This window comes from Budorcas taxicolor, chromosome 8 (genome assembly GCF_023091745.1).
Source record: "Budorcas taxicolor isolate Tak-1 chromosome 8, Takin1.1, whole genome shotgun sequence".
Lineage (NCBI taxonomy): Eukaryota > Metazoa > Chordata > Mammalia > Artiodactyla > Bovidae > Budorcas > Budorcas taxicolor.
In genome coordinates, this window is record NC_068917.1 from 107,882,241 (window position 1) to 108,026,419 (window position 144,179).

Below are 144,179 nucleotides of genomic sequence, written 5' to 3' on the forward strand. Positions count from 1 at the left end.
CAATTATCTTTTATGGAAAGACTTTGGACACGCATTTTGAAGTTGCATGCCCAGAACTTTATGTGCAGAAGAATCAAGGTATCATATTATCCAATGTCCCTGGCAAGTTCCTAGGACTAAATTTCAGGCTACAAGATGTTTGTTGTTCATCTCAAAGGTCAGCTTTGACCACATTTATTAAATTACAAACTTGCTTGTCTTTTGCCATCAGAAGATGGTACAAATTAAGGGTTCCTTGCTCTGGTCACAGTGCAGATGGGAGCTGAAAAACAACTGCAGGAATTGGAGGGACCAAGAACACTGAACCAAAAAACCATAATAAACATCCCCTGTTCTTAGGGTCCTGCACACTGATACAACACAGAAATGTACCATTTGTTTAAATACAAGGTAGACTAAATATCATTCCTTTTCTTAAAATAAAAATAAATAAAGCTATCAGAAGATAAGCCCCCATTCAACCGAGCTTGCCTCCTCTAGTTTCCATGATCCTGACCTGTTCATATCACTTTCATAATCAAACAATTTCAGTGGGTTTGCATTGCCTCAGTGATAGAGTTCAAATGCCTTAGAAGATATACAAAGCCTGCTCTAGCACCATCTCCTGCTGTTTCTCAAGCTTCTATTTTACTACAAAGCAAGTGAGTTAATTTTCAGTTACATGCTGTATGTAATTAGTCACAAACCTAAGGTTTTTGCAAATACTGTTCCTTCAGCCTGAAATCTTATTAAAATTAATAAAACTTTGGGACTGTCCTGGTGATCCCGTGGCTAAGACTCAGAGCTCTCACTGCAAGGAGCCCAGGGTTCGTTCGATCCCTGGTCAGGGAGCTAAATCCCACATGTTGAAAATAAGGATTCCCATGCTGTAACCAAAGATCCCACATGCTTCAATTAAGACCCAGTGCAGTAACAAAAGAAAATTAACAAAAAATTTGAGAACACTTTTCTGATGAATTCTCTTCTCTTATCTAACTCTACTACACATGGGTATCTGCAGCCAGATATCGACACACATATGTATATGTACACTCATGCAATACCAGGTTAGATACTCATAATTTGCCCTCCCACAACACCCTATATGTCTATCTATATTTTGTATTTATGGATTTACTTGTTTATCTTCCATCTAGACTTTTTGTCTCCAGTATGGTAGCCATTAACAACATGTGAATGCTGAGCACTTGAAATGTGGTCCAATCTGAGATAGTGCTGGAAGGGTAAATATCACACACCAGAGAGTCTTGGTATAATGAATAATATAAAATATGTAATTCATAATTTTGAAATTATTGCATGTTGAAGCTAAAATACCTTCCTGTTTGGGTTAAATAAAAAATATTAGAGTTAATTTCATCTTTTTTAACCTGTTTAAATGCATGTACTTGAAAATTTAAAATGATGTTTGTGACTCTCATTATGTCATTTTGGACAGCACTGATGTAGACTGAGCTCCTTAAAGGAATGAATGGCGTTCTGTTGATTTCTGTTAGAACTGAGCCCATGGTAGGCACTCAGGAATACATCTCTGCATAAAGTTAGTGAATGAATGTAATTAAGTCCCATACTGAGAGCAATGGGACCACAGGGGAGAAGATATGCCAAAGCTGACAAAGTCTGTGCAAGGGAGCTAAGACTTGAGCCTTGAAGCTGGGAGGAATTTGGGTAATAGAGAATAGACTGTTGGGTGACTTTCCCAAGTCACTTCCTTCTACCTGAACTTAGGTTTCCCATTTAAGTGTAAAAAGACAGGGCAAAGATACATGCATCCCAATATTCATAGCAGCACAATTGCCAAGATATGGAAGCAATCTAAGTGTTCCTCAACAGATGAGTGGATAAAGAAGATGTAGTATACACACACACAAACACACCTACACTCTCACACACACATACACATGCACACACAGGAATATAACTGAGCCATAAAAAATAATTGCACTTTTGCCAGCGACACTAATGCAGCAACCTGGATGGACTTGGAGGGCATGATGTTGGATGAAGCAAGTCAGACAGAGAAGACGTGTATGATGCCCCATGCGGACTCTGGGGAACAGCGAAAACTGGTGAATATAGCAAAAGGGACGTGGACTCACAGATACAGAGAACAAAGTAGTGATTACCAGTGGAGGGAGGTGAACAAGGCAATGGCACCCACTCCAGTACTCTTGCCTGGAGAATCCCATGGACGGAGGAGCCTGGTAGGTTACAGTCCATGAGGTCGCTAAGAGTCGGACAAGACTGAACAACTTCACTTTCACTTTTCACTTTCATGCATTGGAGAAGGAAATGGTGACCCCACTCCAGTGTTCTTGCCTGGAGAATCCCAGGGACAGAGGAGCCTGGTGGACTGCCGTCTATGGGGTCACACAGAGTCGGACACAACTGAAGCGACTTAGCAGCAGCAGCAGCAGTAGAGGGAGGAAGGGCAATATAAGGGTAGAAGATTAAGAGGTTCAAACCATTGAATTTAATATAGGTTAAAGGATGAATCGTATAACATGGGAAATATTTTCTAATAACTTCAAAAGAAATGTAACCTTTAAAAATGTAAAATCACTAAATTGTATACTTGTAACTTATGTAATATTTTATAGTAACTGTGCTTCAAAAACAAACAAACAAACAAACCAACCCATCACATCCCAGTAAATAAATAAAAGGGCAGGGCAAAATGGGCTTTGATGTAATTCCATTAAGATTCTGTGATAAAGATGACATCATACAACAGTTAATGGTGATCACTCCAGTTGGAATATTTATTTTACTCTTGATTCCACATTGTCAATTACTTCCCAATATGTGTAGAGGGTCCAGGCATGCCTGGGGTTTCTCTTAAGAATTTTTATAGACATGTGTTTTTAATGCTTATCTCAACTTATCGATAACTAATGTTGAGCTTGGACCAGTCTTTTTGGTTCTTAAAATGACTCCAAGATGCCCTTCAGCAATAACCATCAGGAAACTTTGAAAAAAGAAACAGAGGTTCCTTACTTATAAGGTTGAGTATGGAGAGGATTCAGTGGGGGCTTGAGGGAGAGACAAAGAGAGAGAAAAGGCCTGGGTTCTGTTTTTACTGGTGTCAAGGCTAGGGGCTTAGGGTTTCCAGGGTTCACTCTTTACTGGTGAATCTAAAACATAAAAGTAGAAATTTAAACCATGACAAAACAAACAAACGAAAGAAACAAAGAAAAAACAACAAGTAGCCCAAATGATCAGTTATTGAAATCAAACAAGAACTCATATAACAGAGCCTCAGGCGGGAGAGGTGAGCTGACTGTCTAGTCTTGTGGCTGGCAATGGTTTATTTGAGATACTCTGCAGTGGATGCCTCTTTGAAATGGATACCTCAGCAATCAAAACGTAAGTCAGGTATGTACACTCCAAAAACAGAGAAAACCAAACTGTTTACACTATAGAGTGGTTGGTTCAGCTGATGGACTGGACAATCAATCTAAGGTCTCCTCTACATGAACCGCAATGTCCATGGTCTTGATTCATGGAAGACTCTGTAGGCTGTTCTTTGTGCCTCTGGTTAGGCTTTCAGTGGATATCTAACCGAAGCCAGCCACTGACTGGTGACCAAAGGTGCTGTATTCTAAATAATCCATTCAGGGAGACTGCCTCTAGCATTCAGATCTGAAAGTACAACAGAAAATAGGATAGCTATTCGCAAAAGAAAACTTGCCCAACCATAAATATAAATAATTTATATAACATGTATTGTGGAGCTGATGATAATACTTAACAGCATTGACTGAAAGTTTATACTGTGTAGATTTTGCATGCTATTTATTTACTTTTAATTTCGTTTTAATATATTTTTCATTGGATAATTTCTTTACAGAGTTTTGTTGTTTTCTGTCAAACTTCAGCATGAATCAGCCATAGGTATACATATATCCCCTCCCTTTTGAAATTCCCTCCCATCTCCCTCCCCATCCCATCCCTATAGATTGATACAGAACCCCTGTTTGAGTTTCCTGAGCCATACAGCAAATTCCTGTTGGCTATCTATTTTACATATGGTAATGCAAGTTTCCATGTTACTCTTTCCATATATCTCATCCTCTCCTCCCCTCTCCCCATGTCCATAAGTCTATTCTCTATGCCTGTTTCTCCGTTGTTGTTCTGTAAATAAATTATTCAGTACCACTTTTCTAGATTCCATATATATGCATTAGAATATGATATTTATCTTTCTCTTTCTGACTTACTTCACTCTGTATAATATGTCCTAGGTTCATCCACCTCTTTAGAACTGATTTAAATGAATTCCTTTTTTATTGCTGAGTAATATTCCATTGTGTATATGTATCACAACTTCTTTATCCATTCATCTGTTAATGGACATTTATGGTTGCTTCCATGTTCTAGCTACTGTAAATAGTGCTGCAATGAACATTGGGATACATGTGTATTTTTCAATTTGGTTTCCTCAGGGTATATGCCTAGGAGTGGGATTACTGGGTCATATGGTGGTTTTATTCCTAGTTTTTAAAGGACTCTTCATACCATCTTCCATAGTGGCTGTATCAATTTACATTCCCACTAACAGTGCAAGAGTGTTCCCTTTTATCCACTTCCTTTCCAGCATTTATTGTTTGTAGACTTTTTGATACTGGCCACTCTGACTGGTGTGAGGTGATATCTCATTGTAGTTTTGATTTGCATTTCTCTAATAATCAGCAATGTTGAACATCTTTTCACATATTTGTTAGCCATCTGTTTGTCTTCTTTGGAGAAATTTCTGTTTAGGTCTTTTCCCCACTTTTTCATTGGGTTGTTTGTTTTTCTGGTATTGAGTTGTTTGAGATGCTTATATATTTTGGAAATTAATCCTTTGTCAGTTGTTTCATTTGCCATTATTTTCTCCCATTCTGAGGGTTGTCTTCTCACTTTTCTTAGAGTTTCCTTTGCTGTGCAAAAGTCTTTAAGTTTAATCAGGTCCCACTTGTTTACTTTTGTTTTTATTTTCATAACTCTAGGAGGTGGGTCATAGAGGATCTTGCTTTGATTTATGTCATTGAGCATTCTGTCTATATTTTCCTCTAAGGGTTTTATAGTTTCTGGTCTTACATTTAGGTCTTTAATCCATTTTGAGTTTATCTTTGTGTATAGCATTAGGAAGTGTTCTAATTTCATTCTTTCACATATAGCTGTCCAGTTTTCCCAGCACCATTTATTGAAGAGGCTGTCTTTGGCCCATTGTATATTTTTGCCTCCTTTGTCAAAAATAAGGTACCCATAGGTGCATGGGTTTATCTATCTTTATCTGTCTGTCTTCTGGGCATTCTATCTTGTTCCGTTGGTCTATATTTCTGTTTCTGTGCCAGTACCATACTGTCTTGATGACTGTAAGTTTGTGGTATAATCTGGAGTCAGGAAGGTTGATTCCTCCAGCTCCCTTCTTCTTTCTCAAGACTGCTTTGACTATTTGGGGTCTTTTGTGTTTCCACATGAATTGTAAAATTTTTTGTTCTAGTTCTGTGAAAAATACCATTGGTAATTTGATAGGGATCACATCGAATATGTAGATTGCATTTGGTAGTATAGTCATTTTTACAATATTGATTCTTCCTACCCAGGAACATGGGATATCTTTCCATCTGTTTATGTCATCTTTGATTTCTTTCATTAGTGTCTTATAATTTTCTGTGTGCAGTTCTTTTGTCTCCTTAGGTAGGTTTATTCCTAGATATTTAATTATTTTTATTGCAATAGTGAATGGGATTGGTTCCTTAATTTCTCTTTTGATTTTTCATTGTTAGTATATAGAAATGCAAATGATTTCTCTGTATTGGTTTTGTATCCTGAAACTTTGCTAAATTCACTGGTTAGCTCTAGTAATTTTCTGATAATATCTTTAGGGTTTTCTATGTACAGTATCATGTCATCTGCAAACAGTGAGAGCTTTACTTCTTCTTTTATGATCTGGATTCCTTTTATTTCTGTTTCTTCTCTGATTGCTGTAGCTGGGACATTCAGAACTATGTTAAAATAATATGGGCAAAAGTGGACACTCTTGTCTTGTTCCTGATCTTAGGGGGAATGTTTTCAGTTTTTCATCATTGAGAAGAGTGTTTGCTGTAGGCTTATCATATATGGCCCTCACTATGTTGAGGTAGGTTCCTTCTATGTCCATTTTTTGAACAGTTTTAATCATAAATGGGTGCTGAATTTACTCAAAGTCTTTTTCTGCAATTATTGAGATTATTATATGATTTTTATCTTCAATTTGTTAATATGGTATATCACATTGATTGATTTGCATATATTGAAGAATCCTTGCATCCCAGGAATAAACTCAACTTGATCATGGTGTATGAGCTTTTTGATGTGTTGCTAAGTTCTATTTGCTAAAATTTTGTTGAGGATTTTTGCATCTGTGTTCATCAGTGATATTGGCCTGTAGTTTTTTTTTGTGTGTGTGTGTTGTCTTTGTCTGGTTTTGGTAGCAGGGTGATGGTGGCCTTGTAGAATGAGTTTGGAAGTGTTCCTTCCTCTGGAATTTTTTGAAAGAGTTTTAGAAGGATAGGCATTAGCTCATCTCTAAATGTTTGATAGAATTCTTCTGTGAAGCCATCTGGTCCTGGGCTTTTGTTTTTTTTTTTTTGCGAGATTTTTGATCACAGCTTCAATTTCAGTGCTTGTAATTGGGTTGTTCATAATTTCTATTTCTTCCTGGTTCAATCTGGGAAGACTGAACTTTTCTAAGAATCTGTCTGTTTCTTCCAGGTTATCTATTTTATTGCCACATATTTGTGCACAATAGTCTCTTATAATTCTTTGTATTTCTGCACTGTCTGCTGTAACCTCCCCTTTTACATTCCTAATCTGTTGATTTGATTCTTCCCCCTTTTTTCCTTGATGAGTCTGGCTAAAGTTTTGTCAATTTTGTTTATCTTCTCAAAAAGCCAGCTTTTAGTTTTATTAATCTTTACTATTTTTTCTTTCATTTCTTTTTCATTTATTTCTGCTTGGATCTTTATGATTTCCTTCCTTCTACTAATTTTTTTTTTTTTTTTGCTTGTTCGTTTTTCAGTTGTTTCAGGTGTAAAGTTAGGTTGTCTATTTGATGTTTTTCTTTTTCCTTGAGGCAGGATTGCATAGCTATACATTTCCCTCTTAGAACTGCCTTTGCTGCATCCCATAGGTTTTGAGTTGTCATGTTTTCACTGCCATTTGTTTCTAGAAATTTTTTTATTTCCCTTTTGATTTCTTCAGTAATCTGTTGGTTATTTAGAAACGTGTTGCTTAATCTCCATGTGTTTGTGTTTCTTTTTTTTTCATATTTTAAAATTAATTTATTTAATTAGAGGCTAATTACTTTACAATATTGTGGTGGTTTTGGCCATACATTGACATGAATCAGTCATGGGTGTACATGTATTCCCCATCCTGAACCCCCCTCCCACCTCCCTTCCCATCCCATCCCATCTCTCTGGGTTGTTCCAGTGCTTTGAGTGCCCTGTTTCATGCACTGAACTTGGACTGGTCATCTCTTTCACATATGGTAATATATATGTTTCAATGCTATTCTCTCAAATCATCCCACCCTCACCTTCTCCACTGAGTCCAAAAATTTATTCTTTATATTTGTGTCTCTTTTGCTGTCTCATATACATCGTTCCCATCTTTTTAAATTCCATATATGTGCATTAATATATTGTATTGGTGTTTTTCTTTCTGACTTACTTCACTCTATATAATTGGCTCCAGTTTTATCCACTTCATTAGAACAGATTCAAATGCATTCTTTTTAAAGCTGAATAATATTCCATCATGTATATGTACCACAACTTTCTTATCCATTCATCGGCCTATGGACATCTAGGTTGCTTCCATGTCCTGGCTATTGTGAACAGTGCTGGGATGAACATTGGGGTACATTGTTCTCTTTCAGTTCTGGTTTCCTAAGTGTGTATGCCCAGCAGTGGGATATCTGGGTCATATGGCAGTTCTGTTTCCAGGTTTTTAAGGAATCTCCACACTGTTCTCCATAGTGGCTGTACTAGTTTGCATTCCCACCAACAGTGTAAGAGGGTTCCCTTTTTTCCACAGCCTCTCCAGCATTTATTGCTTGTAGACTTTTGGATCGCAGCCATTCTGACTGGTGTGAAATGGTACCTCATTGTGGTTTTGATTTGCATTTCTCTGATAATGAGTGAAGTTGAGCATCTTTTCATGTGTTTGTTAGCCATCTGTATGTCTTCTTTGGAGAAATGTCTGTTTAGTTCTTTGGCCTGTTTTTTTTTTTTTAATTTTTATTTTTACTTTATTTTACTTTACAACACTGTATTGGTTTTGCGATACATTGGCATGAATCCGCCATGGGTGTACATGAGTTCCCAAACATGAACCTCCCTCGCACCTCCCACCCTATATCATCTCTCTGGATCATCCCCGTGCACCAGCCCCAAGCATCCTGTATCCTGCATCAAACATAGACTGGCGATTCGTTTCTTACATGATAGTATACATGTTTCAATGCCATTCTCCCAAATTATCCCACCCTCTCCCTCTCCCTCAGAGTCCAAAAGTCTGCTCTACACATCTGTGTCTCTTTTGCTGTCTTGCATACAAATTACTGCAGATGGTGACTGCAGCCATGAAATTAAAAGATGCTTACTCCTTGGAAGAAAAGTTATGACCAACCTAGATAGCATATTCAAAAGCAGAGACATTACTTTGCCGACTAAGGTCCATCTAGGCAAGGCTATGGTTTTTCCTGTGGTCATGTATGGATGTGAAGAGTTGACTCATTGGAAAAGACTCTGATGCTGGGAGGGATTGGGGGCAGGAGGAGAAGGGGACAACAGAGGATGAGATGGCTGGATGGCATCATGGACTCGATGGACGTAAGTCTGAGTGAAATCCTGGAGATGGTGATGGACAGGGAGGCCTGGCGTGCTGCAATTCATGGGGTCACAAAGAGTCGGACATGACTGAGCGACTGAACTGAACTGAACTGATACAGGGTCATCATTACCATCTTTCTAAATTCCATATATATGTGTTAGTATACTGTATTGGTGTTTTTCTTTATGGCTTACTTCGCTCTGTATAATAGGCTCCAGTCTCATCCATCTCATTAGAACTGATTCAAATGTATTCTTTTTAATGGCTGAGTAATACTCCATTGTGTATATGTTTGTGTTTCTTACAGTTTTTTTTTTTTTCTTGTAATTGATATCTAGTCTCATAGCATTGTGGTTGGAAAAGATGCTTGATATGATTTCAATTTTTTAAAATTTACTGAGGTTTGATTTGTGACCCAAGATGTGATCGATCCTGGAGAATGTTTCATGTGTACTCAAGAAGAGGGTGTATTCTTGTGCATTTGGATGGAATGTCCTGAAGATATCAATGAGATCCATCTCATCTAATGGATCATTTAAGACTTGTGTTTCCTTATTAATTTTTTGTTTTGATGATCTTTCCATTGGTGTGAGTGGGGTGTTAAAGTCTCCTACTGTTATTGTGTTGCTGTCAATCTCTCCTTTTATGTCTCTTAGTGTTTGTCTTATGTATTGAGGTGCTCCTATGTTGCATGCATAGATATTTACACCTGTTATGTCTTCCTCTTGGATTGATCCCTTGATCATTATGTAGTGTCCTTCCTTATCTCTTGTAATCTTCTTTATATTAAAGTCTATTTTTTCTGATATGAGGATTGCTACTCCAGCTTTCTGTCGCTTCCCATTTGCATGGAATATATTTTTCCATCCTCTCACTTTCAGTCTATATGTGTCTTGAGGTCTGAAGTAGGTTGTTGCGTTTGGTATTATCCCAGATATCTCTGAGACTATCCACAGTTCTTTTCATTCTTTTTGCTTTATTCTGCTCTTCAGAAGGTATTTCCACCATTTTATCTTCCAGTTCACTGATTCATTCTTCTGCTTCAGATATTCTGCTATTGATTCCTTCTAGAGTATTTTTAATTTCAGTAATTGTGTTGTTTGTCTCCGTATGTTTATTTTTTAATTCTTCTAGGTCTTTGTTCATTGATTCTTGCATTTTCTCCATTTTGTTTTCAAGGTTTCTGATCATCTTTACTATCACTATTCTGAATTCTTTTTCAAGTAGTTTGCCTATTTCCACTTATTTTATTTGGAATTCTGTGTTTCTAGCTTGTTCCTTCATTTGTGCAGTATTTCTCTGCCTTTTCATTATTTTTTAACTTATTGTGTTTGAGGTCTCCTTTCCCCAGGCTGCAAGAAAAGTTGAATTTGTTTCTTGAAGAAGGTTGAATTATTTCTTCCTTTTGGTTTCTGCCTTCCTAAGGTTTGTCCAGTGGTTTGTGTAAACTTTGTATAGGGTTCTATTTGTGCTGAGTTTTTGTTTGTTCGTTTTTCCTCTGTTGGGCAAGGCTGAGTGAGGTGGTAATACTGTCTGCTGATGATTGGGTTTGCATTTTTGGCTTGTTTGTTGTTTAGATGTGGTGTCCTGCACAGGGTGTTACCGGTGGTTGTGTTATTCTGGGTCTTGTATTCAGGTGGTTTTGTTCGTGTGAGTTCTCACCATCTGATCCTCCCCAGGGTTAGTTCTCTGGGGGTCTAGGGTCTTGGAGTCAGTGCTCCCACTCCAAAGGCTCAGGGCTTGATCTCTGGTCAGGAATAAGAGATTCCACAAGTGGTTTGTTATGGCATTAAGAGAGATTAAACCAAATATCCAAAAATGAGAAACCAAAGATGAATCCCAGACAAATGGCAGTTACAAAATCAAGGAAATAATAATTAAAATAATGGAATATACACATATACACATATACCCATGAGCAAAGTGAAAACAGTCCAACAAAAAGAAAGTACAGTAGATTGACCTGGTGAACAAAGGAAATTCACAAACTTGAAAACAAAACTAAAGCAAGGTGCCAAGTGGGGAATAAAGCAATGAAAACAAAACTAACAATATGTTAAGAGGAAAAGAATGAAAAAAAAAAAAACAAGACAAAAAGAATAGATATGCAAAGTTAAACAGAGGTAGATGAAGATTTGTATTCATTACAGATTAACTGCAAGGGGAAGAGAACAGTAGGAAAAGCAAACAAAGGAATAAATGTATAAAAAATATAATAGGTTTAAAAAAATTAAAAATTAAACTTAAAAAAAGAGAAAAGAAAAAAAATGGAAGAAGAAAGAAAAAAGGGGAGAAAAAAAGGAAAACTCCACAGAACTGCCAAAGCCCAACATAGAGACAGAGGTTTATTACAACAATAAAAAGTATGACTGAATATACACATATACATATACACCCATGAGAAAAGTCAAAACAGTCCAACAAAAATAAAGCACAGTAGATTGACCCAGCAGACAAAGGAAACCAAAAATTATATCTACCAGAACAAAACTAACTAAAGCACAAACTGGAAAACAGAACTAAAGCAAGGTGCCGAGGGGAATAAAGCGATGAAAATAAGACTAGCAAACATGTTGAGAGGAAAGGAGAGAAAGAAAAGAAAGAAAGAAAAACATATAAAGTCAAATAGAGGTAGATAACGAAGATTTATATACATTAAAGATTAACTGCAAGGGGAAAAGAACAGTAGGAAAAGAAAACAGAGGAATAAATGTAGAAAAAATAATAATAGGTTTAAAAAATTAAAATTAAAAAAAGAGAGAGAGAAAAAAAAAGGAAACTCCACAGAACTGCAAAAATGTGACTGAGGGGAATAAAAGCTCAAAAGCTTAGATTTCATAGTGCCAATAAAATCAACAACTACAACAGAGGGGGTAAAAAAAAAAGGAAAAAAATTCAAAAGTATCTACAGAGCAAGTCAAAACATAAGAATAATAAATGCTTTTCTTGAGTCACTTCTGTAAGAGTCCCTTCCCTTGCAGGGAGCCACAGTCCACCTCACCTCCTTAGAGTGCCTTCTGACACTGTGCTGATCTCTGGACCTGCTGTGGGGGCAGCTCAGATTCTAATCTGGTCATACTCCTGTGTGTTCTTGCCTCCAATGTCCACAGCTGTCAGAACTAGCGCGTTGTCTTCTGTGGGAGCTCTCAATGGCCTCTCATATATTCCACAGACACAGAGTCTGGGCAGTACGTCATGTGGATTTAGTCTGCAGCTTGTACAGCTGGTGGGGAGGGTTTGGGTCTTCGTCCTCAGCCACACTGCCCCTGGGTTTCAATTGTGGTTTTATTTCCACCTCTGCATGTGGGTCATCCACTGGGGTTTGCTCCTGAGGCTGCTTTGCCAGACTAGGGTTTGCCCCTGTGAGGGCCAGGCGTGGAGGTGGCGCAGCTGCTTGGGTCACAGGGGTTCTGGCAGCACCAGATATTCAGGGGAGTTGGCAGCTAGGGCAGCAGGAAATAGAGTGCTCTAGAAGGGTATGGCAACCAGTATTGGCCAATATGCTCCAGCATTCTTGCCTTGAGAGCTCCCTCCCTGACAGAGAAGCCTGACAGGTGGCAGTTTACAGGGTCACAAAGAGTCGGACACGACGGAAGTGACCCTGATAAATGAACGCAAGACTTTTTTTCCTCTGTGGCAGCTCTGCCCCAGTGAGAGCTGAGCATGAAGGTGGCATAGTTGCTTGGCTTGCGGGGACCCTGGCGGCTCCAAGTGTGCAGGGACACCCTCCACCACAGGAGTTATGGCCCTATCAGAGTCTTTTTTCGAGCCTCTCATAGCTGGCTAACAGAAGGCCTGTTTGGCCCCTCTTTCTCCAAAGCTCTGCCCGTCAGGCACTTAGAGGGCTCCCTTGCCTGGGGTCCTTCTCTGTTGTTACCAGCATCAGGCACATAGAGGGGCCCCCCTGGGTAGGGTCCCACTCTAGATTGGTGCATCAGTCACTTAAAGGGGCACCTGGGTGGGGTCCCCTGTAGTTCAGTTTTGCAGGCATTTAATGGGCCAGCCTCTCTCCCATGCAGCTGCTGATGCTGGCGTGCGGTGAGAGAGAGGCCACGGTGATCGCTCTACCTGCTACGCGTGACTCAGCAGTGTCACTTGCTTCCATGGCTGCCTGGCTTTCCTCCACAGGCATTTCCCACCACAATCTCCTCCCGCACATCCCCTTGATCCATCTCTCAGCAGTCAACAGCAGCCCTCGCCCTGGGATTGCTCCACAGTCCCTAAACTCCAGCTCCCAGCCACTGCGCCTTCCAGGGGACCAGCATTCCTGTCTGGAATATGTATGGCTGTGACAAGGACTGTCTGATTCTCATTCCACTCAGGCTGCCATAGATAGCTCTTTCACTCTCAGCCTTAAATGTTCTTCTCTATCTCAGACAATTGCCCTGATGTGGCGATTGGACCCCTGCTTCAGTTTCCTCACCCACTGAGGGTAAGTCCAGTCCTACTCACATTCCTGATTTACCCCCTAGTTCCTTCTTCCTACTGAGTTTTACGTGGGTCTATATATTCTTTTCCACTGGTCAGGTACTCCTGTCCGCTCTCAGCTGGTGTCCTGCATGCACTTCTGTGTTTGAAAGTGTATTCCTGATGTATCCGTGGAGAGAGATGTACTCCACATCCACCTACTCCTCCGCCATCTTGTTCTCTTTAAATTTATTTATTTTTAATGGGAGCATAATTGCTTTACAATATTATGTTTGTGTCTGCCATACATCAACATAAATCAACCATAGATATACACATATCCCCTCTCTTTTGAACCTCCCTCCTGCCTCCCACGTCATCCCACCTCTCTAGGTTGTCACAGAGCCCCTGGTTTGAGCTCCCTGCATCAATATTATCTCATTCAAACTCCATAAAAATTGAATTTGAACTGCTACTTTACACTCATAGATGATGTGAATGGCTCAGAAAGTAAGCAACTTGGTCAAGTAGTAGAAGAGGAATTGCAATGCACATCTCTTTTGCTTATCTTGGTCACAATGTGGTGCTCTCTTTAGCATCCCCAAGTGTACATCTGGTCTATGCCCATACTGCTGCTGACTTGATAAACTGATCCTTCAGGTGGAAATGACCTACAAACAAAACCTACAACTCCCAGCTTGACACTCTTAGTTTCCATTGAGTACCATCCTCAGCGAAGAATTGGAACTTTTACTGAGGTTCTTGCTTTTTGCTCAGCCCTTTAGATTGGCTGAAACAGCCCCTTCTCACTAAGCTCTGGTTAATTTATTTCAACCTTTATTTTTCATTGTAATAACCTCATACAGACTGACACTAGTGAATTGACACAGATAAAAGAAATGTATTTTTTTTAAATCTGGTCCTGTACCACATGTCTGAATCTAAACCCAGACCCTTTCCTGAATATGTGGAAAAACTGCTGGCTTTTTCCTCCCTTTTAGACTCTGATACAAGGTCCTTCTTTTAGAATGGGCAGGAATGTCTATAAGGAGAGATCTTTTTCTCCCCTGACTTCACTTTTTTTCCAGATTGTAATTTATATCTGAAAACATTTCCTATAGTTTAGAGATATTTTTAGAAGTAGGAGGATGGTCTCAGGCAAAGCATGAAAGAGTCTGAATTTTTGTAACTTCCAGCTTCTCAGTTTCTGTCCTTAGATTCCAGTCTGGTTTTTCACTCCCTCCTGCCCATTTCACTGTCCCAGAAACTCTTCCTTGCTCCCTTTAAATTATGTCAGAAAAGCATAGAGTAGGAGCCAGCAGCTCTGATATTTGTCATGGATAAGTCATCTCCTTCCAGAGATCACAGTTTCATTCTTACTAATGCCCTTTTGGGCCTCGAATGAAAGAAACAGTAATTTTCAGGTATCAGAGAGGGAGAAATTCATCCATGACCTTTTAGGTTCTTCTGGCTGGCCTAAGAATTCAATTGCCTTGAGACAAGATTAACAACAGAAAACCACACAGAAGTTTAATCCCATGTATATGCAGCAGAGATCCAGAAGAACTGAGTGAACTCACCTAATGTCTGAAGCCCTCACCTTAAATACCGTCTTCATCTTTGGCTAAAAATAAAAGAGGATGTTGGGAATAGTGGTTTGGGTCTTCAAAAGGAAGGAAGGCAATTCACATGGAGATGAAAAAGCAAAAGTTTGGCAAACAAATGTTAGCTGGGTTCCTGCAGGGACCAGGGGACTTAGAGAGGAATTTTAACAAATGGACTTTGTTGAACTTCTTCGGGTCTCCATACCTAGTTCACACTGCAATAATCCAGGGAGGTAGCTCCCTTCTTGGGACAGGTCCTGTATCTACATTCTTTTGGCAGTGAAGGGGAGGTAAAAAGGATGAATGACTTTTGTTTCTTAAAAATAATGAGCCTGAATTAACTCTCGTAGACTTAAAAATATATATATGCACAACCTAAAAGTTGAGAGTTATGTTTTATTTGGTGGGAATTTTTAGTACTTCAAGCCCAGGAGACAGTATCCTAAGTAACCCTGAAAGAAATGCTCCAAGGAGGAAAGGGGGATCTAGGTCATACAGAAGTTTTGCTGCAAAACTATGTAGTCTGAACATAAACAAAAATATATTGTTAATTAGATAAAATGAGATATCTCAAGTTGAGGAATTTAGCACTTTTCTATATAAGGGAAAATGCAAGGGACTGGGCTCACTGAAATTATTCCTATGATAATGAGAGAGTCAATTTCTTGGCAGGTTATTAGGAAGTCCAAGGAGCCCGAAGAGGAGAGAGGGGTTTGGGGGGCCCTCAAAGATGAGATGGGGTCTGGAGTTCTCGAGGAGGAGAAAAGGACAAACTTTTCTTTCTACATGCCTAGTCTTAGTCACATGAAACTTTTTTTTTTTTTCTTTAAGCCTGGAGCCGATGATTACACAACAAAACAATTCCGCTTAAACTCTGTGGTAAGGATTATATAACAACAATGTATCCTGCTTGAGGACAATTTCTCCTTCTTGAGAACCTTCTGTCAGTTCAGTCTCTCAGTCATGGCTGACTCTGCGATGCTATGAACTGCAGCATGACAGGCTTCCTTGTCCATCATCAACTCCCAAAGCTTGCTCAAACTCCTGTACATTGAGTTGGTGATGCCATCCAACCATTTCATCCTCTGTGGCCCCTTTCTCCTCTTGCCTTCAATCTTCCCCAGCATCAGGGGCTTTCCAATGAGTCCGTTCTTTGCATCAGGTGGCCAAAGGATCGGAGCTTCAGCTTCAGCATCAGTCCTTCTAATGAATATTCAGGACTGATTTCCTTTAGGATTGACTGGTTTAACCTCCTTGTAGTCCAAGGGACTCTCAAGAATTTTATCCAACTCCGCAGTTCAAAAGCATTGATTCTTTGGCACTGGGCTTTCTTTATAGTCCAACTTTCACATCCATACATGACCACTGGAAAAACCATATCTTTGACTAGATGGATGTTTGTTGGCAAACTGATGTCTCTGCGTTTTAATATGCTGTCTAGGTTGGTCATAACTTTTCTTCCAAGGAGCAAGCATCTTTTAATTTCATGTCTTCAGTCACCATCTGCAGTGATTTGGGAGCCCCCCAAAATAAAGTCTATCACTATTTCCATTGTTTCCCCATCTATTTTCCATGAAGTGATAGGACCAGATGCCATGATCTTCTTTTTCTGAATGTTGAGTTTTAAGCCAACTTTTCACTCTTCTCTTTCACCTTCATCAAGAGGCTCTGTGGCTCAGACGGTAAAGTGTCTGCCTGTAATGTGGGAGACCCGGGTTCGATCTTGTGTCAGGAAGATCCCCTGGAGAAAGAAATGGTAACCCACTCCAGTACTCTTGCCTGGAAAATTCCATGGATGGAGAAGCCTGATGGGCTACAGTCCATGGGGTGGCAAAGAGTCATGACTGAGTGAATTCACTTCACTTTCTGCCATAAAGGTGGTGTCATCTGCATATCTGAGGTTATTGGTATCTCCTGGCAATCTTGATTCCAGCTTGTGCTTCACCCAGCCTGGCATTTCACGTGATACATTCTGCATATAAGTTAAATAAGCAGGGTGACAATACATCTTTTCATACTCCTTTCCCTGTTTGGAACCAGTCTGTTTTTCCCCGTCCAGTTCTGACTGTTGCTTATCGACCTGCATATAGAAACTTCTGACTAATCCTGTTATCTTAAAATGTGTATTATAGATCTCTCTATTGTTCATTCTAATCCTGTCATCTTAAAATGTAAATTGTGGGGATTGGTTTTTACAAACATTGAGACATTCTTTTGATTTATTGTAATAACCAGTTAAAAAGTATATAGCTCCCTTGCCAAGACTAGTGAGGGAGGCTCTCCATCCCCCTTCTGATGTCTATGTCAGAACCTTTTTCTGTCCCTTTTCATACCGAAATAAAACTCTGTTATACAAAAGTTTTTGGCTGATTAGGCCTGGTCCCTGGTCCTGAAGCTGAATCTTCTTCGGAGATCACGAATCCAACACTGTTCACCATAAGCTATCAATATGCGCCTTACCTATCTGGCTGACGCCAGGATCCTGCGTTTTCACATCTTGGGTTTCCTCGGGGATCACACTGGAAAGTGGTTGCAGTCTAGGGCAGGTATTCTTTTCTTTCCCAAGTGTCCTCAGGGCTCACTGGCTCATGTTGGCAGGCTGGGATTACTGATGACTGAGACATCCTTGTTTACTGATAGGGCAGGAAATATTTCATTTCTCACTCTCATGCCATTGTTACTCAGTAGTTAAGTCATGTCTGACTCTTCATGAGCCCAGAAACTGCAGCACGCCAGGCTTCCCTGTCCTTCAGCCTCTCCCGGAGTTTGCCCAAACTCATGTCCATTGAGCAGGTGATGCCATCCAAACATCTCATCCTCTGTTGACCTCTTTTCCTCCTGTCCCCTTCCCCAGCATGAGTCTTTTCCAATGAGATGGCTCTTCACATCAGGTGGCCAAAGTATTGGAGCTTCAGCTTCAACATCAGTCCTTCCAATGAATATTCAGAGTTGATTTTCTTTAGGATTGACTGGTTTAATCTCCTTGCTGTCCAAGGGACTCTCAAAAGTCTTCTCCAGCACCACAATTCCAATGCATCAGTTCTTCAGTGTTCAGCCTTCTTTATGGTCCAATGCTCACATCTGTACAGGACTACTAGAAAAAAGGCTTGTTCCCCTACAAGAGTAACAGACATATGGATTGTACACTGGGAAGTGAGGGGGGCGGTGTCACTGAAGGCAGCTTCCCACCTCTCTATAAGCTCAGAAAGGCAGAGGAGACTCTGATTGTATATCTCTTTCAGACGGTTGGATTTTAATGCCGAGGTGATCTTAGACCAATGCCCTAGGTGATGCGTAATGTTCATTATACAATACCCTGACCAAGGACGATTCAGCCTCTATTTGCATACCTCTGGTGCTAGGCAGCTCACTGCTTTAGGAAGCTTGCTGTCACTATCTTGTGCATCATGAAGCACATTCTTGGAGTCCATTGAGTGGGAGGAGGATCTCAGGTCCTTTGGAGAAATCCAGTGCTGTGTACTTGCCCCTCAGTCAGATCACCCTCCAGGCTGAGGTCATCATGTCCGTGAAAAACTGAAGAGTGCAAAAGCAATGTGAGATCCAAGAGAATCTTTACGCTTGCTTGGGCGGAGGAGAGGGCATTTTGGAGATCTGGTTTCTGTAACCTAATACAGAGCTTATTTGCCTGTGGCACAGAAAGGCCAATTCTGACAGCAGGAGTTTGAAGGAAAACAAGGATTTATTGCAGGGCACCCAGCGAGGGAGTATGAGACAAGCCTCAGATGCACTTCAACCTGTCTAAGAGTTGAGGTGTTTTTTTTCTGTTTTTTTTTTTAAAGGGGAAAATCAAAGAAGTGGGACTTAATTATCATCTCATGACTTTTTTTTTCTCTTGCTATTTCTTCATCGTAGTTTTGGGAGTCAGGGTGTCTCTGGTACAGGATTCTCTGGCCAAGTGTTCCATAGCTCGGGGGTCTGTGAGCACATCTTGCCCTGGAGAAACAACCTGAGTTTGAACATTAATGATGATGTCAACAACCACGGTCTAGTCATCTGACTGTGGTTGATAAGTGTTCAGTTAGCACAAGATTGAGGTCTGAAGGGACAAGAAAGGGAATAAAGTTTTGGGTGGAGAGATTTAATTATAAACATTGTAAGGGAACTCAGTTTCAAAGGGACTTAGTTTCACTTCAAAGACAATTCAAAAAAAAATCACTGCAATTTGTATCAAAGAGTGTCCTGCCTTTATTATTTTTGCAGATTTTTATGATTTCAGCTCTTGCATTTAGACATTTAATATATTTAGAGTTTTTTAAATATGTGGTATGAAGAAATGTCTTATTTTCTCACATCTTCAGAGACAGAAGCTTCAAACCGCTCACAATACAGCAGGCACACACTCTGTCTTTATATTCATCCTAAGCGTGTGTGTGTGCTCAGGTGCTAGTCATGGCCAGCTCTGTGACCGCATGAACTGTAACCACAGCCTCCTCTGTCAGTGGGATTTCCCAGGCAAGAATACTGGAGTGAGTTACGATTTCCTTCTCCAGGGGATCTTTCTAACCCAGGGCTCAAACTCACATCTCTTATGTCTCCAGCATTGGCAGACAGATTCTTTACCAACTGTGCCACCTGGGAAGCCACTGTCTATATGTTATTTACTATTATATGCTTTTTTCATATATTTCTATTTATGATCTTGTTTATGTTCTGACTTCTCCTAGCTAGAATACAAGTTCTCTAAGAACAGAAGCCCTTTCAGTCTGACCACAGAATCAACCCCTAAAACCTGTTTCGTTGCAGTCCTTTGGTAAGTATTTGTGAAAGGAATACATGAAGGATATCAGGAGGTATAACAAAACAGAAGACTTATTCTGTGAGAGCACTTGAAGGAGCTGGCTTTGCATTCTGGAGCTGTCCCTGATTCCATGACCTTGGGCAACTGACTTCCTGTCTTGAATTAGTGAAATGAGAGCAATTCTCTCTATCTCCTCTTTGCGGTGGTGAGGAAAAATGAAATATAGTTTACAGATCACTTAGCACAGTGCTGCAAACCATGAGGGCTCAGTAACTTTGCCTCATACTCATCTGAGGGGTTTGGTTTAGAATCCTTCCTGACATGGACTTTGCATTCAGAGCCAATTATGAATAATAACTGATGGGCTCAGGAAAGGTCAATAAACCAAAATCCAGCATTTTCTGGGTCCATGTGCCTATTTCACCTTTGATGGTTATCTTTTTCTTCTTTGTGCCCTCTCCATAAGGTATGCAGGATCTTAATTCCCTGACCTGGCATTGAACCAGTGTTCCCTGCATTGTGAGCAACCACTGAACTATCAGGGAAGTCCAACAGTCATCTTTTAATTGGAGAACTGAACATTCTTATAATTTTTCTTGCAGGCTAAATGCCCCTTTAAAAACTAAGCCTCTCAATTCTGCCTCACCCACAAGCCCAGAGAATCATGAAAAGAAATCCTGAGACATTAAACTTAGTGGAATGCAGTGAGGGCTTCAGGGTTGCCCAATGTGGCCCCTTTCTATGTTGGGGAAACTGAAGCTCAGATAGGAAAGAGATCAACTTCAGGATGACACAGTGGACAGGCCAGGACTTGAGTCCCGAGTACACTGTATGCCATATTTCACTGACATTTCTAGAGAGGAAAAAAAAAAAACCAAAAAACACCAACACATAAAAACAGATCCCAAACTGTTGTGTCTTCACCTCATCAACCTTGCATTCTTTGTAACCATTCCCAAAGGAAGAACAATGAGGATGATAGGTATACAGTGTTACTTCCCTATTTTAAATTTCCACCCAGGGATTCCCGTTTCTAACATGTTTATGTAAAAGATTAGCTCCTCTTTGCTCTAATTGCTCATTTTTCCACTGAGAAAGAGAGTTGCATCAGGGTTGTATTAGCTCAACCTGAAGCAAGGGTGTACACTGATAGATGTATGTTTAAATCTGTCAGAACCAATGAAGATAGAAAACTGTCGCTTTTTGTTCCGACCTCACCAATAACCCACAGACTTTTGAGAGAGGACCTCATTTTCTAAACAAACTGCTCAGTAGCATGAAAACTCATTTCAAATTCCTTTTAAGAGGACTTCATATGACACTCAATCCTTGATTCCCCCTATAAAACAACACAGCTGTTCCCTTGCAGTGTGTCTCTCAGCAGGAGCTGCAAAATCATATTTAATCAACTCTGTTTTAAAAGCCATCTAATTGCCTCTAGGGCTCTGGCTTTCTTCCCCAAGCCAGGATGGTGCCTGCTGACATGTCAGTGGCAACAGCCCAGGCGGAGCGAGCTGCCCACATGCCCTCATGTGCTGGGCCCTCCATCGTGTCCTTTATATTCGAGGTTTCTTTTAATTTACCTTGCAGTCCCATGAAATTGATGATTGCCAGATGTAGAAACAAAGAAACTGAGGTTTAGAATATAGTCATTGGTCTAAATTCAGAAAAACAAGTGAGAGAATTGGGATTCAGACAAGTCCTCTCTACCTCCAAAATCTGAGTATTTTCAAGTCTTCTGTCTGGCTTTCTACGTGAACAAGTACCAAAGACTTATGTAGGGATGAGGATGAGTCAATTTGACCAGCATAAGCAAAGCTGGCAATAGAAAGTCCCTGCCAAATACTTTAGGTCTTAAATTCCCTTAAAGCTCACTGCTTTGTCTCCCCATGATGATACTTCCTGTTAGAATGTGAATGGTTTTCATGTGATCTTTTATCCAACAATCCTTGATGACTACCATATAAGATTCACTCTCCAAAGTGAAGTGGAGGGATACAGAAATGAAATGGATATGGATCCTGCCCTCAAGAATCCCAAAGTCTAGAAATAGAAGCATAATAACGACATAAATCATTCTATTGAGAGGTAGACTATGATGTCTATCACCAGTGGGCCAAAGTATTGACATTATGTTGGTCTGAGAAAGAAAAAGTCTATTGCAGCCAGGGAATTAGATTAGGCTTTATCTAAGAGTACAAGAGTACGGATAATTAACACTAACTTTTGTGACATAAAACCCCCAGATATCAGTTGCTCAACATAATAAGAATACCTTCCTCATTTTCTGTTGAGGTTCAGCCTGATTCTCCTAGTCTAAGGATACAGGTACCTTGCATCATGTGGCTCTATCCTTTGACAGCCCTATGTTTCTGCCCATGTGATCAAGGAAGTGAGAAAGAGAGAGTGGAATGGCAATGAAAGGTTGAGCAAGAAGACACAGCTAGATGTGGCTTTATCTGTTTCACTCAAATCCCAGGGAACAAACCTAGTAGCATGGCCCTAGCTCTAACCATAAGTGTAATTGCAAAGGTGCTTAGGAGATATGTTTTTTCTGTGTGCCCTGGACAGAAGTTCCATTGAACACATAGCATTATTTTTTTCTACAAAGGATGTTGACACATGTATTGTAGAATAGTTTTAATTGAACAAATTGAGACAAGCAGGATGTTAGTGCAGGGAATTTTAGAGGAACACAAATTCAAAAGATTTTGGTTTGGGAAGATATCAAATATGGAAGGGCCTTGAGTGACAAGCATTTCCCAAAATGTGTTTTCCTCCTTGTTAATAACGATCATGTAAAGACTGATTTGTGTGGTCAGACAGATTTTGGAAAACTGAATTAGTAAAATTGTAATTGGTTTGGTTCCTGCAGGAGTTCTCTAGATTTTTGGAAAAAGACATAATATGTCAGTTATAATAAACCTTTTGATCACAAAATCTATTTTTTTTCACAGAATATGTTGTCAGATTAATATTTTGTGAAACATGCTTTGCATAAGCAGTCTTAGGCAATGGAGAGCCATGAAGTAGCAGAGAAAAATGATTAGAATGCTTTTTAAAGTATAAGATGGAAGGGGAAGGATAGGGGTGGCGATAGTGAGTTTGAGACGGATGTGTACACATTGCTATATTTAAAATGGATAACCAACAAGGTCCTACTATGTAGCACATGGAACTGTGCTCAGTGCTTTGTGGCAGCTTGGATGGGTGGGGAGTTTGGGGGAAAATGGACATACATGGCTGAGTCCCTTCACCATTCATCTGAAACTATCACAACATTGTTATTCTGCTCCACCCCAAGACAGAATAAAACATTTTATTTTAAGTACAAGTTAGAGATGCCTTTCAACTCACTTTCCAGAGTTGATCAATTGGTACTAGCTGGCAACAGTGCTGAGATGGTGAAAGAGATCACAAAACCTTGTCTGAATTTATCTAGGAGAGTGTAGTGGTGGATAAATGATTTCTTCTATGGATTAAAGGATGCTAGAGGTGTGATGGTTAATTTTATGTGTCAACTTTTAGCCAGGCTATGGTGACCAGTTGCTTGCTCAAACAATAGTTTAGATGTTGGTTGAAGGTATTATTTAGATGTGGTGAACATTTACAATCAGGGATTTTAAATAATGGAGATTACCCTTGATGAACTATCACATTCAGTTGAAGACCATAAGAGCAAAACTAAGGTTTGCTTGAGAAAAAAGAATTCTGCCTGAAGACTAACATATAAATCCAGCCTCAGTTTCCAGCATGCTAGCCTCTCCATAGATTTTGGACTTAAGACTGCAGTGTCTTACCTGAATTTCCATACTGCTATTCTGCCCTACAAATTGTAGATTCACTAGCACCCATGATCATGTGAGCCAACTTCATTTATCTGTCTATCTATTATCTATCTGTCTTTCCTACTGGTTCTCTTTTTCTGGGGTAATAACAGCATGATGTCCTCTGACTTCTTGTGTTAAGTAAAAGTGTCACATAGGGTAAAAAAGAGAGTTTGGGTATCTGGAAATCAACTCCAAAATAGTGAGGGAATTCAAGAAGAGAAAGAGATGAGTTTTGATTTTGATTTGTAATTTGGATGTCAGAAGAGCAATGAATGGACATCCATTAGAAGCGCATTCATACAGGGATAAAGAAAAGCCAGCATTATTTCCAACGTGTGAAATATTTTGGTGAGAAGGGCGTATCTCCTTTAGTATCTTTTGAGAGATATACCTGTCTATCTATAACGTTTCCTGAGGTTGAAGTCTGGGAGAAATGCCTTCAGTGACTTGGGAATGAAAGAGCTGCTTTGTCCTAAATGAAGGCAGGAGTCTTTTGGGGCTAAATGTCCAAGTAAAGTAAAGTAAAAGTAGGGCTTTCCTGGTGGCACAGAGGTTAAAGCGTCTGCCTGCAATGCAGGAGACCTGTGTTCGATCCCTGGGTCAGGAAGATCCCCTGGAGAAGGAAATGGCAACCCACTCTAGTATTCTTGCCTGGAGAATCGCATGGATGGACCTGAATGTGTGCATGGGGGGAGAAAGGAGAAGAATGAACACAGAGAAAGGTGCAGAGGAATGCCATTAGTGAAAGCTGAGTAGTGCTGAGTCACTGGGCATGACTAAAACATGGCTGGGAACTCCAGGGTGATGGATGAAGTTCTCATCACTAGGAGATGGAATGATTATTAATGCATGTATGTGTGATGAGCCAGTTGCTTATGAAAAACCACAGTGGAATCTCTTTATTGTAACAGCTCAATAGTCATGATTTCCACAGTGCTTGGCAAGTGCCCACCAGTCATTGAAGTCAGATGGGGAGGACATAAATCCAGCCTCCTTTAGGATCAGTCTCCTCTGTGTTTTAATAGCACCCTGGGCTTAGCTCTACCCCACTACTCACAGGTGTCATGAGATACCTTTGTTCCTACAGTCATTCGACAAAGATCTATTGAGTTCCTACAACGAGTCATGCACTCGTCTTGGCATGGGAAATACATTAGGGAACAAAAATGGTAACACTCCTTGCCCTCACAGAGCTAGCATTTTAGTGTGGATGATGGAAAATAGCTTGAAAAATATTTCAACTATATGATGAATCATGGCATGTTAAGCAAAAATAAGATGAGGCACATGTATCTATCAGGGGAGGCTAGATTACAATGGAGTCATCAAGTCTTGGGTCTCAAAGGCTTCTTCTACAAGCTCCATGACCATCATTGGCCAAGAGAGTTCTCTGCTCCCACATCCTCACTGTCTTATTCACTCTAGAAGCCAGACTGATGAAAACAGCTAATGTCTATAGTATTGCTGGCAACCTTGGCATAGGGAAAAAGGCGATCCCCCCAACCCCGATGTCACCTTCATAATGGAATAATACAGCCTGGAAGTGGCACACATAACTAGCATGTTATTTCTGCATATAACTCATTGGACTGAACTGATTACTCGCACTGACCCAAAATATGGTATCAGGAAGTACAGTCCAAACGTGTCCAGATTGAGGGGAAGCCTATAAATTTGGCAAATGACAATAGGACTGTTTAGATCACAGTAAGACACTCGGCTTCTCCTATGAGGAAAATGAGAAGTCATTGGAAGGTACGAATGGAAGAGTGAATATAGAGGGAAATAGATGTTCATTGAGATCTTGGCTCTGTTACTTGCAATCGATGTGTTGGGGTGCTGGGAACTAGGGTAATAAAACCTAGCTTATTGGGTTAGTATGAAGATTAAATGACCCAGACATATAATATTGGGTATGGAAACTTTTCCGTAAACAGATAATAATATACTGAAGCAAAAGCCAAATATTCACCACTGAATTCCCAAGGCCTCATAAAGTTTGGCCCACTTTGTTCTCTTAAAATGTGTGCTTAATTCTCCAAAGGCTTCCTGGGAGTAAGAGCAAGATGCAGAGGGCACCTTCATATGTGTCTTTCTCCTAAGAATTCACATTTTGTCCAAAAAAAGGGGAGAGCTGTCACCTTGAATATGAAAGGTCAGGGTAGTAACTCATAAGCCACAGTTAATGATCAAACTCCTGGCATCGCAGCTGCACAGTCTGGTAGAGGCATGTTGCCTGTGGTCTCATGGTTTGGGGGACTTTGGGGAAGCAGGATTAGCTGTCACCTTCTGTTTCTGAGAAAAGATATGACCTATCCTTGGCTGACACATCTGTCAGCCCCTCAAAGTCTTTGTTCAAAAAGAAAGGTAGCCAAGCAGCAGTTGCAATGCATAGAGATACAATTACAAGAATCCTGCACAGTCTTGTTCTGAGTGTGTGTCATTATTATGAATAGAGGCGCCACGGTCCAGGGTCAACTTTAACACACAATGGAGGAGTTGGAATGTTTTTATACTCCTCTGCTTGTGTCTCCTCTCACTACAAAGTCTCTTTTCCACACCCCTCTCCTCTCGGTCTTGTGGTAATGCTAACTGGCCCATCCCAGTTGGCTCTTTTCCCTACCCCCATGCTTGTCTTTTCTCTAGAAGCATTAATCTTTCAGATTATGGAGGACTTTCAGCTAGTAGCTGTGAATTTAGAGAGATCAGCACATCACAGCTGTGATGATCACACTTTTCGGTTTGCTGAGAACCATCATGTTGTTGCCGTTCAGCCTCTTAGTCATATCTGACTCTTTGCAACCCCATGGGCTTCAGCCTACCAGGCTTCTCTGTCCTTCACCATCTCCCAGAGCTTGCTCAAATTCATGTCCATTGAGTCAACCATCTCAATTGCCAACCATCTCATTGCCTGTTGTCCCCTTCTCCTCCTGCCTTCAATCTTCCCCAGCACCAGGGTCTTTTCCAATGAGTTGGCCCTTCACATCAGGTGGTCAAAGTATTGGAGCTTTAGCTTCACGATCAGTCCTTCCAATGAATATTCAGGGTTGATTTTCTTTAGAATTGACTTGTTTGATCTCCTTGTTGTTCAAGGAACTCTCAAGAGTCTTTTCTAACACCACAGTTCAAAAGCATCAATTCTTTGGCCCTCAGCTTTCTTTATAGTCCAGCTCTCACATCCATACATGACCACTAGAAAAACCATAACTTTGATTATAGAGACCTTTGTTAGAAAAGTAAAGTCTCAGCTTTTTAATACACTGTCTAGGTTGGTCATAGCTTTTCTTCCAAGGAGCAAATGTCTTTTAATTTCATGGCTGTAGTCACCACCTGAATTGATTTTGTAGCCCAGGAAAATAAAATCTGTCACTGTTTCCATTGTTTCTCCATCTACTTACCATGAAGCAATTGGATTGGATGCTGTGGTCTTCATTTTTTGAATGTTGAGTTTTAGCCAGCTTTTTCACTTTCCTCTTTCACCTTGATCAAGAGGCTATTTGGTTTCTCTTCACTTTCTACCATAAGAGTGGTGTCATCTGCATATCTGAGGTTACTGATATTTCTCCCAGGAATCCAGCATGAGCTTCATCCAGCCCACATTTTGCACAATGTACTCTGCATATAAGTTAAATAAGCAGGATGACAATATACAGCCTTGATATGCTCTTTTCCCAATTTGGAACCAGTCTGTTGTTCCACATCCAGTTCTAACTGTTGCTTCTTGAACCGCATATGGGTTTTACAGGATGCATGTAAGGTGTTCTGGTATTCCCATTTCTTTAAGAATTTTCCACAGTATGTTGTGATCCACACAGTCAAAGGCTTTAGTGTAGTCAATGAAGCAGAACTAGATGTTTTTCTGGAATTCTTTTTGTTTTCTCTATGATGTTGGCAACTTGATCTCTGGTTCCTCTACCTTTTCTAAATTCACCTTGAAAAAAAAAATTCACCTTGAACATCTAGAAGTTCTCAGTTCACATACTGTTGAAGCTTAACTTGGAGAATTTTGAACACTACTTTGCTAGCATGTGAAATGGGTGCAATTGTGCAGTAGTTTGAACATTCTTTGGGACTGGAATGAAAACTGACTTTTTCCAGCCTTGTGGCCACTGCTGTGTTTTCCAAATTAGCTCTCATATTGAGTGCAACACTTTAATAGCATCATCTTTTAGGTTTGAAACAGCTCAGCTGGAATTCCATCATGTCCACTAGCTTTGTTTATAGTGATGCTTCCTAAGGCCCACTATGACTTCACAGTCCAAGATGTCTGTCTCTAGGTGAGTGATCACACCATCGTGGTTAGCTGGGTCCTTAAGATCTTTTTTGTATAGTTCTTCTGTATATTCTTGCTACCTCTTCTTAATATCTTTTGCTTCTGTTAAGTCCATATCATTTCTGTCCTTTACTGTGACCATTTTTGCATGAAATGTTCACTGGCTAGCTCCAATTTTCTTGAAGAGATCGCTAGCCTTTCCCTTCCTATTGTTTTCCTCCATTTCTTTGCATTCTTGACTAAGGAGGACTTTCTTATCTCTCTTTGCTGCTCTTTGGAACTCTGCATTCAGATGAATATATTCTTCCTTTCCTCCTTTGCCTTTCATATCGCTTCTCTTTTCTCAGTTATTAGTAAGGCCTCCTCAGACTACCACCATGGCTTTTGCCTAACGCCAGAGTGTATTTATTAATACAGTACTCTTTTGTTTTCAATGTTTTCTCAGTTTGAAAAATAGATGGGCTCGTTAACCATATGGAGAAAGCAATGGCACCTTGCTCCAGTACTCTTGCCTGGAAAATCCCATGGATGGAAGGATTGCTGGTGGGCTGCAGTCCATGGGGTTGCTAAGAGTTGGACACAACTGAACGACTTCACTTTCACTTTTTACTTTCATGCATTGGAGGAGAAAATGGCAACCCACTCCAGTGTTCTTGCCTGGAGAATCCCAGGGACGGGGGAGCCTGGTAGGCTGCCATCTATAGGGTCGCACAGAGTCGGACATGACTGGAGTGACTTAGCAGCAGCAGCAGCATTAACCATAACATAACTTCATCCTTTCTAAAGGGTCACAGGAAGACTGCGGACTATTAAGTCCCTCCAACAGGGTGATCCTAGAGGTAAAGATTTATATAATATTAGAGTTGGGGGCAGGGTGGGTAGGTTGGTGGCTACAAACTAGAATAAACTTCTGAGGTTCAGATTGGGCAGTGGGTTGTCACAGCACATCCTGGGGGTTAGCAGTCCCGTCTGCTGCCAGTTTCACCTGGAGCTTGACTTCCTCATCAACTTCTGATGTCACACTCTTCCACTCTGAGAGAGGTACAATGGTGGTGATGAAACACCCAGCCTCTGGTCTGTGTTGATCCTAGGTTCAAATTTTGACTTTTAATGTATGATGGTTGTTTCTTTTCTTAAAAAAAAAAAAAAAAAAAAAAGGACAAAAAAACAACTTATTTATTTAAGTATTTGAGGCTGTTCTGGGTCTTCATTGCTGTGAGAGTTTTTTTCAAGTTGCAGTGAGCAGGGGCTACTTTCTAAGCTGCAGTGTGCAGGCTTCTCATCACGGTGGATTCTCTCAATGTGAAGCACAGACTCTAGGCACGAGGGCTTCAGTAGCTGTGGCCCCAGGACTCTAGAAAACAGACTCAGTAGATGTGGCTTCCAGGCTGTACAATGCAGGCTCAGCATCCACGGTGCACCAGCTTAGCTGCTCCATTGCATGTAATATCTTCCAGGACCGGGGATGAAACCTGTGTCTACTGCACTGGCAGGCAGATTCTTTACCACTAACCGGTCCTCTCAGAAAAGCTCAGACAGTTGCTTCTTAATTTCAAATTCTTAATAAGAATAATGATATATGACTTAGCCAGGTTGACTTAGCCACATGTAATCACATAGTATGTGAACTGTTTAACATAGTCAATTGATAATAAATTAGAGTATCTATTAATGTTATTAAAATAAAAGTTTATTTTCCATATCACTTCAAACATCCACATCTGAAACCTAGTAGATCGTATGCACTGGTAGCTTCAAGCTATTGAAATAACCGTAAACCCACTCTCCATCTTGGACCTTGAGATATATAGAGATAGAGATATTCAGCATAAATTGGTCTTCCAAATATTTTATTTTTATTAAGATAGGAGAAATCTTGGTTGTGGGGAAACAAAAAGAAACATGAACACAGTCCAAGTAATAGAACACATGGTAAAATGTTCGCCTGGCTTGAGTTCTGCCTTTACTTGGTATATAACTGACCCTGCTTCTGTCACATTATAGAACAAAGATGATACAAGAATGATGCCAGCAGTCTTAGAGAAGTTAGCACCATTTTGTCAGTGCCATAAGAATTTATTGTACATAGAAGATCAGGTTGCTGGGAGCCTGAGTGTTAACAGGAGTAAAGCTGCTACCTCAGCAAATGAAAAGGAATCCAACCAAGTCCAGTTGTTTATAATAGCGATTGCGTAGAACCTGTGGAGTATGATCACAGTCCTGTACACTGAGCATCAGCCCTCGCAGAGGTGTGGTGGGGTGCGCTCTGGGGTGTTCCACACAGTGTGGTAGCAAGGGAATGGCCCTATCATCTCACCTGAGAGCCGGTTAAGATTTGAGATGCGAATGGATGCACTTAACTCACAACCATTCTGGCTAAAGCAAAGCTCTTTGATCCCTGGCCCTGTCTCTTTGTCGTTTTCCCTCTTTTGAGTATATCCTTGAGTTTCAGCCCAGCTTGATATCCCAGGGGCAAGGGCACACATAGGATTCGGGCTTAACCTGTTTGGGGGCCCCCAAATCACCTGCTGCTGCTGCTATTAAGTCGCTCCAGTTGTGTCCGACTCTGTGAGACCCCATAGATGGCAGCCCACCAGGCTCCACCGTCCCGGGGATTCTCCAGGCAAGAACACTGGACTGGGTTGCCATTTCCTTTTCCAATGCATGAAAGTAAAAAGTGAAAGTGAAGTTGTTCAGTCATGTCTGACTCTTTGCAACCCCATGGACTGCAGCCTACCAGGCTCCTCCATCCGTGGGATTTTCCACCAAGAGTACTGGAGTGGGTTGCCATTGCCTTCTCCCAAAATCACCTAGAGTTTTGAAATTTGTGTTGAAGAAATGCAAAGAACCATTGGAGAGAGACATCCAATTATGGTCTTTAGACCAGTGGGTTTAAAAGTACCTTGAAAACTGTCTTGAAAATGCTGATTTCTTGGTCTTATCTTTGAGCTATCTAATGGAACTGTTTGGAGACAGGATCTGAAGGCATATAAGCTCACAGGGTATTTCATCCTCATGAATGTTTAGAACCAACTAGGTTAGTGGCTCTGCGAGCAGTTCAATGTAATGAAGGAAAATTGCCTTTATTAAGATCCGTCAATGGTAGCCACCACTATTTTCTTCTGACAATTGAGAAAACAAAGGATCAGAGAAATTGCAATTAGCAGAAGACCCCAAAAATTTGGTCACAAAGAGTTCTTTGCCACCTTACAGGGAAGTGGCAGTATGGTGCTTGCCCAGATTCACATCCTCCTGAAGCAGTAGGGGCATTTCCATGGCCTGGGGAAGATAACATTCAATCTTATTTGGATCATTTGGTGAGTACTTTTATTAAAAGTCTGAAGAAACGACAATTCAGCATAAAATAATCCTACCACCTTGAATGAATCCTTCTAGACCCTGCCACTTCTGAATACATCTGGAAAGTCAGAGGCATTTTGCATGGGCAAAAATGACTGTGCCTTAAGTTTGTATTTTCATTCATGTTAAAGGAATTGGAAAAAGCTTAGATTTTTCGGGAAATAGTAACTCACAGATTACTGAGCAGATGGCAATTTCCTCTCTGCCTCTTGCCTAAAAACACATGTTGAGTGTGTCAAAAGCAAAGCCCAGCCTGGTCACAGCTCTGTTACTCAAGCCTAAACCATTTGCTTCCGTGTTTATTACACAGCCAACATTATCAGTACAGAACTTTGACATTTGTATTCATAGTAAGGTGGTTTTAAGAGCCTGCAAATGCAGCAATATCAGTACAGAATCTGGAGAGAGGACATTTGTTTTGAAACAGGTTTGATTTCTAGAACAAGCACTCTGATCCCTTCCCTCAGACTACAATGTTCGTCTGACCAGTTTGCTTCTTGCTATTACAGGGAAGGCCGACAGAGGATGAGATGGTTAGGTAGCCTCACCTACTCAATGGACATGAATCTGAGGAAACTCTGTGAGATAGTGAAGGACAGGGAAGCCTGGTGTGCTATAGTCCATGGGGTCATGAAGAGTCGGACATGACTGAGTGACTGAACAACAATGCTAGGGTTCTAGAGAAAGAAATAGAAGATGTGGTTCTTAACTTCACAGATCTGATAGCCTGGTAGGTGTGACAGATTGATAGCACATAGGTACATACATCTCCTGTAAGTTAGAGACTGATAGGCCAGGTTAGCAGATGCCGTGATGGTAGGAACACTGGTCACGGAGTAGGGAGGCCTGGGTCCCATTTTCCTTTGTCATAAAGGATTTTGTGCAAGCCCCTTTCCTTCTCCAGATTGCCATCTCCATCCATTATAAAAAATTATCCCAGGCCATACAGTCCGAAAGTCATGATATGCTAACTATGATTGTGGGCAAGTTTCTTCTACTCCTAGGCCTTATTTTCCTTACTTATAAAGTTGAGGTTATAAAATGACAGTTGCAAGGCCTAAATATATTAGTATACGTATTTATTTTTATTTTTAAATGAACTTATTTATTTTAATTGGAGGCTAATTACTTTACAATATTGCGGTGTTTGCCATATATTGACATGAATCAGCCACAGCCGTATACAGTATTTAGATAATTATCTTGCTTCCTTGAACAGTGAGTGAGTGCCATCATCATCATCATCATTTACCTGATCTTTTTTCTTACTCTTTCAGCTCTGTGACCTTAGCCAACTCATACTAACCATTTGATTTCTGAAACTGCTCAACTATATTCTGTACTTACTTAAAATTTTTACTTGGCATAGTTCATAAAGCCAGTCATTCTTTAAACTAAAGGTCAGCAAATTTTTTTTTTTTTTTTTTCTGTAAAGGGCCAGACAGTAAATAAGCTTGCTGCTGTTACTGCTAAGTCACTTCAGTCATGCCCGACTCTGTGCGACCCCATAGACGGCAGCCCACCAGGCATCCCCCATCCCTGGGATTCTCCAGGCAAGAACACTGGAGTGGGTTGCCATTTCCATCTCCAATGCATGAAAGCGAAAAGTGAAAGTAAAGTCGTTCAGTCGTGTCTGACTCTTCACGATCCCAAGCCTACCAGGCTCCTCCATCCATGGGATTTTCCAGGCAAGAGTACTGGAGTGGGTTGTCATTGCCTTCTCCGTAATAGGCTTAGCCATAGGCAATATGTAAACCAAAGAGAGTGGCTGTGTTCCAAGAAAACATTATTTACTGAAAAAGGAAGTGGGCTGGATCTGGCCTATGCATAGGTGATAGATTACTTGCCCTGCTTTAAACAGAAGGAACTATGCATGTGTTTTGATTTATGAGGAGCACACACAATACAAAGCTTTGATCTGTGAAATGCATGATACTGTAGCACAGTTTAAGGCTTCGTGCGCTTCTCCACCTGTCATCAGCTGTGCTTTCACCTTGGAAACAGAGACTTACCTTAGAGAAGGGCTTCGAGGTCAAACCATGGCAGGCAAAAACCAGCTCTGATTCCATTTTGAAACTGTTTCTTCGACTTGCTTTTCATTGCTTTTGTTATTATAATCATACATAATGGCCTGCTTCAGAAACTCCTTCCCCTCTGCCTGACTGTTAAATTAAAATGCCTTTATTCAAAACCCTGTCCACCTGTAGATGGCAAGAAGGAAGAAATGATTACATCCCCTGCCTGACACTTGCCTTGCTAGGAGATATTTGCATATTTGTAAGACTAATGGCCTTCTTATTTCCTTACCTCCCCCTGATCTCTGATCTATAAAAGCACTTGGCATCCAGATCCCAATAAGATGGCTATTTTGAGACATTAGTCTGCCATCCTCTTGAACAGCTGGCTTGTCATGTGGTGAGCAAAGCAAGCTTGGACTCAGTAACAAATTCTCCCTTTTTTTATAGCTAAGGTAAACCGAGGCCCAGAGATGAGAGCTGTTTATGCAGTCAGGTCCTCTAGGGAAACAGCCAGTCCCAGAATCTTAGTCACTTGACTCCAGATCAGAAACTTTGTGTATTTTTTCTTTAGCTTGAAAGGAGGAAGAAATCATTTCCTTCAAAAAAAGAAAAAAAAAAAGCCTTTATTTTTACTAGAGTTCTAACACAGAAGTGGATTTTTTTCAATCTTCAAGTTAATGGATATGCCATAGTCAGACAAGAAAACACTACTATGACTGCTTAATCGAAATACCAGTCCCCTGTCCTTGTCACTTGGATCTCATATTAAAGGTCTCCTTTCATTTCTAGTGAAACAGAAAAACACTCTCTCCCTCTACTCACATCTACTTGAGTTCCAGAATCACTTTTTTTTGGCAGTAGATCAGCAGTGAATGAGATGGCCTCTCACAGCCATCCACATCCTATCCCCAAAGAAGAAATGAAACAGAAAGCCCTGGAATAGAAACAGGCTTCCTTCTGCTCAAATCTGAATGGAAGCAATTCCTCTCCCTTTAATGCGCTGTTTTTATGTTTTTGTTCTGGTCTTAATGAACTGTGCTGGGGTGAAAATTGCAATCATAACAGCAGCAACAACAATAGCTATGATTTATTAAGCAAGTATCATTTACCATGAGCCAACTCACTGGAAAAGACCCTGATGCTGGGAAAGATTGAGGGCAAAGGAGGAAGGGGGCAGCAGAGGATGAGACGGTTAGATAGCATCACCAACTCAATGGACGTGAAACTGAGCACATTCTGGGAAATAGTGGAGGACAGAGGAGCCTAGAGTGCTATGGTCCATGGGGTTGCAAAGAGTCAGACACTACTTAGTAATTTAACAACAGCAACACCATTTACTAGACTTTGGACTAAATGCCCTAATCATGAATAGGAGCATTATGCATCCTGTATTATAGACGAAGAAACGGAAGCACAAAAAGCATAAGTCAACCATTCAAAGAAAAGGGGGTCATATGCTCATATTCTTCCTCCAAATAACAAATAGGTATATAATTTTGACATAAAAATTAATTTTGTGGACTTGTATGATTCCCTTTATATGACATGTCCAGAGAAGGTAAATCTATAGAGATAGAATGCAGATTAGTGGTTGTCTGAGGCTGGGAGTGGGATGGGGACTGATTGCAGTGACCCCAAGGGAGGGTCATGGTTATGCTCTAACATTGTATCATGGGACAGTTGTAATCTACTACAAACCATTGATCATTTCATACTGGAAATTCATGAATTTTATGGCATGTAAATTAAAACTCAGTAAAGCTGCTAAAAACTGATCATGTAGACAGAAGTTTTAAAGGCTTTTCTTCATCTTCATAGTTACTCCCCCCATGTGGGTCTCTTCATTTCTGTCACAGACAGATCTGAGCATGGAAAGGTCTCTGCTTATCCAGGATTTTAGCTCCATTTCTTCTTTAAGGATAGGACACAGAAGTACGGGTGCTGCTTTTCCTTCAATGCTAATTTCTTGCCAAAAAAATAATTCTGGAATTTGTGTGGGTGCACACAGAGGAAGAGGGTGCTTCCTTGTTTTAATAAAAATGAAAGGAGACCATGATTATAAATGAAATAAGACAAGAACAGGAGACTGATTTTTCCATCAAGGAGACACACGCATATTTTAATGTATTTTAGAAATGGTTATTGCAATAGCTCATTTATATATTTGTTTATTCTCTTAATATATATTCATCAAGTCCCTGTTATGTGCACCTTTCTTGACTCTGGAGATAGGACAAAGAATACCATAGTCACAGCTCACAGATCAACAGGCAAACTACCCTCCTCTTTCTATCTTTACCTACTCTCCTAGGCTCTATTTGGAGTTAACTTCTCCCATACAATCTCCCATATCATTTAAAAAATTAATTTATTTTAATTGGAGGCTAATTACTTTACAATATTGTAGTGGTTTTGCCATACTTTGACACGAATCAGCCATGGGTGTACGTCTGTCCTCCATCCTGAACCCCCTCATCCCACCTCCCTCCCCATCCCTTCCAGGCATTGAACCTGGACTGGCAATCTGTTTCACATAAGGCAGTATGCATGTTTCAATGCTATTCTCTCAAATTATCCCACCCTCACCTTCTCCCACAGAGTCCAAAAGCCTGTTCTTTATCTTTGTGTTTCTTTTGTTGTCTTGCATATAGAGTCATTGTTACCATCTTTCTAAATTCCATATATATATGTGTTAATAGACTGTATTGGTGTCTTTCTTTCTGACTTACTTCACCCTGTGTAATAGGCTCCAGTTTCATACCAGATCGTTTTACCGATTTCTTTTCTATGAGTCTTTGCTGTGCACTGTGCTCAGTTATGTACAACTCTGTGAAACCCCATGGAGTGTAGCCACCAGGCTCCTCTGTCCCTGAAAATTTCCAGGTAAGAATACTGAAGTGGGTTGCCAGTTCCTTCTTCAGGGGGTTCTCCTGACCCAAGAATCGAACCTGCGTCTTCCACTGCAGGCAGATTCTTTATCACTGAGCCATCTTGGAAATGAACTCCACTGTATGCTCATTCCTTTTAACATTGTGCATTTCATAATCTCTGTCTTCATTTGGAAAGGAGAAATGATAAAGAGCATTTCTCACATATGGGGACTTAATCTGAGTTTTTAATGACATGTAGAGCAAAATACTTTTCCAGTAGTCCTATATGGATGTGAGAGTGGGACCATAAAGAATGCTAAGTGTCAAAGAAATGATGCTTTTGAATTGGGGTGTTGAAGAAGACTCTTAAGAGTACCTTGGATGGCAAGGAGATCAAATTGGTCAATCCTAAAGAAAATCAAGCCTGTATATATATTGGAAGGACTGATGCTGAAGCTCCAATACTTTGGCCACCTGATGCAAAGAGCTGACTCATTGGAAAAGACCCTGATGCTGGGAAAGATTAAAGGCAAAAGGACAAGTGGGTGGCAGAAGATGAGATGGTTTGATAGCATCACTGACTCAAAGGACAAGAATTTGAGCAAACTTCAGGAGATAGTGGAAGACAGAGGAGCCTGATGTGCTGCAGTGCATGTGTTGCAAAGAGTCAGACACAACTTAGCGACTGAACTACAACAACTCACTTTACAATGCTGTGTTAGTTTCTGCTGTATGACAGTGTGAATGAGCTATATGTATACATATACCCCCTCCCTCATGAACCTCCTTTCCCCCTCCCAACCCACCTCTCTAGGTCATCACAGGGCACTGAGCTGTGCTATACAGAACCTGTATTATACAGCATTTTCCCACTAGCTATCTATTTTACACATGATAGTGTATATACGTCAATGAGACTCTCTTGAGAAAGGCATCCCATTTTCCCCTTCAAAAGGGATCAGTCTTAGGAATAGTTAGAAGGATATTCTACACTGAGATAACAGTAAATTTTTAAAAAATGCAAGAAAGAATTTGAAGTGCTGGGGAAGAAAAAATTAGTAGCTGGAGCCTAGTGAGGAAGGAAGAAAGTAGAGGACTGGTGAGGTGGTCAGGGCATCAGGTCAGGCCATCATGGCCATGATAAGGTATTCCAGTTTCATACTAAGTACAACGGATGAAGGATCTCAAAAAGCCAAGTGACATAGATTTGATTTACACTTTAATGAAATTATGTTGAATTCTTTGTGAAGAACGCACAGAGGAAGAAAGCCGAAAGTAGTGAAATTGTGAACACTGTGAATAAATATGTGCAGTGTAAGATTCCCTGGGTAGTAGTGTGGAGACCTGTGTCTAGATTACAGAGTGAACTCAGCACTATCAGGTATGCACCTCAGAGTTTACTGTTTTCAAACCCAACCCATTGAATTTGCTGGCATTAAATCTTCCTATTGATTTCACGCCTCTCTCTCTACACATCTGAAATTATATACAGTATGTGTATTATGATCAAGAATCTTCAGGGAGGTCACCCAGAGTTCTGGGCATCTCTTGATGGTGCATCATCTCTTTGGGGAGTTTCTGCATCGCACTCCTTCTCCAGGGAATCTGATGTACTTCCTGTCACCCCAGTGTAATTCTCACTGCAGCTCTCATAACTGCCTTTTATTGGCCAAACTCTGCTGCTTTGGCACTCCACATACTTCCCCTCATTAAGAGAAATCTACTTCAATCCCAGGCTCCTCGTAATAATAAATATTTTATGTGTTCAAATATCCCATTCCATACATCCCTGGAAGAGGAAAATACAGAGAACATTGGGTTGGGAGTCAAGAGAAGTGGTTCTATTCTCCACTCGACTATAACTTATTATAACCATTTCTCTTCTCTGTGCCCCAGATTCCCTATTTGCAAAATAAGAGCATTGAACTTAATAAGCTGTGGGTAGTAAGTGTTTCTTTACTGACTCTCTAGAATGCGCTTCTTTTACTCTCTAGCTGACCTTGCTCACTATTGTGTTGCCTTCGCTGTTGTCCTCAGGAATTTCAGGGGCTGTGGCTTAATATGTTGCCTAAGCTTCAGCAAGTGCAACAAACCATTGCAAGAATTCTCAGATTTTATTTTCATATTTACTTTGCATTTGTGATATGGCTGTTGGAAGGAGTCAATGAAATTACATATGTGGAGTTTCTAGTGCCATTCACTAACTAGTGCAGCTCAATATGTGTTAACCACGATTACAAATAATTTTGTATTTGTTAACCACTAATACAAGTAGTGGATGGCATCACCGACTCAATGGACATGGGTTTGGGTGGACTCCAGCAGTTGGTGATGGACAGGGAGGCCAGGTGTGTTGTGGTTCATGAGGTCACAAAGAGTAGAACACGACTGAGCGACTGAACTGAACTGAACTGAACTGAATACAAGTGGTGGATGGCATCAGTGACTCAATGGACATGAGTCTGAGCAAACTCTAGGAGATAGTGAAGGACAGGGAAGCCTGGTGTGCTGCAGCCCACGCAGTTGCAAAGAGTCAGACACAACTGAGTGCCTGAACAACAATTACGAATAAATGCTACTCATCCCTTCTTCACTCTCTTCCTTTCTTCCTCTTTTTTCTTTTCCTTCCTTTAATTTCTAGGTAAACAGAAAAGGATGAGATTGAAAAAATCATGCATCCCAAGCCCTTCCATTTCCCAAATATGTATAATAATGTCCCATCATTTATTTGGTTTAGATGAGGCCTAGACGTTGATTCATTTAGAGAGGACTGTTCACAACTGGGTGATTTGGGTGTGCGTTGGTGAGACTGGAGGGTAAATAGTCAAACCCAGTAGAAATGGAACCTGTAGGTTCAATTCAAATCTTCCCTTAAGGTGATTCTTCCATGAGAACAGAGTCGTGGAAGTCGGTGATAGAGGGTCAAAGCCCTCTCTGTTCTAACGGACGGTCTACCTGACAGCAGGGATGAGAAGAGGAGCAGAGTGCTTAAAGCATGGGCTTCCCAGACAACTTTGGGCATTCTTCCAAGCCCTGGCCCTTATTAATTATATGATACAGGCAAGTTACTTAACCTTGGGGACATTAGCTTGTTTCTCTTTTTTTTTCTTAATATGTAAAATGAAGATTATATGGTCCACTCACGGCTACCCAGAGGTAGAGCAAGAGAAATTGGCAGCACAGTTTGACACAACGTGAGTTTTCCACATATGGCGTACGGTTTCTTTTTGTTTTCGTGAAGTATAATTGGTTTACAATGTTGTGTTAGTCTCAGATGTACAGCCAGGGGATTCTTTTCAGAATCTTTTCCTTTATAGGTTATTACAAAACACAGTGCACAGTTCTCTGTGCTTTACAGTAGGCCCTTCTTGATTATGTATTTTATATATAGTAGTGTGTATATGTTAATCCCAAACTCCTAATTTATCCCTCACCCTTCCCTCTTTCTCCATTGATAACCATAAGTCTGCTTCCTCTTTCTGTGGGTCTAGTTCTCTTTCATATTCTTATTAACTTTACTAATGTTGAAATATTTTTACCAGTGTGTATATCAGAGCTATTACTAGTAGAGACATGGATTTATTATTAGTGTTATCTAACAATACTTGGTAATAATTAACTTTTTGTGTTCTTATTATTTGTATTCCTATTATGAAGTGATAAAGAAGATTAAAAAGACTCCTGGTTAAAGTCTATACCATTGTTCCCATGGTGAAGGCCAACAGTTGGGCAAGGTGAGATCATCTCATCTTTTGAAAAGATGGACAGGATGAAGTTTATCCACAAGTTCTATGCTCACAAAACTGAACTTGAGTTTGTTGTTGTATCAGAAGTCATCTGAGATGGTCTTGTTGGGGGCTGGGTAACTTCACATGGGCGGTGCCCAACCTGGTCAGCTCAGGTTCGCAGCACCTGCTCAAATGAGAAAGCATAGTTCTTTCCAAAGAACCTCACAGCAACATTTTCCTGTGAGGAAAGTGTGAGTAGACTCACAGAGGAGGAATGAAGGGCAGGGCTTAGCTATCTGGGTCAGGAAGAATTTGTAGGGAAATAAACATGGTAACTTGTGAGACATCAGAGGCAATTATCTTTAAGAAAAAGATGGGCTTGGCTTAATTCATTTTTCCATGTGGTTACATTTTATTGGTGCTAGCTGGGTGACAAATCACCCATTTTTAGCTTTTATTTAGCTTCAGTTTTGATCTTATGAGTTGAGAATGACTAATGCCCCAAAGAGTATGACCCTGGAGCAAAGCATGCTGGGAAAGCACATTTCTGGGTGCATTTTCCCTCTGTGCCTGGAGACATGGATTCAAGTAAAAGTCAAGACTACTACCCCACCAGGGGCCATTGCTTTGGAAAATAAAACAGGGTTTTTGAATACGTCTTTGTTTGCCATTCTTATTCAAGGTTATCCAAAGAGGAATCTGAGAAGAGAGTAGTAAATTTAACTGGAACTTTTAAATAATGTTCAGTCCAAAGCTAAGAAGCTTAAGATCAAATAAGAATTTGAAACTTCTGGCCAAGAACCAAAATGAGTGTCTTCAATAGGCGTTATTTCCTGGGTCTTTCTGGCTCAGAAGAGCAAGTGCAGGGGATAAAATTCGGTTCTTGCTTAATTCCGTTAATGGTCAGACTGTAGAGGGAGAGAGCTAATCACCTCACTTCCTTTTCTGACTGTTTTTGTTTTTTAGAGTTACTCCCCTAAGAGTTCAACCCTCTATGGCTGAAAGGATTGGAGGAGATTGGATATCCATTTGTGGACATTTGCAAGCACTGGCTGTGATGTGCTAGTCAAAGGTTAATCTTGTCTATGGGGCTAGTTTGTTCCTCTCCACAATCCTAGGAGGGAAGCATGGTTATTGGGACCTCTGCTTTTACAGATGGGGAAATAGATTCTCAAAGAGTTTGGTGACTTGCCCAAGATCACATGATAAGCTAGTAGCAGAACCAGAATGTGAACTAAAAATCTCTCAAATTCTACTCTATATCATAACGGAACTGCCACTGATCTTTTTAAATTTTTCAAAAAAATAGGAAAATGATTAATGGCCTGATTTCTCTTGACTGCTGGGTTGAGATGTCTCCTGTTTCTAAGCCACATAGAATTGCCAGGTGGTACCTTCTCAGGTAACTGGTCTCAGCTCAGGGCCTGGCCTGCAGTAGGAACTCAGTACATAAAAGTTGTAATAAATGTGTATGAGATAAAAGGGCTTGCTGCCATCATTTGCATCTTTAGGGTCCAAGGATGTTGGAGCATGAACAAAGCTTACTCTATCATATTATTTTACAGAAAGGGAAACTGGGATTTGGAGAGGAAGAAGGGATTGCTCAAGGTCACACAGCTGTTGTGACAAATGGCAGACCCCTCAGTGTCCTCCAGGAACTGATGAAGTAGCTGATAAAGGAAGTTCATGAAGAAGAGATGAGAAAAAAGAAACATGCTTTATCACAAGGCAACCTCAGCATCCTTCTAGCTGTAGAGCTTCAGATGAGTCAGCTCTTTGACCCTGAGCTTGCTCATGTGGAAGAAGAACAGAACCTACTCCACAGGATATACCTTCAAGTTCCTCAGTGCAGGGCCTGGCCTGCAGTAGGAACTCAGTACATAAAAGTTGTAATAAATGTGTATGAGATCAGAAGCACAGAGAGAGAGAGACAGAGAGTCTGTGAGGTAGGGGCAGTGCAAGAGGGAGTGGAGGGAGTGATTTCTGTCGTCTGTTCCCACACTCGGTTCTATTTGGGAAAACAGAGGGGTGAAGATAACAGGAAAAGGGGGCATGTCCTTAAGTCCATCATCTATTGCTGCCCAGATGATATTCTGGTAACAAGGAAACCCCCTGAATTGGTTTGTTCGTGGCTCCCCATATGACCCTCCAGGGCTTTCAGGGGCAAGTGCAGGAATTCCAAGAAGGATCCAGGAATGAGGCGGTCACAGATGGGAACATTTATTTCTTTGGGAGTCTTCCTTTTTGGATGTTCTCAGAGCTTTGGATGGACTAGAAGGGATCTTCAGGCTAGAACCTGATGGAGGTGGGGCATGTTTCCCTTCTACCTTGCCTGTGTTTATCTGACTCTCATGGTGGGGCCAGATGCCAACTTTCCTATCCAGTCAACAGATGAGACTCTGGGACGTTTATAAATAGCTTCTAGAAATACTTTCTGAAACTTCCCTGAGGACTTCTAAACACTCCTTAATAGGGACAGATTGCAAGAGAAAAAAAAAAAACAAAACAATTTTCCAAAGACAAATTGGTAGGGTTGAAAAGAACATTAAATAGAAATCATAGTAAAAGTGGGAAGTTGAGGGTGGCAATCTGCTTAGGAAAATTTCTAATTTCAAGTTTATAAATAAAAAAATATAGATGAATACTGGGACAGGATGTGGTTTAGATCAGCTCCTTCATGATAATAATGTTTCCACATCAAACAACAATTCATGTTAATACAACCATATTGGGAAATTAACCTTGTTTGATACAATACATTTTTCAAATCTTTAAGTCTTTTCAGACACTCATTCAATTTTAAGCTGTTATGAAAAATCATTAGCTCTTCAGTTACAACCAGTCCTTATCTGCTCATGCATGAAGCCATACACTCCTCACCATGACCCTGGTGTCCTCCAAGGAAAGCTTGGCATTCAAGTTTCAGGGCAGAGTTGAATCAGATGTGTTTTCCTCTGGGCAAGCAGATTTTACATGAGGACATAGATTCACAGAGGATGGATGAACCCCAGGAAGGTTTCAACCTCCTAGGACTCACTTGAACCAGAACATGAAGACAAGGGAAGAGTTCTTAGCCAAAACGGAGCCTTAAGGATTACTGTTTGTTATTTTTCATCTGTCCAGACAAGATTCAGCCTACCAGTTCCAGCTGACTGCATTGGGAAAAATACAGAGGAGATGCCAGACAAGCTATGAATTCTTTGTTCTCTTATCAGATAGGAGACAGCTTTTCTAACAGAAGGTCCCAGTGGGATCAAGGACAGTAGCTCTGATCTGGGATGTCTCACATTGCCTTGGCTGTATCAGAGAGAGCCCTCAGTCCTGCTCCATAGGGTCTCTTATGGGACCAACGAGGGGCAGCCTGGATCTTATCAGGGGTATCCAGGCAAGCAATGGACAGACAGCAGGCCCTTGGGTGATTGCCCCAGGGATCCCAAACAGTCTTTGATCAGAACAACACATAATTTCTGTGCAAGAAGCAGAGTAGTCAAACAATAGATCTCGATAAATAATGTGAATGAGTGTTGCTGTTGCTACAATTATTCCCTTTCATATACAATATTCTTCCATTTTATAGTGACCTAAAGAGGTGGAGGTAATAGATATGGTGAAAATTCTCATTTTGCAATGGAGAAAATGAAACACTGTCAAGGGAAAAAGGAAAATCTACTGAGGTCTAGAACTCATAGCACAAAGTCTGGGGCTTGAAACTGTTCTGAACGTAGACCAAGTCTCAGGGCCTTTTCCCTGGGTCCATTGATTCCATTCTGTCACATAATTCTCTATCTCATTCATTCATTCCTTCAACAAATGAACTGAGTGCCTGCCACCTTGCCAACACTATTCTAGATGTTGGAGTAATGTCAGAGGTCATGACTGTCAGAAATATCTGCAAGATTCAGAATAAAACGTGTCTTCTGTATCACCACTCATCATCGTATACAGCATGGCTCCCAGCTCAGGGTGCTTGTTGTCTAGGACACAGCCAATAATCAAAACACTAGTTTCAACATTACAGAAAAAGTGTGAGTGATCTGGAAGAAAGACAGCAGAGGAGCAGAGGCATCGGGTAGAGAGACCAGTAACATTTTATATAGGATGGTCATGGTAGACTTCACTGAAAAGGTGAATTTGAACTTGACAGAGGTCAGAGATAGTCATCTGGCTGAGATGACTATCTGCTTTTCAGGCAGAGTTACATAGCCAAGGAAGAGCCTCTAAGGAGCCTGGAATGGCTAGAGCAAGGGAGTGAGCAGTCAGAGTTGAAGTTAGCAAGACAAGGGGCTGATCACGTTCAGTTCAGTTCAGTTCAGTCGCTCAGTCGTGTCCGACTCTTTGCGACCCCATGAATCGCAGCACGCCAGGCCTCCCTGTCCATCACCAACTCCCAGAGTGCACTCAGACTCACGTCCATCGAGTCTGTGATGCCATCCAGCCACCTCATCGTCGGTCATCCCCTTCTCCTCCTGCCCCCAATCCCTCCCAGCATCAGAGTCTTTTCCAATGAGTCAACTCTTCGCATGAGGTGGCCAAAGTACTGGAGTTTCAGCTTCAGCATCATTTCCTCCAAAGAAATCCCAGGGCTGATCTCCTTCAGAATGGACTGGTTGGATCTCCTTGCAGTCCAAGGGACTCTCAAGAGTCTTCTCCAACACCACAGTTCAAAAGCATTAATTCTTCGGCGCTCAGCTTTCTTCACAGTCCAGCTCTCACATCCATACATGACTGGAAAAACCATAGCCTTGACTAGATGGACCTTAGTTGGCAAAGTAATGTCTCTGCTTTTGAATATGCTATCTAGGTTGGTCACAACTTTTCTTCCAAGGAGCAAGCGTCTTTTAATTTCATGGCTGCAATCACCAATTTCATGCTGAATCACGTAGGACCATGCAAATCATTGTGATGACTTAAGCTTTTACTCTGCAACAATCACAGAGCCTCTGTGGAGTTTTTAGCACAGAGGTGGCATAATCTTATTATATTGTTAAAACATTGTATTGACTGCTGTGTTGAAATTAGGTTGAAGAGGACAGGGTAGAAGATGAAAGGAATCCAAACAATGTGTGTGGCAGAGACAATGAAATATATTCATGGAACCTTCCAAGTGTGTCCTAGGCACACAGGAAATCATTTCCCGTTCTCTTTCTGCAGTGAGGTTAGCATGACATGACCAAGTTATGTCCCAAAGTGATGATATTACTTCCAGGCATGACTCTAAAACCTGATGTGTGACCCTCAAAACTCTAGCCTCACTGCAGCACCCCTGGACCTCAACACTTGTTGAGGTTAGAAGCATTGTAAGAGGCAAGAAGCCTGGGTTCTCAGTGACCGTGTGGAGCAGGGTCACTTCCCCCCACACCAGCCACATTGTGCTGTGGCCTGAGTATGTTTGGAAACCATGAGAAAGGTTAAAGAAGAACATTAAAAGAAAAAAATCCCAATGCTCTCTATTTCTTTCAGCTTTGTTACTAGTGACTGTTGAGATTCACTTCCTGTTTTGATTTTCCAAAGTGAGGAAAGCAGTGTAGAGATGGGTCATGCCTCTTCTCCCCGTCTCACTAACAGCTGCTCAAAATCATATCTACGTGCTGTCACACTTTTTAGCATCACAGCGTGCATCAGAACCCCGGATGTGGAGGGTGGAGAATCTCTAAGTCCCTGCAGCGTTGGATGTGGAAATTAAGACAACAGTACAGAAGCGACAGCAAAATAATTACAAGTCAGATGCACTTCTTTTTTCTTTCTTCTTAAAAAGATGTTAAATTTGTAGCAAACTTTCCTTGAGCTTTTCAGCATTTTCACTCTTTTTTAAAATAGAACATCATTCACTACACCAATCACTGAAAAAATATTTAAACTCCTCACCACTATGTTATATATCTACCATCTATCTATCTAAACATCTGTTCATTTATCCATCTACCCATTCATCACATCTATCTGTCCATTCATCCATTCATTTATCCATCCATCTATTCACTTATCTCTCCATTCATTATATCTATCTATTTTCTTTTATCCATGAATTTTGTGAGGTTTTACCAGTATCATTTATTAGAAAACTTCCAAACTCAGAAACCTAACTGGCATAATGATAGGCAGACAATGAATTTTTCTCCAAGAAACTAGCATGATTCTCCCCTTGGATATAGAAAAGGGGAAAAGGGGATTAACACGGTCGTGTTCACATGGACCACCACATGCCAGGCTTTCTGCAGTGAGGACATTATTTAGAAGATCTCATCGGTGGCTTCAGGATGGCTCTCAGCAGATTGCGGGTCAGGGTGGAGGGAGGCAGAACCAGCATCATCGCCCTCTGACGAACAGGTGAATTGACATGGAGAGCTGATGTCACTGTCACCATACCACACAGCCAGGAACAGCCTTTGGATGCCAGGGATGTAGGATATCACCGAGAACCTCTATGTCATCGTGGATGCTCCTACTTTGTTAAGCTGGAGAGGCCGGAGGCTGAGCAACACTGCAGAACCAGCCCAGATCTGTGGTTTAGAAAACCGACTTTGGAATTGGCCAGAATTGAGTGTGGATCCTGATTCTGCCACTTTCTGGATGTAATCCTTACAAATGCTGCGTAATCTCTCTTACTCTTTGTTTCCTTAAGCATCAGGAATGGCTATAAAACATTTAGCACAATGACCCGGCTCACAGTGAGTGCTCAGATTGTAACCACTGTGGTTATTCTAATGGTACTAAAAGGTCTCCTGACTCAGAAAGGAGAGTCCCCAGGGCACTGTTAGGTCCCATCTCAGGTCTATAAAACAGCACACTTAGTTAAGCCTGAGCAGCTGCAAAATGCCCTCAACAGGTGGCAGCTATGAGTCCTGCTTCCTGAAGGCCAGAACTGAGCTGAGCAAGGTTTTCTTAGGGGTTCCCATGAGAAGGGCGGTTTCCTAGGGGCGAAGAGGGAGCCACCCCAGCCATCTCTTCTCTCTGTTCTCATCTCCAGTCATATGTGTGGGTGCTGTGTGGATGGGCTGGGGAGAAGCAGCTTTGACCAGCTCCACAGGTCTCCTCCCACCTCCACCAAGGGCAGGGAAGGGCAGATGCAGGACAGGCACCTGAGAACCAGGGAGCAAGGACAGAAGTTTAGAGGGCAGGAGGAAATATGATGAATATGTCAGTTATGTATTCTAGGCCATCTAATGTGTTTGCTACTGAAGCAATGCCCCCAAATCCAAGAAAACAAAATATGACTGTTTTTCATCTTCCTCTCTAGAAACCCGGTATGGTGAGGTTGTCAGAAAGAACTTGCCCTGAAGAGCTCACTGATCATCACCTCTTATAGGAATAGAGAGATTTCCACTGGATGTGCTAGGTAGGTTGGGGAAAGAAGGCGAAGTAGTAAATTATAAGCATATGCTTGGTGCTGCACACTGATGTGTATCATGCTAGCTGCTTACATCTTTCCAAAAGGTGGCTACCCTCTTTGTAGAGATAAGGGAGGTGCATTTTAAGAAAAATCGCATAGGGAGAAAATGCCAGAGCTAAAGACTCAGTTTGTCTTTTCCAGTCCTTTAGCTGCCCTCTGATCTCTGTTACATCTCCAGATTTAAAACAAAGGCGATGGCATGTGGTCCTACCTTACCAAGGCACTGCTGGGGGCTTGCTAGAAGATCTCCTGAGAAAGTCCCCACATCTGGAGAGATGGTGACTGGCCTCAGCCTGCGCAGGAAGAGAAGGTACCCATCTGGTAGTCTTAAGGATGTGCCGCTGAAATTCTTGCAAGGACTCTGGTGGAGCTGGTGCTCTTCCCTGTGTGTGACCTCAGCCCAGCCAGCGGCCCCACTGAGACAGACACACCAAGGTTCCCAGGGAGGCTTCTGCTGAATGTCTCTAGTCTTTCCTGGAATTTCTCCTCCTGCTTAGCCATGTATGAGGAATGAGGAGCATGGTGGAGCCAGAGAGACAGTCCATACAGAGAGCTGCTCTGTGCCTCTATTATCTGCTGCTTTCACTAATGCAGAAGCCTCTCACCTGCAAGAAAAGGCGGTCTGTGAACTGGCAGGCAGGACCCTGCGACCACGGAGGACAGGATTTTGCTCCATCTTCGGTTAGGTCCAAGCCTTCCGAGGGGCTTGGTAACATACTTGGATTGATAATAGCGTCTAAAAATATGTCATCACTTCATTGTATGAGGCAGATATGATTAACCTCACTTTACAGAGGAAAAGAGAAACACCTGGGACCCAGAGATGCTTGCTTAAAGATTCTTGGTGGATTTTAGGCCACCAAGCCTGAAATCTGCTGGCCCATCTCTTGGGACAGTGCTCTTTCCAATATAAGATCTTAAGCATGGCAATAAGAGATCTGAAACTCTTCTTCTAGGCTTGGATAAAGACTTGGGGCATGAGCTTTCACCTAAGTGGAGAGTCAATTCTAGTTTGGTATTTTAAAGGCTTTGGAATGATTCATAGTTTATTGAGTCTCCTTTCCTCGTGTTCTAAGAAGCAGATAAATGTTTTGACCTTGCTTACCTCAAATGGGGGATCAAAACAAAGGATTATGTGTGCTGATGCTTTGGAAAATGTAGAAATCCATGTGTATATAGGCAGAGAGGGTCAGTAATTAATCAAATCTTCTGCAGTCACAAGTTCAAAGTATTGACCATACACAGTTAGCCATAAACTCAGACATTTGAAAAGGCTCCTGAAAACGGTAATATGCTCTTTCAAAAAGTTATAGCCCCCAAACAATGAGTTTTACTGCCTGGAACAAGTAACAGCCTGTGGATTATCACAAGGAAGCCCAGCAAATATTTGTAGATGGAATTTAATGAATGAAGGCACAAACCCTCTGGTTCTCCTGCTGAGGCTCATGAAATCTTATTAAACATCCCTTTTTTAGCAAGTTTGGTTATTTGCTTTTTTTTTGTTTTTTATCCCCCAGCAGATTAAATACAAGCGACTTGGAAAAGAAAGAGGAGCTGTTGAAAACAGTGCAAATGTCAATAGAAGACTTGACAGCTTGAGAATAGAAGAGGAAAAAACAAAAGCAAAGCAGACAAAGAAACTTAACCCCCCCGCAATACAGCACTGGGTTGTTGAATCAACAAAAAGTTAAATAAGTTTAAGATCATCGGAGATGTGCACAGACTATTTTGAAGTGACTTTCACCTACAATAACTTGCTTTAAAATGTTTTGACAGTTTGAAGAGGGGGTTGAGCCTCAGTTATCACTTACTAGAAAGGCCTCCTTCTATGAGAAGGTACAGATGAGTCTCCTCTGAGCATTTAACTGGGCTTTCCTGAAGGGTATGCATACAGCTTGGAGTTACAAATGATCATAACTTAGAAAATCTGTGTATATAATCTCTCTGGCATACTTTACTTATCGTTCTTTTGAATTCTAGTCTGGAGAATTTGGAGTCAGAGGTAAGGCAAAAAAAAGAAAAAAAGCCCAAAACAAAAGCCATCCTTTGCATCTCATCTCTGTAAGTTGATTATGGTGCAGCTGTCAGAAAAAAGCTCACCCCAAAGATCTCCTTTATCACCAGCTCTTACAGTGAACACAATGGGTCTGCCACTATTGATTCTGGCTTCAAGATCTGGTCTTACATCCTTTTCCCCTTTTGTGACAAAATACAAAAAGAAACCCGGACTTCCCTGTGGTCCAGTGGTTAAGAATCAGCCTGTGATGCAAGGGACACGGCTTCAAACCCTTGTCCAGGAAGATTTCACATGCCATGGGGCAACTAAGCCCGTGTACCACAATTACTGATGCCCACAGGCCTAGACCCCATGCTGTGCAGTAAGAGAAGTCAAACATTAAGAAGCCTGTGCACTGCAACAGAGAGCCAGCACCGGAGACCCAGTGCAGCCATAAATAAACAAATGAAATTACATTTTTTAAAAAAAGCAAAAACAAGCAAACAACGAGAACAGCAATATAATGGAACATAGATGAATACACACACACACACACACACACACACGCGTGCGCGCAAAGATATTGTGAGCAAGAAATAATGAGCAGATTGTCTGCAGAAAGCAAAAGATAGAAAAGGCGATGTTTCCATGCTGAGTTTTCCTGACTCCTAAGTCCACAACATATATTCATTCTTCAATCTCTGTCCACCTGGGATCAACGGAGATGTAAATTCAGTGTGTGGCTCTAACCTTTCCCATGAGTGAATGGATAAATGACGCTCAAGCGGCTCATTAGAGGCCATAATAGATTTGCAGTGCGAAGCCACAAGTGTTTCCTGGAGAGCTAAGAATGAGAAGCAATGTTTAATACTGTCAACAACGGACATAATGATGGAACAGCAACGTCAGCAGAGGGAATGATGGTGGCAACAACAGACAAGAGTTGCCTTTTTGTTGGACATCTGGTGTTTGTCTGCAGTACCCTGAACACTCACACTCTCGCAATTAATCCTCCCAAGACATAGCAAGGAAGTTGTTAGCTGCATATTAGGAAACTGAGGTTCAGGAAGTTAACTCAAAACTGGAACTCACACAGCTAGTGACAGGGCTGGACTTCAACCTCCTTGTCTTCAGAATTCAGCCTTCCATCCTTCCCTTCTCCTTGCCCTCCCCTCTTCCTCCTCTGCCTTCTTCATCTTGTTCTTCTACTCTAACGCCCTAGATAACTAACTTCATGAACATCTTCTTTGATCCGTAACTTCCTAATACCTTTTCAGGAGTAAAAGGATCCAAATAGCAACAAAACTTCATGAGCATCTACATTTTACAAAGCATCATGGCATAAAAACTCAGTTACCAAAAAGAATGGAGGAGAAGAGCACATCTTTACTAAGATTAGGGCTTCCCAGGTGGTGGTAGTGATAAAGAATCTGCCTGCCAATGCCAGAGGTGTAAGAGAAGCAGGTTTGATCCCTGGGTCAAGAAGATCCCCTGGAAAAGGGAATAGCAACCCAGTCCAGTATTCCTGCCTGGAAAATTCCATGGGCAGAGGAGCCTGGTGGGCTACAATCCATGGGACCACAAAGAGTCAGACACGATTAAGTGACTAAGTACACATGTGTATTAAGTGCCTAAGATGAATCAAGCCTTATATATTTTATCATTTCAATTTTCTCAATCATAAGGTCTATATTATCCCCATTTTATAAGCAACAGGACTGAGGCAAGATATTTTAAGAAAGAAGTTTATCTAGAATCATACAAACAGGGGAAACTCCAACTTGGCCAAGTATTCACCGATCCAGGCAAGGTGTCTAACTGATACACCAGTTCTCTGATCCTTCAGATCATCAAAGCTTGGAAAGTCCCTCTTAGCACATGACCAGACTTAAATGAAATGCTTCCCAGACATTCTCATACAGCATGTGGAGGGCACTTTGATGATAGCTATCAAATATGCAAAGGAGTGCATCTGTTGACAAAATAGCTATATTTCTAAGCGATAGGATAGATGCTAAAAATACTCTGTATAAGTGATCTTATTGTATGTGCTTATATAAATTATAATGGAGAAGTAGTGGATAATAAAAATGAAAATATAAATACTATCTTTAGTTAAACATTGTCATTATCATATAATGGTATAAAATGAAGCTGTTAAAATGATAAATTACAATGACATTTGCTGACATATAAGGATGTTTCTAAAATATAGTCCAGTTAAAAAAAGCATTTAAAAAACTATGTATTAGAATGAATAAATTCATGACTCTGAAAGAGACCCCTCCCACCAACATACACACATCCTGGAACAAATGTACATAAACTTTACAATTTTAGCCATGGTCACTTTAGACAATGGAATAAAGGATAATCTTTATTTACTTCAAATTTTCTGAATTTTATTTTACAACAATAACTTGCATTTATTGACTGTTCTAACTTAACTACACTTCTTTCATTAAATATGACAATGACTCCTCTGTCCGTGGAATTCTCCAGCAAAGGATACTGGAGTAGGTAGCCATTTCCTTCTCCAGGGAATATCCCTGACCCAGGGGTCAAAAACCCAGGTCTCCGCATTGCAAGGAGATTCTTTGCCATCTGAGCCACCATGGAAGCCCAATTTTATTTACTTCTTTGAGTTTTCTGAATTTTATTTTGAAATAATAACTTGAATTTATTGAGTGTTCTAACTTAACTACAATTATTTCATTATCACCATAACCCTACTTTACAGATCTGCTATTTGAAGTTTAGAGAGACTCAAAATTTGCCTAGGGTACACAAATTATGAGCCGAGATTTAAGTAGATTTTCTTCTTTTACAAGCCTATATTCTTCAGTATTATTTTACACTACAATAAATGTGTAATAATTTTGATATAAAATGCAATTTAATTATAACAATAAAAATAATTAAGATTTTTTTGCTTCTCAGAAAATATACAATGATTCCTGCTTTCTGTACAACATATTAAAAATTGTGTTTCAATTATTTCATCATCTTGGGCTCAGCCATTCTTTAGTTTAGTACCTCCCTTTCTTAATTTCTAATGGACATTTAAAATAAATATTGTCCAATGTTTCCTTAACTCCTGAGGCAAATTGTTTCATAAGAACTTTTTCATTTCCAAGGTGCCATAGGATTTAAGAAGTAAAATATGAGGTTTTCTGGTGGTGTGGTTGTTTTTTGTTTGTTTTTTGGTAAAGAAATTCCTAGGTTGCCAAGTGTCAAAATGCAAGAGGTTTATTTGGATTTCCACAGGTTTCAAGGGCATCTGATGCTTTATAATGTATAGTGTCACTCCTCTGAGAACCCACAGCCCCGTGGGATGCCCTGTCCATGGTATTCATGGCTGCTCATGCCACTTGTCTTCTTGTCTAAAGGTCTCCTTAGACTGAAGTCTGGGTCTGACTTATTCAGCTTCAGCATCCTCAGAACCTGAACATGCGCCTTCATAAGTCTGCTTGTCCCTAGGGCTAAAATGCCCTCAAAACTACCCCTAAGCCGTCTTAAGGTTAGTTCCAAAATGTTGGGTGTGGTTTCTGCATTCTGTAAAGAAAGATTAAATCTATATTTTGGTGAAGGTTCTTGGGTCAGCCTCTGTTGCTTTAGAGAGGTCAGTTCTCACTTGTGCTAAGGAAAGTTCAAAACCAAAGTGGTGGTATGAAAGGTCTGTGCTTGGCCTAGACTGTAACTTTCTCAAACAAATGTCAGCAGGGTACAGCTCTTGGGGATTATGATGTTAATTTTAATTTTTTCCCTCTTTTGGAGGAGACAGCATTCTGAGGTCATAGATCCATAGAGAGGAATCTGGGGCAAAGGACTGTTTTTCATGACTTCTCAAAAGAGGGATTAAATCTTCTGCTAGGGAGAAAGATGTCCACAGAGTGAGCACTCGAGGTGAGAAAGGTTTGGTATTCAGCTCTGGGTTTCCTTTTTCTGCATTTCCATTCCCTTTATCCATGTTCAAACTTCAGTAAAGCTTGATAAAGTTGAGTGCGTCTCAGTTGTGCTTGAAGAAATAGAGTGAGATGGCTCTTTCCGTACATTGGTGAAAACAGAGAACAGTTGAGAGAAGATGGCAAAATGGAGAAGGAGCTGAAGGGATTGGCCTGAAGTCAGAGACATGGCCCAACTAAGATAAATTTGTAGAACATGTAACCATTTGCTAGGAATTCTCAGAAACGCTTGGGAAATAGACAAGTCTCCCCATGTACACTATTTGGGCTTGGATTATGTCATTTGGATACAAAAGTAAAAGTTGCCCTAAGAATCGAGAGCTTCAGGTTGCTTGGTTTATTCTTCATTTAGGAAATTTAAGCTTCCTGTAAGATGAAGAGAACGGGGAAGATATTTGTGAATTATCTAGAAACCACCAGTAACTGAAACGGTCAATATCCCCAAACCACTGTAGCTTTACCACAGTGATTTGACTTTTTATTACCAACTATACAATATACAATCGCTGGGTCAGGAAGATCCCTTGGAGAAGGAAATGGCAACACACTTCAGTATTCTTGCCTGGGAAATCCTATGGACAGAGGGGCTTCGTGGGCTACAGTCCATGGGGTCACAAGAGTCGGACATGACTCAATGACTAAACCACCACCAGATACAATACAGGGTAAATGCTTCACATACATAAACTGTCTTTGAGAAAGTGTAGGATTTTTTTTTTTTTTTTTCTCCTGAATCCTGATCTCCTGACAGTTTCATCAAAGCACACTGGAGTTCCAGCTTGGAAAAATCAAAATCATGGTCAGAGAAAGGTCCTTGCTGGCCAGGCCTGGTTCTTGCTTTGGTTATAAAAATGACTAAACGATTTTTATGCATTTCTAAGAACAGATTGCAGACATTCCAAGGAGACATTTCAACACATCACCAGCTTGGACACAAAGACTGAAAAGGTCAACTGGGAAAGAGTTTGGAGACAGCTGATGGGCCAGCCATAGGCACAGCTCAAGTCTTGTAGATGGATTTGGGTAAATCTGAGGCCTGGAGAGGCAGGGGCAGATGATCAAGCCCACTCAGAATCTTCTTCTCCCTGAACATGAGTCGTTAGCACTATGCAACTCCCCTCCCGACCCCCTGCTGTCCTGTAAAAAATTCTTCTGTGACAAAGGCAAGGATCTGAATGGGAGAAAGGAGGTAATTGATGGTCCATCTGATAGGATTTCCAGAGCAGAAGCTGAGGCCTCTGAATACAGACTCTGTTTCCTTGACATCCTCTACCATTACCCCCACCCTTTTGATTGATGCAACGTCTACCAGGGAAAGCCATTTCCTCCCCAGCATCCGGCAGAACGTCATCATCTCTGGGTGCCCGGCTCTCAAGTACACTGCCTTGTGAGTATGTGATCTGAACTGGTGCCCCCAGTGTCCTAAACAACTAAGGGAGGATGCAGATCAAAGGCTTTGAGAGAACAGAGCAGACCAGGGCTGAGGGGAATCTTTTCCATGAGGAAAAGTTAATCACTTCTCAAGACTTGCCCTGATTGAGCCAGTTAATGTCATCTGCATCTTGCATGACTTCTGTTGGTGGGGCTAAGCCAACTTGATATTTTGTTATGTTTTAGTTCTTCTAAATAAAACCATGACTATTCTACTCATATGACATTATGTGCAAACTAAATAGAAGTGACGTTTAATGTGTGTAATGACTAATCTCAGTTTTTAAGTAAAACACATGGGAAGACACATATTAAAACTGAAATTTTACATTATACTTATTCAAGGTTTTGAAGTTTTGCTTTGCTTTAGAAGGATAGAAGTGTTCTTTTTTAAAAAGTACTTTCTTGAAGTATTGCTGATTTACTTTCTGACTGTGAAGACAGAAAGAGTTACTGTGTTGTGTTAATTAAAATTTATTATGTTGTGTTCATTTCTGATGTATGGCACAGTGATTCAGTTATACATATACACCCATTCATTCTTCTTCATATTCATTTCCATTATGGTTTATTACAGGGTATTGACTATAGTTCCCTGTACTATACAGTAGGACCTTGTTTATCCATCTGATATATAAAAGTTTGAATTTGCTAATCCCAAATTCTCAGTCTATCCCTTCCTCACCCTTTTCTTCCCCTTGTCAACCGCAGGTCTGATCTCCATGTTCGTGAGTCTGAGAAATGTTCCTTTTTTTTTGTTAGCACTTTCATTTGGCACATGAACAAATGAGGATTATATGAGCCAAGGGCTTGAAATGGGCCAAACGTGGGGCTTTACAGGTTACCCAAGATAGAGGCGATGTTTTGCAGTGAAAAAATAAGTATTGGTAGGAAGGAATCGGACAGATTTGGCCAGTGTGCTGGACTTGGCGACACGATGGCCAGAAGCATATGTAGTTTGGCCTGAGGGTTGTCAGTCTCATTGTGGAGACTTCTTAGAAGTAGAAATTTATAGTAAAGTAATACAAGCTGCTAGATATTGAAAGTGGAAAAGGAGGAGGCATTGGAACAGCCTTACGAAAACCACCCTTTCCATCCACCGGCAATATACTAAGCCAAGGAAGACTTGAAAATAACTGTGAAGACAGAAAGAGTTTCATATGCACTTTAAATAGGTATTTAAGTGTGGCTGGGACACAGGGTATGTGAGTGTGGACGAGCTGTGATGTGCTTGCTGTTGAAAGGTAAAACTCAAGAGAGAGTCAAGAGATTCTGGAAGGTCCCATTCTCTAATGGATTTACAGTTTATTCTAGGGCAATGGAGAACCATCAGTGACGTGGTGAGATTTATTTACTTGTGCATCCATTCATTAAATATTCACCATCAGTGTTTTTTTATTTAACAAACGTTTGCTGAGCACTGATAGGCACTGGAGATAAAGCACAGACAAACACACACAAAAATAAAGAACAAAACCAAAAAACGAGATAAAACATCCTGCCTGGAAAAAATAGGTGGCAATTTTAGATTTAGGGGACAGGGGGAGTGGCACCCGGAAGGTGGCATTTGGGCAAAGAGATGAAGAAGGTGAGGGGGTAAGCCATGAGGATATCAGGAGAAATACATTCCAGATGAAAGGAGATGCCAAGGCAAAGGTCTGGAGGTAAGAGCATGCCTGATGTATTTGAGGAACACCAAGCCAGCCCACTGGGGCTGGAGTGGACAAGTAGAGATGATGGACTTTCACTTTCGATCCTGAGTCAGGACAGAAGCTGCCCAGTTGCTCTGAGCAGAGGCAGGAAGGGCATGGGCTTCTGGTTTTAATGGATTCTTGGGAACTGGGATGAGTCAAGGGAAGAAACGGGGAAACCAGAGAGGAGGCTAGCATAGGAACCCAGGAAGGAAAAATGGTGGTGGTCTGGATTACAGTATAGTAGGGGGTATGGTCAGAAATCCAACAGCATCTGCTGACCACCAGAAGGGGTATTCAAGGACAGGTGGGGAGGCCAGAGAATGACCACACCTCTGCCCATACACACAATCCCTCTTTTTGGGCTCTTTCCACAGTTACCTCTCAAAACCATTGTGCAGTGAGAAAGAAGACATTCATTTCATTTCCACCCAGGCTTTTAATAATCAAAGAGAAAACTACTGTACTTAACTACAGGATAAATAAAGGGCTTCCTGAGGCCATGTGCAGAATGACAATTAGCAGGAACATGGCCCTGGGAAAGGAGGTAGCTTCCCACCCAGGCTGAATCACCAGCTCACTGTTGGAAACAATTTATTTGATGCAAATAAAAACCAAACATTTATAAATCAGCTAAATAAGAAGTGTAGGGGGAGAGCTTCTGGGATTTGAACAACAAAAAATTATTCTCTATGGGGGTTGGAGGATTGGAAATCTATCAGGACTTGGGGCATGCACACATATGTTGCTGGGGCCCTTGGTCACTTTGCAAAGCCTTGATCAGTTTAAGGCTTTTGTTTATGGGTCTTGCACTCCTATGGTTGGAAAGCCTTTGCTTAATGTCAGAAGGGCATTCTGAAGAAGTCAATTCTATTTCAAAAAGCAAAGCCCTAATTTGCCTCTCTCAGACTATCTTAATGCCCTCCCTATAGACCATTCTATTGCCTAGACAACTGTGCATAAGTCATTTAACAAGTCCTGCTTCTATCTTTTCAATAAATGTTTTTACTTCAGAATAATGGTAAATTTATGAAATAGCTGCAAAACTAATACAAAGAGTTTCTATAGAACCCTTACCCAGTTTACTGTAATGTTGGCACCTTACATTAATGACATATTTGTCAAAACTAAGAAATTTTCCATAGGAGCTGACTCCCCAGTCACATTTAATAACTAATAATAGTGACTCTCATTGGTAAAGCATGTGACCTGCTCATGACTCAACTTCACAGGCACTGGGGAATGGCATTCTTCCCATTCTACCATAGTGAGACAGATTCAGAAAGAAAGAAACTCCTGAAAACATAATATGGAAACTCAAAAGGCGCTGGGTGGCAAGAAAATATAAAAAGTGTCCCATTAACTAGTGTGTGATTGATTCTCAATAAGTATCTACCAAAGGAAAGAAGAACTGGAGGATTTCCAGGTTCAGAAAAAAAAAAAATCAATTCAGTGTGAACTTTAGATAAAAAATGAATGATTTTTAAAAATCAGTTTGTCTCATGCATTATTTGGGACACGGTTATACTAGAAATTTATTTGTTCAAGAAGATGTGATACATATATATGGTGGTGGTGGTGGTTTAGTTGCTAATTCATGTCCGACTCTTGCGGCCCCACGCTCTGTAGCCTCGCCAGTTGTCTCTGTCCACGGGTTTTCCAGGCACGAATACTAGAGCGGGTTGCCATTTCCTTCTCCAGGGGATCTTCCCAACCCAGGGATCGAACTCTCATCCTCTGTATTGTAGACGAATTCTTTACTGCTGAGGCACCAGGGAAGCCCCTGTATATATATATATATATATATATATATATATATATATATATATATATATATATATACACACACACACATATATATAGCAACATTATTAAGCCATAAGAAAGAAAAATAATGCCATTTTCAGCAACATGGATGGATCTAGAGATTGTCATACTGAGTGAAATAAGTCAGATGAAGAAGGATAAATATGATATCTTTTACATGTGGAATATTTTTTTAAAAATGGTACAAATGAGCTTATTTTCAAAACAGAAATAGAGTTGCAGATGTAGAAAACAAACTTATGGCTGCCCAGAAAGAAGGGGTGGATGGAGAGAGACGCTGGGAGATTGGGCTTGAGATGTACACATAACTAACTAATAAGGGCTTCCTGTGCAGCACAGGGGACTGTGCTCAGTATTCCCTTCTGGGAGTATTACACTGATCGCTCACATGCAGACTCTAAAATACAGTGCAAATCAGCATATCCATGAAACAAGAACAGACTCCCAGACACAGAGAACAGACTTGTGGTTGCCAAGGGGGAGGGGGAAGGAAGAGGCAAGAAACTGGAGTGTAGGATTAGCAGAGGCAAACTAGTCTATATAGAATGGATAAACAACAAGGTCCTACTGTATATCACAGCACTGCAATTCCACTATTCTTGCATAAAATGAAAAAGAAAATTGCTGTTTACCTGAACTTCACATTTAACTGGGTGTTCTGTATTTTATCTTGCAAATCTGAGGAGGAAGGGAGGAAAGAAGGAAGGGAGGAAGAGGAAGGCTGGGAGGGAACCTGATATGAATCAGGCTAACTCAGGATTCTGCCATTAGAGCTTTGGCTCATCTGACCTCAGATTTACTAAGAAAACATCTGTCTATAATTTGACATTTCATGAGGAACTAGCCACTGGGAAAGAATAAATTGGTCAGGCTGTCTGGAATTTCTCACTGCTAACTGACAACTTGACTTTTGACTAAGATGTGGTGTACCCTGTAGCTTGGTACAAGGAAGGAATGTACTAACTTCAGAGACAGTCGTAGTCCAGTCCATGTGACAGATTTTGCAATAGAAATTAATAAATTAAAATTCCAACTTTATGTCCCAGTCCTCAGAGTTCTGTTACTGTGATGCCAACTTTGAGAGATACATCTGCTCCCTTAAGCATGCTCATGGTGGGGACTGCAAGGTTCTATGGTGATGTTTCCATGTTTTATTTCTTTAACTGAATGGTAAGTATATGGTGTTCTTTTATTCTTTGTAATGTTTCATGCATCAGAATATTTTATAAAGTATTTTCAAACAAAGTGAAATAAGAAGCCAAGTGATTTAATGGAAGAAGGATGGACTTGCTTTGAGAAAATATTTGCTTGAGCCCAGATTAGCCACTGTTTCACTTCTTCCTATTTTACATTCCAACAACATAGCGTTAATCAGAGGGTTTCTAGTGAGATCTTATGCTGAGCTCTTTCTTTTACATTTCCATGCCTTATGCTTTGCCTTCTGTCTTGGAAAGCCTTCTTTATCCTTTTTTTCCATCCGCTTTTAAAGACAACTCATAATTATCACACAGGACAATTCAGGATTTTTTTTCCTCACTGGCAAGTCTCTCCCCCAGTCTCCTCTCCCACCACTCAGGGCAAGAGGCTCTATTTCTACCCCAGCTTATTTCTTTGTCCCCAATCAGTTGTGTTACATTCTCTGATGCTCCCACCACATTGCGCTATGATTAGCTTTTTACAGGTCTGTCTTGCTACCAAGTCCTTCATGGAAGGACTGTTGCTGAAGCTGAAGCTTCAATACTTTGGCCACCTGATGTGAAGAGCCGACTCATTGGAAAAGACCCTGATGCTGGGGAAGATTGAAGGCAGGAGGAGAAGGGGACTGAAGAGGGTGAGGGTTGGATGGCATCACCGACTCAATGGACATGAGTTTGAGCAAGCTCCAGGAGATGGTGAAGGACAGGGAAGCCTGGCGTGCTGCAGTCCCAGGGGTCACAAGGAGTTGGACATGACTTAGTGACTAAACAACAACAACTTTCACCAACTGGAGTCTCTTGAAGAGAAGAACTGAGCCTTAATCATGCTCCTACTCCCTGAACCTAGCAACATGACTAACCCACATTTTGTTGTTTAGTTGCTAAGTCAAATCTGACTCTTTGTGACCCCATGGACTGCAGCACGCCAGGCTTGCCTGTCCTTCACCATCTCCTGGAGCTTACTCAAACTCATGTCTATTGAGTCGGTGATGCCAGCCAACCATCTCATCCTCTGCTGTCCCCTTCTCCTTCTGCCTTCAATCTTTCCCAGCATCAGGGTCTTTTCCAATGAGTCGGGTCTTTGTATTAGGTGGCCAGAGTATCAGAGCTTCCGCTTCAGAATCAGTCCCTCCAATGAATAAACCCCTGTTTATCCATCTGAATTGAGTCTAGGAAATGACTGTCCCTAAGCCTTAGTTTCCACCGTTATAAAGTTGCTGCACACAGGCGCACACATATCAGCAGGTAAATTTTCAGCCACATATTGCCTGCTTAAAGAAAAACTCACTTCTGTATATTCCCCAGAACTTTAGGGCTAATCCAACTTCCATCTTTAATAATGAGAAAATTAAGGCCCAGAGAGGGACAGTAACCCACACAAGGTCACGCAGGAGTGGAGTGGCTCATTCAGAGGAAGAACCCAGGTATCTTTCAGCAATGCCTATTGCTCAGGGATGATAAGCAGATTGTCTAACTTCCCAGCTTCCCTAACTCTTTAGAGAAGTTGGGTGTTGGTGGCTCTCCCCAGCACAGCCTCAGAGCTGATCCAGACCTCAAAAGGGCAGCCTTTAGGAGTGTCCATAATCTCATGGCCGTTAACGCAGCATGTTCACACTTCCTGCTGCCTGGCCCAACCCAGCGCCCCCACTTTGTTTTGGTCAAAAGTCTCACTGGCAGACATGGTAAGTAATATCAGTGGACTCTTTGAAGGCCTTTCCCCTAGAGCCTCGTTAGCCTTGGCTATTGGCGGCATTGGCTGAGGCCGTCCTTTCCATATTCTGCTGACCTGAGGTCATGTGGTGTGAATGGAAACAGAGGAGCTGGTGCCCTAGAATTGCTTGCAAAACAAATTGCTCTTTTTTCAAGCTGCGGATTCCATTAAGTAACTGGAATGGCCTTTACGTATCTGGCATAAGATGTAGGCTCGCCCTCCCTTTGCCCCTTCAACCTTTTGGAGGTAGGAATGCTCTACCATCAGGGATTTCCAGGGCCAACCTGGAAGGGATATTCCAGCATGGATTTCCCAGATGGGTTGCCCTGTCTTTTGGAAAGTGTCATCTTGTTTATCGCCAGTCTCCATTGCTGTGCTGGCTTAAGCATGCCTGTTAATCACTCCTTCTTTTCTCCTCTCTCTTGGTTCTAGAGGTCAATCCCAGAAAAGGTCCGATTTGGTTCTGGGCGGACTAGAATATGAACATTCTCAAAGCTGCAAGGGACTTTTGAGTTCACCTGGAAGAATCCTTCATCTTTGCAAATGGAGAAACAAGATGAAAGAGGAATAGCTTTGACTAAGTGCCCATAATATTAGGACTGGGACTCATTCCAGTTTCCCTGTCTTCCTTCTCCAGGACTCAGAACTTCAAGGAATTCTCCAACAACAGACAACAAAGCACCTCAAACCATGATAGTATTTATCTGAAATTTCCTACCAGTTTGTTCTTTCAGATGTCCTCTCACACGCTCTCTCTTGCTTTCTTTGCTTATCCATTTATTTATTTGTAATTTTTCATCTTTGTTTCCTTTCCTAATATTTTTTTCCTAGTCCCTTCAATATGTCCTTCAAAACTCAGCTCAGGTAAGTTCCATGAAGTAAGTGGAAGGGCTGGAGTTGGACTTATTAGTCTTGATTCTTCAATTCCCTATAATGGTATTAACCACCCACATCCTTGCTATGGCCTCAGCATAGCCGGAGTGTGCACTTCACTCTGTGACTTTGGGCCTTGGTTTGTCATCAACACGACAGGACATCTAATGCTCTGTCATCACCATAAGCACAAAGCCCTGGTGTGTACTCTCCCTGTAGCCTGGGCTCCATAATGAGATAGAAAGTATAGACCTGACTCAGACCTTCAGCTGGAAGCCACACCCGGCAGAGCCCAACAAAACCCAACCAACCTCACAAGGTGTGACGACTCGAAACCTCTGGAAAGAGCCTCTACCTCAGAAGGGACAGTGGTACCCAACTATATGTATGAAATAGCCTTGCCCCAAGGTAAAATAAAATAGGTTTCAACACATTCATTCATTAAGCCATTCAACAAATAATCACTGAGCACAAACTATGATCCCATTAACTCTCTGAAACTATACATCATTAAAACTATTTGTCCATTTTTAATGCATTTTTTCTGAGGAAAGGGTTTGCGATTTTCCTGAACTGGGTCCTTATTGTTGTTATTCAGTTGCTAAGTCATGTCTGGCTCTGCAACCCAATAGACTATAGCACACCAGGCTCCTCTGCCCTCCACTGTCTTATAGAGTTTGCTCAAATTCATGTTCACTGAGCTGGTAATTCTATTTAACCATTTCGTCCTCTGTTGCCCCTTTCTCCTTTTGCCTTTAACCTTTTCCAGCATCAAGGTCTTTTCCAGTGAGTTGGCTTTTTCCATCAGGTGGCCAAAGTATTGGAGTTTCAGCTTCAGCAACAGTCCTTCCAATGAATATTCAAGGTGGATTTCCTTTAGGATTGCCTCAACCAAATGACTGAAAGGCCTCTTGGGTTCACCTGGGGTCTTGTTTCATTTGCCACAAAAGGTCAATATTGAATTGTAGTATTGTATGGCTGCTCACCTGTGAGTGCACACGAAAGAAAAAAAAATTGCTTAAATAATTTGAGTTTTATTAGAAGGGTTGACCAGAAAGATTGAATTTGTAATTTGCTAATTACTAAATGGGTGCTTTAGTCATTAGCCATAATCATTTATGCTATTGGAATGGACACTCTCACAAAATAACTTTCACCCTAAAATTGTAATAAAAATACTGAATGTTTTGTAAATACCATGGTAAATTTTAACTATTACCTTGATAATTTTGTAGGTTGGGCTCCTGTATCTGTGTTTTAGCATCTTAACATTTGTAACTATTTTCTCCTGTTATGGGCTTCCCTTGTGGCTCAGCTGGTAAAGAATCCACCTGCAATGTGGGAGACCTGGGTTCAATCCCTGGGTTGGGAAGATACCCTGGAGAAGGGGAAGAATACTCCAGTATTCTGGCCTGGAGAATTCCATGGGCTCGTAAAGAGTTGGACATGACTGAGCAACTTTCACTTTCTCCTGTTACACTAGTATAGGCCCCCAGGGGTTCCTTTATGGTTGACTATTTTTTCTTATATAACATGATTTTAAGATCCTTTACTTCTGCTTTCTCTTCTCTGCATTTTCTAGTTTGTCACTGTTTCCCTTAAATGCATCACTGAAAACTGAGCAGAATCCAAATGTAACCAAACGCTTAGGTCCCGCTATGGACTGAACTACGTCCTCACTCTCACCAGACTTTCAATGTTGAAGCCCAAACATCTAATGTAATGGTATTTGGAGATGCGAACTTTGGAGGTGATTAGATTTAGAGGTCATTAAGGTGGGACCTGATGATGGGCTTTGTGCCCTTATAAGAAAAGACACTGGAGAGGCTTATTACTCTCTCTCTCCACTGTGTGGTAACACAGCAAGAAGGCAGCCATCTGCAAGCCAGAAAGAGCTCTTACCAAAAACCAACCATGCAGACACCCTGATCGCAGACTTCCAGCCTCCAGAATTCTAGAAAATAAATGTCTGTTGCCTAAGCCACACAATATTTTGTCATGGCAGCCTGAGCAAGCCTGCTGTCCACACCGTGTCTAGCACAGTGCTTGGCTTCCCTGGTGTGACTGATGGGCTGGGCCTGAGGATGCCAGCCTTAGGGGACCTTTCTTGGTTTGCCCAAGATCAACACATGCTGATGAGACCAGCAGGCCCCCAAGTTTGTGCCAGGCTTTTATACTGCTGGTCTGGATTTCTGGGCTCCTGATGTTGGCCTCTCCATGCCAGGCTCTGGGGAGCCAGTACCTCTTGGGAAAGATACCACATGCATGAATAATATGACAAGCGTCTGAGTTGGCAGCGAGGGGTGACAGAACTTTTCTAGGGATGAGGCCAAGTCTGGCAGGTTTCCCATGTCTATTCAGCACCTGGAAGCCCAGCAAATTCACGTGGACCTATCTGGTGCTTAGGTCTCACTGGTGGGAAGATTCAGAGACGGCTGGGATGGTATGCTTTTCTGCAGCCTCTGGGCAACCTGCACAGTCCAGTCATCCTTAGGTCACCTTCAGGGAGCACTGGTGAATACTAGCTCTTAGCACTCTTGCCCTGTAGGTGCCTCATGCTGCCCATAAGAACAGGTGAGACACATGAGTGAGTCAGTTTGATTTCCTTACCTTTAAAATGGTCATTGCTCCATGGTATTAAAATATTGCTCCAGATGACTGTGACAATCAAATGAGGTGAAGAGGTCATACATAGATGCCAAGTAGTTAGAGCTGCCCTCACAGGGCGCTGTTCTCAGAAGCATCAGTATACTCTTTCCTATAAAGGTGCCAACACCTTGAGGTGGACTGTGTTATGCCCATTTTACTGATGAGGAAACTGAAGCTTGGGAGATTTACTGACCTGCTTGGGTTTACAAAGCTAGTGAGGGTGAAGTTTCTTTCCCAGTGTTTGGTGTATACAGAGCACTTAATCTGTACTAATTAAACAGAGAGAAATAACTGAATTTTGTTTTTCTCCATCCAGGCTGACATCAAAGTCCTTGCCACCAACCATTGTTCTGTACTACTTGACTCTAAACTGCAGAGTGCTGTTCTCCTGGGAGAAACTGTTTCCATGTGGTCATGAGTTCTGATCCACAAACTGATTGCCCTGTGAGTGGGGTCCCAGCAGACCTCCTGGGCCTTACATTCTGTCCATTACATCTTTCGTGTGCTGTGGATCTAATACAGGTTTCTATGTAGGCCAAAAAATGGAACGTTAGCACAGACACTATTCTTGAGGATGCTATGCTCCCAGGAAGGGAGGGGAATAAGGAAAATGGCAATCAAAGATAATATGTAGTAAGTGTTGGAGAAGACTCTTGAGAGTCCCTTGGACTGCAAGGAGATCCATCCAGTCCATTCTGAAGGAGATCAGCCCTGGGATTTCTTTGGAAGGAATGATGCTAAAGCTGAAGCTCCAGTACTTTGGCCACCTCATGCAAAGAGCTGACTCATTGGAAAAGACTCTGATGCTGGGAGGGATTGGGGGCAGGAGGAGAAGGGGGCGACCGAGGATGAGATGGCTGGATGGCATCACGGACTCGAAGGACGTGAGTCTGAGTGAACTCCAGGAGATGGTGATGGACAGGGAGGCCTGGCGTGCTGCGATTCATGGGGTTGCAAAGAGTCAGACACGACTGAGTGACTGAATTGAACTGAACTGAACTGAACTGAATAGCCACTCACTTACTGAATTTTGACATGTGACAGATGCTTTGCTAAGCATTTTACATATCTGTCATACAACCTCATACAACCTCATGAGCTAGGGACTCTTTCTAGCTAGCTCTCTGTTGCAGAAGAGGAGTCTGGGAAGATTCACTTAATTATTCTGTGCAGGTCTCTGATTCCTTGGAGAAAACAATCATGGTTAATCCACATTCTCTCACTTGAAGGTCAAAATTTAGCAAAGTCACTAGCATGATATAGAAGCTGTGTCGGGGCTCCAGTTGGCTGAGTTCAGTTCCTCTCTCTATCAAGGAGTGCAGATGAAACAGACACAGGGTTGCTGTCTAATTCTGTCTGTGTGTTTGCATGTTACTTTAATTCAACCATGTCTGACTTTTTGAGACCCCATGGACTGTATCTGTCTATGGCATTCTCCAGGCAAGAATACTGGAGTGTGCAGCGATTCCTTTCTCCAGGGGATCTTCCCGACCTAGGGATTGAACACTCATCTCCTGAGTTGGCAAGTGGATCCTTGATCACTGAGCAACCAGAGAAGCCCCGCAGTGTGATTTGCCTGGCACTTAATAAACTTTTGCTGTTAACATTATTATGCACATGTGATAGAAAACAAATCAAAACCCAACTAAGCCAGCAGATTCAAAGCACAGAAGAGGATTTCAGACACTTTCACAGTTTCCAGGGTTCCCTCACATGCAGGATTTCACCCATGCGGCTCCCCACCTAACACTGTGAGAGCCCCCGCTCCCCCATGTGAGATGCGGTTGTTTAATGGTCGTTCAGCTCTCTTGCGTGTTAAATGGCAGGGTCATGACTCTAACGCTGGTCAGCTCAACCCTAGTTCCAGGGCTTTGTCAGCTCCCAGAAAGTGTCAGCGTATGAACTGCTTAGCTGGAATGGAAGGGTTATTCAGGGAATGTTCCTTAGAAGATTCAAACTCTCATACAATTGCACTCATTTAATATGCTAGAATGATTATGCTTAAAATCCTTCAAGCTAGGCGCCAACAGTATGTGAACTGAGAACTTCCAGATGTACAAGCAGGGTTTTGAAGAGGCAGAGAAACTAGAGATCAAATTGCTGACATTTGTTGGATCATGGAGAAAGCAAGGGAGTTCCAGAAAAACATTTATTTCTGCTTCATTGATTACACTAAAGCCTTTGACTGTGTGGATCACAACAAACTATGGAAAATTCTTAGAGATGGGAACATCAGACCACCTTACCTGTCTCCTGAGAAACCTGTATGCAGGTCAAGAAACAAGTTAGAATCAGACATGGAACATCTAACTGATTTAAAATTGAGAAATCAGTGCATCGGGATTTTATGTTGTCACCCACTTATTTAACTTCTATGCAGAGTACATTATGCAAAATGCCAAGCTGGGTGAATCACAAGCTGGAATCAAGGGAGAAATATTAACAACCTCAAATGTGCAGATGATACCCCTCTAATGGCAGAAAGTGAAGAGGAACTAAAGAGCTTCTTGATGAGGGTGAAAGAGGAGAGTGAAAAAGCTGGCTTGAAACTCAACATTAAAAAACTAAGATCATGGCATTGGGTCCCATCACTTCATGGCAAATAAAATGAGAAAAAGTGGAGGCAGTGACGGATTTTATTTTCTTAGGCTCTGAAATCATTGCGGATGGTGACTGTGACCATGAAATTAAAAGACACTTGCTCCTCGGAAGGAAAGCAATGACAAATCCAGACAATGTGCTGAAAAGCAGAGATATCACTTCGTCGACAAAAGTCCGTACAGTCAAACCAATGTTTTTTTCCAGTAGTCATGTATGGATGTGAGTGTTGGATCCCAAAGAAGACTGAGGGCTGAAGAATTGATGCTTTTGAATTTTGGTGCTGGAGAATACTCTTGATAGTCCCTTGGACTAAAAGGAAATCAACCCTGAATATTCATTGGAAGGTCTGATGCTAAAGCTGAAGCACCACTGCTTTGACCACCTGATGCAAAGAGCTGATCCATTGGAAAAGACCCTGATGCTGGGAAAGATTGAAAGCAAAAGGAGAAGGGGACAGCAGAGGATGAAATCATTAGATAGCATCACTGACTCGATGGACGAGTTTCAGCAAACTCCAGGAGATAGTGGAGGACAGAGAAGCCTGGTGTACTACAGTCCATGGGGTTGCAAAGAGTCAGACACAATTTAGCAACTGAAAAACAACAACATCCTTAGAAGAGAGGGCAGTGAGTCCCAGCGATCCCACCTGCCGCAGATGTAGTTTTCTTGGTAGGATGGCTAGGCTGTTGGTGCCAGTGAGAAAGGCTCTTCCAGAAGGAGAGTCTTTTTTACTTCATTTCACTGCAGATGAAAAACAAGTGTTTTCAAGTAACTCATTTTCTTAAGTGACTCTTCAAGTACTGCATATCCCACTCTGAAACATTGAGAATCATCTCCATGGAATAAAAGGAACACAGGCTTTGGAATCAGAAGGATATGTTCTTTTTATCAACATCAACTCTGACACTTACAGCTGCATAACTTTGGACGAGCCATTAAGCTCTGAGACTTTGTCTCTTCATCTGTGAAATGGAGACAGTAATATCTACTTCCAGGATGGTTGGAGAGGGTTAATTTATGTAATATATTCAAGGTGTCTAGATCACAGTGGACTCAGAAAATGTCACAATTTTTCATCACTACCTTTTTATTAGTAAACTAATAAATTGTAGTTACAAAAGACTTGCTTGCTAGATCTTACGACCCTCACATATGGTGCTTTATGATTCTAGTGACTGCCAGAGAGTTAGCTTGATTTGCATGTTCAAAAGGAAAGCCGAGTTCAGTGGTGGGATGAGAGAGAAACTCACTCTCCAGGTAGATAAATGGTCAGTTGACATATGTGTCTGAGGGAAGCTAGAACAGTAAAGAGAAGTTTTCAGATCTCTAAACTTGGAAAGAATACTCTGGAGTGTAAGCCACTCCATGGGCAACTGGGGATGCTTTCTGAAGCATGACATCTGTTACAGCTGTTTGGGTTTTGTCCATACAGTTCTCTGCTGAAGGTTTGTTTTGCTGTCACGTTGGAGAGGTGGGATTTAAAAGGTCATGTCACCCACAAGGATTCAAACAGGTTGGATCCTTCATCTTCTCATATCTATGCTCTGGACAGTAGAAGTCAGATCCAGCCACACTGCCAAGCAGACCTCTGGAGTTTTATAAGACCTTTATATTATCTGAAATCATCTAGTTGAAAAGCCATCTGAAATTGCCTAGCTGGAAAGGACTGGCATTTAGCAAGGGATGCACTAGGAAGAAGGCAATCAGAATAGACTGCTGCCATTGGCAAAGGAGGGGAAGTTTGAGATGCCGCAGGAGCTGACAGGAGGGGCACCTAGCGCAAGACCAGTGATCAAGGCATTACTGAGTCACCCAGAGGAAGTGACCTTGTTGAAACAACAGCTAAATGGAGGTACTTAAGGGGGAAGATGGGGATACAGACAACTTCCTTGGATAAAGAAACAGCATGTTCAGAGCATAGCGGCGGAAGAGAGCATAGCACATTCAAAGAGTTGAAGAGGAACATTCTTGGCTGGAATGGAATGATTGGTGGAAAAATGGTAAGAGATGAGAATGAAAAGGGAAAAACCATGCAAGGAGACTGGACTTCACCCTGAGGTGATGGGAAGCATCTGAAGCGTTAGGCAGGGGCATGCCAGGACCACATCTTACAGGAAGTAATATAGAAGGTGAATTGGAGGTGAGATGTGAAGGTGATGATGATGGCAGTGATGAAAAAAAAGAGGGGAACAATCACCACCCGCAACACCATCTCCACCAAAGTGGAAAATGTGGTCAAGATTACAAGACACTAAGCCCCTCTTCCACTTTGTGACCTCATATGAAAGTGAAAGTGAAAGTCACTCAGTTGTGTCCAGTTCTTTGTGACCCTATGGCCCACACAGTCCATGGAATTCTCCAGGCCAGGATACCGGAGTGGGTAGCCTTTCCCTTCTCCAGGGGATTTTTCACAACTCACAGATCGAACCTAGGTCTCCCACATTGCAGGTGGATTCTTTACCAGCTGAGCCACAAGGGAAGCCCAAGAATACTGGAATGGGTAGCCTATACTTTCTCCAGCAGATCTTTCTGACCCAGGAATCAATGAGGGATCTCCTGAATTGCAGGTGGATTCTTTACCAACTGAGCTATCAGGGAAGCCCAACCTCATATGGCTCTACTCAATGCAAAGAATAGGATCAGCATTCTTTTATGAAAAGAAGTTGATAAACACTGAATGGTACATTTGAATTTATAGCTGTCTCTGATGGCTAGCATAGGGCTCTCAGAATGTGGTATTAGATGAGCATGTGATCTCAAAGAAAACATTAGCTAACAAAATTATGCATTATTCATGAAAACCACAGAATAAGCTGTGGCTTTATGCTTTGCAAAAAGATTTACAGAAATATGTTTAACCAATGAGATTGTATTCTGTCCTCGTGTAATGGACCTTATTGCAGGCATCAAAGGGTAGGGCTGGAGAAGGAAATGGCAACCCACTCCAGTACTCTTGCCTGGAAAATTCCATGGATGGAGGAGGCTGGTAGACTACAGTCCATGGGCTTGCAAAGAGTCGGACACGACTGAGTGACTTCACTTTCTTTCTTTCTATAGTTTCTTTTGGAGAAGGAAGTGGCAACCCACTCCAGCGTTCTTGCCTGGAGAATCCCATGGATGGAGGGGCCTAGTGGGCTGCGGTCTACAGGGTTGCAAAGAGTCGGACACGACTAAGCAACTAACACACACACACACAAGGGTAGGGCAGTAAAGGGAATTGTGGATTATTTTATACAGCTGATGTATATTTATTGAAGAGATGGCAAAATCAATGTAGAGAAAGAGGAGAATCCTGCTCATGACCATAAAGCAGATTAATGAAAAAAAAAAAAGATAGCAGTAGGGTCTCCTGAATTACAACCTTTTATTCTTTTGATTGTATCTGTGACTATCATTTACAAAAATGAAAATCAGGTAAATAAACATAATAACCTTTCCAGAGGGTAATATGCCTTAAGGTATGTTGCCAGGATGCAGCGCTGGTAAACAGTAGTAGCTGGTGTGTGTGTGGGCGGGGGGAGGGGGTGTGGGTGAGGAGAGTTCTAGTTTCACATATGTTTAGAGGAGATGGTAAAAACAAAGGTGAGTATATTTCTTTATTATAGGATACTAAAGAGATTTTAATAAGCAAATACACCTTTAGAAATTCAAAAAGAAAGATTTTCATCAGTCTACAGCTTTTTTACTTTCACATTTTCAATGTGAAAATCAACATCAGATTGACATGCTGTTTTACATAAATTATACTCATCATATTGATTTCTTTAACATCTTCAGGATTGACATTATAATTCTATGTTAAATGGAAGGCCCTTAGGGATTTATATGCTTTTCCTATTACTTAATTTAAGTATGTATCTCTAGAAGTTGATCAGCTTCTCTTAAAATTCAGGTGGAAGACTTTGACAGATAAAACAGTTTGATGACTAAATAAATCGCATCAACTTCTCCCAGCTTTCAACATTTTATCTTCTATATTAGGAGTTTGGCAATGTCTACCACCTTAAATTGGATGACTTGTTATTTGACTGTCAATCTTCTGGCTTCATAAAAATGTTCATCTCAATGCAACATTAAAGTGCAACCTTTTATAAGCAACAATTGAGAGCTCAAGTTAAATTTAGCCATACAAGTTACAAAAGGCTTCTCAGGTGGTGCAGCGGTAAATAATCCATCTGGCAATGTGTAGGAGACACAGGTTCAATTCCTGGGTCAGGAAGATCCCCTGGAAAAAGAAATCCACTCTAGTAATCTTGCCTGGAAAATTCCATGGACAGAGGAGCCTGTCAGGCTACAGTCCATGGGTTCACAAAAGAGTCAGACACAACTTTATCAACTGAGCATGCACCCATGCATGATGTACAAAAAAAAAAAAAATGTATTAACCTGATTGAAGTGATCATCAGATGAAAGGCATCATCAATGCACAGCTAAGGCAGCCCAAGCAAGACCTGTGAAAATGAAAGATTCCCTTCTCCAGGGGATCTTCCCAGCCCAGGGATTGAATCTATGTCTCCTATATTGCAGTTGGATTCTTTACCATCTGAGCTGCCAGGGAAGCCTATAGCTGCTGACAGATATTCTTTGACATTGTGTACCGGGTAGCCTAATTTCAGAGACATTGAAATGGAGGGTGGGTATGTGTGAGATCACCAAGGACCAGCCTAGAAGACAATTTTTCCACAGACAGTGGTGGTAGGGGGAGGGTTTCAGGATGAAACAAGTGCATTACATTTATCGTACACTTTATTTCTATTAATATTATTACACCAGCTCCACATTAGATCATCAGGCATTAGATCCCAGAGGCTGGAAACCCCCGTGTTAGAATTAAGAGATTTAATATTATGCAGTTATGTTATAGGCTACTCTTCGGGAAATTCAGTTTCCCAAGGACAAGGAACAAAATGCCCTAGAATCTTGCCAAAGGCTTACAACCCTGTAACCATTCCAACTTGAGATTCACAGATGTCTTCATCCATTAAAACTATATAACAAATTAACATGGACCAGGTGGCTTATTAACAACAGAAATGTATTTCTCACATTTTTGGAGCCTAGGAAGTCCAAGATCAAGATGCTGACAGATTCCAAATATTGTGGAGGTCCACTTCCTGATTCATAGAGAGCCACCTTCCTCCTGGGTCCTCATACGGTAGAAGAGGGGAGCAATCTTTCTGGAGTCTCTTTTACAAGGTCATTAATTCCATTAATGAGAGCTGACCATCTTGATCTAATCAACTCCTGAAGACCCCACTTCCTAACACCGTCATAATGGGGGTTAGGATTTCAAAATACGAATTTAGGGGGAACACAAACATTTAGTCAACAGAAGCAGATATTCAGATAAATCCTCAGGACATTTCTCAAAGGCATTATTATATCTCCACAACCAGAATCTCATTTTTTCTCTAAGGACGCAAACTCTCTCCAGTTTTGCATGGATGAAAATTTCTTGAGGTTGTAAAATTTCTGATACTCGTAAACGTATGAACTGAAAATGTTAGATGTTAAGTGAGAACATATTCCAGTAGTAAAAGTAATATACAAATCTATCTTTAGCCTTAAAACTTCTTTTGCTTTTTCTTTTTTAAAATCTTTTCGTGCATTTTCTCCACGATTTTATTCTTTTTTGCCAAGTTCACACATCTGAATGACATTTTAAACCCTGTCAAAGACGGAAAACTAAAACATATGATCTTAATTATGTTTGAATGAGTGTTTTGCTAATTCAAAGTTGTAGTTAAGAAGGTTAGCATTTTGCTTTAGAGAAAGTGGAAGTTTACAAGTCTATTCAATTTTTGCCCTATTAAATCAAAATAAGCCTCTCCCTTTCTAAAAATCTTTTCTCTTTCTAGGTGAGGATCCTTTATTTGACAATGAGCCAGGGCACTCAGTTTGAAGTGCCGGAAAACTACCTCTATTATAAGTTAACAATTTAGAACTTTGTACTGAACACCACCAAGTTTTGAGAAAACCCTGAAAGAACTCCCCTAATTATTTATAGTGGGTTGCTTGGTGCCTCTCACTCCAAAATTTGTCCCTGTCCTATCCCCAAAGCCTGTAAACGTGACCTTATTTGGGAAAAGAGCTTTGCATACCTAATTAAATTAAAGATTGATAGATGCAAGCACCCTAAATTACCCTAGTGCTACTGCTAAGCCACTTCAGTTGTGTCTGACTCCGTGCGACCCCATAGACGGCAGCCCACCAGGCTCCCCCGTCCCTGGGATTCTCCAGGCAAGAACACTGGAGTGGGTTGCCATTTCCCTCTCCAATGCATGAAAGTGAAAAGTGAAAGTGAAGTCACTCAGTCGTGCCCGATTCTCAGCGACCCCATGGACTGCAGCCTACCAGGCTCCTCTGTCCATGGGATTCTCCAGGCAAGAGGACTGGAGTGGGGTGCCATAGTGAGGGCTATCTCCAAGGATAGTGGGGAAAATATAAGCAGCACAAGCCAAGAATTGCATGGAGCCACTAGAAACTGGAAGAACCAATTCTCCCATGGAGCCTTCAGAGGGGATATCATCCTACTGATGCACTGATTTCAGGTGTCTGGGCTCCATAACTGTGCAGGAATAAATTTCATTGCTTCAAGCTACCAAATTTGTGGCAGCTTGTTATGGCAGCACTGGAGAACTCATCACAACAAACTGTGGGAAACTCTTAAAGAGAGGGAAATACCAGACCACCTGACCTGCCTCCTGAGAAACCTGTATGCAGATCAAGAAGCAGCAGTTAGAACCAGACATGGAACACTAGACTGGTTCAAAATTGGGAAAGGGGTATGTCAAGGCTGTATATTGTCACCCTGCTTATATAACTTGTATGCAGAGTTGTCATGGGGAATGCTGGGCTGGAAGAAGCACAAGCTGGAATCAAGATTGCCAGGAGAAATATCAATAACCTCAGATATGCAGATGACACCACCATTATGGCAGATAGCAAAGAAAAACTAAAGAGCCTCTTGATGAAAGTGAAAGAGGAGAGTGAAAAAGTTGGCTTAAAATGCAACATTCAGAAATCTAAGATCATGGCATCTGGTCCCATCACTTCATGGCAAATAGATGGGGAAACAGTGGAAACAGTGTCAGACTTTATTTTGGGGGGCTCCAAAATCACTGCAGATGGTGATTGCAGCCATGAAATTAAAAGACGCTTACTCCTTGGAAGGAAAGTTATGACCAACCTAGATAGCATATTGAAAAGCAGAGACATTACTTTGCCAACAAAGGTCCATCTAGTCAAGGCTATGGTTTTTCCTGTGGTTATGTATGGATGTGAGAGTTGGACTGTGAAGAAAGCTGAGCACCGAAGAATTGATGCTTTTGACGTGTGGTGTTGGAGAAGACTCTTGAGAGTCCCTTGGACTGCAAGGAGATCCACCCGGTCCATTCTAAAGGAGCTCAGTCCCAAATATTCATTGGAAGGACTGATGTTGATCCTGAAACTGCAATCCTTTGGCCACCTGATGCGAAGAACTGACTTATTTGAAAAGAGCCTGATGTTTGGAATGATTGAAGGCAGAAGGAGAAGGGGATGACAGAGGATGAGATGATTGGATGGCATCACTGACTCAATGGACATGAGTTTGGGTAAACTCTGGGAGTTGGTGATTGACAGGCATGCTGCAGTCCATGGAGTCACAAAGAGTTGGAAATGACTGAGTGACTGAACTGAATTGAGAGTATGTCATGTGAAATTCCAAGCTGGATGAATCACAAGCTTAAATCAAAATTGCCACGAGAAATATCAATGACTGCAGATATGCAGATGATACTACATTAGTGACAGAAAGCAAAGAGGAACTAAAGAACCTCTTGATAAGGGTGAAAGAAGAGAGTGAAAAAGCTGGCTTAAAAGTTATCAGTCAAAAAATTCTGATCACAGCATCTAGTTCCATCACTTCCTGGCAAATAGATGGGAAAAAAATGGAAACCGTGGCAGATTTTATGTTCTTGGTCTCCAAAATCACTATGGATGGTAACTGCAACCACAAAATTAAAAGACACTTGTTCCTTGGAAGAAAAGCTATAACAAATCTAGACAGTGTATTAAAAAGCAGAGACATCACTTTGGTGACAAACGTCTGTATATTCAAAGTTATATTTTTCCAGAAGCTATGAATGGATGTGAGAATTGTATCATAAAGAAGGCTGAGTGCCGAAGAATTGAATTGTGCTGGAGAAGACTCTTGAGAGTCCCTTGGACTGCAAGGAAATCATACCAGTCAATCCTAAAGGAAATCAGCCCTGAATATTCATCAGAAGGATTACTGTTGAAGCTGAAGATCCAATACTTTGGCCACCTGATGCAAAGAGTTGATTCACTGGAAAAGACCCTGACACTGGGAAAGACTGAAGGCGAGAGGAGAAGGGGTGACAGAGGATGGGATGGTTGGATGGCATCACTGACTCAATGGGCATGAGTTTGACCAAACTCCAGGAGATGGTGAAGAACAGAGAAGTCTGGCATGCTGCAGTCCATGGGGTTGCCAAGAGTCAGACATGTCTTACTAAAGAAAAAAAAAAAAAAAAAACAAACCAGGAAGCTCATATAATATTCAAATGCTCCAGGTCGTCCCTCTTCTGAAATCATCAGAGACCAATATCACTGACTTGAGACCTGGTTCCACAATGTGGGGTCAGTGACTTCAGTTTTTAGCAATTTTTATCAAAGAAAGGGGATTTGATACTCTTTTGTTCTTTTTGCAATTGTTTAGATGACTTAAAAAAAAAAAGCACATAGTAAACTGCAAACATTCTATCTGAGTTTGTTGTTAAAATCTTCTGTGCCATTAAAATTTGACACATTCTATTTTACACTTTCTTGTTTACAATGACTTTATCAAGTATTCTTCAACAATTTTCTGATAAAATATTGAGTGAAATAAAAATGCCTGGCAGCTTCCACTCCCCTCACAATGTTTTAGTTTTCTTATCCGTAAAAGGGCGAGTGTCGGGTCACACTGATCTTATAAAGTGGTTGTGAGGGTTTATCCAGTTTACACATGTAGAGAGTTTAGGACAATGTCTGGCACATCGTGGAAGTTCTATAGATGTAGATTGTTGTTCCCACCACCATCATCATTGTCATTTTTATCTTTATCAGCATGGTAATCAGGAAATGGGAGCCGAACACATGTGACCTGAGTATGTATGAATCCTATCTAAGATTAATTTAGCTTAAGGCTCCCTAAATTAAAAGTTAGATGCCCAAGACATGTGGAAAGTTTGTTATGGTCTGTCTGATGGCATGTCTGATGGCATGCTTCATTGCATGGTAAAAGCACGTTGAACTTCAGATGACAGACCCCAACCCTTGTTCAACAGTGAATTGGCTCTGTACCCAGAGACAAATCACTTATAATAGATGCATCTTAGGCAGTCTTCTCAAGCCTGCTCTATTCTCCAATCACCTGTCAAAAAAGTACCAGTGGCTGTGAACTAGTCAGAGTCTGCTGCTGATTGAATCAAAGATGAGGCTGTCACGGGAGCTGAGGCATCAGAGTACCTTTGTCGGGACTGACAAAGTGACCAAAGAGTAAAAGAGATGAATTCTTTTCCAGGAAATGAAAACCCAAAAGTTAGTCTGGAGAAGAAGTGGGTGAGATGAGAATAAGACAAGCCATGCTAAGTGGAGCAGAAAGGGGAAAAGAGGGAGCTCCTTTCTTTTTGCTTCTTCTTTATTATCTTTATTATTATTATATCATGGTAACATTTCTCTCATATAAAGAAAAAGCAGAATCACAAGATTGAGTTTGTATTTGAATCATGAAGGGACATCAGAACTCTTAAATAAATATGTAGGGACAATTTTATCTACTTTCCAAGGCTTAACAAAGCCCATTGTATTTCATTATATTGTTTTTGCCTGCCTAAAAGTTTCAACTAGGATTAAAAGATATCAAAGCTTTTGGTCAATCATACTTTGTATACATTAGTCCAAATGAGCAGATGTTCCTACGTCCTTTTCTGACATAGTTTTGATATGTACACATACCCTTGGCTACTAGATGGATGATTCTGATTAGTCTGGTCAACTAAATCAAACAGTAATTCAGTCAAGCAATCAACTGGCCTCTTTCTACCCTTGTCTCCTTACCAAATTGGCTTACTTGATTGCATTGTTGATCAGCTTTAAATTCAATCTTCTTGTATTTCCCCTTAAATGGGAAACTTAGGCATTACACAGTGTAACATATTTTCCTGATAAAAATTAGGGATATAGCCAGAGATAGATTTGAGATTTTCTAATTTTCAGAGCAGCTGCTTTTCTACAAAGTGCACTGTATACATGTGTACATGCGCACACACACACAAACACATACACAATCAAGTTATCTTCGGTAGAGAAACTGAAGTTCAGAGAGGTATAGTGAGTCCTCTGACATCACAGAGCATTAAGACACAGGGTATTCCAAGGGACCAAACCATAATCCATATAATCTAGATCAGTTGTCTTCTTGATCCAGGGAAGATCCCCTGGAGGAGGGCATGGCAACTCCATCCAGCATTCTTGCCTGGAAAATCCCATGGACAGAGGGGCCTGCTGGGCTACAGTCCACGGGGTCATAAGAGTTGGACACGACTGAAGTGACTTCACACAACAACAACCCAAACAGTACATAAGCAGCAGGAGCCTGGTCTGGGGCTTCCAGAAACATAGTTTTTCCAACAGGACTAATCCATCAAAACTTATGGTAAAAAATAACATTTATTCTAGAGATAGATGATCACCTCTGTGCCCTGAGCATAAGAAACAAGGAGTATAGGGAGGGACAACAGGTCTGAATAAGAAAGGCTATGCTTTCCTTTACCACTATTGAAAAAGCAAAAATATAATCCAAGAAACACCATCAGTAGATAGTAAACTGGATGGACTATTTGCTTGAGAAAAACAAGCTAACCCAAGGACACATTCACTTCCTGCTACCTCATATTAAATTAATGTTTTCTCCAAAGGTTTACATGATGCAGAAAGCTTCTAGGGTCAAGGTTTATGTGTTTTTTTGCTGTAGGCTTGAGGCTCAGTAAAGAACACAAGAAATATTTTTAAGATGCTGAAGGACATTTTCATACTGTTCATGGAGTTCTCAAGGCAAAAATACTGAAGTGGTTTGCCATTCCCTTCTCCAGTGGACCACATTTTGTCAGAACTCTCCACCATAACCGTCCATCTTGGGTGGCCTTAAACTGCATGGTTCATAGTTTCATTGAGTTAGACAAGGCCGTGGTACATGTGATTAGATTGGTTCAGTTCAGTTCAGTCGCTCAGTCATGTCCGACTCTTTGCAACCCCATGAATTGCAGCACACCAGGCCTCCCTGTCCATCACCAACTCCTGGAGTTCACTCAAACTCACGTTCATCGAGTCGGTGATGCCACCCAGCCATCTCATCCTCTGTCGGCCCCTTCTCCTGCCTCCAATCCCTCTCAGCATTAAAGTCTTTTCCAATGAGTCAACTCTTCACGTGAGGTGGCCAAGGTACTTGAGTTTCAGCTTTAGCATCATTCCTTCCAAAGAACATCCAGGACTGATCTCCTTCAGAATGGCCTGGGTGGATCTCCTTGCAGTCCAAGGGACTCTCAAGAGTCTTCTCCAACACCACAGTTCAAAAGCATCAATTCTTCAGCGCTCAGCTTTCTTCACAGTCCAACTCTCACATCCATACATAACCACAGGAAAAACCATAGCCTTGACTAGATGGACCTTAGTCGGCAAAGTAATGTCTCTGCTTTTGAATATGCTATCTAGGTTGGCCATAACTTTCCTTCCAAAGAGTAACCGTCTTTTAATTTCATGGCTGCTGTCAGCATCTGCAGTGATTTTGGAGCCCCCCAAAATAAAGTCTGACACTGTTTCCACTGTTTCCCCATCTATTTCCCATGAAGTGATGGGACCAGATGCCATGATCTTCGTTTTCTGAATGCTGAGCTTTAAGCCAACTTTTTCAGTCTCCTCTTTCACTTTCATCAAGAGGCTTTTTAGTTCCTCTTCACTTTCTGCTGTAAGGGTGGTGTCATCTGCATATCTGAGGTTATTGATATTTCTCCTGGCAATCTTGATGCCAGCTTGTGCTTCTTCCAGCCCAGCGTTTCTCATGATGTACTCTGCATGTAAGTTAAATAAGCAGGGTGACAATATACAGCCTTGATGTACTCCTTTTCCTATTTGGAACCAGTCTGTTGTTCCATGTCCAGTTCTAACTGTTGCTTCCTGACTTGCATATAGGTTTCTCAAGAGGCAGGTCAGGTCGTCTGGTATTCCCATCTCTTTCAGAATTTTCCACAGTTTATTGTGATCCACACAGTCAAAGGCTTTGGCATAGTCAATAAAGCAGAAATAGATGTTTTTCTGGAACTCTCTTGCTTTTTTGATGATCCAGCAGATGTTGGCAATTTGATTTCTGGTTCCTCTGCCTTTTCTAAAACCAGTTTGAAAATCTGGAAGTTGATGGTTCACGTATTACTGAAGCCTGGCTTGGAAAATTTTAAGCATTACTTTACTAGTGTGTGAGATGAGTGCAAGTGTGCAGTAGTTTGAGCATATTTTGGCATTGTCTTTCTTTGGGATTGGAATGAAATCTGACCTTTTCCAGTCCTGTGGCCACTGCTGAGTTTTCCAAATTTGCTGGCATATTGAGTGCAGCACTTTCACAGCATCATTTGAAATAGCTCAACTGGAATTCCATCACCTCCACTAGCTTTGTTCATAGTGATGCTTTCTAGGGCCCACTTGACTTCACATTCCAGGATGTCTGGCTCTATGTGAGTGCACACACCATCGTGATTATCTTGGTTGTGAAGATCTTTTTTGTTTACCTGGGGCCAAACAGAGGTTAAGGTGTCTGCCTACAATGCAGGAGACCTAGGTTCGATCATGGGTAGGGAAGATCCCCTGGAGAAGGAAACGGCAACCCACTCTAGCATTCTTGCCTGGAGAATCCCATGGATGGAGGAGCCTGATGGGCTGCAGTCCACGGGGTTGCAAAGAGTCAGACACAACTGAGAGACTTCACTTCCGCTTTCTTTCACTTTCAAACTATGGTGAAGGTAATGAAGATAATGGTGACCTCCTTCAAAACATCCCATGCACGTACTGCTATACTCAGTGCCCCCAACCCTGCAGCAGGCCACCACCGACCCACGCCTCCACTGGAGACTCTTGGACACTCAAAGGCAAGCCTGGGTCAGTCTCTTGTGGGGTCACTGCTCCTTTCTCCTGGGTCCTGGTGCACAAGGTTCTGTTTGTGCTGTCCAAGAGGGCACTATTTGCCAGTCCTGTAAGTTCTGGCAGCTCTATGCTGGGGCGGGGGGCGGGGGGGGGGGGGGAGGGGGGGCGGGGTTAAAGGTGATCTGCTCCAAGAGGGCTTATGCCATACCCAAGTCTGCTGTACCCAGAGCCCCTGTCTCTGTGGCAGGCCACTGCTGACCTCCACAGGAGATGCTCAGACACAGTTCTGTCTCAGTCTCTGTGGGGTCCCTGGGTCCTGGTGCACACAAGGTTTGTGTGAGCCCTCTTAGCATCTCTGGCAGGAATGGGGTTTGATTCTGAATGCAAATTCTCCCCTCATACCTTCTTACTGGGGCTTCTCCTTTGCCCTTGGATGTGGGGTATCTCCTCACAGCTGCTCCAGCACCTACTGTCTTACCGGGGTTTCTCTGACCTTGGACCTGGGGTATCTCCTCATGGCCAGTCCAACAAAGCACAGCCGCCACTTCTGACCTTGGACATAGGGTATCTCTTCATGGCTGCTCCAGCGAAGCGCAGGCATAGCTCCTGACCTTGGACGTGGGGTATATCCTCTCAGCTGCTCACCGCTCCAGCGCTGCTGCTCATTGCTGCCAGGCCAGTAGGTGCCCAATATGCTACTGGAGATCAGTGGAGAAATAACTCCAGAAAGAATGTAGAGATGGAGCCAAAGCAAAAACAACACCCATTTGTGGATGTGACTGGTGGTGGAAGCAAGGTCCAAAGCTGTAAAGAGCAATATTGCATAGGAACCTGCAATGTTAGGTCCATGAACCAAGGCAAATTGGAAGTGGTCAAACAGGAGATGGCAAGAGTAAACGCTGACATTTTAGGAATCAGTTTAGGAAACTAAAATGGACTGGAATGCATGAATTTAACTCAGATGACCATTATATCTTCTACTGTGGGCAGGAATCCCTTAGAAGAAATGGAGTAGCCATCATGGTCAACAAAAGAGCCCGAAATGCAGTACTTGGATGCAATCTCAAAAATGACAGAATGATCTCTGTTCGTTTCCAAGGCAAACCATTCAGTATCACAGTTATCCAAGTCTATGCCCCAACCAGTAACACTGAAGAAGCTGAAATTGAACAGTTCTATGAAGACCTACAAAACCTTTTAGAACTAAACCCCCCAAAAGATGTCCTTTTCATTATGTGTGTGTGAAGTCACTCAGTCATGTCTGACTCTTTGCAACCCTGTGAACTCTAGCCTGCCAGGCTCCTCTGTCCATGGGATTCTCCAGGCAAGAATACTGGAATAGGTTGCCATTTCCTTCTCCAGGGGATCTTCCCAACCCAGGGATCGAACCCGGGTCTCCTGCTTTGCAGGCAGACGCTTTATCCTCTGAGCCACCAGGGAAGCCTTTTCATTATAGGGGACTGGAATGCAAAAGTAGGAAGTCAAGAAACACCTGGACTAACAGGCAAATCTGGCCTTGGAGTAAAGGCTAATAGAGTCCTGCCAAAAGAACACACTGGTCATAGCAAACACCCTCTTCCAACAACACAAGAGAAGACTCTACACATGGACACCACCAGATGGTGGACACCAAAATCAGACGGATTATATTCTTTGCAGCCAAAAATGGAGAAACTCTATACAGTCAGCAAAACAAGACTGGGAGCTGACTGTGGCTTAGATCATGAACTCCTTATTGCCAAGTTCAGACTTAAATTGAAGAAAGTAGGGAAAACCACTAGACCATCCAGGTATGACCTAGACCAAATACCTTACAAATATACAGTGAAAGTGAGAAATAGATTTAAGGGACTAGAGTTGATAGACAGAGTGCCTGATTAAAGTTTTGTGACATTGTACAGGAGACAGGGAGCAAGACCATCCCCAAGAAAAAGAAATGCAAAAAGGCAAAATAGCTGTCTGAACAGGCCTTACAAATAGCTGTGAAAAGAAGAGAAGTGAAAAGCAAAGGAGAAAATGAAAGATATACCCATTTGAATGCAGAGTTCCTAAGAATGCAAGGAGAAATAAGAAAGACTTCCCCAGTGATCAGTGCAAAGAAATAGAGGAAAATAATAGAATGGGAAAGACTAGAGATCTCTTCAAGAAAATTAGAGATACCAAGGGAATATTTCATGCAAAGATGAGCTCGATAAAGGACAGAAATGGTATGGACCAAACAGAAGTAGAAGATATTAAGAAGAGGTGGCAAGAATACACGGAAGAACTGTACGAAAAACAACTTCACGACCCAGATAATCATGATGGTGTGATCACTCACCTAGAGCCAGACATCCTGGAATGTGAAGTCAAGTGGGCCTTAGAAAGCATCACTACAAACAAAGCTAGTGGAGGTGATGGAATTCCAGTTGAGTTATTTCAGATCCTGAAAGATGATGCTGTGAAAGTGCTGTACTCAATATGCCAGCAAATTTGGAAAACTCAGCAGTGGCCACAGGACTGGAAAAGGTCAGTTTTCATTCCAATCCCTAACAAAGGCAATGCCAAAGAATGCTCAAACTGCACACTTGCACTCATCTCACACACTAGTAAAGAAATGCTCGAAATTCTCCAAGCCAGTCTTCAACAATACATGAACCGTGAACTTCCAGATGTTCAAGTTGATTTTAGAAAAGGCAGAGGAACCAGAGATCAAATTGCCAACATCTGCTGAATCATCAAAAAATCCAGAGAATTCCAGAAAAACATCTATTTCTGCTTTATTGACTATGCCAAAGCCTTTGACTGTGTGGATCACAATAAACTGTGGAAAATTCTGAAAGAGATGGGAATACCAGACGACCTGACCTGCCTCTTGAGAAACCTATATGCAAGTCAGGAAGCAACAGTTAGAACTGGACATGGAACAACAGACTGGTTCCAAATAGGAAAAGGAGTACATCAAGGCTATATATTGTCAGCCTGATTATTAAACTTACATGCAGAGTACATCATGAGAAACACTGGGCTGGAAGAAGCACAAAGTGGAATCAAGATTGCTGGGCGAAATATCAATAACCTCAGATATGCAGATGACACCACCCTTATGGCAGAAAGTGAAGAAGAATTAAGGAGCTTCTTGATGAAAGTAAAATAGGAGAGTAAAAAAGTTGGCTTAAGCTCAACATTCAGAAAACTAAGATCATGGCATCTGGTCCCATCACTTCATGGCAAATAGATGTGGAAACAGTGGAAATAGTGGCAGACTTTATTTTTGGGGGGCTCCAAAATCACTGTGGATGGTGACTACAGACATGAAATTAAAAGATGCTTACTCCTTGGAAGGAAAGTTGTGATGAAGCTAGATAGGATATTAAAAAGCAGAGATATTACTTTGCCAACAAAGTTTAGTCAAGGCTAAGGTTTTTCTAGTTGTCATGTATGGATGTGAGAGTTGGACTATAAAGAAAGCTGAGTGCATAAGAATTGATGCTTTTGAACTGTGGTGTTGGAGGAGACACTTGAGAGTCTCTTGGACTGCAAGTAGGTCCAATCAGTCTATCCTAAAAGAGATCAGTCCTGAGTGTTCATTGGAAGGTCTGATGTTGAATCTGAAATTCCAATACTTTGGCCACATGATGGGAAGATCTGACTCATTTGAAAAGACCCTGATGCTGGGAAAAATTGAAGGTGGGAGGAGAAGTGATGAGATGAGGAGACAGAGGATGAGATGGCTGAATGGCATCACCGACTCAATAGACATGAGTTTGAGTAAACCCCAGGAGTTGGTGATGGACAGGGAGGCCTAGCGTGGTGTAGTCCATGGGGTCAGAAACTGCTGGACACGATTGAGTGACTGAACTGAACTGAACTGCTAGGATATTTAGGTATGGCATTCTTTTATCTTCAGAATTCCTTTTCCCTGGTGTTGACTCTAAAAGGTCCCATTTAAAGGTCACATCCTCAAGGAAATTCTTTCCCATTTTCACCATTTCCCTATTAAAATCAATGTCTCTACTCCTTAAAAGTGTTGAGTGTTTGTCTTCTGTTATAAACCTATTTTTCAGGTTTATCACTGTGTTACCTAAATGACATGAGATAGGCTGTCTACTTAGTTATAAGGTCCCAGAAACTTCTTACCAGTCTCTACTAAAAAAAAGTGTGATAAATCAAGTGTATTGAATACAAATATGGTTGTTAAATGTCAAGATGGCCCTAGGAAAATGCTGACAAAGAAGTTTACTCTTGGTATTTCTTCTCAAAGAGTTGGTATTTGTCACTTTCTTTTCTTTCCTTGATTAGTGTGCTTCAGCTCTTTTCTCATCCAGCATTATCCTCATGAGATAATCACAAATTAAATCCTGCTAAAGTGAAAGTGAAAGTCACTCAGTCTTGTCCAACTCTTTGTGACCCCATGGACTATGTACAGTTCATGGAATTCTCCAGGCCAGAATACTGGAGTGAGTAGCTGTTCCCTTCTCCAGAGGATCTTTCCAACCCAGGGATCAAACCCACGTCTCCCACATTGCAGGTGGATTCTTTACCAGCTGAGCTACGTGTGAAGCCCAAGAATACTGGAGTGGGTAGCCTAGCCCTTCTCCAGCAGATCTTCCTAATCCAGGAATCAAAACAGGGTCTTCTGCATTGCAGGCAGATTCTTTACCAACTGAGCTATCAGCGAAGCCAAAGCTCAAAACTAAAACACTAAGATCTTGGCATCTTGTTCCATCACTTCACAGCATATGTGCATGTTCAATCACTCAATGGTGTCTGACTCTGTGACCCCATGGACTGTAGCCTGCCAGGCTCCTCTGTCCTTGGGATTTTTCAGGGAAGATGAATGGAGTGAGTTGCCATTTCCTTTTCCAGGGGATCTTCCCGACCCACAGATCGAAACCCTTTCTGATGCATCTCCTGCATTGGCAAGCTGATTTTTCACAACTGTGCCACCTGGGAAGCTTTCATGGCATACAGAAGGGGGGAAAGTGGAAGCAGTGACAGATTTTATTTTCTTGAGCTCCAAAATTACTATGGACAGTGATTGCAGCTATGAAATAAAGACACTTGCTCCTCGGAAGGAAAGTTATGACAAAGCTAGACAGAGTATTAGAAAACAGCAGACATCACTTTGCTGACAAACATCTGTATAGTCAAAACTATGGTTTTTCTAGTAGTCATGTATGGATGTGAGAGTTGGACCATAAAGAAGTCTAGGCACCCAAGAACTGATGCTTTTGAACCTTGGTGCGAGAGAAGACTCTTGGGAGTCCTTTGGATTGCAAGGAGGTCAAACCAGTCAATCCTAAAGAAACCAGTCCTTCATTGGAAGGACTGTTGGTGGAGCTAAAGTGCAATACTTTGGCCACTGATGCGAAGAGTTGACTCATTGGAAAAGACCCTGATGCTGGGAAAGATTGAAGGCAAAAAGAGAAAGGGGCAGCATCACCTTAGATTAGATAGCATCACCAACCCAATGGATATGAATATAAGCAAACTCCAGGACATAGTGGAGGACAGAGGAGCCTGGTGTGCTATAGTCCATGAGGCTGCAAAGAGTTGGACATAGTCTGAACAACTAAAGAAATGATATAAAAACCTAAAGACTCCCAAGGAATTTCACGTTAACCTAGAAAAGGTATTATTATGGAGAATTATGGAAAATTCTGCTGTCGCTGAGCTATCAAGACGACTTTATTTGGAGAAATAGACCAAGAAAGCAATATTTCTTATATAGCTCTCTGCCTGTGCATTTTAAAACATGTGCTACCCTGTGGGAGATGTAGGCATGGCTAGTTATGATTAGAACTGGGCTCACCGGAATCCTGGGATTTGGACAAGTCTTAGTTCTGTCAATCCAGTAGCTCTGGATCACATAAAATGAGTCTCAGACTCCTCACCTATAAAAAGAACTCTGAAGTACTTCCAAAGCTTTTTATCCACTATTTCTTGGATATCAGTTGAAGATAAATTTTAGAACTTACTTTGGAATGTAGGGCTAGAGTTGAATACCAATTGGGGATAATACCATCAAACAGCTAAGTAGGAACTAAGTAGGGCATGTTAAAGATCATTCTGACACTTTGTAAAGTTTATTTTCTTTTTTTTTTTTTTTACATTAATGCAAAGCCAGGATTCAGGGTAAGAAGGGAATCTAAAAATATTAGCCATTTGTGTATCAGAAATGGGATAAGTAGGCAAAATATATGGGAATAGGACATTATAAGGAAGGGAGAGAGAAGAGAAAGAAAAGAAAAAAAAAGAGAGAGAAAATAGTTAAAAGCTAACCTGAGCACATTAAACACCACATCATTAACTGCTGGAAAAACAGACATATCGCACAAAACCCAAGTGCATAGTAACCGACATAAATATTTTCTGCAAAGATCCACTCCATCCTGGGTTTATGTCTGATTGATGACAGCTACATCTTGGCCCCAGGGGACAACCTTTATTCACATCATTCAGTTGGGTTAGTTTTAAATGTCTAAATATAAGCCAATCTTTAAAGTCCATCCTCTTAGCTAGGTAATGTCAACATTGAACTAGGCCAATACGGCGTCAATGGAAAGACACCTATCTTCTTCTCAAACTTTCAATCAGAACCTTCTACTGACTTGGTTTCTCACTGTTTCTCTCCTCTTTGTATTCCACAAGATAAGATTATACAAAGACCAGATATATTTGTCAGCTATTTATCATTCACTCTAATTTGCAGTAATCAAACATATTTAATGTTAGTTGGATATTTCCCACTGTTGGTACTTTGAACTTATGTACAGAGCACTGGAATTTCTTGGGCACATACACTTTAATTTTCATTCTCACAGTGATCAAATCAAAACATGTTTCTCTCTCCCACCCCATACCTCCTGCCACCACATCACACAGAAGAAAAAATATGAATCTTAGGAAATTTGACTAGTTTACCCAAAATCTAAAGCCAGTAAATGACAGAGGTAAATACTGACACATGTAACTCTTAGAGTCAAAAAACACGTCTCATTGCTATTATGCCATCGGAGATGTTTTCAGACTAAATGGGATACAATTACTTGATGAAAAACTACAGCAAGTATTTTCTGGAAAATTCTTTGTCACATATTTTCAGGATCTCTTTGTCAGAGATCCTGATAGCTCAACTGGTAAGGAATCCACCTGCAATGCAGGAGACACTGCTCAATTCCTGGTTCGGGAAGGTCCCCTGGAGAAGGGACAGGCTACCTGCTCCAGTATTCTTGGGCTTCCCTTGTGGCTCAGCTGGTAAAGAATCCGCCTGCAGTGTGGAAGACCTGGGTTTAATCCCAGGGTCGGGAAGATCCCCTGGAGAAGAGAAAGGCTACCCACTCCAGTCTTCTGACCTGGAGAATTTCATGGACTATATATAGTACATGGGGTCACAAAAGTCGAACATGAGTGACTTTTACTTTCAAATAGAGATATTTGGTAATAAAAACTTGCCGCAAGAGAGCCTTTCATCAAAATTATTAACTATTCATATTTAAAATACTTTACTGTTTTCAGAACACTTAAAAATACTTTCTCATTTTATTCTTGTGACAATTATTTAAGCAATCCAGTTAGGATAAGCTAGGCTGTAATGCAGTGACAAATATACCCCTAACTCTAAATGGCTTTACACAACAAAAGTTTGTCTTTTATTCATGCCAACTTTGATGGCAAACAGGCAGCTATTCTAGACAGCTTTTTATGTGGCAATGCAAGGAGCCAGGGTCCTTCCACTCTGTGATTCTGGCATCAACATGTTTTACTGATCACTGCATCTGGAGAAGAGAAAGTATGGAGATCTCATCCTTCCTTCTCTAAAAGGCTCCCACTGAAAGTCATGCTTGTCACGGTCCATTGGCCAAGACTGGTCATATGACCTCAGCCTAACTGTAAGGGACTCTGGGAAGTCTTCCCATACTGCCCAGAGAAGAAGAAAACCAGATATAGTAAGGGTTGTTAATTTCTACTTTAGTGATCTTATATTCTTTTCTTTACTTTGCATAATTCTGCACTTACACTTGAAAAGTCTGGATTGCTCAGTATCATAAAGATTCCAGTGTTATTTATGACCATTCATGAGCAAATGTAGGCATCATAGTTATTTACTGTTTTCCATAGATCGTTTGAGTTAGACATTCATAAATCTCACTTTCTTTGTCCTCTCTTTTTTCCCCTTCCTTCTTTTTCCCTCTCAGCAACCCCAAACATCTTAACACCACCATCTGCTTTCAAGCTCCTAGTCATGTTTAGCCTGGATCCTCACTTCTTTAGATTAGTTCACCAGAAGTATAAATGAAACTTTCTATTCTATATTAATAACGTTTGATAGCATGACACTGCTGTGTCATTACCTTTAAAAAAATCTCATGGTTGTAGAGACAATGAGGAGAAATAAATAACATGAACAGAGAAAGAGTATTTTCTTCCCACATACAAAAAGAGAACAAAGATTCAGGGATTTTAAGGAATCTAAGGCCACTGAACTGTTCAGTGGTACTGGTGTGGGGATGGTGTGTTTTTGAGCAGGAAGGTTGGTCAAGAGAGCAATGACGTTTTGATTAAGTCTTCTTCAGAAATTCTATGGTTGTTTCATATTATAAAAATAAGTAACATAGTTCATCTTTGTACTACTCAAAAGCATTTTTTGGTGAAAAAATAAAAAGGACAGCTTTGGAGAAGGAAATGGCAACCCACTCCAGTACTCTCCTAAAAATCCCTTGGACAGAGGAGCGTGGTAGGCTACAGTCCCTGGGATCGCAAAGAGTCAGACATGACTGAGAGACTTCATTTCACTTCACTTCCATCATTGTGCAAAAATTTCCTTTCCTTGAAGTTCCTGACATTCACATATACTAAATCTCTCCCTGTGAAGCAGTATCACTGATGTACCTTTTTTTTAAACAAATATTTTTGGACAATTACCATATGCAGTATTTTCGGTGTTAAGAAAACAGTGCCCACTAAAATGGCTATTCTTGCATTTTCTCATCCAAATGCTGTCTATAACCTCTCCAATTCAGCTCTTCCTACCCTTCTGCATGTTAATTCGCTTATGAAGAAGCACTGCTGATGGCTGACATGTATCATTCTGTGATTTTCTCCCTTATCATCCACAGTTAGGACACTGTTATTTTCCCTTCTCTGCAAAGGAATCTAGGAATTCCCCGAATTAATACAAGAGTAAGCACAATTAGACTTATTTAAACACAATTTAGACTTAGGAGAGACATGTTTTTCTCATGAGATAGTGGAAAACTTGACATCATATTTAAACTTAAGCCAACTGCAGACAGATTTCCAAAGTTGAGAACTGAAATGTCAAAGACAGGAAAAAAAGTGTTATCCTCATAGCTACTGTGCTTGGGGCTGAAGATGACTCATGAAAGATTGAGTGTGTGTGTGCATTACCCTCAGATCACTGACAAATTACTAAAACTAGAAACTTGGAAATTTCAGAATGCTTGAACAACCAGAAAACGAGGGCTAATTGAAGATTTGAGTTCTCTTGGGTGACTTTGAAGTATTCTTGAAATGTGTACAAAATTAAAAGTAAACTATGGCACAGGAAGCTCAGCTTTATGCTCTGTGATGGCTAGAGGGGTAGGATGGGGGAGTGGGAGAGAGCTCAAGAGGGAGGGCATATAAGTATACATTTTAATAATAATGTATACATTTAAAATTATGCTCCAATTTTAAAAACAAAGAAAAATGAAAACTACAAACATAAGGATTCTTTTTTATTTCAATCTGATGAACACTTACATAGCATTTTTTTAAGTTCTCTGGTTTCTACTTTGCCATCATTAAAATAATCACTAGCAGGCTAGAATACTTTCTGGAAAATGAGTTTTAGGTTTCAAAATATGAAATTTGCTAGTAAGTAAAGTTCACACTTTTTCCTTGATTCACTAGATCTAGAAGTTTATCTATTGGTAAATAGTACACACATATCTGTCAGGGCCCAGCGTGAGGAACTCCGCCCATGGCAAAGGTCATGAGGAAGGAGGCTTGGCATAAGCAAAGGTGTGATCAAGCCTCAGGAGACCCCCTGTTCCTGAGCATCTACCCCAAAACCAGAGTCTGTTTTATGCTCTCACCTACACCTCTGACTTTACAGGGGGCTCTCCCCCATAACCGTTTCTCTCGGAGAAGGAGTAAACGTGCAGCTCCAAGGCAATGAAAATTTCTGGGCGTGACAAGAGTGTTTCAGCTTACAGACTCCTCTGAAGGTTATCTAGCCCGCCTGTATAGGTTCATCCGGCCACATGTGATTGTTTACAGCCTCCCAATCTGAGAGGCACGAGATGTTTTAGACTTACTAAAGGCAAATTCTTTAGGGGAGTTGGAAATTATTAGTATAGTGGGTTGGTTAGGAATTATATTGGTGAAGGGTTTTTCATTTGTTGTGTCAATAATTGCTGCTAATTCCCTCCCCTGGGTGGGACAAGGATGTCTCAGGTCAAACCTCTCTACTGACAGACTAGCTTGTGTGACAGGATTATCCATACTCCTGCCACTATGCACATGATTGTTTACTACCTCTTAACCATAAACAGCATAGAGAGTTTTGGAGTATTTTGAGAGTCTTAATTAGCATAGGGCTTTTTCTTCTTGTTGAGTCAATGATTGCAGCCAGGCCTCCATATGCTTAGGCACCTGGGAATATATTAATCAATGTATTTGGAATATAGAAAAGGAAATATAGTAGTTTTTGATGTTAGCAATACTAGACTTTTTGAGTTAATGGATTTTCTTTTTTGTAATAGATCACTGTACTTTGTTATAAATCACTGTGTCCTTGCTATGTAAAAATGTAACTTTATCACTATCTTAAGACTAAATAGATCTTAAGGGGAACATTGGTGAAAGGATTTTCATTTGTTGGGCTGATGTTTGCTGCTAAATCTCCATATTCCCTGCCCTTATAATGAATACAACTAGCATATAGGAGAAATAAGCATTAACCTTTAAGTATATAGGAGAAATAAGTATTAACCTTTAAGATTAATCATGTTAACCTTGGGTTAAATAAATTCCTTTCTTGATTGTAACTCACTACACCCTCACCCTATAGGAATGTAACTTTATTTGGAGGGTGGTGCCTGGTTTAAGAAAAAACACCCTTGGAAAAAATAAGTTTTCGGTTATCAGAAAGAAAGGATCATAAAATCACTAAGACCTTTTTATGTGAAGCACCTGATTTTGATAAAGGTCAGGACTGCTGACCCCTGCGTGACTTTGTATTCATCCCTATATGTAACGAAAAGTATATAAGCTAACCCAAAAACAAAGAAATCGGATCAGTTTCCGGAAAGACTGATTCCCCCATGTCGTTTCTTTCTTGCTCCCTGTTTTTCTGGCTGAATTCCCATCTGGAGCATGGATGCTATTCCACGTAGACCAAGCTATTCAGCCTCTTTTTCTCCACTAATCTTCCTACTACACTATCCGTTTCTAATCTCTCTATATATCTGTAATTAAATATTCATTTTTCCAAGGATGCCGACGCCGTCCCCACCTTCGAATTCCCTGGATCCACGGGGGCTGGACCCCGGCACATATCATTTTTAAATCAGTAAAGAAATAGCTATTGAATTAAGGCATTAGAGAAATTTGTTATAAGATACATTCACTGTTAAACATCTTTTTCTTGTTGAGCTAATTTCTCTTTCCTCCTTTTCCTGGCTACTCACTTTTGCCTTCTCTGTGAATTTGGAAAATTCTTCCTAACATCTTCTATGAGAGTCCTTTGGACTGCAAGGAAATCCAACCAGTCCATCCTAAAGGAAATCAGTCCTGAATAGTCATTGGAAGGACTGATGCTGAAGCTGAAACTCCAATACTTTGGCCACTTGATGCGAAGAACTGACCCATCTGAAAAGACCTTGATGCTGGGAAAGATTGAAGGCAGGAGGAAAAAGGGACGACAGAGTATGAGATGGCTGGATGGCATCACCAACTTAATGGATCTGAGTTTGAGTGAACTCCGGGAGTTGGTGGTGGACAGGGAGGCCTGGCATGCTGTGGTTCACAGAGTCGCAAAGAGTCGGACACGACTGAATGACTGAACTGAACTGAGCTGAATGTGCCAGGCATTGAAAGAGATGGTCGATCAGTCATGCCTGACTCTTTGTGACCCATGGACTATAGCCTGCTAGGTTCCTCTGTCCATGGAATTCTCCAGGCAAGAATACTGGAGTGGGCAGCCATTTCCTTCTCCAGGGATCTTCGTGACTCAGAGATGGAAACCGGGTCTCTTGCACTCTTCACAGACTCTTTATCATCTGAGCCACCTGGGATTGCTGTGCCCTAAAATTAAATTTTTCAAGTAGCTCATGATTTTCCTAGAGAACAGGGCATGAAGCTATAGGACCAGTGCTGTGAAGTGTAATGTGAGGGTCATGCTGAGTGGAGAGAGGACAGCTTGTGTAACTCTGCTTAGGAACCTGGGGACTCTTGCACAGGAGCTGTGCAGCTCACGCCACGTTTTGCAGGAGGCTATCTAGAGCATGGAGGCACGGCAGTCACCTGAAATTGCTTATACAAGCCTATAGATGCAGGGGGGAATGTTATGGCCGAAATGCAGGGGCGATCAAGTGAGTTGGGGGTGGGAGATGAGGCCGTAGGGAGAAGAGTCATGAAGAGCATGGCAGGCTGTATAAAGATGACATTACTTGTGACTCTGTGTATTTTTGCTTCTCTGTCTTCCAACCTATGCAACTGAAGCAATACAAATTGGATATGTTCCCAGATCGACAAGATTAATGTGGTGTGTCTACCTAACTCACAACTACTTGGGTGATGAGATTTGTGGCTTCCCCAGGGAGTGTCCATGAGTTCATTAAGTAAAATGATGTACTGAGCTCTATTGAGAACTTCCTATATACTCAGCCCAGAATCAGAGGTGGTGGAAGAGAATTAAGAAATATCAAGTATGGTTTATTCAAAGCAACACATGTATTGATCACCAAGAATATGCAAACTGGTGTGCTAGGAACGTAGGGTACAAAGATAAGTAAGACATTATCGCTACCTTCAGGACTCTCAGAACCCAAGGCACAAATTAGAGGGGATGGAATATCTCCAATTACTTCAATTACTTACTCCCTTTGTTGTATGAATTTCTATTGTGTGATACTCAGTGCGTTTAAAGCGCAAACAACACAGCTTTACACCTGCACCATTTACCAAAAACACACCTCTCTTCAAGCAGCTCATGGCGTGCAGCCTAAATAGTGTACATAAATGATAATAATACAAGGAGAACTATAGACAAAGGGTTTTTTCAGGGTTATTTGGATGGAGGGAAGGCATCCTCTATAAAGCCAGACATTTTACAAGCACAGCCCCATAATCATCACAAAAATTCTGAAGTAGACATCCTTAGCTCTATTTTATGACCAAGGAAATCACTCTTGAAAGTTAAAGTAACCTGCCTAAAGATAACCATTGCTGCAGGTAAGGGCTTGAACTTAAATATTTCTAATTACATAGTCATATTTTCTCCACTCGTTCTGGGCTATGTGGAATTAACAAGAGTTTAAAAGAGAAATGGTATTCAAGAAAAACCTGATTCAGACATTCTCATAAAGATGCGCTGGAAGAGCCATGTCTCTTCTAGTGGAAGCTGATCTCTGTCGTATTGTACAAATAGGTCAAATTTGAATGAAAAACAGAGCAGGGGAAACTTTCAGACTTACTATGTTCAGATGGTTTTGTGTGCAGACATGGCATATAATGCGTGTGTATCCTTTCAGGCTTATTTGAAATCAAGAAGGCAATGGCACCCCACTCCAGTACTCTTGCCTGGAAAATCCCATGGATGGAGCCTGGTAGGCTGCAGTCCATGAGGTCGCTAAGAGTCGGACACGACTGAGCGAATTCACTTTCACTTTTCACTTTCATGCATTGGAGAAGGAAATGGCAACCCACTCCAGTGTTCTTGCCTGGAGAATCCCAGGGACGGCAGAGCCTGGTGGGCTGTCGTCTATGGGGTCACACAGAGTTGGACACGCCTGAAACGACTTAGCAGCAGCAGTAGCTGCTGCTGCTATTCCTAAGGCACGAACCAGTTTGCAATCACTCCTATTTGTTTTTTGAACTTTAATAATGACATTGAATAAATTAATATTAGCCCATGCTCATTGTTCCTTGCCAGGGACTAGGGTAACAGAAGTCTTTGGTGTTGTATTAATAAGTACAGTTTTTGTTGAGAAGACTTATCCTAGTCTCTGGAATTAAAGATGTTACAATCTGGGAATTTCCTGGTGGTCTAGTGGTTTGGACTCTGCCCTTTCACTGCTGGGGCCTGGGTTCTACCCCTTGTTTGGGGCCATTAGATCCCACAAGCTACAAAGTGGCCACACAAAAAATATGAAAGCTTAGGATGTGACAGGACAGAGTGTAAATGACTTTAGTTTGAAGGCCTGTCATCTGGAATGTGGACAGAGCCACGAGAGGCCTTAGCAAAAAAATGTACTTGGGATTGTAAATTATGTCTGAGCTGACATTTCCCTCTTGGGAACTCCTGTAATGGGGCCCAGGTGCCCAACGCGATGCACCATTAAGTTGTAAAAGAAAACAACATTTTTTCAAACTGATATTGTGAGTTAAGATTCACGGCTGAATGCCATTTGTTTTTGTACTTTCAAACAATTCAAACCAGATTATTTTATACCAAAGCCACGGAAAAACAATTCCCACTGCCAACCCCCATCTTTCCTTCCTACTGACAGATCTGCTAATTTGTTCTCAAAATACAGGTTGGAAATGGGAACTGTTGACCAAATTTTTCTAACTGAGGTTCCATGATGAAAAGCTTTCATAAAGGAGGCTGCAGTGATAAGAATGCTTTTAATCAGTGTGTAGGATTCTAATGTAGCCCAGGGTTGCCTCCTCTGGAAGAAACTCAGGTGCAAGACAATATTCCTCTAAGGGTTATGTCTGAGTACAGGCTAAAGGTCCCTCAAAAGAAAAAAAAAAAAAAATGGAGAATACAAAAGAGATTTTGTCTGGAAGACAGAAGACTGGGTTTTGCCTTGTTTCTATTATTCTGGAGTTATCGTCCCTTCTACAAAATTAAGGATATTTGAGGAAGAATTCCTGCAAAGCTACTGTCTATGGAGGAAACTGAGAGTATACACAGGCATATTTTGAATTTAAGTGCTATTTTATAGATGCCCCGTAATTACTGATGTCAAAGGCTAAAGCAAGCTCTACTCACATCTTTAGAATTCATAAAGTCAGATCTACACAGATACATATAAATGGATCAAACTTATTCCGTCTCAGTGTCCTCACTGTAGAATAAACGGAGAGACCTAGAGGCTTAAGTAGGGACTCTATGGCTTCCAGGACAAAGTCTAAACTCCCTGGCTTGGCAGTTAAGTTCCTTCATGATCTGGCCACTTGACATCCCTCCTGATTGTCTTCTTTGAGCCCTCTGCATACTCCTGTGCCCTCAGAAATAGATACTATTATATATTTTGTGTCTTCTGATAAGTTACTGTCTCTGCCTAATATTTCCTTACTCCCATTATAAAGCTGGAGTACCAAATAGAATATTCCATGTCTGTGTGCGTGTTTGGTCATGTCAGACTTCTTGTGATCCCACGGATTGCAGCCTGCCAGACTTCTGTCCATGGGATTTTCCAGGCAAGAATACTGGGGTGGGTTGCCATTTCCTCTTCCAAGGGATCTTCCTGACCCAGGGAGTGAACCTGTGTTTTTTGAGTCTCTTGCATTGGCAGGAGGATTACTGTTGAGCCACCTGGGAAGCCCTTTGACACTGGCATTTTCTTGAGTGGATTCCATGGGATACTGCTCCCAAAAAGTTTCTCTGATGTGTTGAGCATGTGTTTTAGGAAGAAGGGGAGGGGATAAGTCTCAATGATTAAGACATTAGGAAAAATGCTGTTTATTTTACTAATCACTTGAAAAACCACAAGAAGCATAATCAAGATTCTGAGAATTCTTGAAAAAGAGAAATGAATTTAAGCCGGCATTTTCCAAACACACATAATGACAAATATCTTTCTGTATAAGAGTTACGAATATCCTTCTGTTCACAGTGAGAAAGAAGTTAAACCACAACATATATCACAACTTATAGATTTTCAAGGAATTATGATACATGCTATTCTTATCAATAAATTTTAATTATTTTTAACAATTCAGGGTAATTGTAGTTGTAACATAAAATGGCAGGAAATAAGGGACATCACAAACCTTTTACATAGTTTCACCCAATTATAATATCTTGCAAAACTACTGGACAATATTACAACCAAGAAATTGACATGGGTATAGTAAAGAGACAAATCCACCGCTCTCTCTTTCACCTTTGGTAACAACTAGTCTGTTTTTTATTTCTAAAATTTTGTCATTTCAAAAAGTTATATAAATGGACTAACATATTATATAGCCCTTTGAGATTGACTTTTGTCATCTGGGTCACTTGGCATAATTTAACTGTATTTAGATTGTCAAATGCATCAATAATTTGTTCCTTTTTATTTCTGAGTAGTATCCCATGATACAAATATATCATATTTTGTTTAACCATTCACCTATTGAAGGGCATCTGGGTTGTTTCCTGTTTTAGACAATTATCAGTCAGTTCAGTGCAGTCGCTCAGTTGTGTCTGACTCTTTGCGACCTCATGGACTGCAGCATGCCAGGCTTCCCTGTCCATCGCCTACTCCGGGAGTTTAAAACTTCTGTCCATTGAGCTGGTGATGCCATCCAACCATCTCATCCTCTGTCGTCCCCTTCTTCTCCTGCCTTCAATCGTTCCCAGCATCAGGGCCTTTTCAAATGAGTCAGCTTTTCGCATCAGGTGGCCAAAGTATTGGAGTTTCAGCTTCAACATCAGTCCTTCCAATGAATATTCAGGACTGATTTCCTCTAGGATGGACTGGTTGGATCTCCTTGCAGTCCAAGGGACTCTCAAGAGTCTTCTCCAACACCACAGTTCAAAAGCATCAATTCTTCAGGGCTCAGCTTTCTTTTTAGTCCAACTCTCACATCCATACATGACCACTGGAAAAACCATAGCCTTGACTAGATGGACCTTTGTTGGCAAAGTAATGTCTCTGCTTTTTAATATGCTGTCTAGGTTGGTCATAACTTTTCTTCCAAGGAGCAAGTGTCTTTTAATTCCACAGCTGCAGTCACCATCTGCAGTGATTTTGGAGCAGAAAAAAATAAAGTCTGTTATTGTTTCCACTGTTGCCCATCTATTTGCATGAAGTGATGGGACCAGATGCCATGATCTTAGTTTTCTGAATGTTGAGTTTTAAGCCAACTTTTTTACTCTCCTCTTTCACTTTCATCAAGAGGCTCTTTAGTTCTTCCCTTTCTGCCATAAGGGTGGTGTCATCTGCATATCTGAGGTTATTGACATTTCTCCCAGCAATCTTGATTCCATTTTCTGCTTCATCCAGACCAGCATTTCTCATGATGTACTCTGCATATAAGTTAAATAAGCAGAGTGACAAAGTAATATAAACATTAGTATACAGATTTTTGTGTGAATATACATTTTCATGTTTCTGGGTTAAATGCCCAATAGTGCAAAGGCTGGGTCATACGGTAGCTGAATGACTAATTTTTAAGGAAACTGCCCAACTGTTTTCCAGAGTTGGTCACAGGCTTTTCTCTGCCTGGCATTCCTGTAGTGATAAGACTTATTTCATTTCTGATATTGGTATTCTAATTGGCATCAACACTCTTTTCTCCTTTGTCAGCTTCACTAGAAATTTGTCAGTAATATTGATCTTTTCAAAACACCATCTTTCTGTTTACTTGTTTTCTGTGCTATTTTTCTCTTTTTTCCTCTTTCTATTTTTTCATTGGTTTCTGCTCTCATCTTATTTTCTTCCTTGCTTTAGATTTGACTCTTCATTTCTTATAGTGTATGAATTTAATGCTAGACATTTCCTCCTTTAGCTGTATCCCACAAATTATTTTATGCTGTATTTTTTTCATTAAGTCAATTTTTAAAAAAAATATCCTTGAACTTCCATTTGAACCCTGGACTCTTTAGATGTGCATTGTTGCTCACTTTTCAGGTACTTTTCTGTCTTTGATTTCTAGTTTGATTACTTTGTGGTCAGAGAATACTGGGTGATTTCAAGTATTTAAAATTTGTTGGGGTTTGTTTTTTGCCCCAAGGAAGTACTTATCTCGATATATGGTCCATGGGCACCATGTGTATTCTGTTGTTGTTGGTTGGGGTAATCTTCAAAATGCTCATGTTATTGTTTGATGATGCTGTAGATTCTTCTAAACGCTCTCTGATTTTCCGTCTAGTCGTTCTATCGCGTAATGAGAAAGAAAGGAACGTTGAAGTCCTCAGACATACTTGTAGACTTGCCTCTTTGTCCTTTTAGTGCCGTCACTTTCTGCTCCCCATATTTTGCAGCTCTGTTGTTAGGTACATGCACATTTTGGATTTCTACCTCTTCTTCTTGGATTGACCCCTTTTTAACCATATAAGATCTCTATCTCTGATAGTTCTCTTCACCCTGAAGTCTGCTTTATTTAACATTAACACAGTCAACTCCTGTTCGGGAGGACGGCATGGCAACCCACTCCAGTATTCTTGCCTGGATAATCCTATGGACAGAGAAGCCTGCCAGGCTACAGTCCAAAGGGTTGCCAAGAGTCGGACATGACTGAAAAAACTTAGCACGTATGTACAGTCACTCCTGTATTCCTTTGATTAATATTTGCATAGTATATGTTTTTTATCCTTTTACTTTCAAATGGTATATATCACACTTAGGTAAGTTTCTTATAGACGAAATTAACTGGGTAATATTTTTAAAGAGTCTCTGCTGATCTCTGTTTTTTAATTGGTGTACTTAGATAATTTACATTTATTATAATTTTTTGATATTTCAGGGTTTAACTAGGCTACTTTATTTTTGTTTTCTGTTTTAACTCTGTTTTTCTTGCCTTCTGGTAACACCTCGATCTTGGGTATTGGAGTGTTTTGTTTCAGCATTGTGAGGATAGAAATCTGGGCCTCTCCTTGGTTTACATTTGCTGGTGTGGATATGGGCGGACCACTGTTTTTCTATGGTATTTAACTTTAGTACACTGCTTATTGCTTAACATCTTTGTACCCTGCTAGTCTGTTCCTTTTCTAGTCCTCTGATTAGGAGAACATGCTTTGTTGGTGTTTTCTTTGTTGGTGTTTCCAAGTCGCTGGCTTATTTATCTCCCAGTTTTGGATATATGAGGCAAAAAGAAAACTCAGGGAGTGCCTTATCCTATTGTTCCTGAGTCTTCAACTTCCGGCTTGTCTGCCTTCCTTTATTCAACTTTCAAAATCTTCTTATGTGTGTCTAACTTTTAATGTCTAGATTTTTTAGTTGTATGTACTTGGAAAAAATTAGGTCCACTCCATTTTCCTGGAGATGGAAGTCCATTCTCAATAATTTAAAAGCATAATGTTTACTTTTATTACCTCCAAACACAGTATGATATACTATTTTTAGACTTTACTTTTAGAGCTGTTATCAGGCAGTGTGATATTCTTTGTATATTATTTTGTTCCTAATAAACAATGGGCAAGATATCATTATCTCAATTTATTAACAACAGGTGAGGATTGAGGTTCAGAGAATCTAAGCAAAATGCAAAGTCAGGATTTAAACATGATCCCCTGCACAAATTCTTCCTACTTTGATTCAGTTTTAAAGTTTTGTTGTTAATTCTGTTGTCTAAAGGACTGTTGGTCTACTTTTGGAAAATTTTGGAATTCTTGATGGTTGCAAGAGAAATTCTAAGTGGATAATAAAAATGGTAAGAGATTCAAGAGTCAGACATACGAAAGGTAACTGAAGGAAAAAAAAAATGATACTGGAGAGAGAAGACTGTGTCTTTGCATATTTGAAAGCTCTCTGATGGATGACACACTTAAAGCATTGTGAGGGTCTCAAGGGGACGTGACCAAGACTAATGATTAAATGTTACAAAGATACAGAGTTCAACTTCTTTATAGGGAAGAGCAGTTACAGATGTCTGAAATGAAGACAAATTGTCCCTGGGGGTAATGAAGCCCCATCCCTGAGTGCTTTCAAGCAGGACCTAGATTAATGTCCTGTTGCTGAGAAGTATGCAGAGTTTTGGCAGATATGACCTCAAAGCCCTCTCTGAATCCCATGGTCTTTAATTCAGGCTCTGCCATGGAAGAGCTATAGGATTATTGGACATATTACTTCTTTATCAGCTTAATTTTTCTCTTCTATGGGATAATAATAATACCAGCCTAAATCGCAAGATGATTTTGAGGAACAGATAAGATGATGTGTGTAAAATGTTTAGTGCTATGTTCGCCATGTATGGAGAAGGAAATGGCAACCCACTCCAGTGTTCCTGCCTGGAGAATCCCAGGGACGGCGGAGCCTGGTGGGCTGCCGCCACGTATAAAGCACTGAATGAATAAACATCAGCAATGATAATGATGATGATGATAATAATGTAGTTTCTGATGTACTGCAGGATATCTGAGGATTTATGTTATTGTTGCAGAGAATATAGACTTAGGAACTGATTAACAGAATTTTAAATCATAAAATAGATTTAAGTAATGAAAAATTTACTCTACCCAACCTGTCCAGGAATATTTTATTATTCAAGAACTGACCTGAACTTATCATTGATACTTAAAATATCTTGAACTTGGGATACATCCATGCAAAGAGCAAATATACACTGAATGTTACTCACTTATAAGCATAAAGCTATGTGCTAATTCTAATCTTTCAAACTTTGTCCATCCTATGAGTCAACAGGTCTCTACTTTCAAACTTCTGTTTAATTTTTGACAACTCTCTTAATATCGCCTAGATTCCAACTTTCTTTTTTATAAAATGAGATTTATTGAAGCCCATCTCTATTCTATGACCTGGCTCTGGGATTTGGTTATTTTCCATTTCAAAATGAGCTCATATATCTTAAAAAGGTCAGACAAATTGTTTATATCACTCAGTTGGCCACTTTTTTCTTCCCAATGTCTCTCCCAGAGTCACCAATCAAAGATTTCATATTATCTGGTCAGTGAAAGACTGCACTCTTGACAGATTCCATTTCAATTTTGTTTCAGCTTTAGAAGCAGTGATTCCATAGACCATGGCCATTCCAGCTGGGCTTCACTTTCATAGATGAATTAGCTATTCCCAGCATTTCTTCTTGCAAAATTCCTGTGGGGAAGGAGTTAGTCTTGCTTATTTCACTTCTCCTCTTGAGAGGAAAAGGCCTTAAGGAGTTTGGGAATTGTGGCTGGTTCCAACAGACACTTTCACAGTTAGATCACTTCTAATGGTGAAATATTTTCCAGACAAGCTGTCTTAGCATTTCCATCTATTTAAGCACTGTAGGCATCAAGAAGGTGACCGCTTCCTACAAAGCAGTTCTATAAGCAGTCACAGCCTTTCAATGGCTTTGGGGTCTGCCCAGTCATAGGAACTATTTCCAAACATTTCTGTAACTTAGTGGCGGAAACATCTTTGGAGAAACCTTTATGTATCTCGCCTCTCATCCAGTTGATGGTACCAATGCATCCCAGTAACTCACACCAAAAATCTCCACACTCTTTCATTCCCCAATCAATTGCTGTCTATGTCCAGTCCATTCTACTGTAAGTTTTTTTTTTTCTTATATTTTGCACCTCTTTACTATGAACATTTCTGTTAGACTGGACTATTTCTGGGACTACTGTAAGTGCTTGAAATTCAGTCTCTTTGCTTCACTATTGTCTCACTATGCTCCTCCACATTCTTTATGCTATTTGACCAAGCCATCACTTTTAGTTATAAAACTGGGCACAGTCATTCGTGTGCCAAGTGTTTTCAGTCACTTTCCATCACCTAGAGGACAAAATTTAAATCTTATATGCAGCATGCAGGGTGTCTTATGATCCATCCTGTCCTCTGTTACCATTTTGTTTTCTTAAGAACCTTTTCTCACCCAAAATCTAAACCATTGAATGACAGGCATTTTATAAATATGCCATACTCTTTTATTCTTTTGTAATTTTATTCCCTTTACATAAATGACCTTCCCCTTAAAATCCTATACGTAGCAAGATTATACTATTTCACCATAAAGCATCACTTTAACTATAAGCTCTTTTGAATACCTTCCCTCGTTACCTAGGCAATGTTTTTTCTATGTGCTTATTGTGGCTTTATGAAAGTATGTTATTTATTTTTATCATTTTTCTTTTGTGGACTAGACACTACAGATACTAGAGGGGAATAATCTCTTTTCCTCTTTTTATGCAGATCTGGTTCTTTATGACTGTTTTAAGAAGCTTGATAAATATGTATCTTTTTGTGGAAAACTAGCGTTTATTATTCAGATGTAAGAGCATTTGAGGGAAGTTAAGCTTTGGCCCATTAAGAAGGCAACAGCCCATGACTGGAGTCTTTGTTGGTGGCCAGGCTGTAAAACAGCAAGTGGTTATGAAGGATTCAGCTGAAGGTTGATTCCAAGATACCTGGGGGCTAGGGCTGTTAGTAAATCTTGCTCCAGTGAAAGTCTTGATTGGAGATTAGTCATCAGGGAAGGAAGTCATGCCTGTATTTCTAACATTTATCATTCTACTCTGTTTCTGGACATGGAAGGCATGTTTTTGCAAGAATAAATATGCAGAGTAAAAGAGATCAAGAGCCAGCCGTGCCTTCTGTTCTTGGACTCTCAGGTGTAACAAATGCTAACTGTTGAAACAAAGCTGCACTGTGTGTGTATGCTTAGTCACTCAGTCCCGTCCGATTCTCTGTGGCCCCGGGAACTGTAGCCCACCAGGCCCCTCTGGCCATGGGATTTCCCAGGCAAGAATACTGGAGTGAGTTGCCATTTCCTCCTCTAGGGGATCTTCCCCACCAGGGATCTAGCCCATGTCACTTGCATCTCCTGCATTGGCAGGTGAGTTCTTTACCACTAGCTCCACCTGGAAAGTCTGGAGAAGGCAATGGCACCCCACTCCAGTACTCTTGCCTGGAAAATCCCATGGGTGGAGGAGCCTGGTAGGCTGCAGTTCATGGAGTCGCTAAGAGTCGGACACGACTGAGCGACTTCACTTTCTCTGTTCACCTTCTTGCATTGGAGAAGGACATGGCAACCCACTCCAGTGTTCTTGCCTGGAGAATCCCAGGAATGGGGGAGCCTGGTGGGCTGCCGTCTATGGGGTCGCACAGAGTCAGACACAACTGAAGCAACTTAGCAGCAGTAGCAGCAGCCACCTGAAAAGTCTAGTTCTTAATTCTGCTATTGGGAGTAGAGAGTAGAGGGTCTTTGATGACTCACGCTGTGTGGAGGAAAGCACAGGTAACTAGAACCCAAGCAGCACTCTGTCTCTCCATCTGCTATTTCTCCATCTAGCACTGCTAGACAATTGAGCTTGGTGGAGAGTATAAGCAACTCTGCTTGTTGTAGCCATATAAAGATTGTAAGGGGAGAATGAGCAACAGAAAATGGAAGAGAAGCAGGGGTGGATCTAAAAGTAACTGATCAGCCGAGGAAATAGCACTTGGAAAAAAAAAAAAAAAAAGTGGAAATTCCCTGGCACTCCAGCAGTTAGAGCTTGGCCCTCTCACTGCCGGGGTCCTAGGTTCAGTCTCCAGTCGGGGAACTAATATCCTGCAAGCTGTATGGTGTGGCCAAAAACAAACAAACAAGAACAAAAAAGAGAATGTGGGGGGGAAAATAAGGACTTTCCTAGACATCCTCAAAGAGCAGGTTTATTATGTGTGCCTTGGTTCTCTTCAGTTTCAATACCTGGGCAGAATCAGTTCCACTTGTCAGACCTCTCCTGTCTTCTGTCCTTTCTTTGTGCTCATCCCTCCACCAGAAGATTTTTCAAGTCTTAACTCAAACCCCATCTCTTCCCGGAAGTGTCTCTGATAATCTACCAGCCCTAATTCATGCAGTTACCTTGCCTGGAGCAGAGGCCAAGGGTCCTGTGTTTAGGAGCATCTCCCTACATGTAAATTTGCTTGATCTCTCGGTATCTTACAAACTCTGATCCCTATTTCTATGAGAAAACACGGAGAGATAAAACTGCAAAAGGCTGATATCAGATTCTCTTTTGTTGTTTGCTGTGATAGAGGTGCCAGTAAAACAGAGCTCCGGACACTTGGTAAAGGTGGAGAAACAGGTTTCTATAAGAGAGAACAGATAGGGAACCAAAAGGGCCTACGGAAGAGTGAGAAGAGGAGAACAAAAGAGGACCAGAGGAATATATAAAAGTGGAAGAATTAGAAGGGAGCAAGCAGAGTAGTACCGAAAATGCAAATTTACATGTAGGGAGATGCTCCTAAACACAGAATCCTTGGCCTCTGCTCCAGGCAAGGTAACTGCATGAATTAGGGCTGGTACACTATCAGGTGGGTTGGGGCAACATACCTTTTGAGTTTGGTGAAAGTGAAAATCGCTCAGTCGTGTCCGACTCTTTGCGACTCTATGGACTGTAGCCTGCCAGGTTCCTCTGTCCATGGAATTCTCCAGGCCAGAATACTGGAGTGGGTAGCTAGTCCCTTCTCCAAGGGAATCTTCCCAACCCAGGAATTGAACCCAGGTCTCCAGCATCGCAGGCAGATTCTTTACCCTCTGAGTCACCAGGGAAGCCCAAGAAATAAAAAAGTGAAGTGAGTTTGGTAGCCTTGCATTTTCTTGAGCAAAGGACTCAGCATCTTTAGGGACACAGTCCTGTGTAGGTAGAAGCCACGTTAAAGTTTAGTTAAATATTTTAGCACAGTGTTTGGGCAACACCTTTGTGCTACAGGGGAGTTCACAGCTCACATAAGAAAGAGCAAGAAATACAGAAGAAATAGGGAGGTGCTACTACAGGGTGTGTGGTAGACAGAATAGCCTCTCCAGAAACATCCACATCCTAATCCTGGAACCTGAGACTATGTTGCCTTCCCGGGCAAGAGGGACTTTGCAGGTGTGGTTAAATTAAGGACTCTGGGATGAGTGGATGAGGCTAGATTATCTGGTTGGGTCTTATAAGAGGAAGTGTCAGGGTTGGAGAAGGAAATGTGACGACAGAAGCGGAGGTCCCAGAGAGAAAGTGACCAGAAGATGCTGTGAGCTCTGAAAATGTCCAAGGGACCTCATCAAGGAAGGAAATGGACTTTAGAAGCTGGACTGGGTAAGGAAATAAATTCTCCCCTGGCATCTCAGAGGGAACACAGCCCTGTGGACACCTAGATTTTAGCCCCGTAAGACCCAACACAGACTTCTGCTATCCAGAATATTAAGGTAATTAATTTGTGTTATTTTAAGCCACTAAAGCTTGTTGCTGTTTGTGGTTGTTCATTACAACAGTGTGTAGGACATCACAGGACAAGAAGCATGAGCCCCAAGCTGCCCAGTTCACCCTTGCCCCGGGCCCTCCCCAGCATCCCACCCAAGGGCTGAAGCACCCAGGGAACGAAGGAAATGCATGTGCTCTCTGATTTGGTACTATGAGCACAATTTCTGGTTGGGCAGGCACATGGTGGGTGTTCATTTTCCCAGGAATGCCGTGGCATTTGCTATGTTGCTTGCGGTTTTGATATTAATAATAAGAATCTTAATGCAATCATTATTTTGTCATTTGATTACATTTCCTTGGTGAATCAAATGACTCCCAAGCTAATTGACATTTAAGGACAGAGTGCATGCTCACTACACTGGTTTACTTAAACAGGAAAAGGTTGGGGTGATTAGCACAAGAGAGAACTCATTTCTAAGCTATTTCAGTCGTCTTTTCACATCTGCCAATAATCTCTATTCCAAAAGCAATATTGGCTGGGACACTGGAAGAATGTACTAGTATTTTCAGACAGGCTGCAAACTACCAACCAAGTTTACTGAATAGTCTTGTTACTAAAGCCACAGAGATGATAATTCTTTTCCTCTGGGAAAATCATATGTTCCCCTTGCTTATTACTTCTTGCTTCTACTGTGCAGGTTACAGTGGTCAATGCTTCGCACATAACATTCTGGAAACGTGGCTCTGCACATTTTATCAGTTTCCTCTTCTGAGAACCAGTTCTGTTCCCCATCAGACCTCATTCCTTCACATTGATGTCACTGAGTTTCAGACTCAGATTTTAAGTACGATGTCAGGGTGTAAATAATTGCCACAATAATTATAGCTACTGGGAATAAAGGGCATCTTGTATTCCAGGAACTGTGCTAGGCATTTTGTGTTTATTTCATTTACTCAACCTGAATTTGTGTGTGTTCAGTTTGACATTGGTTAATGATGTTTGCATTGTTGGTTGAAGTCTAAGCTGGGCTGAAAAGTGAGAGCCTAGGATTTCTAATAGCTGGTAGGGTTTCAGGGGTAATGTATGCTTCAGCTCCCCTTGCCCCAAGAGATAGATCTTATTCCCTTATTACAGAGCAGGGGTTGGGGGGTATGCCACATGCGGCATACAGAATCAGTGATGCCAAACATTTATGGGAGAACATATGGGCCCAGACTTTGGAGAAGAAAATGGCAACCCATTCCAGTATTCTTGCCTGGAAATCCCCATGGACTGAGAAGCCTGGTGGGCTACAGTCCATGGGATCACAAAGAGTTGGACACAACTTAGTGACTAAACAACAACACATATGCGCACAGAGACAATTTCAAACACTCTTTGCAGATTAAACTTTTTAAACATACACAGTATGAATGCTGGAATTACATTGTCTAGTTTGGGCCTGTCTCCATCAGTTCATTCATTCCAGCCTTTACTCACTTATTTATTAATTCAACAACATTCAAATCACAGTATCTGTGAGCACACCTTTGAGTACTGGGGATACCATTTGAATAAAACAAAACTGTTTCTTTCATGAAGTTGTATTCCAGTGAGGGAAAAAATATATGCACAACTATAAAATCAACAGTAAAACCCACTTATATATGTCCCATGGTGATGAATATTATGTGGAAAAATAAAGCAGGAAAGGAGAAACAAAGAAATAGAAGTTTTCTCTGGAAGTAGTGATGTTTGGCAAGAGTCCTGCATGAAGGGAGAGTAGCCGGCTATGTTTCTCTCTGGGAGGAGAGAGTTCTAGACTTAGGGATAGCGCGTACAAAGACAGCCCTGATGAGAGAGTGTGTCCAAGGCCAATGGCTTAGGATGGGCTGCCCAGATTCCCTTATTAGTGATTCATTAAGGAAGTGCACTCAGAAGGAAGCTATAATGGGAGTGTGGGGGGTGGGAGAAGGAAATGGTAAGAATTCAGGCAAAGTCTTGGCCTCAGCTTGATCTTTCCTGAAGATTCTAATATACACCAAGGAGTCTGGAGAAAATAAACTTCCCAGGACTCTGTCAGGACAGGCCAAAGGGTTAAGTCCTAGGCACACAAAAGTCTTTTAAAGAAGGTCTCATGGGTCAGCTGTTAGAGAGTACGGCTCCCAGAGGCTGGAGGATGAACACAGACAACCAACAGGGGGATGCAAGACGCTGTGTTGGGGTGTCCACTGTGCCTGCTAGAGCCAGTTCACCGGAGACCGTGAAGAGAGCAGAGCGGCTGAAAACTGCATCAAGGAGGCGTCCCGGGACCAGGTCCTGGAAGAACTCTGGAGTTTACCTTATTGTTAATGGGACATTTTGGAGATATTGTGAGCGATATAGTGGCACACTCATCTGATTTACATTTTTAAAGCTATTGTGTGAATCACAGACTCAGGCGAATGAGAACAGAAGCAAGGAGACTTGTGAAAAGGCTGGTGTAGAATTCCAGGGGGATTATGATCTTGGGTCTGCACCATCCAGCACAGAAGCCACTGGCCAAATATGGTCACTGAGCCCTTGGAATGTGACTCATTCAAACTGAGATGGGCTGTAAGTGTAAAGTAAGCATCAGGCTTTACAGGCTTAGTAGGAAATAAAGATTGTAAAATAGCTCACTAATATTTATTTTGTATTAATCACATCCTGAAATGATAATATCAATATTTTGCTCAAATAATTACATAAAATGTTATTAAGTATGTTAATAAAATATGTTATTCAACTGTGCTTTTTTAATCTTTATTTTGAAATTTTATTATTTACTTTCGGTTGCGCCGGGTCTTCATTGCTTTGTGAGGTCTTTCTCTAGTCGGGGTGAGTGTGCGCCCCTCTTCACTGTGGTGTGTGGGCTTCTCGTTGACTCCACTGGGCTTCTTTTTTGCGGAGCACAGGCTACAGGTGTGTGAGTCCAGTGGATGTAGCAGAAGGCTCACTAGTTGTGGCTAGTGGGGTGCTCAGTTGCTCTGGGATATGGGGAATTTTTCCAGACCAGGGATCAAAACCCATGTCCCCTGCATTGGCAAGTGAATTCTTATCCATTGCACCACCAGGGAAGTCCTTAACTCTTTCTTTTTACTTTTATCAATTTAAAATCACATATATGGTTCACATTATATTTCTATTGGACATCCTAGTTTAGATTCAGATGGTGAAGTCTGCTTAAATTCTGGATCATTTATGAAAGTAGAGAGACCAGGATTTGCTGAAGGATAATACGCAAGGGTATAAAAGGTAACCACCAAAGGATGGTGACATTTTCTAAGATGGAAATCACTGGAGGTGTTGGGAGGATATTGGGATAATGGGAAATGGGATTTGGTTCTAGACACGAGTTGGAGATGTCTAATGGATCTTGAAGTTGAAGTGATAAATGAGTGGATGTATATGAGTCTGGAGTTCCTTGGAGAGATCTGGGTTGGAGATTTAAGTTTAAGGATGTGTGTGTTTAGTCCCTTAGTCGTGTTTGTTGACTCTTGTAACACTTCGGACTCTCCCACAGAATTTCTCAGGCAAGAATACTGGAATTGATTGCCATTTCCTTCCCAAAAGGTTAAGGAAACTTGGTATATAAATCATTTTTAAAGCTATTGTACTCAGTGTCGTTGCTGTAGGAGTGCACATTAAGAGGTATATCAACCAAACTTTGAAGAAGACAATCATTTGGGAGATTAGGAAATAGTGAGGAATCTTAGAAATGATTCTCACTAGTTGCCTGAACTTGGTCAACACCTTTGTTTAAACCCTTGTTTCATAATATATAAAAAGGGATTAATAAAGTACAAACATCATATAGGTGCAGATGAGAAGTAAATAGGAAAATACATATCCACACTTCACACAGTGTCTGGCCAAAAGTAAGAACCCTAAAAATACCACTTGTTACACTATTCTCTCCTTCAGAAGGGTCTTATTGGATCAGTCAATATGAGCAAGGAAGCCTCCAATTCTGAAGCTTTTGTCTAGCTTTTCTATGGAAAAAATATTCATATTTTTGTCTGCTCACTGTGGGCCAGGCAAGAGTTAGGTGCTATATTTGCCCCACTGCTTTTGTTGCCATTTGTAACTTTTCTGGATGTGATACCACTTTTCTAGATGTGATACCATGAGCTTGGAATGAATCCCAATGGGGAAATCTACTTGTTTGTTTTTTAATTTTTTATTTTGTACTGCACTATAGCTGATTAACAATGTTGTGATAGTTTCAGGTGAACATCGAAGGGACTCAGCCAGACATGTATTTATATCCATTCTCTCGCAAACCCCCTTCCATCCAGCGGCCACCTAACCCTGAGCAGGGTGTCATGTCCTATGTAGCAGGTCCTTGCTGGCTATCCATTCTGAATATAAAACCTGCTTGGTTTTTAACAACTATACAGAGACGATTCAATTTGGGATCTTGAGTCTAAGATATTCAGGTCTCCATAATATTATAGCTGGAGAAGCAGCAGAAGTGTCTTCTTGACTGGCCCAGTATGAATGCTAGTTTAGTTTGGTAACTATCCCAAAGGCCAGTCTCCAGCCTGCCACGTTGGTTGAGTGAGCAAGAGGGAGCATAGTGGAATGGGGTGGCTTAGGGCAATCCTATATTGGTAGCTATGGTAGAGGGCATAAGACCTCCTCCATAAAGATGTCCATGTCCTAACCCTTAAAATGTGTGAGTGTGCTATCTTACATAGCGAATGGGACTCTGAAGATGTAATACAGTATTAAAATGGGAAGGTTATCCTGGATTATCCTGGTTGGCCCGATATAATCACAAGGGTCGTTCTAAGAGGGAAGAAGGGGTTTTAGAGTCACAGCATAAGGTGTGAAGATGGAAACTGTGTGAAAGAGAGCGAGAGACCAGGGTTCAGATGCGCATGCTGCTGGTGGTTTGGCGCACAGAGGAAAGTGAAAAGTGAGAGTGAAGTCTCTCAGTCCTGTCCGACTCTTTGCGACCCTGTGGACTGACTGTAGCTTACCAGGCTCCTTGGTCCATGGAATTTTCCAGGCAAGAATACTGGAGTGGGGTGCCATTTCCTTCTCCAAGGGATCTTCCCAACCCAGGGATCAAACCCGGGTCTCCCACATTGCCGGCAGATGCTTTACCGTCCAAGCCACCAGGGAAGTAGAGGAAGAGGTCATAAAGCCAGGGAATGCAGGCAACCTCTAGAATCTAGAAAAAGAGAGGAAACAGATTCTCCCCTAGAGCCTGCTCAAGGAACTCAGTCCTGCTGACATCTTGGTTTCAGCCCAGTGCAACCCATTTTAAACTGAGCTCTGCAGTTATGAGATAACTCACTTGCATTGTTTTAAGCTACTTAGGGCTTCCTTGGTGGGAAATCTGCCTGCAATGCAGGAGACCCAGGTTTTATCCCTGGGTCAGGAAGATCCCCTGGAGAGGGGAATGGCTACCCACTCCAGTATTCTTCCCTGGAGAACTTCATGGACAGAGGAGGCTGGTGGGCTACAGTCCATGGGGTCACAGAGTCGGACATGACTGAGCAGCTAACACTTTCACTTACTACTTTCAAGCTATTTAATTTGTGCTTATCTGTTAAAGAAGCCTTATGAAACTAACTCAGGGACCCTAAAAAGCCAGGGACATAGAGTCATAACTACGGTGGAAATGTACCTACCCAGACTTTGTCTTCTAAAAATTTCGCAAATAGAGAACACAGCCAAGGAGAAAAGAAACAAAAGGTTTCAGAGTCATTCAAACAGATGGTATTTATAAACTAAACAAAAGGCCCCAAACTTTCATGGTGCCGGAGACTATGCAAAGCTATTTTAACAAAACTTCCACGAACTTGGCGTGTCACAAATGAGAAGCAGCAAATAGAAAGAGGGGGAAGAGTTGTTGGGGGGCAGGAATTTGACAGTAGTGGAAGGCAGAACAGTTCTGAGCCTCACAGCCGGGCAAGATGCGAGGACTGCGGAGAGCTCACTGGTGTAGGAACAAACATGGGCCCTGCCCTGACAGGAGCATCAGTATGCTACATATCTTTAAAAATCACATAGAGTAGCCCTGACATATACCCGCTACCATGTTTAAATAGCTAGCTGGTGGGAAGACGCCGTAGGGCACAGTGAGCTCAGCCCAGTGCTCTGTGATGACCCAGAGGGATTGCGGGTGGAGGGTGCGAGGGAGGCTCAAGAAGGAGGGGATAAATGTATACATATAGCTGATTCATGCTGGTGTACAGCAGAGCTAACACAGCCCTGTAAAGCAGCTCTGCTCCAATTTTAAAAGAATTTAAATGAGAAAACAATGATGATGAAAAATAACATATATGTTGTCTTTGAAAATCCAAGGGGAAAAAATAGGTTTAGAATGCTCAGGTACTCAAGAAAAAAACTGAGTATACTCTATAAACACCTTACCCTTCCCCCCGCAAAAAAGGGCTAAATTACATTTTTAAAAAATTCTTGAAAGTTTTCATTCTAATTAAGCAAAAATTCATGCTCAGGGTCTAGTTTGGATGACTTTTCAGTTGTACACAGACATGTAAGCATATGTATACAGATATTCATTAAGGACTTTAAATGTCTGTTTATGCTGGGGTTTGGGAAAACTTGAGAGAAGAAAGTTGATTGACTGCAAAAAAAGAGAGGGATGGGGATTTACAGACACGTTGCTTTGGTTCATACACTGTAGTTTACCCTTTGTATTTGTTAACTTCGTCTACTTTTCATGAATTATCTATAAAGCTGCTGCCACTTTCCTAGGGGCCTTACATAAATTGCCCCAGCCCACGTTCCCTAAGAGTGGCTCACTAGCACTTAAACTTAGGTTTTGACTTTAAGATGTAAATGAATCTTCCACTCCATTGTAGAGCTAAAAATATTTCTCTTTAACAATATCCTAGAAGTAGTCCAATGTGTAAAATGGTAAATTTCTGCCTGGGGTTAGCAGGTGTGTGGAAGCCTCTCTCCTGGCTAATTTTTATGCACAGAATTACCTGAGACTTGAAAGAAGCTACGGGCATCCAACCAGCTTATTTTGCATATGAGAGAACTGAAGCCAGATATGACTCTGACACCTAGGGTCGCGTGGTTAATTCGAACAGGGAGTGAAACCCAGGATTTCTGTCTTCCAGTACTAACCAGGGTTATCTCCCATCACTCCTCAGAATGGGGCATGTATAAGGGGCAGAGTTTTGAGGACTCACGTGGGCTTGCATGGAAAGGTAAGAGACACCCCCCTTCATGGAAGTGAACTTCAAGGGGCTTCAAACCTCAGTCTTTTGGATTGACCCCTCTCCTTCTCAGACTCAGGCTGGAGAGGAGGAGGATGGAATTAGGGTCCAAGCATTTGTGGCCTTGCCATGTGCTTTCATTCAATGGGGGACAGGAATCCACAGACAGCCTGCCCTTATGGGAAGCACTTGTTTGCCTAGAGGGGTCTTTTCCCTTTGAACTTCTCTGGGGATTCCACATGTCAGAGAGAACTGATCAAAATAGTAAACGGGGACCCCAACAAGGATTTCCAAAATTGCACACAGATGTTTCTGTTTTGGAGAATTGGAAACACACATCTTTCTTGGATTGCTATAGCAACAAGGGACAGACAAAACAATGCTTTGCAGGAAACCATCCCGTGGGGACTGATAACAATTTGAGGGAGCGAAGCTGGGGGGCTGGAGAGTCTGGGCCAACATGTACAGAGGCTGGGAATCCCATTGCCATGGAACGTGGAGCTCATGTTCTAATGGAAACCACCAGTCTCTAGGGTGCGCTCCCCTCAGTCTGAGCCTCGAAGTGCGAATGTGAAAATGGGAAAGGCAGGGGGCCAGAAGGAAGGCCTGGGCTGAAAACGCTGCCTTTTTGGCTCAGCCTCCACTTGCCCAAACCAGTCCTCCAGATCCAGACCAGTGGAGTACAACAATTGACATGTTCACAGCACTTCACCATTTGCAAAATGTTTTTTCGATTTTATCATCAGAGTTGCTCATTTTGCCATTTCCATTCAGTGAATGGATAACTAGGGCTCAGAGACAGATCTAGAGTTGGGATTTTAATTTGAACCCTTCTGGCTCAAAAACGCTTGACACAGACCAAGCCCCATAAATCAGAGAGCCCCTCAGCCATTCTCTTGTTCTTGTGAAGTTTTAACTTTCTTCCTACTTTGCCTGTTAGACTTCAACCTTCCTTTGAGCAGCAAACTGAAGCAAGTGAAAGAGACTCTGACATTTATTTCTGAGCTGTCAAGTGGGAAAACGAGAGACTGCGAAGTCTAGGGCCATGCAGTTAGCCAGAATTTGGAAGCAATTGATAAAATCTAATTTATTTCAATAGCTAAAGAATCTTTACAGATCTTCTTCTCATACTCAATGACAAATGATGTTTAAGCCACATCTCCAAACAAAAGGTTGCTCAGTGACAGTTGGAACCCTGGTTGATTTTTTAAATTAATTTTTTTATTTTCATTGGAGGCTAATTACTTTACAATATTGTAGTGGTTTTTGCCATACATTGACATGAATCATCCATGGGTATACATCCCCGGTTGATTTTGAATAAATTGTTTAAACTGATCACTTGATAAAAGCTAGTTGTACCATTGTGACTGTGTTTTTGACATCATGGCATTAACCAGTGTGTTTTTCTCCATATGGTTTTACATCAAGGGCCTTCCTAGTGACTCAAACATTAAAAAAATCTGCCTGCAATGCAGGAGACCCAAGTTCAATCCCTGGGTTGGGAGGATCCCTTGGAGAAGGGAATGGCTACCCACTCTAGTATTCTTGCCTGGGAAATCCCAAGGACAGAGGAGCTTAGCAGGTTACAGTCCATGGGGTCACAAAGAGTTGGACACAACCAACACTCTCATTTTCACTTTCATGGTACCCTGAGTTAATAACTATCATATTTATACAAAACAAGGGGTTAACTGAAAAAGCTGCTTTGAGGACTGAAGTGACCAGTCCAAGGGTTCTGGCCATCCCAAGAACTGAGGAATAAAGTGTCCCTGCATGCCTTGCCTCTACCACCTCCTAAATGCCCCTAAGGAGCAATGACACTTAGGATAACTTTTAGGGGAGGCAGAAGATTATCAAAGCTTAGACTGCACCTCATGACTTAAAATAGCACCGCCTTGTTGCATTTATATGGTATGATGCTTCAAAGGCATTTTAGTTTTTCTATTCCTCTTGCAAACCCTGTTGTCAACAGAGCAATAGCAATACTATAGATAATGCTTCCCATAGATTTATAATGAGGATCTGTTTTGTGCCTCATAAATACATTTTCTTCAGTCTTGCAGCAATCCCAAGAGCTGAATGCTTTCTTCTTCATTTAATAGAAAGTAAGCTGAAGCCATGAGAAGAAGTAAGAAGGTTTGTCCTAGTTCACAGGCGGTGAGACTCAGAGCAAGGACTTGAATTCATATTTGTTTGAATTCAAGGCCATGCTCTTCCTACTTCAGAACTGCACGTGGAGGCAGTATTACAGATGGCATTTTTAAAGGAAGAAGCTGCCTGATAGTTTCTTATAAATCAACTAATAAAGAAAGTAACTGGAGGTCAAACATGAAAGAGGATGTAAAAGAGAGAAATAGCTACATCAGATTGGTGTGAAAAGAAGAAAAAGATAGCAGGACTAGATCAGAGTCTTTTGCCTGCTTTGTTTTATTTTGGTTTTGTTCTTTGAATATATTCTAGTTACCATTAGTTTTTCCAGAGTGTCAGTGTTAAAGAAAAGTGTTTTGATTATCGACTAAGCCACATATTTTGTTCTCTGGGGCAATTACAAAATAGATTATTATAATAAAGATTGTCTTCAACTAAACAGTGGTTGAAGAAGGTTAGATTGTGTTTAACCCAGGGATTCCATTTATTTAGCAGCATTACTGTTCTGTTTAATATACTTATTAACATTCCATGGAAAGAGTCTTCTCAGGAAGTCATTCTGGGGAGCCACATATTACATCATGGAAAAGCTTCCTCCAAGTTTGCCAAGGGGCCCCAGTGTAGGTAAAGGATTCTAAAGATACAATATAAATCTTTTCAAACTTGTCTTTAACCAGCCACTGGTGTCCAGGAAGCTCAAGCATTAGGACTGTTTCCCATTTCTCTTCAGGCAAGTCAAATGGTATTTCCATCAGAAACAGCAGAAATTTTAATTCCAAACTACAAGTGATTCACATGAAGAGCCCACGACACCACCAAAGGGAAGCTTGACACTGGTTAGAGTTTCTAGGGTGTAAGCATTTAAGTCCTAGGGCCTGAATTGCGGGTGCAGGCCCTTGTGTCTTTCTGCATTGCATCTTATTGTCCTTGAGTCTTTTGCTGCACGTTCCTGCCAGCTGGCCATGATTAAATCTCCGATGTTGACAGGCAATGAGTGAAACAATTATTGCTGCATGAGTATTCTGAGAACTTGATGGGTGGGGATTAGAGGGGCAACGTGGTAGGGTGCAGCAATTTGGGCTGACAAAGACATTTATGGATTTCAAAATGCCAGATGGACTCCCAGATGGAGGGATTGGACTTTGCAGTTGGGTCTGGCAGATGTGAGCCTTCCCAAGGTCCCAGGACTAGTAAGGATGATTTCATCCTTTACTCTAAACCAAGCTGTGCACTGCTGGCTTGGACCATCCACTGTGAAGCCAGGGGCAGGAGGGAGGTCCTCACTCAAGGTCAAAATAGAAGTCAAAGCTAGCTTTCGAGTTAAAGTGGTGAAACGACCAGAACCAGTTCTCAGAAGATCGAGGTGCTATTCTTTTTTTAATGTCAGTTTGTCTTTGACTTTGGGCAATGGCAAGGTCAAATTTAACACACATTTATAGAATGTTGACTGGTGTCAGGGACCGTAGAGGCTATCAAGGTGAAGAAAGCACATTGCTCAGATTCTGGGGATCACATTATAGTGGGAGGGAAAAGTAAAGATATGATTACTTCACAAAATACAAACTATAAACTCTTTATTAACTACAGTAACCTAATCAACTAAATCAGGTATGAGAAGCTAGAGGTGGTGTCTGAGCTAATCATTGAAAGATTTGGGCAAGTAGAGTAATTCAGGACAAGGGAAGGACAAAATCAAAATCACAGAGGCTTGGGATTGACACTTATACACTATTGATACTATGTGTAGAACAGACCATTAATGAAGACATCCTGCATAGCTCAGGGAGCTCAGTGCTCTGCAGTGACCTAGATAGGGAAGAAATCCAAGAAAGAATGGATACCTGTATACATATGACTGATTCACTTTGCTGTACAGTAGAAACTAATACAACATTGTAAAGCAACTATACACCAGGAAAAATTAATTAAAAGAAATTCGTTACATTAGCTCAGGTGACAAAATCAGTTTTCTTATAGTGAAAAAAAAAAAATCAAGCACCAAAACTGGGACATAGTCTCTAACTGAAGGACTAAAACTTGAAGCTAGAGTGTTAAGGCTCTGATCACATTCAATAAGAAGTGAGCAGGAATTTTGTGGGTGGCACGAATGTGATAATAAGGGGAGCCTCTGGGACTTTTCAAATAATTCATATTAAATTTTATGAAAACAACAAGATATTTCATATATCTGGACTCTGACATGCATGTCAAAAAATCATAAATTTTTGTCACTTTAATGAATGGTGGGGCCTTAGCCAGGTCACATTCCCTCCCCAGACTTCAGTCTGGTGTAAGAAGCTTTAGACTTTGGTGTCCTCAGGCCAAAATCAACACAGTGGAACCTCCACAGTGGTCATGGAAATAAAGAAGTGAGTGGCTCCCTTCTTCTCCACTTGGAATTGTGCCCTCAGACATCAGGACAAAAAGAAATCTATAAATCACTATAGGTAACCTGGCATACACATTGATTAAGTTCAAAGAGCCAGCTCTGTGCTGGCTGTACTCTTGAGGGGAGTGCTAGCGTGGAGGGTGATGCCATAGTTCTCATAACAACCCTAGCTGAGTTCTGGCCAGAGACAGTTCTGGTAGCATCCTTTCACGACACTGGGGAGAAATGGGATTTGTATTTCAGTTGTCCCTTGGAGACATGCTTTCACCTCAAGACTGCATGCCCACTTTTCATCTATGGGCTAAAAACTATTAGTAAATATCAATTGGAAATTAGTGGGGGTGTTTACAACACAATCTTCAAAAGGAAGGGATTTATGTGCAGTTTCTTAAATGGCATCCTGTGTTAAAGATTAGTCAGTATTCTGAAGAACATCAGTGTTTGACTGGTCCTTCCAAGAATAAGAATGATAGTACCACTTTACAGAGACTCAATACCAAGTTAAATCCATAAACTTCCAAAGAGATTCACAATCACTGGAATTTTAATTTTCAGAATTTCATATGAAACCATTGCATTTGGAAGAGTCGAGATATTGGTAAGTATGGCAACGTGCGCGGCTGCGTGCTAAGTTGCTTTAGTCATGTCCGACTGTGTGCAAGACGCTATGGACTATAGCCCACCAGGATCCTCTGCCCATGGGATTCTCCAGGCAGGAATCCTGGATAGGGTTGCCATGTCATCCTCCAGGGGATCTTCCTGACTCAGCGACTGAGCCTGCATCTCTTAAGTCTCCTGTATTGGTAGATGGGTTTTTACCACTACCACCACCTGGGAAGCGCCCAAGTATAGCAACACATGTGCCTAAACACTGTTTTAGACTGGGACGAATCCTTCTTTCCTCCACCCTCAGGCTGAATCTCGGACTATCTTGAAAGTTTGATACTTACACTAGGATTCAAAGGATAAGTGGGATTTGTGTAGTTAGAAATTTTCCAGGACAGTGCACATGATAAAAGAAGAAGCAAGTTCAAAGATGAGGATGAATGGCATTTATGAGTAGAGTATGGAAGAGATAGAAAACATTATGTAGACGGATTTAGCTAAAATCACAAATCCTGTGCAAAAACTATGGGCTTACTGTGAGCTCCTAATTCAAAATTCAGAAACAATAGAGTGAGTGGCTTTGCTTTTATTTCACCTTCTTTAAAGCTCTTCCATAATTATTAATCAGCTAATTCTCACAGTGAGTTAATTTAGCGAGGTGGGTAGTATCATGTCCCTAGTAAAGAGGGCCATACATCGTTTAGAAAGATGAGGATTTGCGTCCAGAAGCTAAGAGGTAGGAGTGATGAAGTTAGGACAAGCACCCAAGCCTTTGGTTTCCAGGTGCTTGGTCTTTTCAAAAGGCAAGTAGCCATTGCAATTTCTGCTTTCAATCATTTAACTCCACTCCCAATGTAAACACAGTTTTCAAAAAGCAACACAAAAATACCTGGCAAAAATATGCCCAGTGCTTTTCTGTATGCATACAACACTGTTTTTTAGAGATAGTAAAAGAAGGAAAAAAAAAAAAAAGATTATAGCCTCCAGCAAAGCCTTCTCTAAGGCCACCTGAATTTTCAGAATCACTCTGTTATTCTGATGTGACATTTATAAAAAGTTATAAAGCTTTATGAGAGGAAATACTCCTACTTGTGCTCAAAGACCACCCCTTAATAGTTTCCATTTTAAGAAAATATACAAGACAGCTCTGAGCATTGGGATCCTGAAATATATGATGATGGAAGATGATTTTGCATTTTTGGTGCTCTTTAAATTGTGTTCATAACTCCCCTCTCTGAGGATATTGCTTGACAAGCCCTTACCTCTCACAGAACAAATAACCCTGTAAAGTAACAGGGCTCCTCTTCCAAAGAAAATGAACAGAAGTCATCCCAAACAAACCATCCTGGAATTTTTTTCTTGGAGAACACCTAATCCCTAGAGTAGGTCAGATTTGGTGTAATTTTGTTAGTTGTTTTCATATGTTCCTAGGCATGCTTGGCAAGGGTTTTAGATACTCCATGAGTACTTTTTAATCAACATCTAATATTCCAGAGGCTCCTGAAAACTAGCATTACTTGGATTAGGACATACACGTTCCCTGTACTTCGGAATGTTGTTGAGAAGAAAGAAATATCCTGGAGCACTTCCCTGAGAGTAAACCTTTAGCATAAGTACTGCCTGATTTAAAAATTGTAGAATCACTTATTCTGGCAAATGCTAACACGAGGAAAATGTTAAAGAATATAGGAATCACGGCTTAGAGTAATAGGGGCCAGGAGAGTCAAAGGCATCAAATAAATTCAAATTTTTGATCATTTTAACTTATTCTATTTGCAATTGTTAATTATCTACTAGTTGATTCAATATCTAACTGAGTCCTGGAAACAGTGTAATAAAAATGTCAGGTGAATCTTTGTCTTGAAATTTTCAATCTAGTGGCCCAACCCAACTAGGAATCTCTTCTGTAGTAATTATGATACGGAGAGAATCTACAACTGCTTAGATATTTCTAAAGATGAAGGTCTAGCACTTATCAAAATTTTCAACACATAATCGACCCTTAATAACTTGTCTTTCACTCATTGAAATCTACTAAATACTGCTTGTAAGCACTTCCTTGTATGTTCCATTCCACTGATTTGAGTCCTCAAACAATGCTTAAGATGAGAATTCATTGACCTTTCTCTGTTTGTTTGTCTTTTCAAATGGGGAAATTAAGATTCTGAAAAAAAAATAGTAATAATACAAATTACTCAGGTAAAGAATCAAAGTTCTATAATGAAATGATTCTAAGGTGTTAACTGGGAATATAAAATGAAAATAATGGCACTTACATTGTTTTTAAAAGAGGCTAATGCTGTTTTATAAATAGTAAATAATGGAACTGAATCACTTTGTAAGTACAAGTTTATGGATTTATCTGCATCAAACTTCCATGAATATTTTATTTGAAGCATGGCTTGACCCTCTTGAATAAAGTAGCTGTTTCTTCATCAGACAGATAAATGCTACTTTTTACCCGTATTAACTAATGTATAGTGAATTCCTTTCCTAGTGTTCACATGATCTAAAATTACCTTGTTTATTTACCCATTTATCTGATTTGCATATTCTTTTCCACTACCAGTAATCACACAAAACAAGAAAGCTCCATGAGTTCAAGCATTTTGATTTTGTTCTGTTCTCTACTGAACTTTCTGTCCTAGACCAGAGTCTGACTTCTGTAGATGTTCAATAAAGATTAGAAGAGTGAATAAATAACTTTCAAGCATTCTTCAAGAAAGCTTTATATATGTGCATGTTATATTTGTGTACTGATGAGATTTTTATCACTATAGATTCAGTTTCTATGTGGCAAGGACCATGTCTCATCATCTCTGAATCTCCAGTACTCAGCATAGGGCCAGCCTAGAATAGCCTCAGTCAGTTTATATTTGGCAATGAAGCAGCCATCCCTGAGAGTGTCTATCTTGCCAGCATATCTGAGAATACAGGTAGAGAGAATCAAGCTGTCAGTAAGCACACAGGCAGAATTGTGGTGAGGAAGCTGGAGCAGAACACACAGAAACATAGAACATAAGAAAGGGGCATTGGGGTGATTGCAATCACCTGATGTAATTCAGTTCTTCTCACTCAGACTTGTCCCAGGGCTTTGGAAAATATGCTTGAGCTCCAGTCATTTTCAATAAATTACTTTAGCACTGGAATTCAACAGACGCAAGCAACTTCCTCCTTTTTCAACTCATCTGATCTCCACATTATTGAACAATGATTTCTCTGGTTCTTGATCATTCACTGTGACTTTGTACTTTGTTTTATGTTGTTTAGTTGTTCAATTCAGCCACTCAGTCACGTCCAACTCTTTGCAACCCCATGAATCGCAGCATGCCAGGCCTCCCTGTCCATCACCAACTCCCAGAGTTCACACAAACTCATGTGCATTGACTCAGTGATGCCATCCAGCCATCTCATCCTCTGTCGTCCCCTTCTCCTCCTGCCCCTAATCCCTCCCAGCATCAGGGTCTTTTCCAATGAGTCAACTCTTTGCATGAGGTGGCCAAAGTACTGGAGTTTCAGCCTCACCATCAGTCCTCCCAGTGAACACCCAGGACTGGTCTCCTTTAGGATGGACTGGTGGGATCTCTTTGCAGTCCAAGGGACTCTCAAGAATCTTCTCCAACACCACAGTTCAAAAGCATCAATTCTTTGGCACTCAGCTTTCTTCACAGTCCAACTCTCACATCCATACATGACCACTGGAAAAACCATAGCCTTCACTAGACAGACCTTTGTTGGCAAAGTAATGTTTCTGCTTTTGAATATGCCATCTAGGTTGGTCATAACTTTTCTTCCAAGGAGTAAGCGTCTTTTAATTTCATGGCTGCAGTCACCATCTGCAGTGATTTTGGAGCCCCAAAAATAAAGTCTGACACTGTTTCCACTGTTTCCCCATCTATTTCCCATGAAGTGATGGGACCGGATGCCATGATCTTAGTTCTCTGAATGTTGAGCTTTAAGCCAACTTTTTCACTCTCCTCTTTCACTTTCATCAAGAGGCTTTTCACTTTCTGCCATAAGGGTGGTGTCATCTGCATATCTGAGGTTATTGATATTTCTTCTGGCAATCTTGATTCCAGCTTGTGCTTTTTCCAGTCCAGCATTTCTCATGATGTACTCTGCATAGAAGTTAAATAAGCAGGGTGACAATATACAGCCTTGACATACTCCTTTTCCTATTTGGAACCAGTCCATTGTTCCATGTCCAGTTCTAACTGTTGTTTCCTGACCTGCATATAGGTTTCTCAAGAGGCAGGTCAGGTCATCTTGTATTCCCATCTCTTTCAGAATTTTCCACAGTTTATTGTGATCCACACAGTTAAGTCATGTCTTACTCTTTTGTGACACTATGGACTGTAACTGGCCAGCCTCCTCTATCCATGGGATTTTCCAACAAGAATACTGGAGTGGCTTGCCATTTCATTCTCCAGAGGATCTTCCAGATCCAGGGATTGAACCTATGTCTCATGCATTGCAGGAAGATTTTTACTGAGCCACCAGGGAAGCCCTGATTTTTTCCTAAGCCCCTATCAATTTCTGATACCATTGTTATTCAGATATTGGAAGGGCCTTTCTGTCCTTCAGAGTGCCAGAGAACTTGGGATGAATCCCCTGACAGTACCATAGCCTGTGAAAGCCCAGAACTCTTGTCATAGTCTCTGCCAATTCTGGGGGATTCATTCTTCTGTCTGATATCCCTGCATCCCCATGTGAAGTAACCTGCTGCACATCTGGTTCTAAGAACAAATCTTAGCCATTTTGTTTGTCCTTTGGAAGACTCTTCCCATATAGATGCATTAGTAAATATTGGAATAGATTTTGAAGATTTTGTAGAGACTTGTGGGACATCCTCAAGTATACCAACTTATGTATAATGTGAATCCTAGAAGAAGAGGGGAGAAAGGAATAGAAAGAATATTTGAAGAACTAAGAGCTGAAAATTTCCCAAACCTATACATTCAAGAATCTCAACAATCCCCAAGAAAGGAAAACACAAAGAGATCCACACTGAGACACAATAAAACTATCAAAAGACAAGGAGACAATCTTGAAAGCAGCATGAGAGAAGTGAATCATCATGTACAAGGGGTTCACAAGATTAACAGATAATATCTCAGTAGAAAACAGCAGAGAGCAGAAGACAGTGGGCTGACATAATCAAGGTGTTAAAAGAAGAAAAAAAAAAGCACTGCTAACCAAGAATTCCATATCCAGTAAAAGCCACTCTAATTAAAAGTTAAAGGAGAAGTTAAGACATTTCCGGGTAAACAAAAGCTGAGCACATTTTTCAGTAGGAGATCCTCTCTACAAGAAATCTACAGGGAGTTCTTCAGGTAAAAATGAAGAGATCATTGACAGTAACTCAATAAAAGAAATAAAGAGCCTTGAAAAAAGGTAACTACATGTATATATATATAATGTAGTCAAGTCTAATTTTGAGGCTTCTTCAGAGTTCCTATCAATGTCTCTTTTTCCCCCTGAAAAATGGGCTGCATGTTTCTGTGGTTTGGTATGCTTTGTAAGTTTTTATTGTTGAAAGCTATACTTCTGGGTATTTTAATGTGGTAGCTCTGAACATCATATCCTCTCTCCCTCCCTAGGGTTTGCTATTATTGCTCCCTGAGGGCTACAGTCATCTATTTGCTTAGTAACTGTTCTAAACTATTTTACTTGTCACTTTTAGTCTCAGTTTCATTATCTCGGTAGTTAGTCAGTGACCTCCAGAGATTTCCTTAAATTCTTGGAACCAAAAGACAAAAAATAAAAATACACTTCTGGTTTGTCTTTGCAGATGGGTTAAAATACTCCTTCAGTGCTTTGCCAGTGTTGCCTACAACTCTGCCTTAGCCTTCAACTCTTGCTTGTAAAGAAACCAAAGATCAATAGGAGAGGCAAGCCTAGAGTCCTCTAAGGACTTTTCAGACCGTGTATTTAGCTCTAGGCATGCGTATTGTACTTGGATTCCCTTGTATACATGGCAGCTTTTCAGACCGTTATTTCCACAAGAACCCTCCTTCTCAGTTTCTTCCTCCCCATTTAGGATCTGTCTGCTGCTGTCTCATATGTCATCCCTGGCCCCAGGCAGCTATGGGTTATTAATCTTTAATGTTTGCAACAGATGCCACCCAGCCTGCATGGGGGTGAAACAAAAGCAAGTCTCGGTGATAGTCCCTCGGGGAACTGCCAGATAGGTCAAAGTACACAAATTTTGGAGGACACAGTCTGCATTGCTCCCTGTTCCCTGACACCAGCAGTTTCAAGAAATGTGGACCATCTTCCCACAGCTGCCAGCAAGCTGGGAAATGGGGGATGGTAGACAGGTAAGATAAAGCACCGCAACACTCTCTCATCAACAATTTTAGCAGACTTCTTTGTTCATTAAGCACTCCCCTGGTTGTTAGAAGACTTTTATTAGATTCCAGAGTTTTTCAAAGGTTTGCTTCTGTCAGTTTGGGCCCCTTATGATTGTTTCAGTAAAAGGACCAATTTTTGGAACTCCCTAACCTACCGTCTCTCACGACCTCCTCAAAAACATACACCTTTGATTCACAAATTTCTAGGAATTTATCCCACCAATGGACTTGTGCACATGGCAAAAAGATGTTTGCCTGCAGCCATTAATTTTTGGCATTGCTTATAACAGTAAATAACTAGAAACAAAACAAAATAAAAACAAATCCACTGGTGAAACAAAGTGTGGCATAACTCTGAGATGGAGTGCCCTGTACATGTTAAAAACAATCAAGGAGATATCTTTACATTTATAGAGAAAGATTTCTAAGACATATTAACTGATTAAGCAAGTGGCAGAACAGGGTGTTTTGTGTGTGGATTTAGGAGCTTAGACAGGATGTATATGCACCTGCTTCCTTTCCTATGCGGGAAAGCTAAGAAACTGCCATCAATCTTTGTCTGCGAAGGGTAGGGTGCAGATGGGAACTGTGCAGATGGGAACTGTGCAGCTGGGGTTGAGATGGTAAGGACCCATTCCATGGATACTTGCTTAAGTTTATGAATTGCGTGAACCATATGAATGTACTAATTACTCAAAAGGTAGGTTAAAATTCAATAATTATCAGCATCCTCAGAATAAAATTCTAGCATTCATCGTCTTCAAGGCTGTGCTTGACCCCACCTCTGCTTCTGCTTCATCATTGTTCCCCCGTCTCCTGATGCAGAATGACCCAACTGCAATCAGACAAATGGTATTTTTTTTCCTCCAAATCCAAAAACTTTCCAAATTCTTTCTCCCTCAGCGCTTCAGTACAAAATGTTTCCTCTCCCAGACATGGTTATTGCTCTGAGATCCACATGCTTAGTTATCACTCAAATCCTTTAGTTTTCACTAAGATCTTCCTTGAACACTTTTGCCCTGGGAGATTTCCTTCATCCCCACCCTTCTTTCTCAGCACCTTGGTTTTATTTTTCCATTATAGTAATTACTGTAGTAGAATGAATATTAGGCATCTGCTTACTTTCATTTGCCTGTTTCCCCTACAAAACTCCAAGAACTCCATTTGTTTTGCTCACTGCTGGATCCTCATCAGTACCTGGATCAGTGCTTGGTCCACTGATTCATGTTGAGCTGAGTGAACGAATGTGTTAATGAAGGGAGTGGGTACACTAAATCCTCATCTACAATGAGTATTTTTTCAAGATCTTTTTCTTTTGTTTCTTGGAGTAAATCCTTTTTTTAGTTGAATCTATTTTTCTTTTTTATTAATTTTTATTGGAATATAGTTGCTTTACAATGCTGTAGTAGTTTCTGCTGTATGGCAAAGTGAATAAGTCATATCTACACACATATCCCATCTTTTTTTGGATTTCCTTCCAATTTAGGACACCATGGAGCCTTGAGTGGAGTTCTTTGTGCTCTACAGTTGGTTCTCATTAGTTACCTATTTTATACATGCTGTCAATAGTATATATATATGTGTGTGTGTGTGTGTGTGTGTGTGTGTGTGTGTGTGTGTGTGTGTGTATCCAATTCCAGCCTCCCAATTCATCCCATTCTTGGGTAGATTCTTAGCTTGTTTCATCTGTAAATCAGGGATGGTCTCTAAGGTTCCCAGAGACACTTTTCACTATACTCTGGTCCCTTCACTTCTACAACTAGCACACACGTGAAGTTGACCTTGCTCTTTTCCCTATTAAGATAGTGAGCCCCTAGTGCCAGCAAAACAGGCTCTTCTGCTGATATCAGAGCTAGGCAGGGAGCCATTTGTCTTGAGTAAGGGTCTTTGTCTTCTGTCACAGACCTACCATGTATTGCCTCCTCTTGGCATCTCCCCCGTCTATTTTATCTGCTATGAGTCTCTACCAATAGGGACCCATATTTACATTTTTTTTCTCCACTTTCCCTCTAATACACAGGGTTCAGACAATAGTGACTTTCAAAGTTCAAATAAAAAATCTGGGTCACACTCAACACCTCTAGTGTCATTTAGCTCTGAACAGGGGCACAAGCATGGTCCAACAAACTGCTCCAACCTAATCAATCTTTGAAAAGGCAAAAAGCCAAAGCAACAACAACAACAGGAATTTTAAAAAGCTTGAAGTTAATACTCTTGTTTCCAAAACACAGAGAGAGAGACAGACCACACGATTGTGGAGGGACAGGATTCAACTTCCTAGCAACCAAAAACTACAGGGAGAGACCTGCCAACCATCCCCTCATGCAATCTCTCAAAAAAGCAAATATCCAGGGTCCCAGGAGCCAAGGGACACTTTGGGTACATGGACATGCTGGCTGACATGGAGGAGAAGGTGCGATAGAATAATGTGGACACTGTTTGCCCTAAAGTCCAGGAGGACCCACCCCACCTCCCCTGCTTCTGGAAGTCCTCTCAGAGAAAGCACTGAGGCGTGCTATTCACTGGGTGGCTACTAATTTCAGGCTCTAGAGACAACCGCATCTACTGCTCACGGTGCCCAGATGTCTTTTTGACAAAGTCGAACACAACCAGTCATCAAGGGGGGAGGAAACCATCACAGAATAGAATGGGCCCGGCCTCTGGACTTTGCGCAAGAGGTGGGTCTGCCTGAGACAAGCAGATATCTACTTCCAAACTGGCTGGCGACTTCTTTGTCTGAAAGCATTCATCTGGAAAACAGCCGAGTCTCTGCTTCCCTATTTTTCTTTACAAAGAGCTAAAAAGTCAAGGGCCTTGAAAAAGCAGAGGACCTTGAGAAAAGCCATCATCAATATCGAATTTTATTAAATAGCAGGAACATAGATTTTCAGACCTGACAGATAAAATCTCCAGAGTAGTGTTATTCCAAGAAAATAGAATGGTTTCTTTGAGATTCATTCTGCACTGGCAAAGGAAAAATTTGTCTCATACATATCACCATGAAAGTTAAATTAGGTCATGCTTAAAAACACCAGACTCAATGCTTTACACAGTAGTTGACTATTTAATTTTTACCATACACACGTACCTATTAACCCCTGTATCTATGTATAGTGAATATTATGAAATAGCTTCAATATAGATAAACTGACATGTTTGTCTCTCCAAAAAGGGAGAAGGGTGTCCACAGAAGCTCCTGAGGATTTTAAAACTGAAATTGCTGACTCAGGCTCAACTGTCTGCCTCTGAAGTTTGATGCTTTTTTCACATTTCCCACTTCAAAGTAGCACTTTAAATAAATTTGGGTGACACAAGCAACCATCACTGTTCTGCCACTTTGAACCTTAGCGTGTTGACCCTTGTGGCAGTTAGTACCATCCTATCACACCATCGTTGTGAATGGCACAGAATTCTCGGTGTGCAGTTGCGTAAAGAACTGCCCTTCGTTAGAAACTAACCTAGCAACAATTAGAATGTAGCAATATTTTACCCAAACACCCTAATCACCAAAAAGCAGATGGATCAATAAAATCAGCAAAGGAAGATAAATCACATTCTAGGCAGAGGAAGCAGCATAAGCATGGGATGAGAACATAGAGCGCGGGATGAGAACATAGAGCGTGGGATGAGAACGGTTGACCCCACGCAGCCTGGTTCTAACACACTGCACGTCCCGTCCTTGTCCACATCATCAGTGCTAAGGCATCTGTATCCGATCTTGACAGCATCACTCTCCAAGTGACATTGTGAGTCTGGATGCAGAGGACGATGAGAACATGGTTTAAGACCAGTTTCTTGGGTGAGGGGAGTGGATGTGCTAAAGGGCTGGTGTCTGCATGCTGGGAAAGGCAGAGAGAAGCCTCCCCTGTGGAGTCAGGGGTGCAGATACAGCATCAGAGAGTGCAGATCTCAGGCTCTGGCAGCAGAGTCACAACAGGTGTGAAGTGTCATCATAGTCTCTTTACCGAGGGAACTGTACACAAAGAACTCACCTCTCCTGACGACTTTCCATTTGCTGCCTTAAGTGTGGGTGGGGGTAGAAAGTGGCTCTCTACTCTTCTCATTTAGAGTGTGCTGAAGGGCAGACTTGTACTGATGCCTCCCCAGAGCCCTGTTGCTGTGAACCAAACCTAGAGGGGTGAGGCAGCAGATGGAAAATGCCACCACCAGAGACTCATGTGCAAACTGCAGTGAACATTTCAGACACCATCTAGTCTCCTGCAGTCACTCGCTCTAGTTCCCTACTCATCCTCTCCATCTCGGACAATGTCCTCCAATCTACACACAGCCATAGCTGCCAGTTCTCAAGGGGGCAAGTCTCAGATATGCTTTTACTCTGGAACCAACTGTCAAGAAATACGTGAACACTTCCTGGGTGCTGAATATATGACTTGAGTTGGATGATTCAGGAGTCGGAGAACCACAGAATACTGATGATGGGCTGTATTGGATTTAAACCACAAGCTTGGGTGTCTTCATCTTAAAATGAACCACAGGATTGTTTTTAGTGATGAAAAAAGAGAAGGTAGAGAAGGGAAGCTGCAGGGAGGACAGCAAAAAAGTGCAAGAGAAGAGCACATAGATTATATGTCATCGAGCTCATAGGCTTGAATGCAGAGTCAGACAGACTGGCTTTGACTTGGAACTCTGGATTCTCTCACTGATGTGGTTGTCACGTCCAGGAAAGTCCTGTATTATCCTTCCATCTCAGGGTTCATTAGTCAAATGAATTCTGTGATGATTCAATTTTAGAAATTTTAAGCAGGGCAGGGAGTAATACACAACAAATGGTTCTGCTTTTAATATCCTTTGAATTTTTTCCATCCGTTGCTCCCAACTATCTTCTGAAGTTAATATTTTCTCCATCCTTGAAATAAGCACAGTAAAGCTTGGGGAAGATAACTTATTTGGTGGAGTTCACACAACACGTTCAGTGTGGGATTTGAATCCTGTTTGCTCTAACTTTAAAGCCTTATTCCCTTCATTGGTAACAGGCCACTCTGGGGCTTACATAAGTCAAGTGGAAAGCTGTGGATCTTTTTGGAGTTAGACTGAATTTATGTTTTATGTGAAATTATTCTGCTCGGTACAAAGAAGGTGGAATATGAGTTGATTTTCCTGTTTCCAAAACTTAAAACAGACAGGCATAGAACTTAAAACAGACATGGCCCAGAGGAGGCTTGGGACAGACAGACACATGGTCCCCTTGTTGGCCTCAGAAGGGGCCATTCTCCCTTCCGAGGGGCTATTTAACAGAGAGCCCTCTTATTCTCAATCTCCCAGGCCTCCTGACCCACTTACACCAGAGAGAAAATTCTTACCAGACCCTATTCCAGGGTCTGAGTTCCCCAGACAGGATGAGATCATCCTTTTGGGCCTGGCCTGCTTTAAAAAGCTGGACAACATCCTGAATGAATGAGTATGTAAATGAATAAGTGAATGATTCCAGGAGAATCCATCAACAGAGTCTATGTCAAGAAGCCATTTAAGTTCCTGCAAGGTTTATTGGTCTGCCACCAAGAGTAAAGTCACCTGCCTGTCATCTTGGTTCCCAGGTGATTCAGCAGCCTGAGCGTGGATTTTCCTTGGCTAGTGAGTTCTTCCATTTATTTCAGTTTTTGTACCTCCTTGGGGAGACTATTACAGGGTTCAAGTCTCTCTACAGACAACCTTCTGGGGATGCATATTATTAATGACTATAGAGCAGCTAATGAAATAAGAATGGATCTGAAATTAGAGAATGCAGTTTCAAGTCTACACTTGGCTGTATAATGAATAAATAATGTTAACTTCTGTAAAGTCTATTACCTCATGCAATAAATAAATGTGATCAAAAAGATTACCTACTTTCATTGCTTTTTTAGAATCATAAAGGTAGGGGATGAGAAAATTCTTTGTAAATGGATATGTGCTTTTAAATTGTTGATTAATGCTTTATTCACTTAAAATCTTGGGCAAAAGGTAACAGCTATACTTTATTTAGTCATTTATTTTCTCAGTCATATTTTAGTCCATGCATATTATTGAGGAATTGTCATGAGTCCAGGATTAAGCCTGAAAAGAACTTTAAAGTGTTTCTGAAAACATGCCAATAATTTTACTACCCTGGACTGTGACATCATGGCAGGCAGGGAAATCTGATGCACTGTTTCCACTCTTTGCCCTTGTCCCAACCTTAGCTCGCAGCAATATGCCTGTCTGGTACTGAGGATACATCAGATCAATCAAGTGTTTTGAAGGTGGAATATCAAATACCTCTAGTTAGTTCCCCCCATTCATAATCGACGTCATTGCCAAAGGGATGTCTCTAAATGTAAATCAGGTACATCTATTCTTTAGTTAAAACACTCCAAAGCTTTTCCATACTCGGAGGTGAAAGTTCAGATGCCTTAGTCTAGCATCACACTGCTAGCCTTCTAATCCAAATAGAACTTCCCCTGCCCAGCATAAATGTTTCTGCATAGTAACACTGTTCCTAAATACCAAGCTGTTAGACCATCCCCAATCTTATCTTATACACACACACACACACACACACAGATTTGTTATAAGGAATTGTGTTGTGATTATGGAGGCTAAAAAAATTTCAGGACTTCTGCAAGCTGGAGACTCAGGGAAGATAATGGTATAGATTCAGCTGGAGTCTGAGGGCCTGAGAACTGCGAGAGCTGATAGGGTAAGTTCCATTCTGAAAACCAGCCAGCATACTTGAAACCCAAGAAGAGCTGCTGTTCTGGCAGGAAGATAATGATGTCCTAGCTCAAGGCAGGCAGGCAGGAGGAGTTCCCTCTTACTCAGAGCTTTTGTTCCACATGTGCCCTTACAAGCTATTACATTTTATCTTCTTCTACTTAAGAGTGTTTTATTAATCATTTCAACACATGCATTGAAGGTCTACTGTGTGCTCATCTTTGTTTGGAAGATATATTTATCACAGTATACCTGCCTAGTTCTTAGTTAAGGGCTATCCAGTACTCTCCAAAGCCTCGCTGTGCACATGCTGAGTGTTTGGAGATGAATCAGATGGAGACCCGCTCCTCCAAGCATGGTATATGCTTAAAAGTATTTGGAGTATAATGGAAGAACTGTCACGATAGAGGCGGAATTGGAGTTAGGATGACAATTCAACTCACGGATATATGGACAGAATCCTCAGGACAAGTGACCTGAGGGGCTTTCCCATGAAGTGCCAGGAATTGGACCAAGACATCATAGGGACTTTGGGGAACTCCAAGCAGAATGCTATTACAGGAACATAAGGAAAATGTAAGAAGTCAGAGGCAATGAAATGAGGAAACCAGTATAAACTGTGCTATAGCAGGCAGGTATGGGAGACTTCTGGGAGCATTTTCTCAGAACCCTCCAACTATGCCACTGTGGAAAAAGGAATTCTTCTCATGTGTGGGAATGAATTGAAGTGTGTTATCACTTGTCAGAAGGATGTGGTGATCTTACAGTGGAGGAATGAAGAGATGTCAACATTCCTCCCACCTAGCCTTGCTGGAAAATTTTGTTGCCACATTTGAGATCAGAGAAGAAAAATTCTCATTTTATGGCAATCCCCAATGAGAAATTAGTTCCATCCCTATGTCTTTAGGCTTGTACTTACTTGGTCACTTTCCTTAGATGGTGGGAAAGTGGGGACCAAGACAAACTGTCCTTGAGAAATTGAACTGCTTTAGAACGCTGAAGCCTGAATAGCTATTTCAAATGATTTCCCTCTGCAAAATTATAGAAATGCTGTTTTGACCTTGTTTTATTTTTGTTTTCATTTGGCAGCAGGAGAAACATGGCAGATTATCCAAGGAGATGTACGGGAAGCTGGGCAAGAAGAATGAAGAGAGCTTCAAGAGATGGGAAAAGGCAGTCATGCTCTTTGGCCCAGAGCACCAAGGGGAGGATTGTGGAAGCCATCAAGGCTCATGCTTGGCAATTTAGCTCTTCCTTAGATCAAACTCCTGGAACATATTTAATTTTTGAAAGCAACTTGCAAGAAACTTAATCTTCTTGCCAGCAACTACTTAGAAAAATAAAATATTAAAATTTAGGGCTGGGAGAAATCTGAAAAGTCAGCCAGTTCAATCAGTCTCCTTAGGCAGATACGAAGAATGAAACTGAAAAAGTGGCTTGCTCAAGGTCAAACAGCTTATATCCCGGGTTCCTATCAGGGGCTCTAGGAAGGATAGAAGTCAAGTGGAACTCTCTGGAAGTTTATGTAATATGGTAATTAAATTATATACTCCCTCAAAACAGAAATTGTCTTTAAGGGACTTTTGAGGATGCAATAGCAGGGAAGAAAACAGAGAAAAAGAGGGAGTAGGAGTAAGCTGGGTCAGTTTCAAATGTGACCCACCTGGGTCAATTTAAAGTTACTTGAAGGAATTTTTCGAAATAACAGTAGCCAGGATCCATCCCCATTAGAAAGTTAGAGACATTCCATGGTTTGTTAATCCCGTAAAAAAAACCTCCAGAGAATCCTTCATCTAGCAAATAGGGTGGTCTTGGACATCTCACGGAACTTGTGGTAAGTATTGTTGCTTGGGATAACTGGAATATTTACAGGAACTTTGACCAGCATTAAGGTCTTGGAATGTAGTCTGAACATGTGGAACAAAGGCCTCACACTGGCATAGAAGACCAGTGATCTGGAGTCAGGAGGCTAGTGTTCTGGTCTGCGCTCTGACCGTTGTTCTAAAACTTCAGGAAAGTACCTCCAACCCACATCCCCTCTCCAGAAGCCAGGAATCTGTCTGTAGAATGATGGAGTTTGCCTTGGAGAAACTTTTTAAACATCTTGCTGTTTCACACCATCAGGCATTTATCCAAAGGATTCCCCCTGCCTGAAATGTCTCTCTTCTTCACCCCTCTGTGAAGTCATCTTCTTGATTCTTCAGGCACTGCTTCCTTCTAGAAAGAAGACTTCACTATCAGACATCTTCACTGACACCCCTGTTCCAGTCTGAATCAAGAGCTCCTCTTTAGGCTCCCACATCACCTCACACTTATATTACCTGTATCCCAACACTTTACAAAATATGCCAGACATTCCAAAAGCCATTATGGCAATTCAAAGTTGACCCACCTGGGGTTCAATTAACTACCAGCCAATTAACAGATGCTTTAAGTCCATTTTTGTCATGGGATTTAAAAAATAAACAAAACATTTTCCTGAAATGACCTTTGCACCCAGCCTTCTACTCATTATCTTTAAGACAGTTTAGAACGGAAAGGGAACTTTTCTGAAATCCATAAAACATGGTAATTAAGGGGTATTTCAAACTGTAAATTATCTTTCAGTGGCCAAAGCAAGAAAAAATTAAAATGAAGCCATGGAGGAAAGAACAGAGCAGGAGAGAAAGGAGATACACAGGGATAGTATTTAATTCATTCTGAAAATATTAGCAATAAACCCCATGCCTGGTTCACAGTAGATGTGAAACATGCATTTCTGAAAATGATCTGAACCACAGTCGTAGTCAAGTTACCTAAAATAATGAGGTTATATTAATAATAAAGATCCAGTTTCCCAGAAGCCCAAGATAAAGATCAACCCAAGTGTTCCTTTTCAATACCTTTAAATGGACTCCTTTGCAAGGTCTCCATGCAAAGCCATGACATCACCAGTGGGGTTTGTGTCATTTATGTGAGCAATGTCTCAATTGTGCTGTTCCCAAACTGTAGCCAAAACAAGCTGTCCCATTCCCCGAGGCAATGGCCAAGGCTTGGAAACCATGAGAGTACACCCACATAAATCTCAAGGGGAAGAATCATGTTTAAACCTTTAAAGAACTTGCACGTATTTGGACCTTCAAAGTTGTTTGGTTTTATGGTAAACAGGATAGGAGTATCCAGAAAAATGTGAGCATTTAGGGAAGAAGATGTGCGTGTGTTTGCTTCATGGAAGGTGATGGCATTATTTGAAATATTCTGAGAGTTATGAAAGAAGACTCAGACATTCACAAGACTCCTTCTCTAGAGGTGAGTTCCCATCAGTAAAGAGCAGGTTTCATGTCTGCATCGAGTCTCACGATCCTAGAGAGAGAAAATGCACTCCATTCATTACAGCTGTGCAAAGACCCTTGCAGGGGAAAGGAACATGATGCTGAAACTGCCTCCCTCAAGCTTCCACTGGAGAGAGAGAGAGAAAGAGAGAGACTGAGGATGTCAAAAAGGGACTGATCTACCAGAGGTGTTCAAACAATTGTATGTTTTCCTTCCTTCCTTATATTTGACCGTAGTGTATGTTCCCATTTTAAAAAGAAGACACATTACTTTGCCAACAAAGGTCCATCTAGTCAAGGCTATGGTTTTTCCAGTGGTCATGTATGGATGTGCAAGTTGGACTGTAAAGAAAGCTGAGCACAAAAGAATTTATGTGGTATTTGAGAAGACTCTTGAGAGTCCCTTGGACTGCAAGGAGATCCAATCAGTCCATCCTAAAGGAAATCAGTCCTGAATATGCATTGGAAGGACTGGTGTTGAAGCTGAAACTCCAATACTTTGGCCACCTGATGCGAAGAGATGACTCATTTGAAAAGACCCTGATGCTGGGAAAGATTGAAGGTGGGAGGAGAAGAGGACAACAGAGGATGAGATGGTTGGATGGCATCATTGACTTAATGAACATGAGTTTGAGTAAACTCCGGGAGTTGGTGATGGACAGGTAGGCCTGGCGTGCTGCAGTCCATGGGGTTGCAAAGAGTCGGACATGACTGAGCAACTGAACTGAACTAAACTGATATGCTCCTGTTCCTATATGACACCTACCTGCCTACCTGCTTCCCAAGCTACAGGCTGAACTACCTGGTGAACATCAAACAGAACTGTTCATCTAAAGTAAGCCTGCAAACAAACATCCCTAAATACTTCATGCCTTGTCAGGACTCATGCTTTTAATTTTTTCATACCTTCTGCAGTAGTGTTTTTCCCTAACTTTTCTGCCTAAAGGACTGTCAGATAAAATACAGGATACCTAGCACAATATGAATTTCAGATAAACAACAAGAAAAGTTTAGTAAAAGTTTGTCCTAAATATTGCATAACATACACTCTATGTCTACTTGCTAATTCTAGCAACAGATCAGCCTAGTTAATGCTTTTTCATCTTTTCAAATGTTTCATTGTCTATGAAAGAAAGAAAGTGAAAGTTTTAGTTGCTCAGTCATGTCCAACACTTTGCAGCCCTTTAGACTATGGCCCAGCAGGCTCCTCTGTCCATAGGATTTTTCAGGCAAGAATACTGGAGTAGGTTGCCATTCCCTTCTACAGAGCATCTTCCTGACTCAGAGATGGAACCAACCCAAGGATTGAACCAACCCAGGGATTGAACTGACCCAGAAATCAAACCAGGGTCTCCTGCATTGCAGGTGGTTGCTTTACTGCCTGAGCCACCAGGGAAACCCTTCTTTGTCCTTGCTGCTTCTCTAATCCTCTCTCCCCTTTCCCATGAAGTTTAGCAATTCATTTTCCTACCTGCCTTGGTTGTCCCTTGTCCAAGTCACCATTATAGTACTTACATGTTATACTACAACATAACTTCTATATCTGCTTGTGTCCTTACTTCTTTTTCTCTTTCCCACTATCACAAGATAAAGATTCCCTCTACTTTTCAAAGGTCCACTCTTTCCACTTTTGTTGTCCATCCCTCCCTATAACACCCTTTTGTAATAACTCTGTCAACTAGCCCCACATCTGTATTTCCAGCCTAAACTCTTCATTCGAGTTTTATACCTGTATATAAGATGGTCTCCTTGACACTCCTGCCTGGCTGTATCACCAGGATTTCAGGCTTCGTACATGCAAAAGAGATTTCTCTCCCTACTTCTCTCCCTGACCGTTGTGTCTACTGTAACCTGTTTCAGGTTCCCCACCCTAATAATGCCACTTCCATTGATAGAGTGATCAGACTAACACCTCCATTTTCCACCTACTCCTACTCATTCTTCAAGTCTTAACCCTGCTATCACTTCCCCAAGGAAAATCTCCTTTTTTGCCATTCCAGATCTGGATCCATTCTCTGGTTATACACTCACCAAGGATCCTGCACTTCTCTTTCATACTATTTAGTGCAACTCAAACAGCAGATTTACTTGGCCTGCTATGTCTTTCACTTTCTAAGCCCCTGGAAGTGAGGATTATATCTACTCTAGGCATTGCATCCTCATTGCCTGGGACAGGGTTTGACTCAGAGCATGCTCTGTGAATGTCAGCTAGATTCTTGAATGAATGAGTGACAGCTTACTTGCATTTTCCCTTCCTTATGATGTGTCCTTTGCAGATCTGACATTTTTGCTTTGGACATCATAAGGATTAAAACGCAGACTCGAGTTCAACAGACATGGATTCAAGTCTCATGCTACAATTAATATGACTGTAGTCGAATTGCTTCCCCTCATTAAGCTTTATTTTCTGCATTTGTCTGTGGGAGATAATCATGCATAAGTTTTTCTGAATAAAAGACATTTAAAATTCTTGACAATATTAGTGCATAGTTCATTAGCTGTGGCTTATCATTCTGATGTTGTTATTTATTTTGTTAGAAATCCCTCAACTTTCTTGCACAATTCTACTCCATTCTAGGTAAAAATGAAACTATACAACTGTAATGCCAAATTATTTTAAAATAAAGAAAATGTATACGTGAAAACAAGATCACACAATGGAAGATATTCATGAAAATCTCTTTAGCAAGAGGTGAAGAGAGAAGACCTTTCCTAAAATTGAAGAATTCTCATTCTTTAAAACTTAAAACTGTCTCAAGAATGGAGAGTTCAAGGGAAATAAATGATGCAACTTCTCCATAGTAACAGCTCACATTTTCCCCATAACTTAAGAAGACTCACTGAAGTACGATACTGGCCATTTAAGGGCTTATTTGTCTGGAAAAGATGTGCAAAGGGTCAAGCTCAGTATTAATTATACTGGGGGCATGTTGCACTTTTGAAATGCCATGTACTGTTGAAATTCTTAGAAGCTTTATCAGAGCTACCAGTCCATGTGAGGCCGCAGACCCAGTCATAAACACATGAGAAGTATTATTGCATTTAATATTTCTGAGCTGGCCCAAAACAACTTTTATTCGTGATGGTTTTACGTTCCCACATATGGACTGCACCAGTCTGTGAAAATAAAGTGAGGAGAAATAGGAAACCCTTAGTCTATGTCTCCTTTTAAAGAAGAAGAGTTAAATGTAGGTCTCAAAATGATTCAAAGTAGAGAACAAGACTTACCATGTATTTAGCAAACATCATGTGCTGAGCTGGTTGGGAACTTTCATAAACACATCGTTTAATCCATAAGAGAATCCTGAACAACAAATATACTCATTTAGAGAGGGAAAAGCTACAGCTTTTTTCCCCTCCCAGGATTCTCTTAAGGATTAAGTGACATATTTATGAAAGTTCCCAACCAGCTCAGTAAAGAACAGACTTTTGGACTCTGCGGGAGAAGGTGAGGGAGGGATGATTTGAGAGAATGGCATTGAAACATGTATATTATCATATATGAAATACATCACCAGTCCAGGTTCAGTGCATGAGACAGGGTGCTCAGGGCTGGTGCACTGGGATGACCCAGAGGGATGGGATGGGGAGGGAGGTGGGAGGGGGGTTCAGGATGGCGAACACATGTGCCGGGAGCCAGTGTGAGGAACTCTGCCCATCGCAAAAGTCATGAGGAAGGAGGCTTCGGCATACGCAAAGGTGGATCGAGCCTCAGGAAACCCCTGTTAGCGTCTACCCCCAAAACCAGAGTGTACCTACTTTACTGTTCCATGCTCTCACCTAAACCTCTGACTTTATGGGGGGCTGACCCCCATTACCTCTCTCTGAGAAGGAGTTAACTTACAGCTCCAAGTCAATAAAAATTCCTGGCCGTGACAAGAGTGTTTCAACTTACGAACTCCTCTGAAGGTTATCTAGCCTGCCTGTACAGGTTCCTCCGGCCACATGTGATTGTTTACAGCCTCCCAGCCGTGAGAGGCATGAGATGTTTTTGACTTGCTGAAGGCAGATTCTTTTGGGAAGTTGGAAATTGTTAGTATAGTGGATTGGTTAGGAATTATATTGGTAAAGGGTTTTTCATTTGTTGTGCCAATAATTGCTGCTAATTCTCTGCCTTGGGTGTGACAAGGGTGTCTCAGGTCAAACCTCTCTGCTGACAGACTAGCTTGTGTGACAACCTCTCAACCATAAATAGCACACAGAGTTTAGAGTATTTTGAAAGTCTTAATTAGCATAGGGCTTTTCTCATTGTTGAGTCAATGATTGCCGCCAGGCCTCCATATCCTTAGGCACCTGGGAATATATTAATCAATGTATTTGGAATATAGAAAAGGAAATATAGTAGTTTTTGATGTTAGCAATACTAGACTTTTTGAGTTAATGAATTTTCTCTTCTGTTATAGGTCACTGTACTTTGTTATAAATCATTATGTCCTTGCTATGCAAAAATGTAACTTTATCACCATCTTAAGACTAAATAGATCTTAAGGGGAACATTGGTGAAGGGTTTTCATTTGTTGGGCTGATATTTGCTGCTAAATCTCCATATTCCCTGCCCTTATAATGAATACAACTAGCATATAGGAGAAATAAGTATTAACCTTTACGATTAATCATGTTAACCTTAGGTTAAATAAATTCCTTTCTTGATTGTAACCGTTACACCCTCACCCTATAGGAATACAACTTTATTTGGAGGGTGGTGCTTGGTTTAAGAAAAAACACCCTTGGAAAAAATAACTTTTCTGGTTAACTGACCGTTACCAGAAAGAAAGGATCATAAAATGTAAGCAGGCCTCATGGCCAGAAGATGATGTAAAACCCCTAAGACCTTTTTGTGTACTTTTATGTGAAGCACCTGATTTTGATAAAGGTCAGGACTGCTGACCCCTGCGTGACTTTAAAATTTCCATTTGTCTCTATGTGTAACAAAAGGTATATAAGCAAACCTAAAAAATAAAGAAATCAGATCAGTTTCTGGAAAGACTGATTCCCCCATGTCGCTTCTTTCTTGCTCTCCGTTTTTCTGGCTGAATTCCCATCTGGTATGCGGGTACTCACCAAGCCTGCTAATTTTGCCTGGGCTTCTAAGATCGGACTGGGGAGGCCTCAGTGCCTCCTCTCCTTTGGGAGAACAGAAAGACGCCTGTGGCCTACGTAGGTGGTGATTGGTATTCCACGTAAACCAAGTTATTCAGCCTCTTTTTCTCTGCTAATTTTCTAACCTCTCTCTATCTGTAACTAAATAAGTTTTTTTCCTAGGACGCCGATTCCGTCCCCACCTTCGAATTACCCTGGATCCACCGGGGCTGGACCCCGGCACACATGTACACCCATGGCTGATTCATGTCAATGTATGGCAAAACCACTACAATTGTAAAGTAATTAGCCTGTAATTAAATAAGTTCATTTTTAAAAAAGAAATGGAAAAGCTACATTTTGAAAAGATTAAGCTCAGGACTGACTAAATCATTACAGGATCCAATGAAAAGTGAAAGTGTGTCGCTTCTTGTTAAAAAAAATTATTGGGAATTTCAAGATGGCAGAATGGAGGACATTCAACCAAGGACAGGATGCTTCTAAGTGTGGGGTCTTTTGTGGTTACGCAGGGCACGTGTCCATGAAGTTGGCCCTGGTCAGGCAACCCATCTGGTGTCACAAAGCCAGTAAAAGGTAGAGTCAAGGACTGGTATTCAGCCATCTAAAGTTTAAGCCATGATTTTTGCTCCTCTGAGACTCCCGTTTGTTAGTCTTCCTCCACCCCTGCCGTCTGGGTTACTTTGCTTAGCTGTTCACACTGAGCTTGCTCCATTTGACAGAAGAACATCTGACTTTTCAAAATTTGATATTTATTTTCATGTATATGCTTTGGAGGTACATTAATGGCAGAATTGGGCAATATGTCAACTTCCTATTTTCACTTTGCTCGCTAATTTCCCAAGATGTGTGTTCACATCAGGCGGCTCCCCCTGTGTCTTGGGCATGAATCAGAGACTGTTTTTGAGAATTAATCCCCATAGAAGACTTGTTCCTGTAAGTAGACTTTTAGATAGTGATAGCTGATAAAAGACTTGTTGAAACTTGTGGTTGCCAAGGTGGAGGGTGGGTGGGGAAGGAAGGAGGGGGAGTTTGAGATTAGCAGATGCAAGCTAGCGTATGTAGGATGTATAAACAACAAGGCCCTATTGTATTTAGCACAGGGAACTATATTCAATATGCTGAGATAAGCCATAATGGAAAAATATGAAAAGAATATACATATGTATAACTGAGTCACTCCTCTGTACAGCAGAAATTAACACAACATTATAAATCAACTGGACTTCAATTAAAAAACAAAAAAGACTTGTTGGTTGTTAGTTCCAATCAAGAACTACACATCTTTAGTAATCCTGCTGCTGCTGCTGCTGCTAAGTTGCTTCAGTCCTAGTGATTACTTAATCCCATTTTTGTTTTGTGGTAATCGTTTTGTATTCTTTTAATTCCTGTTGTCATAGGTATACTGAGACAGACAAATCAATAACTAACCTAAGAAATATAGCAAATTAATGGCAAATCGGGGGCTAGAATTAAAATATTTTAAACTAGAGACATGGGGTTATTTGTAAAAAGTGAACAGCTAATATCTAAATTATCTTTTTCTTGGCTTATAAAGCAGATTTTCAAGAGTCAGATACATTTTTAAATTAACAGATAACCACTTAAAAAAAAAAAAATCACTGCACCTTGTAGGCAAGACTGGGAGAAGACCAGGTCTTCCGTTCTGTCTCCTATTGCACAACACGGAGAGATGCTGGCTGGGTCATCATGGATCAGATGGGCACCCCTCAAAAACTGTGACATGCTTGCTACTTACATGCTTGAAGTCTTAACTCAGGTGGCGGTCGAATTTTACAGCTTTTCCAAGACAGTCTGTGGTGGTGTCTCTGAAATGTTCATAAACCGCTGTTTGGAAAGACTTCAGTTGCTGCAAAATAAACAGGAACAGAAAAAAGCAAGCTGTCTTCTTTTCCTGGGAAAAGACAGCCATGCAAACTGCTTCCCACCCACAGGGGACAGTACAGTGCCAGGTGAAGTGTGGGTCACTGGATTTCCGAATATCGGGTCTACTGGGCAAGCAAGAACTGAGGCTGTTTAGGGTATACTTTAGTGTGCTGTGCAGCTACTACACTGTTTGGAGAACTGTCTTGCTCCTGATGACTCTACCATAAAATCCTGACTATGTTCTCATGAGCAACCTTGATATTGGTGAGATAGTAACAGCAGACACACAAGAAGTTTCATGTTGAGTTTCTTGTCAGATGCCAACTAACTATGAATGTAGATTGATTATTTGGTTGTATCTAATGATCCATAAAATCTAGAGTAAAGTTCAGAGATGTAAATCTCCTGGCAAACTTAAGTACCTCATAAATATTTATTTTGCTAATACTATGTCAGTTCATTGGCCAGAATTCAGCTAGACAGTCTCAGAGAATATAGAGTTCATTTCTTTACTATTCCCAGGATGTGATTCAGCTAAGAATTCTCACTACTTCCAGAAAGCCCTGTTCTTGAACTTAGCATTCATCTGTACCATTCACTGGACTTTTGAATTCAAGACTGGGTTGGAAGGGATGTCCCTGGCATTTCAGTGCTTAAGACTCCATGCTTCCAATGCAAGGAATGGAAATTTGATCCCTGGTCAGGGAACTAAGATACTACATGTCTTGTAGCAAGAAAAAAAAAAAAAAACTGAGTTGGGAAATCATCCAGCCCAGTATTTCATGTGAGGTATGTATAATACTAGTGATAAACAAGATGTTTGGGGGAGTAAATCAGTAGGCTTAAAAAAAAAAAAGTAAACATTCAACCATACAGTTTGATGACCATTGTGAAGAAGTCATAATCTAAGCCCAGCATTAATGCATTATCACTCTTATTCAGGGGGCTTCCCAGTTGGCACAGTGGTAAAGAATCTACTTGCCAAGGCGGGAGATGCAAGTGATGCGGGTTTGATCCCTGGGTGGTGAAGGTCCCCTGGAGGAGGGCATAGCAACCAACTCCATTACTCTTGCCTAGAAAATCCCACCACTGAGGAACATGGAAGGCTACAGTCCATGGGGTCTCAAAGAGCTGGACATGACCAAGCACACACACACACACCCTAATTCAGACAACAAAATTGATTCAACATAAAATCTATTAAGATGCTTTATCATACTGATATTAAAGGATAAAAGTCAGCCTCAATAAAGACAAAAAAAAATTCAGTACAAGTTAACCTCTACTAGTGAATAAAAAATGGCAACCCACTCCAGTGTTCTTGCCTGGAGAATCCCAGGGACGGGGGAGCCTAGTGGGCTGCTGTCTATGGGGTCGCACAGAGTCGGACACGACTGAAGCGACTTAGCAGCAGCAGCAGCAGCAGTGAATAAAAATGTCAATTTTCAAGGAGCAATAAGAAGTAATAATTTTTTTCTTATTGCTCCTTTCAGATTTATTGAAGTATAATTGACAAAATTGTATATAGTTAAAGTGTACAAACTTGATTATTTGATATGCATATATGTTATGAAGTGATTGCAGCAATCCAGTTAATTAACACATCTATCACCTCAAATAGTTACCCTTTTGTTTGCTGTGGTGAGATGCTTAGATCTAGTTTTTCAACTAATTTCAAGTATATAGTACGTTTTCCATCTAGTCAAGTCTACGGTTTTTCTGGTGGTCATGTATGGATGTGAGAGTTGGACTATAAAGAAAGCTGAGTGCCGAAGAACTGATGCTTTTGAACTGTGGTGTTGGAGAAGACTCTTGAGAGTCCCTTGGACTGCAAGGAGATCCAGCCAGTCAGTCCTAAAGGAGATCAGTCCTGGGTGTTCATTGGAAGGACTGATGTTGAAGCTGAAACTCCAATACTTTAGCCACTTCATGCGAAGAGCTGACTCATTTGAAAAGACCCTGATGCCGGGAGAGACTGAGGGCAGGAGGAGAAGGGGATGACAGAGGATGAGATGGTTGGATGGCATCACCGACTTGATGGACATGGGTTTGGGTGAACTCCGGGAGTTGGTGATGGACAGGGAGGCCTGGCGTGCTGCGGTTTATGGGGTCACAAAGAGTCAGACACGACTGACCAACTGAACTGAACTGAGTATATTTTATTAATTGTAGTCACCATGCTGTACATTAGATTCCCAGAACTTAATTCATCATATACCTTCAAAATTTTACCCTGTGATCAATGTCTTCTCATTTTGCCCTTCACCCTTCACCCTCTGGCATTCTCCTCTATGTTTCTATGAGTTTGGCTTTTTTTTTTTTAATCAGATCACACAAATAAGTGAGATCATACCGTATATGTCTTTCTCTCTGGTTGATTTCACTTAGCATAATGTCCTCCAGTTTCATCCATATCATATATGACAGGATTTCTTCCTTTCTCATGACTGAATAATATTCTATTATATACTGCTGCTGCTACTGCTGCTAAGTTGCTTCAGTCGTGTCCAACTCTGTGCGACCCCATAGATGGCAACCCACCAAGCTCCCCCGTCCCTGGGATTCTCCAGGCAGGAACACTGGAGTGGGTTGCCATTTCTTTATACAAAATATTATTATAATGTAATGCATTATATGTTATATATGAAAGCTGTATCATATTTTTCTTTATCCGTTCATTCATTGACAGACACTTAGATTCTTTCCACATCTTGGCTATGGCAGGTAATGTGCAATGAACTTGGGCATAGATGTATTTCTCTCAGATACAGATTTTATTTCCTTCAGAAGTATATCCAGAAGTGGGATTGCTGGATCATGTAGTAGTTCTATTTTTTAATGTTTTGAAAACTGTCCATAATTTTTTTTCTCTAATCATAGTATCAATTTTCACAAGGGTTCCCTTTTCTCCCCATCCTTGCCAACACTTATCTTTGCTTTTCTTGATTAAAGCTATCTTAACAGACTTTTAAGACTCCATTCTGAAGGAGATCAGCCCTGGGATTTCTTTGGAGGGA